Source organism: Neolamprologus brichardi, chromosome 7 (assembly GCF_056152115.1).
Source record: "Neolamprologus brichardi isolate AB-2024 chromosome 7, ASM5615211v1, whole genome shotgun sequence".
In the NCBI taxonomy this organism is placed as follows: Eukaryota; Metazoa; Chordata; class Actinopteri; order Cichliformes; family Cichlidae; genus Neolamprologus; species Neolamprologus brichardi.
In genome coordinates, this window is record NC_142110.1 from 51,840,029 (window position 1) to 51,946,934 (window position 106,906).

The 106,906-nt window shown below is 40.4% G+C and overlaps 1 protein-coding gene across 6 annotated transcripts; it reads right to left on the minus strand.

The window, feature by feature from the left end:
• Nucleotides 1-1,614: 1,614 nt before the first annotated feature.
• On the minus strand, nucleotides 1,615-80,261 carry garnl3 (GTPase activating Rap/RanGAP domain like 3). Of its 6 annotated transcripts, XM_006796794.3 has the most exons (32): nucleotides 79,977-80,255; nucleotides 79,703-79,840; nucleotides 50,799-50,868; nucleotides 35,728-35,802; nucleotides 33,720-33,819; nucleotides 31,647-31,765; nucleotides 29,568-29,632; nucleotides 28,362-28,425; nucleotides 28,171-28,197; nucleotides 27,750-27,825; nucleotides 26,122-26,220; nucleotides 25,909-26,012; nucleotides 23,753-23,861; nucleotides 23,540-23,585; nucleotides 23,347-23,453; nucleotides 23,138-23,253; nucleotides 22,583-22,705; nucleotides 18,919-18,993; nucleotides 18,582-18,696; nucleotides 18,424-18,450; nucleotides 18,192-18,296; nucleotides 17,306-17,422; nucleotides 15,428-15,585; nucleotides 15,064-15,222; nucleotides 14,571-14,637; nucleotides 14,194-14,301; nucleotides 13,213-13,331; nucleotides 12,703-12,838; nucleotides 10,263-10,322; nucleotides 6,937-7,155; nucleotides 4,872-4,992; nucleotides 1,615-4,785 (listed from the first exon to the last, which is right to left on the minus strand). In XM_006796794.3, exons 2-32 carry the CDS (start codon nucleotides 79,798-79,800, stop codon nucleotides 4,620-4,622), a joined length of 3,150 nt encoding a protein of 1,049 aa, XP_006796857.1. In that variant the 5' UTR covers nucleotides 79,801-79,840; nucleotides 79,977-80,255; the 3' UTR covers nucleotides 1,615-4,619. The 6 variants fall into 6 exon arrangements, with proteins under 6 accessions (XP_006796857.1, XP_006796858.1, XP_006796859.1 ...); XM_006796795.3 differs by having other exon boundaries at nucleotides 22,583-22,687; nucleotides 79,703-80,260; XM_006796796.2 differs by lacking the exons at nucleotides 79,703-79,840; nucleotides 79,977-80,255 and adding an exon at nucleotides 59,678-59,990.
• Nucleotides 80,262-106,906: the final 26,645 nt, after the last annotated feature.

Sequence of the window (106,906 nt, forward strand, 5' to 3'; positions counted from 1 at the left end):
GTCGGGCACCAGGAGTCATGTCATTCCCATTCTAATGCTCAATTTGAACTTCAGCAGGTCAACTTGAACGCATTCAGGAGTTGCTACACCAGTTGAACAGGTGTATCTAATAAAGTGTTGTGTATGTATGATCCTACAAAAACTCTATGTAGGCTGTAGTAGAAAGGTGTCTGAATGCATAATAATCAGTGTTGGGGAGTAACGGAATACATGTACCGCCGTTACGTATTTAAAATACAAAATATGAGTAACTGTATTCCGTTAGTTACTGTTTAAAAATGTGGTATTTAGAATACAGTTACTTTGTTGAAATAAATGGATTACACGGCGGTTCTTCCCTGTTTCATATTGTGGCGGGTCAGGCCTGTTTGGGTTTTGTTTGACAGCTACGTTCTGCTGCTCCAGGCGGCAGCATTACGGTTGCCATGGTTACAGGGTGCCGCTCTCTCTCTGTGTGTTTCCTGGGTGAGAGAGCGCCTGTTGTTGTTGTGCTAAGCTAATAGGCAGAATGCTACAGGCATAGCTCTAAAGAATGTAGCATCATAGGCAGTGTAGTCTGTGCTGCAGGGAGAATTGACTGCCATACCCATTATGTGTCTGTGAGCGAGGGAGGGAGAAAAAGGAAAAGTACGAGTTGTCATCGAGCAAAACGGGAGCTGGAAGCATGTAAATATAATAACCACTGCAGCCAAGAAGAGTGCCTGACGAGCCCAGTTGTAAGTAAGCTATTAAGACTCGACTGTACACCGTGTTCGTGTTTTCCTCCGAAACAATAAGTTCAGTTGGAGCAGCCTTTCAACGTCTCTCGCAAGCAAAGTTGACCCAGACAACAAAGTAAAGCTAGTTTTCGGCTACGAGCCCAACACGGAACCCACCGTATTAGCCAGAGGTCCCTTTACTACGGTTCGGAGCCGCGGACCTATAATATAATCTAATAATATATTAAGTAATCCAAAGTATTCAGAATACCTTACTCTCATTGAGTAACGTAACGGAATACGTTACAGAATACATTTTGGGGCATGTCATCTGTATTCTGTAATGGAATACATTTTAAAAGTGACCTTCCCAACACTGATAATAATGCATCCCATCCCGTTGATTTTGGGTCTGGTCAGAGTGTCTGTGCTGAGCCCCAATACCACAAGGGCTGACAAAGCAACAGAAAGCAGCATTGGCCACGTTGTATACTTTTCTGCTGCTTCGTCAGCCCTTGTGGCAGCAGTGATAGGCGTTGAAAAGGGCAAGTGAGTAAAAGGTAGTGTGATGCTAGTATCGGTGTTCTGCTGGGCTTTGGTAGTTGTGTGTACTTCGTAATGTTCTACAAAGGTAAACATTTACATTGACCCTCATAATCAGATTATAGCTGGGTTAAAAATCCAAACAGAAAGAAATGCTCCATTTAAACAACTCAAGAATAAACAACCCCAGTCCTATGACTCAGTCAGCTACAAAAAAGAGAGTTAAAGCAGAAATGTATGTTGACATTTAACCTTAACATTACTTACATTGCTTTCAGCCTGTATATATCTATATCTATCTATGTATGCATGTATGTATGTATGTGTGTGTGTGTGTGTGTGTGTGTGTGTAAGCCAAAGAAACCACCCAACAGAAATTTCATAAATATTTATTACATATCAATGAACAAAATCAACTACTTTCACAGCAGTGGTCTACAGCACTTGTTTAAAATAACTGCTCAAATAATATTAATATCAATAATAATATAGTTCAGTTTCCTTTGAGGCCACATTTGATACACAAACATTTACAAGTATTACTTGGCATTAAAAACGATGGCGATACAATATTTTAAGACACTTGGTGTTTTTTTTGTCAATTTTCTGTCATTTTGATATCACAGAGAGGTTCAGCAACAGTCTAAACAGTAAATATAGATTCAAATACAAAAACCCCCAAAACAAACTAAAATACCAACCAAAACAAACAAAACAGTGAAAATGTCAAGGGGAGGTAGAAACTAAAGACAAAAATACAGATGGAATCGTAACAACGCAAAGCAGGAGAAGCAGCATTCCCCGAGTCATCCACCCTCATTTAGACACTAAAGAAGAGTAAAAATCCCTCCCAGTTCCTCCTCCTCTTCCTTCTTCTTCCCCTACCCTTTTTTCTGAGTTACGTTATGCTGTTAGAGGGATTCACGCAGAGGCAGGCAGGAGAACAGAGCAAAGGTGTGAAGAAATGAGAAAAGAAGAGGCTCATGCTCAATCTGAAGGCTGCTATGATGTGAAACAAGCATACAGAGATGCACTAACACCTACATCAGGCTAGTCACCTTTGCCAAACATTTCCCTTTGCATTACTGTCACTTTGATTAGCTTTTACATTGACACAAAGCACCATTTAACCTTTTCAGTGCTGTAATTACGTGTTATAAAGTGGGTTCTTACTAATATTAAATGAGAAGTGTAGTTGGCCCTTTGTGTTAGAAAGGATTGTGAGATGAAACTTTTTCTAGATAAAGTAATCCTGATAAAGGTTATTAGTGTTGGAGGTGCATTTACATCACAAGTGGGGTGGATGGTACAGGTGTGGAGGTTTCCCATGTTGAACCTGTGGTGGTTAAGTTTTGTCTCCCTCCTCTGGCTGTGACAGTAATTACACAAAGTTTGTTTGACCATGTTTGACCTTTTTTAAAACCATGCACTCTCACTTGCCAAGTTTCTGCTCTCAGAATTATTTTTATGATTGCTCTAACGCCCATAGGTGCGCAAGCTGGGTTTAATCATGTGGGATGTCACCCTTTAGCTGATGTGGTGCATCCTTAGCTGTTTGGCATCCCAGACTGATGTAATAGTAAGAGCCATTGTAGATACTGATGTTTCCCTGTTGTCAACTCTACAGTAACTGAGCATTAGTGGTTTTATTTTTAATGGATTGCTTTACTCTGTAATCTGAATGTGTGGAGTATAAAATGAGGAGACATTTAAAAGGCCGAGACGGTTTAATGAAATGAAGGATTGTTTTTAGAGCGTATGCAATATTAGAGACTTATCAGTCTCTTTTGAGCCCTCCAAATTTATGGACTAGATTTTTATCTGTATGACAATAACAAAAGATTTTCCAGATGGGCAGCCAATTAGCAATCTGACCCTATCCCTATCCCCTAACCGATAACTCCAGGTGTCCCAGCTGTAAATCAGTGTATTTCTGGACCTCGAGGTGAAAATCAGCAGGGCTTCTTGAAGTTCCAAATTAGACTCAGTGATTTAAACAGCGCTAGCATGGTTATGCTTTCCAATTATACTAACTGTATAAATACATTTAGTATTTTTTTAATGAGATGTTTTGTTTTGCACTGTTAAAATTCTTAGTTTCATTTAGGCTTTAATTTTAGTTCAGTAAAAGTCTAATTTTTCCTAAAGATAAAACTACCTTTTAACTAAGTGCACATTTACTCTACAAAAATAAAAGACTTTTTCATTCCACATACAGAAAAAGACAAAGTAAAAGTAATTCACACTTTTGGTTTTGTTTTTATCATCCCTCCTCTATCCATCTAGCCACCGTCTTGTTATAGATACTCCTGTACTTTTTTTTTCTTGTCTCAGTTTGTTGTTTCTTTACTTTGTTTGGAATTTGGTATCATGTTACAGATCACACTGTTTCCAAAGAAGTGATTTCTCTGCTGCAAAAAACACAACACTTGCAAGTCATGCAAATTTAAGGTCAGGTCTTTGTTATGGGATAAAATGATTTGTGCATGTGCCTTTGAGATTTTGCCGCCAGCAAGTGAAATCACCCGAGCTGATTGCAGTCGTTGGTTACCACTGTAATCGAACATGGACTACAATCATGGCTGCTACTGACAGACACCAAAATCTGGTGGCTGTTGGACGTCTACTTGAATGGAGGACAGTGGCAGACGGCACTTGTGGGAGACTTCTTCCAGGTCTGTCTAACCTGTTTACAACGGATAAGGGGAACAATATGGGCGAAAATGTGCAGAGAGCATAAAATCAAAAATCATACTTTTACTAAATATGGGAATAAAATTGATTTTTATAATATATCTATAAATATGCATCACAAGCCAGACAGGCATATACGCCTGCATGTGTGCACTTTCGTGTATAAACAGATGTACACATATGCATATCATACAATACTTGAAAGTGGATCGGAAATAATCACATAATATACAACACATAAGCTCTTGCAACGTCAGAGGGAGTTGAGAATGCAGAGAGTGTTCTCATGCCTTGGTGCACAGATTTACATTCAGTTTGTGGTTTAGGATCAAACCGGCATCTCAAAGCTCTTGCAGAAGTCTGAATGCACCACGGCATCTTACGCAACCTCTTTGGGTTATCTGCTGCAGGGCGACACAAACAGCTGACACACGGCGGCTGGGGGGGGGGGCACTGCTCATGAAAAAAGTCACACACGCACACAGACATGACTTCAAACCTCCACTGCACCCATCTCGTCCGCTGAACGGGGTCTCAGAATCCCAGGGTATGTAGGAAAAAGCGCCAAGGTATCAGAGCTCAACAACAGAAAAAACAAAAAACAAAAGAAGACCAACCAAAACAACAGAGTAAAGGCGACAGTGCAGAAGTGGGCGGGCAGAGAAGTGCACAATGGGATTGTCTTCACTTTAGGTCCAAGACATCTTCTTCGAAGGATGTGGAGAGGGAGAACGCACTGGTAAGGGGTGGGCTCTCTGGCTGCAGCACCGCCTTCTCTGGCTCCGCCTCCGAACTGGACGAACAGTGCAGCTGGACATCCTGATCCACTTCGCTGGACTGTGAGGCTAGCCTGTTGTGCACAGAAAGACTCATGTCTCAAGCTCAAGCTAGCATTAAGCAAAGATCAAACGTGCAGCTGCTATTCAGAAGTGTCACCTGTCGCTGTTTGTGGACGTCAGCGCTCGTACTTTGGGCTCGTCCTCTGTGTTCTTTTTGCTCATCTTTCTCTGTTTCACCGATCCGCTGTCTGATTTCCCACTTGGTTCCTCTGTCAAGCCTTTGTTGGTAGGAGACAATGGAAAATGCATTGGAAAACTCAGAAATATGCTTTTTTTTTGCCTTCCTGCTGAGAGTGGGATGGTCGATATCCCATTTATATCTGTGATTCAAAAATTAAATACAATTGGTAGCTTAACTTAACATGAGCGTCATAGCCTTCAAGCACTATAATCCACATATTGTGTCTTGTTTAACCTGTCAGTAGTACAAATGGCTTTGTTGAGTGAATTATGTGCTAGATGATTTCAAACCAAAAGTTGTAATTTTCTTGGATTTCATTTAAAATTTTAAACAACTTTTTATTTTAATAAATCCAAAGTATATGAATATGAAATATGAAAGTATTTGAAGGTGGGGACGGATAGAAATGGCTTCTTTAGACAAAAGAGTAAATGTTTCTCCATATGTTAAGCTAATGTTGCTGTAAGTTTACATTTAGTGTAAAAGTACCACATAACAGTGGGATGAATCTCCTCACACAACAGGAAGGCCAATAAGCACATTTTTCCAAATGTCAAACTTTTGCTTTTTGCCTATGTTTAAAAAAACACCCAAAACAGATCTACTTCAGACTTGGAAGGTACACATTGTTTGGGATCTTCTCCTACAAAGCCAAATGTGTAAAGTCATGTGGTGATTTCATATCTCAGATATAGTCTCTAATGCTACAGTCTTGCTGGAGAAAACAGTAGTTAGAGATGCTGCACAACCAAAATGAATGTGACCGTGTGATCTCTGTGGTTTTGAGTGTTGCTTTTAACCACAGTTGACATCTTGAAAGCAACTTTGGTGCATCAAGATAGTCAGAAAACAGCAATAAATCGAAGTCAGTCTGCTATCAGTTTGTGACTGAATAAGGTCAGCTTGGAAACTGTATGATACGATTAACTGTAAATCGTTGAAAATCACAAATGTGTCGCCAACTACGTACACAGAAATGTAACATTTAACAGAAATTCACATCAACTAGTTACATTCAGAATCCAGCAATTTAACTGAAAAATGACACAGGTGCTTTTATATAGGAATATAACCAGAATACAACCAACTGGAAACCAGTTGAGGCAGGTCTGCTATTAAAAACACACACGTAGATGATGTGTCCAGACTGACTCACACTGATTACAACCTGTTGCCAATCTGTCTCCAGGGAACCTGTGCAATCACTGTGTGGTCAACTACAGGTTGTGGGTTTTGCATTCTTAACCTCTGGGTTACCTGTTGGTCAGTGCAACAACTTGTAATCGGCTGCTAAATTTCAAAATATTCAATGGACTCATCGGGCAACCACCAATTTTTAGTAGTTGCAAGGAGGTTTATATCATATCTTTGCTCTACTGTGACTGAGCCACTAAACTGTAATAGCATCTGAGACCAATACTGGAGAGTACTTCAAAGATTTTAGAATTAGTACAGTGATGTCTCGCAGAAAGTTTATCTGGACGTAGCCTTTCCACTGGGAGGCTGTGAGGTCACTTTCTTGATCACTGATCAACAGCTACTGATCAATGACCATGGACCATTCACCGGAGTTGGGCAATGGCTGCGATACCACATATAATGTAATAACTGAAACAACACGACCAGAAATGAATAAATAAACAGATAAAAGATTCACATGAGCAGGAGGAGCCCATTGAGATTTTATATAGCTGTTCTTGCAAACCAAAATGTGTTTGTGGAATTAGCTTTTTTGAGGAAGATTTTAGAATAAAACACAGAGACAGCAACTAGATCTAACTAAAAATAAAGGAATCTCTGTGTGTGTTTTTGACTGACTGTGATCTCGTCATGTAGCTTTGCTGTTGCTAGTAAGCTCAAATGTAGCCGTACCATGAAGGAGCAGATATGTGAGGGATAATCCAAAACTGCACCAGTGGGCACTAGTTCCATAAAAACAACTTAAATTTCCTATATGGCGTAAAATAATTTTTTCGTTTACCGAGCAGCTCCTTCCGTGTGCGACTGGCTATTTCTTTGATCTCCATGCGGGATAAGGAAAGCGAGTGTGTTGCAGAGATGAGGGGAGCTGGGGCCACCATGGTGGGGGCTGGTGTCGTCAGCACTTTGTTGACCAGAGGGGACTTCAGGGGTCTTTCGATGCTGCGGCCCACCAAGTTACACAGAGGGATCTTAAAAATGTGCTTGCATGCCGCTTCACCTGGGAGGAAGAAACCCAGAGGAAGAGGTAGCAGTGAGGAAGAACAATTGTGGTAGATGACATGAGAGCGCACAAAATGAAAACAAAAAAAAAAGAAGGCTTGGCTTTAGTTCTTTAGAAATTCAAAAACATACCATATGTTTTCAGATTTTACAACTAGCAATTGAACCTTTTATTTTTGTCAGTATTTCAACACGTTTGTATGGCAGTGCAATGAAAATTAAATACTTTTATATTTGGCTGCCTAAGTTACCACTGGGAAGCTACTGCTTAGCTTAACGTAAGGATGATAAACAGCTGATTTTTTTTGGAAAATCTGTACAAAAACCCAGGTGGTAAAATATTAACATGTGACTACATTAGTGTTTTCCAAATTTCTACCTCTCATACAGTACTGTGCAAAGATTTTGAAGCATCCCACATTTCTTTGTGGTTTGCTTCTCAGGACCAGATTGTCTTTCTTTAGTTCCACTTGACTCAAACCTTGGCATATTTCATCATGGTATGCATATATTTCTTCAAACATTTGAGCACACTGGACAAGTAGAAGACAAAAGTAGTTGTTCAGGACAGTGAGTGTCTACAGCTATGTGTAATATATTGTAGGGTCTGTCATGATTTGGGGCTGCAATTCAACCAGTGGTGTTGCAGGTCTTTTAAAAAACTGATGGAATAATGAATGCAGAAAAACACAGTCAAATTTTGATGCTCCATTGGGTGCCTAAAAGATTTCAGAGGAAACGAGGTCATGCCAAATACTGACTTTCAGGCTTGTTTTAATTGTACAAACTCTGTTGTTGCTTTTTAAGTACTGTATTTCTCTGCATGTTTGCACATTTCAATATATCACTGGACCTATTTCCCATTTCCTAGTAAAATATAAAGAAATGAGGGGCTGGCTCAAGCTTTTTGCACAGTACTATATATTAACTTGAACTAAATTTACAATACATCACACTCACATACATATCATCTGCAAGTATTTTCAGTGCAGCTTTATGATACTCTAAAACTCTCACCTGACTCAAAGATTAGGCTTTTTTGAAATTCTGTTGTTGGGTATTATGAAACATACTCTTACCTCTGAGACTCTAATGCAGCGAACGGCATTACACGAGATGCACATTTGTAATCTTTACACTAAACACACTTGAAATAACCAGTGACTGGCGTCCGACATGTAAATATTGGCATCTATCTTGTATATAATGTCTAGAGGCATATTTCCGCCTTTCCGGTGCATTCAGGGACTCTCAAAGATTCAACTTTTAACATTGCTCTTGCATTCTGTGTGCCAGCCACTCCAACTCACAAAAACATGTTGTTGATTTTGTAAAGGTATAATGAGAAATAATTTTATCTCACTGGAAATAAAAGTCTTTGAATGCACCAGTAAGGACCAGTAAAAAACAGATAATGACTGCAAAAGCAAAAGCTTACAAAACCTGAAAAAGCAAAGGTGACACAGCTTGATCAAGTCTTTAACTTTTGTATTTTTGTAGCGCAGTAAAACATCTATGACATCACATGTGGCATGCGTTGCAAAACAGTCAGCTGTAATATTAATTCTGTATATAATTAGGACTCTATGAATGCTGATACAACAGAATCAAACATCCACATTTAATTGAAGCCACTTTAAAGTGATTTATAGCGCTATTTATTGAAACAGCACGCAGTCTTAAAATTAATCTTCCTTACAACAGCGAGCTAATGTAACTGTTCAGTAGACATTTATAGCAGGCCATCTATTATTCAACAGAGACTACAAAGTCTGCTCGAGATGCATTGAATGGATGTTTGGAAGTTTTCAAGTGACACAATCTGCCCGCAAAGCTGCAGTGTGCCCACTGGCAGTGCCCAGCCATTCCACTTGGGAGCAGTGTTGGAGTTCAGAAACTGCACACTGCTCCAATGAGGCAGGCTGGTGATAGTGAATGAAAGTGAATCAAGGCGGAGACTATGCTGCAAAAAAAAAAAGGAAGGGTCCGTCTCATCTGAAATGTCAGCGGGTGAGAGGAGAGTTAAAGAGCCACTGTGAAAAACAAAGGGTCACTGCTGATGCTTGACAGGTACACTGTGTTAGTGCTGTTACAGATCAGCTCTCACTTGCCGCTGTGTCGTCCGACGGCAAAAGGAAATAGCCAAAAATACGGCAAGGCATGCAAGTATTTGGAATATATAGTTGCAGAGATCAATATATTCCACATGCGTTTCTGGACCAGGGGAAGTGTCACACTCCAGCAAACTGGCAAAAAAAAATCAAAAATCAAATAAACAGTTGTCAGGGATGTTTTTAGTACTAAACGGAGTCAAATTCACCAGAACAACGTGGCGTCTTTAAGCCAGTGGAGGTGGATGCTGGCTAGCAGCCACATCAGTGACATCTTGCTCACATCACTGATGTGATTACGTCAGATGAAAACCTTCCCAAGGAGCAGATACGGCAGGCGCACAGGCAGTTAAGAAGATGGGATTTTTGTCAGCACCCTTCCACCTTTCTCCACCCCCCCCCCCCCCCCCACTCTCCAAACACCCCGCCCGACCACCCACCCACCATCAGACTGTAGCACCGCTGTTTGGACTACTTTGGATCGAAAAAGAGGGCTGACAAAAGTCACCATGGCGACAGTGCAATCTGTAAATCATGCTGCAGCAGATGTGTCTTCTCCTTCCCTCTTTCCCTTTTCTTGCTCCTTTTTTGCACCCCCCCCCCCCCCCCCCCCCCCACAGCCTCCATAACCCCTCCCTTTCCGCTCACACTCCCTGCATACCTATTCTTCCTCCCCCCCTTCCCGGTAATTTCATAACTCTCTCTATCTTCATCACCTCTGCCTCACTTTTGTACTTTGAGCTCTTAGCACCTTCCTTTCTCCCTTCTCATTCTCCCCTCGCGCTAATGCTTTAATTAGTCGGCAGACAGAAAGGGGGGTGGGTGGGGGTGGGGAAGACATAATGTTCACTTAACATTCAACCAACGTTCAAGTCAACATGCTGCTTCGGAGCAGACAGGGGTGATACACTCTGGGTGCACGTGCATGTTAGTAGGGCAGCGTTATGAGTGTTTTTATGGACAGAGGACAAGTTGTGGGAGAATCCTAAAGTACCTTCAGCATCCTTAGACATGTACAGGGAAAGCTTGGTACCATAGGGGATCCGTATAGAATCTGAACCAGGGATGAAGAAGAGGGTTACACAAACTGAACACACACAGTAACATACATTTAGGAGCACACGCACACACCCATACACATACATAGTAGGTTCTCTATTATGTCTACATCTTCCAGTAATGCAGAATTATTTGCACGGCCAGTTGAACTGAAAAAAAGAGAATTCCTTTAATAAAAATGATATACATAAGCAGAAATCCTGCACTTGACTAATTGCAGCAGCAACAGCCAGACCTTCCTCCCCGTTAGCCTTAATGGAACCTGTAAATACCCACTTCCATCAGGAAAAGACTGCCTGGATGGTGCAGCAGCAGCAGGAACACAACTTTTTATTTTTTATTTTTCCTAAGTCTCACTCTTCCCTGCAGTTCAGACTTACATGGAAACCTTTGTGTGTCTTTAACAGCTAGACTGCACTGTCCATCAGTCAGCTGACAGAAAGTGAATGACATTCTTGTACAAGCTGTATTAATATGGAGGAGATCAGGAACAGCAGGATGGGGAGGTGGTGGTGCTGGTGGGGGTGTGTGTATTAAATGGTCAAACATACAATGAAAGATGTCTGGGAAAGTGTGCTTGCTATTTTGTAACTATATTGTAACTATGATTCGCAATCGAAAAGATCACAATGATGCTTTCAAATGTTCTCGTCCTACAACTACAAATCACATTTAGCTAAGGTACAAGCCTTTTTTCATACACCTCATACTACATATGGGTATAAAACTCATATGAAGATGCTCGAAAGTAAGGAACGTCGTATCTCAGTGAAAAGTTTGTCTCCTTGATCTTTTGGCAGCATGTTGATGAACGGGAGGCCATGTGGATGCCTGTTTTGAAAAAGGGTGTGTTCAAGGATCCTCCAAAATTCAAGAGTTCACTGCCTGGTGACAACCCTAAAACAAAAAAGGTCTGAGACAGAAACACTGGAGAGTGTGGTGGACAACCAGTGGGAAAATAAGCAGTGAAACTTTAGTAGAATAAATATGATTTACAGCCAGATCTGTCAGTATTTAGACAGTTTTGTAATTTTCCCTCTATACATCACCATGTTGGACAATCAAGATGTGACTGAAGTGCAGACCTTCAGTTTCAGTTCAAGAGATCTAACAAAATATTGCTTCAGGAATTACAGCATTTTTATACACAGTCAATCTTAAAAAAGAAATCTTAGAAAAATAAACAATAAAAATGACAAAGAGGAGTCACGGGGGTTACAAGGCAGAATAACACTTTGTAAGTGTTGGTTTTTTTTTTAAAAGACAGTGTTTAAATGAAATAAAAGAAGGCATATTCTGCAATACTCGCTGTGCTTATCTGTCTGTTTCTTACAGCAGAGGTATCAAACATAAGGCCTGGGGGCCAGAATTGGGCCGGAATTAGACACAGACTCCAATGTGACCCACTGGGCAATTTTAAAAATGTGAAGGAGTTTTAACTATATTTTCACAGGTTTTGGAGCGTGATAAAGACCTTCCTCATGGGCATAATACACCAAAGCAAATATATGAATAAATGAATAATTAACCGACAGGAAATTCTCTTTTTGTTTTTTCCCCAGTGGGTTTACAAATAAAGGGCAATGACAGAACCAGAATGATTTAGGCCATTTTACACATTTCTTACACTTTAAGCCAAAGGTTTTCCAGATTTCTTTTATTTACAACAGCAACATTTCTATATCATATAGAAAAACTGAGCTGTGTTGTTGAAACTGCACTCCTTTTTCTTATATTAAACTATTCCAGGGATTAAATGTGTAGTTAAAGTTCTTTACACTAACAGAAAGGGTTTCTGTCCGGCCCACTTAAGATCAAAGTGGGATGTATATGGTTCACAATGTAAAATGTTTTTGACATCCCATCCCGGCCCTTCAACATAGATAAGCAAATTTAATCTAAAGCAAAGTTTCAGATTATGAGTAGGTCCTTGAACACACCAACAGGCAACATTTTTGTTTTGGCTTGGTAACCAAGATAATTAAACAAAGGCACCTAAGTCTTTCTACCTCATATTTAAGTACCGCAAAAGTAATTTTTTAAGCATAAAATTTGTTGAATGAATGACTTTTTCTCTGAAATAATTGTAAGAAAGAAGGTCGGTAATAAATAAAAGTAACCACATTTGTAAGTAAAATTATTTGTAGGGTTAAACGCCCGTTGACAGGATACTTATTCGTCTACTGCTACTCTAAATACCCAGCAATGAGGACATTATAATGTTTCTCATAAAAAAAGATGATGGCAGAAGTGATTAAAGAAAAACTTACTGTCACAGAAAACTGCACGTTATCAACCTGAACTAACGTACACAAATGTTGCAGCGCTTGAAGCTAAGAGAGACTCCAAAGTCAAACATCCTGCGTGGGTCTTACCATCACCGAGCGGCGAGGGGAACATGGGCATCTCATAGCCGGTGGGCGTCTGTGGGGAACTCTGGGAACTGGTGTCTCTCGAACTGCAGTTGGAGGCTGAGCTCACTGGAGCCGATGAAACGAAATAAATGTCTGACTGTGGGTGGAAAAAGCAGATGCAAGCAGAGAGGGAAATGAGAGGGAAATGATGGACGTGCAGAGAAGGCAGGAAAACAGAAAGGTTTGAAGCAGGAGGTGAAAAAGAAAGAACAAAGAATCAGAATGAATCATTGGATCTCAGGCGCATTGTTCTGTTTGCAATTATCAGAGTGTATAAATCATAGTTGTATTATTGCTTTTGCAGCCATGCAGATTACCAGCCTTATTTCCCACAGGGATAATAAAGATGGATTGAAATGAGAGCTCCCAGACATCTTCTTCTACAACCGAGTGAAGCTTGACACTGAAACTAAATTCCCAAACTTGAGGATTCCTGTTCAGTGGGTGTGATATGTTGTCATTTATACAGACCCGCGAAGCAGCCAGCTGCAGCTCCGGGACCACTGCTGTGTACACAAGATTGCCATTGACCACTAGTCGAATCTCAATGGAGTCCGTGGTGAAGGCCAGGATGTAAGGAAATGCACAAACTGCAAAGACACCATGAGGATAAGAAAAAGTACTTCATCAAAGGGAAGCCACTGAATCAAGTATGACTGCAATGCAAAAAATGTAAGCAATGTTGACCTTTCTTAATACTTCAAATATATAGTTATTAGCTTCACTAAGAATTATTACTATTAGATTATTGGCTAAATATATATGCAGAAACGCCCAACCCATGCTTGTACTATGGGTGCCTCAGTGGTGGTGCCTAATTCTTTATAGTTTTGTCTCCAGTGAGACAGACTTTCTGTAATTTGCGACAAAAAGAGGATTCAATTAGATATCTCCTCCTTAAAGAAATTTGAGGAAACCAGACAAGTGGAGAACACAAGAAGACATGGGAGACTATCTGATATGGAAGCAATGCCATTAAGAAATAGGAAATAAAAATCCAGCAAATCCATCTATTGTTCAGCAAAGTCTCACCAGAAATGGGCAACTACTGCGATAAACGAGGAACCACTGTACACAGAAAAGTATAGATTTTGACCCAGCATACTATATCAAAAGGGTGTGATTACTTTTTTTAAATTATGAAAATTACTCTGCACTGTTGGCTTTAGTGTGTATGTGCATATTAAAGCAGGACACATTACGGATGCACAGGAGGCCAGAGGGGCAGCATTTTGTTATGAGCAGTGCCAGGGTTACAGGTTTAACACCAGCTTTTTTTTTCTTTTTCATCACCTTCTGTGTTAATAATAAAATGTACACAGAAACACACGCACAAGTAATCACTTGGGCCAGTCGGACGCTTGTGATTACACATGACGTTTCCATGGTGACACAAAGCTCAGCGGCAATGGGCAGGGTGGGGCCCCGAGAACTGTTGCCGTGGCAACCTACCAATAGCATTGGGCATCTGGTTCCAGCTGAAGTGGAAATCCGAGGTGTTGGACTGGATCATCGGTGTGGAGCCGTTAAACGGACAAACTTTCTTATAGTAACAAATATCTGCAAAAGACACACAGGATTCAGGTTAAAGGTATTTATGTTACACCACGATCGACAGCAGCCTTTTATTGTGACTCGAAGAGGGCAGACAGCCTTTTGTCCTTTTATATAGCTGAAGCAGAGGGATAAAAAGCTCCCTCACTCTTAATATTCTGGAGCTGTCTCTGTGCAATGATTTTTATTCCAGTAGCAGAGGAAAAGATAGCTGACATTACACAACATCTGAAATGTCTGGAGTCAAGAGAAGGATGGTGGTGGGGGGCACTCACAGTTGTAACACAACAGCAGACCTGCCTCCCCGTCTTCATACACATCAATGGCCGCTACAAAATTTACCTGCAGGCACAAAGAAGTCAGTTTAGTGAAATCAAAGATGGTTCAGAGGCGAAAGGTCAAATAGGAGACACTGTTTTTAACAAATAATGTCAGGTCAGCACCCTCAGGGCAATACAGAAGATACACTGCATGTCAGCTACAGATTTACTCTTCTCTACATAGAAAGCAGAATGAGATGCTTTATTAAGGCAGCTGTTCATCCTACAGCCTGCTCATCCATTTCTCCCTTCTCTCGCCTCCCCAGCTGATGGCTGTGAATGACAATGTTTGATTCACCCAAGCAGGCTGGTAATCAGGAGGTAAATAAAGCCGCTAACTAAAGGTTTCAGTCCTGTTTGGCTTCAATAAACATCACATAGAAATGCAAGAAAGCAAAGAGAAAGCCGCTAATATGTGTGTCTGTGTGTGTGTGCCTGTGTGCCTCACCCTGTTGGCCTCTGCGTGATGAAGCCGGTAGGCATCTCCAGTGCTCTCATTGATCAGGTCAAATTGATGTTTGTAGGCCACACAAATCATATTATCATTTTCCCCGGTTGGACCGTCCACTAGCGACATCACCACCGGCGGGTCGCACAGACAGATCTCCTAATGGGAGCGTGGTACACATGGTTAACATTAGCACTCTTTACTTTTACACTCCTGTCTTCGTTCTTCTTTCACCCTCCTCTGTTTGATAGATAATTAGACTCTTTTTTCGCCCCCATTACATTTGGGTATTGGTTACAATGTACATGCTTGATTCATATGCTGTTTTTCCACCTTCTCTTTGCTCATGTGGACTTTGATTTACCCGTATGTACTGAAACTCCTCCACTGGAGAATCCGCTCCTGTGGCGACGGCGCTGAAACGCGGATGTTTCCTGGTGATGAGGAGGAGTTTGTTCCTGATGGCTGCTACTATCCTCAGCTCTGAGCCGTGGTGGGTGTTAATAGAGTACAAATGGCAACCTAGGACAAAGTGGATGAGAGGGGAGGCTGACAAAGAGATGGAAACTATAATGGATGTTTGCTGCTGCAGGTGTCGTTCCCTGGCATCGTCCCGCAGATCAATGCATGCCGCTCAGACAGCTGGCATGACACCAGTGGCTATAACACTGTGTGTGTATTTGTGTGTACACTGTAAAAAGGAGATTCATCAAGGTTGTACTTCAGAATTGATTAGATACTTGTTAACCCTGTAAACAACCTCATAAACATATTCAGATAATCCTTCAACAGGTCAGAAATGTAGATGTTTACTTCTTTAGGAACATTTGCACAGATGAACAATATTTACAGCTCAAAGACATTTTTTATGTCTGTAAGCCAAAAGCTCAGGTTTCAATCTGCTCGAAAAGCTCGTTTTCCAAGTTTTTCTACTTGCATTGAGCTGTTGTCAGCTTGGCATGGATTTCTTCATATGTCCATCTCAGGCCAGCACTGTGGCTTTGGCTGCGCCTAATATGATGAAGCACAGGCCTGTTCCAGAAAACAGAGTTTGCTAACCCTGAGATGAGGATTCCCTAATCCCTGGGCTATTCACAGACTCTATTCACTGGCAGATTTTCTTTAACAAACCCAGAGTTTCTCTCTGACTCCTCCCCTAGGTTTGTGCCTAACGCAGCTGACTGAATCGCTCTTTCATTTCCACATTCATACAATTGATAGCAAAACAATCAAATGTGTTAATTTGCAGAAGTTTATATATTTACAGATGCTAATTAGATTACTTTTTTACTTAAAGCTGTGCTGGTTGCTTAAGCCACCACATTCTTCCACATTTATGGGGTGGCTGTGGCTCTGGAGCTACATCGGAGTGTGATAGGAAGCAACACCTGCCAGAGGCCAGTGGAGAAGTAGGTTCCCAAGTAGAAACTTCTTTATCTCCTGTTTATACCAACAGGAGCATGGCGAGATGCTATCAGTCGATCCAATCTGTCTTAAAATAGGTTTTAACGTTGATCTGAATGTAAAAGGTTTCATCATCAAATTAGCTGTTTTCCACAGTATGCCTTTTTTCCTGTCTCACTCCCCTCACTCCCAACTGAACCTGGTTCTGCCGGAGGTTACTTCCTGTTAAAAGGGAGTTTTTCCTTCTCACTGTTGCCGAATGCTTGCTTATAGTGGGTTGCCTGATTTGTGTTATTTTAGCATCTTGACCTTACAATTTAAAGCACCTTAAGGGGTAATAGACACACTAGTCCACCACATGCTTAAGTTGCATTACCAGCAGGGGGAAATAATAGATTTAAAGCCAAGGAGTCGTGAATGACCAATGTATGAAGTACATTTCAGGCTCCTTTTATGCCAGAAACAATTAAGCTAGGTAGCTGATATGTATCAACATTTAAATGTCTTGGAAATGTCTCTTTAAATGTTTTTACATTTATTTTCATGATGGCTTGAATTTAAGCATGCATGTCTATTTCACACTTGAGCTGCTGTTGAAGGATTCTGACAAAAAGAGCAATTTTGTAGTCTCATATTATCCTCAAATAAACCTAAAGGTATTAACAGGGGGAAAAATTTATCACAGGTGTTCGGATGGGGAACTATCTGATGCTTTCAACTTCTGTCAAATTCAAGCAGATTTTTCTATCTTGCATAAGTGTATTTACCTTTTTCACTGTGAGGATTGGTTTGCATTCTGTGCAACTGTGTGCATATTCTTGCAGATCTTGTGCTTTACCTTTCGTTTTCTCCAGTTTGTTTTCCCGGCTGTCGCACTTGCCCCTGATGACTTGCCTCTCCTCCAGGCCTTTCTTGATCGTGCTGAGTCTGAACACATAAAGCCGAGCATCCTTTCCTGGAAACAAAACAAAAAGCTCTTCTGTTTTTTCTGCACAAAGGCTACCCTCAATTAGCTAGTTCTTATTTAGCATCCTCCCACGGCCATGCAATGGCGTGGTATTGCAGGAGAATTACTAGAAGGCTTCTTAAAGCTGGCGCACTCGCAGAAGCTTCATCAAAGCCCACACACAGTCGTGACAAATGCCTGCCATCGCATAATGACTATTAAACCTGGACGATCCCTACTTGTTAATCATCTGCAGATCAACCATTTACATTCTTTCACAGTTAAAGCAAACATCAGACAAGTCCAACTGCTGTTTGTTAGTACACAGCCACGTCTCGGTTGAACTACTTGTGTGTCCTTTGAATCTTAGTCACCCTCTGTGTTTAATTTTATCTGTCTGCCTGTCTGGATATCTCTTAGTACTTTATAACCCCCTGCACTCCCACAGTCTATGTGGTTCTTCAGACAAACAGACACTCTTCTGTATACACATGCACACAGAACCCCTTTAGGGACTCGTTCTGTGCAGGTCAGCTTCCTCAGATCTCGGCGATGGATCGATGTTTTCACCGGACCAGTGGAGGTGGGCAAACGTGTAAACACTAACGCACACAGGAAAAGACAGATAAAATGTAAGGTGAAGAAAAAGAACAAAAATAAAGACAATCTGCTGCAAATAGTGCTGTGAGTCAAAAAGAGGATTTCAAAGGATGACAGGAGATCTCTGATGTGCAGGGAGGCAGTGCTTAGCAGTATCCTCCCAGTGGTCTAAGCCTACCTTTGTCAGTGCGGGTGATAAGCAGGTCCTGAGGCTCGAGAACGTGCATCTGCTTCACCACCATGGTTCTGTCAAACACGTGCACTGGGGGAAGGCTTTGTGGCTCTGAAAGACAAGTCACAAATCACATGATTAAAGAAAGATTCAAATTAAAAAGAAAAATCCCCACCCCAAGTAGGGATTAAAAAAAGAAAGAGCCTTTAAATAAGAAAATATTGATTGTGTCACTCACCAATGCCTAACCCTGCTGGATCAGGGCCTGAAACAGGGACAACATCATTACCATCATCATGTTAGCTGCTGCTCTCGACATTCTGCTGAGTATTGAACAATTATGCATGGGTGCTTTAATTTAGATGGCACAGGGCGTATTGATTAGAGTGACCTCACCATCGAGCAGCATGACCCCTGCTGCGTCTGTGGCAACCAGCACTGACTGACCCCAGGAGTCAGCGCACACGATATCATAGGGGAATGTGCTGCAGAACAACTGGGACTCCCATGGCTGGAACACACATATTGATACAGCGCAAAATAGGATTAATATTCACTTGGTTTGATAGGACTACAAATAAATCATAAATTTAACCCCCCCCACCCCCCCAGTTTCATTAAGTGCTTTTTAAACATTTCAAACATGAAGTTGTTTTGTAATGGCAGAAAATTCAAAGGTTCTTTCAAGTATTAAGATCAAGGCGGTGAGATGCTTTAAAGATGTGCGCCTCACCTCTTTTCTGCACAAGCCTGTGGTGACGAGGCTAGTTGGCGCATCGCCTCTCACTATGGTCTTCAGCTTGAGGGCCTGGGGAAGAAACGGCATCAGATATGACACACGGCGTAACCTCTGAATTCTGCACCGATGGAAGTCTGAAGTCTTGCATCACCACAGTGTCTGACATCTGAAATCAAGATTTGCTCCCATGTAGCTAATGTTAGCGTAAAATTCACGCTGTTGCCACGATGAGAAGGCGGCATTTTACCGCTGTGGTCGTTAGCGGTAACGATGATTTCTTTTATAAACAGATTTATAGTTACTCTGTATTTTCCAACCTCAAATGAGGCAGGACAGAATGAAAAATAAAGTTCAGACCTACACAAATATACACATTTTTTGAGATATTTCTGTTTCTTGAACTCTTTTCCCCATTAAGGTGATCTGACGATCTACTCTGCATCATCAATGGCAAGTTTTGACGCCTTAGTAAATATCAATAAGGATGCGGTTCAATGACCATTAGAATAAATGGATTTCCCTAGGGTACCTGCATGAATAGAGACCATCCTCACTCATTTCTGATGCACATCCACTCATGTTGTTCAATAGGCAGGCTGAAATATGACATGAACCAATCAGAGGGTTGCTTCTAACAGGGTATCTAGGGGTAAAGAGTTAAGTAGTTCTTTTTCAGCCACTGAAATTGAGTTCTTTCAATAAACAGGATCAATCTATGTGCTACTAAAGGGGCATTTTTAAAACATATATTTTGATGTTATATGTGGCTATTATGAGGCCTTGATGAACTGCTATGTATTTTTCTATCTTTTGGGCTCCATCATGTAGCTGTACACAGGTAGCTTGCCAATGAGCTAGCATCTATCACAGTCATTCTCTGTGTTTTTTAATGACACACTGGATACTTTATATCCTCTCCAACATTCTGCTTGGTGGAGGAAATTGCATTTTATGGCATTTATCTGTTATTTAAATAACGTCTCGGCTTTCACACTCGTGGACCTTGCGCAAGATAAATGAGCCCTAACTTGCTGAAATACGCATGCTGTTTTCTATTACTGCTATTTGGCCTGACATTGCTTGTTTTTCATGCTTATTTAGGCTCTGAGATCTGTGACAGACGGCTCAAGAAGGTAACTGTACAAAAAGAAAAGTCATAATGCATCAAAGGTTAAAGCCGTTTCAGAATTCAAACACAGTTCGTACAAATGTGCAAGCTGCAACCATCTGACTGAAAGTGCCAATCCAAGCTGCACAAAGCATTACCATGCCTGCATAAACAGGCAATCTGGAGATGATGAGATCAATACAAACCACCACTGCGGTGGCTTAGCCGTACAGCATACTAAAGCATCCTTCAGAACAGATCCATGAGAAATCATATTCAGATTTATGAGACATTAATGGGGAACATGACATCACTGTGTACTACGTGCACAACACAGTGACTGACCCCACTGTGAGTCAGTTTAGCTGACAAATGGCTTGTCCCTAAAATAACTGAACAATCAATGACCGAAGATGTTAGTCTTCCACTGTTTTAATGCTTTATAGAAGAGCACGTCGATACCTAAGCTTTGTATTTATACGTCGAGAACAGTAGAAACGAGATAGAACAGTTACGTAAAGAAAAGGAAACAAGGACAACAAACAAAGAGAAAAAGAGAGAATTACTAAGATTAATAAACAGCTGCTCTTTTAGAGTCGACTATAAATGGTTTCTAATTTCCTCCAACAGGTTTTTTCTACAGGGTACAGCTGTTATAACTAGTGTCTAGTTTTTAAGGCTCATATAGACTATTATAAAACAATGAGTGAAGATGAAGGCATTATTAGTACTACTCAGTTCAAACCTTTGGACTTTGGATAGATTTTCAAGTTGATCAAAAAAAAAAGAAGAACAAATTGTAGTAAAATTATTGATGTATTCGGTTTATGAGGGCAATTATTGATTTATTATAATTTAACTCATGGTGACGGTCACATTACTCTGAAACTGTATGAGTGATCACATCAAAAATACCCACTCCCAGCCTGACAAAAAAAATGGTCATCCGGGTTCATTGCCATGTATGGTGCTTTGTAAGGTTTTTTCCCAGTGTGAGTATATCTGGTATATCAGCCACACAGTGACCTTCTTAGATTATTATTCCTTCTTTATCCTTCTGCAAGCAGGTGTTCAGTTCATTCAGCCTTTGAAACCCAATCAGTACAAAGAGCTTCCTCATTAATGACTGAGAGAGGGTAGTTTCTCCTGCAGTGGTAGGCAGCACTCATTACATTTGCATTTTTAGAGGGAAACAAAGAGAATAGAGCAAAATACACGAACCCATGCTAGGCAGTTTCATTTCTAAAGACCAGACTGAAGTGACTCTGGTACCTTTTCTGTTTAGTTTTGGATTATTGTTTGACGTCCCAGGCAACTCCGATTAGCATTTACTTTTCACTTGCCTTACAAATTATTACTTTTCTTAAAACATCAAACAGAAGAAGCTGGTAACTGTGGAAGCACTTTTTTCTCTTATGAGTAGGAGAAAAAATTTAACACCCTTTTTAATTTCTTTGAGTAGCTAAATCATTTGGAAAGTTTCCTGGAAATTATATCAAAAATACATGACCCATAAAGTAAATACGCCCCCACCAAAAAAGCCCAAATATTGCCAGGGTGGAGAAAGGGAGTGTATAGGGCTGTATAAAGCTCAATGATGTTTTTCAGCATAGACAGAAAAACAATTTGTTCCTCTTTCTGAATTAAGCCTCTGATTACAGCTCAAGTCTGAAGTGTTCACTACAATAGAAGCCGATCAAAGCTGATTTTGTGAACAATAATCATGTAAAAAAATACTTTGACTTGTTCAAGGTCTGCAATGTCATTTCTACAATACTAAACCACGATTTCTATATATGGAGCTGACCAACAGCTCTTTAGTCTTTCTGAACATCTTTCAAAGCTTTTGTTTGGACATTGGCAGCTTTTTCTCTCCTTTTCAGTTTTGTCCTTTTACCTGACTATTTTCAGACTACTTTCAGTTTGTTTTTCTTCTTCTAATTCTGTTCTAATTTCTTTCTAATTTGCTCCTACTTCTTCAGTGAATCTACAAAAATGTTAATGATAACACAGTCTGACAGGCATAAAATAGCATTTTTGCAACAACAAGGTGATTCCCAAATAACTATTAGCCAAACTCTTGGCATGGTGTGCAGTTTGTTCTTAAAACATCTGAGGAAACTGGATAAGTGGAGGACAAAAGAAGTGCCAAACCTAAAAGCTATCTACAGCAGATATATGTCTTTAGGCCCTCCCTCTGTTTATGTCAAATAACACAAGAACTGGACCACAAATCAGTGGCAACTGATGTATCCGAGAACTGTTCCTGAGGACTGCCTGAGAGAGTTCAGACTGAAAGTAGTAATACCAAATATTGACTTTCGAGCTCATTAAATTTGTACAAACTATGTTTTCTTATATATGCTGTATTTCCATATATGTTTGCACATATTTCAATAAACTGTTGCACCTATCTCCCATAGCAAAATGAATGAAAATGAGAGGTGGCTTAAGACTTGCACAGAATTGCATGTGTACATGTTCTTTGGTGTTTCTCACAGATCACATGAGGCTATTTTACATGTCTTTGTGTGCTCAGTACTTAGTTACCTGCCCTATTCTGACAAACTCAGCCTGGCGTGCCTCCTCCTTCTTACGTGCCGACTTTGGAGACTCGGGCAGCACATCGCTGAAGGACCGTCTGTTTAACATGTTCTGGGGAGAAAAGGGAACCTAAACATGGAACGCACAAAATGTGACACATGTGTGCACACATGCAGCCACACGGAGAGAGAAAAAGAAAAGCAACAACGGTCTTAGAAGTGAAGTGAGAACAGCAAGAGTGAACAGTGCACTGCTTGAACTAAGCTGTATTAGGAGCAACAGTGAAAGGAGGGGAAAAAACAACAGATATAAGAACTAAAGTGATGTGAGGAGAGAGAGCCCTGCTGAGAAAGTCAGCATTGCAGCAGAATCCAGTGGAGTGTGGTGCAGTATGCGGAGGCTGCAGTGGAATACAGCAGAGGACAAATCAGCAGCGACTCCAGTCGCTGCAAGCGACTGAAGTGACAAGGAGGAGTCAGGAGGAGAAGAGTGGATAGATGGCAAAAAAAAATACAACAACGGGTCTCTGCAGCAGAGTCGTGGACGGAAACGCTGCTGTACCTTGTGCAGGTCAGGCATGAGGTCTTGATAGAGCGAGCGGATCAGCATGTCGAGGGTCCGCTGACGCTTCTGGGCAAACGTCGGTGTCTCCAGTGTGGCTTTCTCTCCATTGATTACTGAAGGAGATGAGGGAAGATCAGTATAAGGGAGACAGAGGGGACGCAAATATGTCAGCATATCTGATGAACTTTTTTTGAACACTTTCATACATTTGACTAATAAAAAGTCCCTGAATTCTTGGTGATCGGTAAATACAGGTGGGGATGGGAGAGGGGGTCCAAACAGTGGAACGCTTTCCTCTGAGAAGATCTTTAACCTGCGGCAGAGAGCACACATATGAGATCGTAAAAAGCCGCAGATCAAGTGACTTCATCGACTCTTCTGTAAACCAAACACACTCACCTGTAACTGTCATTCTGGCTATTGTACCTAACTAATGCAAAAATATCTAGATGTGAAAGTAAAGGAAACAATTAAACCACATACAGTCAAACACATACAGTTCCACTGCTCTGATGTGGATATGACTTCATTATCTCAAGCTGGTGTAAACATGGCTCATGTTGTTGGCTACCACTTAATCTCTGTGACAGTCGCTGTCCATGTGAAGGATACGGGTGAAGTGTGATCGGATCATAGACGGCTTGAAGGATGACGAGGCATCATCGCCTTCCTGGAATACTATGGTAACAATGTCATTTCCAATGTGCCTCTTTCTCTCCACCTGACAGAATAGATGAACAAGAGAGACACCGAGATAAGGAAAAACACGGCAAATTAACCTCGGCACCCTGCAATTTATGTGTCACAGGAATTATCTACCAATAATTATTATTTTAATAAATGGCAATACAGAACTGCATTTACAGATGATGACCAATAAATTCTTTGACTTTGAAACATGGTCATTATTGGGCAGGTTCTGGAGCTATAGAAGCATTATTCCTGTGATTTGCTAGGTCAAATCAGCCACCCAAATACTTTACCAGTGTTTTTGAGACTACACAAATGCATGCACTTTGTGTCATGCAGTATGTTTGTCCTAAATTCACCGATCATCTATTAAAATTTACTGAGTTTCTTTTCTTCCAGGACTAAAACTAAGCCAAAATGTCAGATTTTAAACCTATACAATCATGTAAAAATGCCCAAAGTCTAGTCTGAGACTCTCTTGGTCCCATTACCAGTAAAAATATATTTCTTTCATATCAAACAATACAGAAGTATTGCTGTATATGATTAACACAACACCTTCACCAGTTAAAACAATCTGACTTTACATTACACCAACACTAAGGTGTGATATAAAGTGTGACTGGAGCTCTTCTCAGTCATGCACCCACATGCACTACAGGCACAGACTATTCCTTATTAATCTCTACCAGAACGAATATCTCAAGATGTGTCAGATTTGCTAAGCAGCAGCCCTTTGAAATCATACCTAAAAAAACTGGGATTTCAGAAGGAGGCAACGATGCCCATTTCTTTTTATTCTTCTCCTCCTATTCTAACAGGATTCTACTGCATTCGTGCCACAGCACTCCCTTATGCATACATAACAACTGTATACATAAAGATACAGAAATAGACATTGAAAGGAGTACTGAACAACAGTGTTGTCAGTCTCCTGGTATTTTTGCCACTTTTGTATGATTTCAGTATTTAATGAGACGTGCTACAGGCAGTAGCTGTGTATGGCTTCCCAGCCTTCAGAGTGCAATGTCAGGTTTATGTCACAGCTGCCCTAAGTGATTGAACTGGTCATTACCATGTTTCTTTTCTTTTATTTGTTTGTGTAATGGTTAATGCATCAGTTTGAGCAAGCTCTGTAATCAAAATTATATTTTTAATGCTAAACTATAATTATTGTTTTTATTGATGGATTTTGAAATGTACCGTTTTATATTCAAAAAAAAAAAACAGGTAAAATATTAAAGGAAATTATTATTTTTTGATTAAGATGCCAAATTACAGTGAGTTACTTGCATTCCTGAATGGAAACATGAGCTATTGAGGTTGAATTTAAAGCTTAACTAATTTCCAACTTCTGAGAGAAAGCCAGTGGGCTGGCTGAAATGGTGCATGGATTCAGTTTGTTAACTGTCTAATAAATAAATGTGTTTTTGACAGATTTTTAAAATTTTTGTGTTTTGTTGGTTTTATGACTGGTGGTCTAACACATATAAAGTCAGAGGTGGGGAAAGAGATCATTAAAACCCCTGCGCAGAATGGGGCAGGGTATCAGGAGCCATCAGCTGATGTTGGCTAAAAATCTAAAAAAGATATTTCACAGAAAACCACAACTTCAAGGTTTTACCAAAACTATTAGAACGATTCTTCTGAACATCATGAATGTTTGTACAAATGCTTATCTCATGTATCCATACTACAATATTTCATCTAGACCAGGGGGTGGGCAACTCCGGGCCTCGAAGGCCGGTGTCCCTGCAGGTTTTAGATGTGTCCTTGAACCAACAGAGCTGATTTAAATGGCTAAATTAGCTCCTCAACATGTCCTGAAGTCCTCCAGAGGCCTGGTAATGAAGTAATCATGTGATTCAGGTGTGTTGACCCAGGGTGATATCTAAAACCTGCAGGACACCGCCCTCGAGGCCTGGAATTGCCCACCCCTGATCTAGACCAATGATGAAAGAGACATAGTGACTGACTGTAAAAAAAACAACGATGTAAAAATATATGAAATCGAGAAAACACTAAAAGTGTTGCAAAAAAACAGAGACCAAATGTGTACAACCACACTTGTAACGCACCTGCTGTTTGTTCTCTTTAGAGTAGGGTAACATAGTGGAGACGTGGAACATGAGCTCATGACCTTGATACACTGTGTAGATGGACTTAATTCCTGTAGTGTCATCTGCAGACAAAAACAGTATAACATAACACAGAGGAAAAAAAACCCTTAATGGATGGCCTCCTTTTGAATGTGATGTTTTGTTATGTGATCAAACGGTGCACATTCTTACTCTTGGTGTCTAACCCTCCTCGGTAACCTGCCCATCCCTGCAGTGTAATGGTATCACCCAGCAGACTGAGAAACTTGTCGAAGTTCTCACTTCCCGTCTCTGCAACAACACAAGTCACTAAGCAGATATCTTCTATTGTGGGATGTAGTGTTTTTTATTTTAACTTGACATTTTGGAAAAAGTACACTTTTGGTGACCAGATCTACACCACTCTTAAGTTTATATGCTAAGCTTAGCTTAGCTTAGCTTAACATGAAAACTGTAAACAAGGTGAAAAAGCTAGCTTGGTTAGTAACATTAATGAGGTTATAGAAAGTCTTGTCATCTTGCTAACTGTTTTAAGCCTATCCTTTAACAAGGCCATCAGAGCTTACTTTATGTTTTCTATATTTTTACATGCTGTAGTGCCTTTTTTAAGAGCATTTCAAGTTGCTATGCATCAATACAACCTTTATATCCCAAATTTGAATAATATGTATGTATCAAGTCCATAGTAACTACATAAATTACTAAAAACTCTAATAAACTACAAAGAAATTGAAAATCGGTTTTGTTTTGCTTACGCATTTTTCTAGTTACAGAAATATCAAAGGTGTAGCCCTCAAAATTTTAAATGCAAAAAAAGTTGAATAAAATAGTTTTCAACCACAGGAAATTCATTTGGACTTCATTATTTCAGTTTTACATTTTTTTGTAAACTGCAACAAAAACAAAAATAGATATTATTGTGCAAAAAAACCTGCATGTGCATCAAAATAAACTATACGGAAGAAGATTAGGACCACTGGGAAAAAAAGTGGGCAAGTCTTTCTTTTTCTCCTTTTCCAGAATTCTGAGAAAAAATAATTCTGATGAAAAAGTTAGAATTCTGACTTTTTCATCAGAATTGTTTTTTTTTCTCAGAATTCTGACTTTAATCTCAGAATTCAGGAAAAGAAGAAAAAGAAAGACTTGCCCACTTTTTTTTTCTTTCAGTAGCCCTAATCCTCTTCCGTAAAACTATTTCCAACAGTGAAATCAAAGTTCTAAGTGTAAAAAAGGCACAACGTCAAACATAACTTTCATTAGCACCAGCGGATCTTTAAATGGCCCTGAAAAAAAAGAAAAATTCCTGCAAAAATGACATAATTTCTGGTTTTCACAGTAAATCGCAGACGTGTTAGTTCATGCTGATAATGTGATGATGTTTATTCCAGCATAGGAAGTGCAATGGACAGCTGATCAGATCTGCAAAGCGTGTGTCTGGATTTCTTCTGATGCTATTTTTGCAAACCCATTAGTTGAAGGAAACTGCGGCCAGGGACAAGTTGAATGCATGATATGTAAGTAAACTCCTCGGTTTTCATGTCAAAATGCCTTATCTTATTTGATTGTGGGTCTACCGGGATTTAAAAATAGTTATGCAAATGGAATTAAGGGCACTCCTGTCGGCGTTTAAGGGCTAAACAAGCTAGCGCTAGTGACCAAAAATGATGACGCCCAAAGATGGATTGCAGCAACCTAATTGTTCATTTTAAGCTTCAACATGATAATACACTCATAAATGGTTGATGTCACAGTGACTGTCCTTTTTAATATACAGTCTTTAATTTGAACACTAAATAATAAATGAGCATAGCAGAATTTACCATTACTAAACATCTCGTCATCTGTGAGCTGTCCATCTTTGGCATACAGCACACCAAACTTAAAGTTGACAGAACCCTAAAAGAAAATTGAGTTAGATTAGAGATTAAAAATGCAAAATAAATTATACTTTTTTTTAAGATGTGTAAAATAACATGTAATAGATTAAACAAAAGATCCACAAAAGGTAACAAGAAAGGCTAAATACTGATGACCAAGAAAGAAAAACATTAATCTGCATAACACTTGAAAGAACAATTGTAGTTGTACACATGCAACCATTTCAGCATATAAAAGAGACATATAGACTCAAACATGCAGAACACTAGAAAAAAAGAAAATCAAACTGTATTAATGACAGAAAATTCCAGGATTACTGCAGATATGCTAAATTATCTCATGAAAAACATATCATATTCATACCTCCTGTTCCTCCAACACCAACAGGTCCTGGGGAAAGAGGACACAACAACTGTCACTGACCAGCACTACAGCTAGAGATGACACAGCCTAAGGACATTATGACGTTTAGATGTTGCTGATCCGGGTTGGCATGAAATGGGTCGGTGCTATATTTCATTAAGAGCCTGCTGTTGTGCTGGTGTCATTCTCACCTTCTGAATCTCTGGGTTGAGGATTTCCCTGGGGCCTTTCTCAAACCTGTCCATGTTCATTGCACTGTACAGGCAGGAGCAGGAGGGGCAGAAAAAGGAGGAGTGGAAGAAACAGAGACAAAAACCCCAAGTGTTTAGGGTTGACAAAAGACAAACAGCCCAAAGGTTAACACTCATTAAAACCTGATACAGGGGATTTCCCATCTAGCTTGAACCATTTCTATTCATTTAGAGTTTGTGCAGCAACTTAGCCTTGAGTAATTTAAAATCTCAAACCTTCTGTTTTCTACATATTTTAATATCTTGTTACCAGTCACTGATGACATCTGCTGCTGAAAATAAAATGCTGAAGGGAAAAGAATTACCAGGAAATATTTGTAAAGTTCTGGTGAAATTATACAAATGTTGCATATTCTTTCAACATTTTCTTCCATATAGGCCTCTGTTTACTGGCTCTCTGTTAAATACAGAATTGAATTAAAAACCCTCTCCTCACATACAGGGTCTTTAATAATCAGATCCCATAAAATCGTAAAGACCTTTTAGTAATCCATCATATAAAGCACTTTACTCTCACACTGCAGGCTCCCTTGTGGTTCCTAGGTTATTTAAAAGTAGAATGGGATGCAGCGTTCAGGTCTCTCTTCTGTGGAACCAGCTCCCACTTTGGCTAGAGGACACGGACAGCCCCTTTACTTTTAAGATTAGGCTTAAAACTTTAACTTAGTTATGCGGCACTAGGCCTAGGCTGCTTGGAGCTTCCCATAGTGCACTGATTGTTTTTTCGTCTCTCACATTTTTTCACTCTCTGACTGACTGCTTTACATTTAATCATTAGTTCACGTCAAACTCCGGCTCTCTTCCACAGTGTGTATTTTCCCCTGTCTTCCTCCCCCTCAACCATCTGCTGCAGGTTTCTGTTAAAAGGGAGTTTTTCCTTCCCACTGTCACCGAGTGCTTGCACATAGGGGGTCATCTGTTGGGGTTATTTCTCTACTGCTGTAGATCTTTACCTTGTATTGCTGTGATTTGATTTGATTTGATTTGATTTGAATGTTTCTTTTGTTCTGAGTTCAGTTACATTGTGCAATGCAAATAATTACATCTGAACTGTAGAATGAGAAAACAACAATATAAAATCTCATTCATGCATTGGAAAGAGGGTATAAAGAGTAGTGACTAAAAGGTCAGAGCTGCACGTCTCACCTTAGTATGGACTTGACTGATAGTGTTTTTGTTGGGCTGTAGGGAAGGGAGATCTTCAGAGTTCCCTGTGTGAACAAAAGTGACACAGATCAGTGATTATCATATTATAACATAGTGGGTTTTATACATCTGTTCATTTTGGAAATAATTAGTACATTTTTTGGTGTGTGTATTTAGAAATTCAGACCACAAAAGAGATTTTTCAACTACTTGCAGAATAATTACAGAGGACTTAAAAGATTAAATAGAAGCAATTCAAGAGAAGACAAAGTTGTTCTGTTCAACAACAACATCCTGTACCAGTTAGAGTCTGACAGAAACAAGATAAATCAATGTGATCAGGCAGCGGAGGTGCATCACCCTAATCAGGTTCCAGACGAGGCTGGAGGGCAAAATTAGATCCAAGCTATCTTGGTCATGAAACTGAATCACAGAACTAGATGCACACCATAATAATCATGAATCTCTCTCTAACACACACACACACCTACACAAACGGTGACTCAAAAGGGGAGTAGCATAGTGCCTTAAAGACTATTTTTAAGGGACTTTGCACATTTTGTGCTTTTCCATGTTTAGATCTGAGGAACAAAAAACACACCTCCCACAACTGTTTAATTAAGCAGAAAATGTCGGTGTTTAGGATTAATCTTTGCACCAGTGTGCTAAAACTTTTAATACCTGCACTTTTAGTTGGAGGAAAGACTTTATATTTTATGGGAATTTAGACTCCACGACTGCCGCTACATTTATCTAACTTGCTTTACAGATTAAGATTTTAAAGAGAATAAATGTTTGTGAATTATTCTTTAAGATTACAGACGATGATTTTTTGTTGATCATCTCATTGGGCTGCAGCTATTTGATGAAACTATTGAAAAGTAGGTATCTCAGCATTTACCAGTCCAACAGTGAGAAAGTGCTTACAATACAATGAAATGCAGTCATGTCATATGATACAGTTTGCTGAAAATGCTTTCAATTAATGATACCTGCAAAAATATAAAACCTTATATATAATTTTACTCAGAAAAAAAAATGTATTGCATATATCCTGAACAGTGTTGGGAAGGTTACTTTTAAAATGTATTCCACTACAGATTACAGGATACATGCCCCAAAATGTATTTTGTAACGTATTCTGTTACGTTACTCAATGAGAGTAACGTATTCTGAATACTTTGGATTACTTAATATATTATCAAGCTTTTTACAACTACATGAATGTACTATTGCTGTGTGATTTAGTACTATTACTGAAGGTTATTTGCCATACTAATACCAGCAGATTTTTAAATCTTAATATAAAATGAGTAGCAGTAGGGTGGACATTAGGTAAGGCTGCACTTTTTGGAGCGATCTCGTATAGAAAACTATTCCGCGTGCATATAAAACAGGCCCATGGCTCCAAAAGGGACCTCTGGCTAATACGTCTGTTCTGTGTCGGGCTCGTAGCTGAAAACTAGCTTTACTTTGTTGTCTGGGTCAACTTTGCCAACGAGAGACAGAGAGAGGAGTTGAAAGGCTGCTGCAACAGAACTTATTGTTTGGGAGGAAAACACGAACACAGTGTACAGTCGAGTCTTAATAGCTTACTTACAACTGGGCTACACTGTCCATGAGGCTACATTATTTAGGGCTATGCCAATAACACTCTGCCTATTGCCTTCATATTAAATCATTTTTTGAACAATAATTTTTGAAAATATTTTTTCACATCATTATGCAAGTAGGGGTGACATGGGCCGAGAGATTGAGACACAGGCTTTAGAGCCTCTTAATGCATGTTTTGTTTGGGTTTCCACCGGCGTGGAATTACCAAAAATAGAGAGGGGGCAGCCTAACATATGAAACAGGAAAAGACCGCCGTGTAATCCATTTACTTCAACAAAGTAACTGTATTCTAAATACCACCTTTTTAAACGGTAACTGTAACGGACTACAGTTACTCATATTTTGTATTTTTAATACGTAACGGGGGTACATGTATTCTGTTACTCCCCAACACTGATGCTGAATGTCTAAGAGATGTGAAGCATTTAAAATTACTGCTGCTAGGTGCATAGACAGTGAACTCACCGTCTTCCTCCAGAGGATGGCTCGGTACTGAGGAACACGTTGGTTGTTCTGGTCCGAGAGGACCACCGATAGGTAGAAGGGATTCTTCTCTGCATCCGTACCCACATAATTTTGGTGGACTATGGTGGACAGAGATCATTTACAGATATGATTAAGATTAAGAGATCAAGATTATTCAACTGATTAACTTATACAATAGTAAAATGGATATTAAATCAAAGCTCCTGCCATAATTTTTACTCTAGATGCAGGAAAAAAATGATAAATTGAGCTGGAAATTTCTGCCTCCTATAACATTTTGGATTTGGTCCTTACATAAACAGCTAATCCTATACAACACTCCAACAGCATCTGTAATCACTAATGGACTAATATCCAACCCATTCAATTTAAACAGAGGTACGAGATAAGGATAATCATCATCTCTTCTGGCACTTTTCATTGAACTTCTTGCCTCAGCCATAAGACAGACTGATGACATCATAGGTATAGCAACAAATTTACATAATCAAAAATTCAGTTTATATGCAGATAACATTCTTCTTTATTAACTAATCTGACAACCTCACTTCTGTCAGTCCACACTCTGATCAACTGCTTTGGAAAGTTCTATTGCTACTCAGTCCTCTGGTCCAAAACCAAGATTCTGCTTTTCAGCCATACACAGTGGGACGCTGGGACTTATACCTTGGAATACAAATTCAGCTTTACCCCACTGATTCATAAAATCCAAGAAGACTTTGACAGATGGAGCTTTGACAGAGTAAGCTATCTACTTGAACTGTTATTCCACCTCCAGGCGGGGCCCAGTCATCTCTCTGCTGTTTTATCTGTGATTTTAGTCTTTTGTTGTTGATGTTTTTTTCATTTTTTGTCTTCCTTCCTGCCTTTTCTTTCATTAAATTCTCTTCTTTCGTTTAAAACCTAGAGTTACACAGATCGCAGCAGAGTCTCACATTCATGCCTCTGCCTCTTTGGTTGACAGGGTAACATATCCAAAACAAAGCCAAACAGCCATCCAAACCCAATTAGATGCAGGTTCTCTGCTGCCTCTTTCTTCGTCCTCACCTCAGCTAATGCTTTCTTTTCCTGTGTGTGTCTCTTTTATTCTATTTGGTTATAAGCTCTGTTTATTCCTAATCGGTGATGTTTTTAAGCTTAAGGTAAGCAGTAACGTGAAGCTGTGTTCCAATTATAGGCTTACTACTGAGCCTCGTTCTTTTTGAGCAGCCTCAAGAATTATTGTCATATTTAATGGAGTATAACAGGGAAACAGACACAGAGAGATTTATTCTTATCAGTAAGATGTGTGCCACTGTGGGTGTTTCATCAAACAGGAAGCTTGTGTTAAAGTAGCTGGCCTCGAGTTCATAATGTGTTGTTTTGTGCGATGCAGTCGACTCTGTGAGACACAGATGGCTCAGCTGCGGTCCAAAACAGGTCGAGCCAAATTTCTTGCGACGTGGCTCATTTTTAAACTGCCCGTGCCATAGTATGATTAGACCCTGGCCAGAAGAGGAAAAAGATGCCTCTTATTCTGTTATTCCATAGCTGATAGTTTTCCTGTCTTAACTTTCCTTCACAAATATCTCTGCTCTTTACCTCACCTCTCAGCTGATCTTCCTCACTAAACTCATTACAGGGAAACCTCAGCAATGAGCTTTTAAGACTACGGAAGTAATGCAGAGTGGGAATAATGTGGGTGGAGAAATTATGAAAAAGGTGCAGGACAGGTGACCGATACTAATAATTCCTAACAGCTTCTCACAGTTGCTAGGTTGCTGCACAGTCTCACTTCAGAAGCTAAGGGTAAAATTTTAATTGTGCTATCTTGTGCAGCGTTGTCTGTCTAGTGATACTGTATGTCCTTAGTGAGCTTTCTCCTTGGGTGACGTATTGGGCTGGAGTGTAGTTAAGACTCTCAGTGGGGATATGGTTAGATGAATGAAAAGCGGTGCATGAGGACAAGGCTGATAACAAGCTTCCAAATACGGAGGCATTTCTTGATCTATGTCATGCTAGCTCTGTGCGTGAGTGCATTTTTTAAACAGAGCACAGCAGAGAAGCACTGACCTTTTCCCAAAAAGTATTTAAAGAACCATCTGGTGTGGTACTCTGGATTCTCCAGATGGACATCGGTTCTCCTCCAGGTTCCTGGAGTGTAGTCCAAAGTCTGTTTCAAACACACACACACACACACACACGCACACACGCACACACACACACACACACACACACACACACACACACACACACACACACCCACACACACCCACACACACACACACAAACATATGCCACAATGTTATAATGATAGTCACAGCTTGAGTCACAGCAGTCTTCATTGTGGAAAACTGTTACACAATAAAACAGTACTGATTATATTACAGGGCAGGAAATCAGATACAGCAAAAGCTATAATGTAACTGTTTATTACTTGTATCATGGCTCTCAATTTAAAAATGTGGGAGGACTAAGGTTTGAGATTAAGAGAACCTTTGTCTTTGCGGATTGCATCACATCCTAAATAATACCAAAATGTTGGACAAAATTGAGGCACTAAATCATAATAGGGCGGCCCCATGATAGAGATGCATTGTTGCTGCATTCTTGGAAATTGACTTAAAAAGGAAACAAAGATCAGCAAATGCAGGAGCTAGTCGCAGTACTGGTGTACTGGCCAGCGTTTGTTCTGCTCACTCAAAGTTATCTCTTGTCATACATTATTAGTAACCAGCTGACAGAGGACAAATGCCATAGCCACAAATAATTTTATGTACATGTGCATGTATTTCTTCACATAACAATCTTCCTGACGTTTCCACAACAAATGTTTCACAATTAAAGCCTTAATAAGAAATGGGATGGCTTAGTATAAAGGGAATTTAATTAAACACAGATATAGGAAATGTTGAGGCTGTGTAAACATTATCATGCACTAACTCAAAAGGGACTAAAATATGACTATAGTTGTCAAAAAAAGGAATGACGTATATGATCAATTTAAGCAGGTGAGGTAAATAAAGACCTGCCACAAGAAGAAAAATAATGTGTTTAAATGTCATCTTTTTTTCCCCCACAAAAAAACCCACTAGACAGACCAGATAAAAAAAAAATATTTTGAAATCCCTGGAGCCTCTGAAGGTAGCCTGCAGCTAACGGCAGCTTCAAAGTTGGAATGTTTGCTTGCTGTGCTCGAGCTGACATTGCAAATCAATCATCACATCAATATGACAGCTCTGACCAATTTGTCAGTTTGTTTTCATGGGCTCTCTGGCACAAAATAAGGTTTATGATAAACGTCTTTTATGATAAATGTGGCAATTCTACTTCCTCAGGGGAGAAAAAAAGTGTTTGCTGTGCTCTGGCACCGCACTAACCCCTGTGCATATCACTATAAAATAATGGTGTGTCCACCAGGAGTCTGTAGATTGCTTGATGTGAACAATTTCAGCAGCTACAGAAAGCAAACTGGCCTGCATTTAACAAGAAAAAAAAACAACTATGGGAGAAAAGCCAGAATTTATAAAACGGGCCCGTTTTATTGTGTTAATCATCCGTTATTCATCTTGTGACCCCTTAGATATATCTTTTTGACCTAATGGATGAGTCATAAACTCAAATTTGGGAACCACATGAAGAAGCAATTCGTAGCGGCAGCTACATGAGTCATGTTAAAGGGATACTTATTGTCCTCTCTGCTGAGCATTAGATAAGAAAATCAATACCACCTTTATATAACATCGTAATTAGGAGCTTTAGAGGACCTGGAAGGTATTTTTTGTAACTTTGGACAGAACCAGGAAATCAGTTTTCCCATACTTCCAGTCTTTATATTACTCTACTCTAGACACCTCTTAAATTAGCTTTAATACTATTTAGTGAAAGAATGGCGAATGAAAAAGAGCTTAAAATATTATTTTATAAAATGTTCTGTCACCTTCAATCAGCTTGAGTTAAAACAGGCCCTCAAAACAATTATGGATCCAGAAATCAGCACAAGAAAACCTTGAGAGCCAGACTGAGACAAGAGGCTTGTTAGGATGCATTTGAGTACAAAAGTGTGTGATATAGTGCGCACCTCGTCTGAGGAGCCATTCTCCACCCTGAAGCGTCCCGCCCTCTGAATGGCCCCATCTGCATCACTGGATATCAGCTGAGAGGAAGACAGAGAGAGACATAGTGAGAGGGAGACATGGTCAAAATGAGACACATGATAAACAGTGACTTGTGGCAGACAGTAATAAACCGGCTATAAATACACCAGAGCCGGCTGCACTCACAGAAAAAAGAGGAACCGTGGTAAAACATCACCTCCATGTGACAACAGCAGCATTAGCAACCCCTTTCCATGAATATGTTACCAACTAACCCTCTTCACCCTTATTCACTCAAGTCTCCCTTCACTTTAGAAACAGTTCTTAACTTTTAAACTTTTCTCCTAATTTTCCTCAGGCACCCTCTACTTATCACCACAATTATCTGTCTCTTGCTGACTCACCTCTTACTACTGCAGCACTAGAGAGGAGACATCATGAGATGAAATGGGAAAGTTAATAGTGTGGAGACTGAGTGAAACAAGAGAAGACAAAGCCTGAGAGCAGCTCAGCTATCCTGTCTCACTATGTACAGCTTCCAAAAACGGTCCCATATTTGGGCAAATTTTGATGCTTAGTCACTCTCTTGCAAAGAGTTGCAGCTGATTTTTGTGCAAAGTCAGTGATTCCAAATATTACCTAGAATCATCATCACGTCACCATTTCCATTTAAGCATTTCAGACCTGAGGTGTAGTTATAGTTTTCTAGCTTGCTAATTCACATTTCACAGCACTATGTGCACTCCCTGTAAACAGCCCATGATTCAGTAACTTGTAGAACCACCTTTAGCAGCAATAACTTAACAGTCTCTCACATCGCTTTGGAGGAATTTTGTCCCACTCTTCTACACAACATTGCATCAGTTTATTGAGGTTTTTCAGGCAACCATTCACCGCACGCTTAAGATCCCAAAATCACATTTCATTTGGGTGGAGGTATAACAACCCAAATAATGACGCCTCCACCGCCGTGCTTGGCAGTTAGTGTGAGGTGTTTGTGGTGATATGCAGAAGTGTTGTGGTTCGTTCAGACGTACCATTGTGAACATGAGCTGTGCTGGATTTAGAGAGAAGAGGCTTCATTCTGGCAACCTTTCTAAGCAGAACATACTAGTTCAGTCTTTTTCTACCTGAACTGTCATGAACCCTATCATTTAACATGCTGAGTCTGAGATGTAGCTCTACAGGTTTTTTGTAGTTTCTCTGAGCATTGCACAGGCTGATCTTGGGAGAATTTTCTGGGATGTCTTCTCCTTGGAAGATTATTGCACTGTGATAACACACATCTGAATGCTGCCACCAAATTTTTCGCTTTAATACAAGTGCTAAGGCCCTCCTAACTCCCTTGAACGCAGCACAGATGTGTAGGTTATTCACATGACTATAGCAGTAGACAGTAATTTGAGTCTTTTAAAGCATTTATAATGAGACCATGAGTCTAGCAGGAAAGATGAATGGCCTGCGCAGGTCAAACAACAGTCAAATTGAACATTTCCACTAATCTCGATTAAACTAAGTCATTAAGCAATTGCTACTACACATCAAACTACACAAAATACACACTATGGTGTTAATATAAGCCCATTACACTTGGCTTGCAGAATTGTTTTTGTTTGCAAATGTGTGTGTCTTTCTATGAATATCTTTTAGAAATGTGTATAAACAAATGCTGTGAAGTTATTTTTATAAAAGATCAAGAATATCAATAAGATCAATGATATATTAAGAAAATAGTCAGTTTTGCTGTTTTTTGACTACTTTCTTCTTGTCCGTGTGGACACATGTAAAACTCCTTTCAGTCTATTACTCTTCACCTCCTCATTCCTCTTTTAAACCCCCATTTCCATCATGTTAACTGATGCTCTGTTACCAGGCAACACATCAGAGACTCTTTCCTCCCATACTGCACTTCCTTTGCCCTTTGCCCTTTGATCCTGTTGGCTGCTGTGCTTTATTTTACAGTCCTCGTCGACAGAGGTCTCTGATCTGCCAGTACATTAAAAAAAAGACAGATCTGGCGTGGATGTGTATTCCTGCATGTGTTGTGATACATCCAGATGGTCAGAAATGGTTTGGAGAAGCCAAGCAAAAAGACGATGACAAGCTAGGTCCTGAGAGGTAAGGAGCAAATACAGAAAACTAATAAACAGTATCCAGTGTCGCTGACCTACAAAGTTAAAGAGTTCGCAACTAATACATAAAGCAGGAGGAAAGCAAGTGTAACAATGACCTATACACAACAAGATTATGGTCAAAAGCAGAATAAGACTATAAAGTAGGACTGTGCACTCGTTACCTCAGATAAAGCTCAAAGTAGAGTGTGATGCTGTAAGGGGTTATGAACAATGATAAACTAATAACCAACACAATATTCTGAGTGGCTGCCAAAGCCTGTGCAAAACCTGGACAAGGCACAATGCTGATCTGTATGAAGAGTGGGTGGTGTGCCCCACTTCAACAGCTCATTAGATCACGACGGCCAGTGCAATGATGAACAAGAGTGATGAGAGAGCATTTATCATGGAGAGAGAGAGACAGAGGGTTCAAGTCCACTCAAAACATTCCTGTGGGTAAGTGAGGATAAAAGGCAAGAGCATTGCATCCTAAATAAAATCATTAATAACTGTCACTCTGACTTTATTGTTCACACTAAATTAAATCTGATATGGAGCACTGTAGCTGGGGTTTTGGTGCAAAGCTCTTAAATTAAATTTTGCAACTGGCTCTACATTGGGTTGGGTTGAAAATAGGCATTCGCATTGTAACAAGGCTAGTAAGGAAATTGTGGCTTTTATTTATATGCCATCTTCTGAGTTTTTGCCTATCGAGCATACAAGACACTCTTCTGTATCCGTTACTTTGTGACATTAACTGTAAATTCATGTGTTTTTTGCATTATATGTTGCAAAAGTCATTTGTGATAAAGGATGTCTTCATCTTTTTGGGTTTTCTTCAAATAACTGACTAATCTAAGTTTAATCTGAGCTGATTTAATAATAAACTTTATAGATGCTTCTGTAAGTAAGACCCTTGTATTCTTTGGTTTCAGTGATTGCTTATCCAAGTGTTATGCAAAACAATTTTAAAAATGCTGTTCTGACATGCTATGTGTACACAGTGGGGATGCCAAAAGAATAGGTGAGGCAATCAGGGTTAGCTAAAAACAGACATCATGTTTGCATCCATCGTGTAACTTCATGCCATCTTTTGGCCATACTTGACTATTGTCTCTGGAACCTAGCTTGACTGCAAGCCTTTCACTCTGCTGTGTATGTCATTTTCCTGGGTGCTGCTAGCAAGAGCAGAAGCCTTGCAAACGGAAACAAGGGAAGCAGTTTTTTGGCTCTTTTTGTGAGCGCATCAAAGATTTACCTGTGATCCTTAATGGAGGATTGTTAAGAGACAATTTTGTGAGTTGCCCCTCCCTCAGCTTCCACTGTTCAGAGATCAGTTATGATACTGCAGTCAGTACAAATCTATAACTGTATAGATGTATATAGAAACTCTAAACTGAGGTAGCTGTAACAAGAAAGCAATGAGAAAATGACACTATGATTAATATCTGAACGGAAACATCTGCTGTGTGGATTTAGGATGTTTTGCAAAGCAGTTTTTAACAACTCCTTTCGCATGCTTGGAAGGACCAGCATCATGACTCAGGTGATGGAGAGTAGGCTCCATATGTGAAGACTACAAAAAGCATCTTCAGATTAAGCTCAACAGGAAACAACAAGCGTCCCTGGCTAATATCTAGCTAGCTATTTACAATGCTTGCTAAAACATAATTTTAAAATCACAGTCACCCTAACCCTTAAGTGAAATAAATCTCAAACCAGTAAAAGCTGTACGATCTTTTATTAAGGGCTCTGTCTGCAGGTGCTGGCAGTTGAACCAATTTAGCTCAACTGCAAGGTTATGAGAATGAAGAGATGCTAGTAAATTCTGATAACCACCACAGAAAGCAAACAGTTAACCTTGCATGAGTGGATAATGAGTCCGTCTGTTTGCTGTAACTCAAAGAACTGAGACACCGTAAATGTCAGACTCATTGCAAAAGAAATGGGAGACCTGTAAGTGTTATGTGCATTTATGCAGACTATACTGTAGGCTTGTTGAATTTGATTAAATTGGTGATTCAGAAAAGAATTTTAACAACATATTTGCAACATTTTTCTTATTAATATGACAGTGATTTCACTCCGCCCTAATGTGTACAGCACTATAGCTGCATTTACTTCCTTAGGTAAAGTGTATATAATGGCATATTAAAATCAATACAGACCAAAGCATGACTTCTTTGCAATAACTCATTTTGTTATAGAATAAACTGATGAAAATAAGATGCTCTCTCTTTTTATATGCATATTAAAAGGCATCAAAATTCCCTGCACATTTTCGCATGTCGGGGTATGGACCTGTACGTGCCTATGTTTATGGGTGAATGAATGAGCATTGCGACTCTGTTAACATCTGTATTTTGTATTCGAGTGCTGAAAATGGAAAGTAAATGTCAAAGCTGTAGGCCACCATCTTCCTCTATTTTTCGTGCCTCCTGCAACATTAACTGTCCAATCGCAAGATAATGGAGGGGAAACCAATGTAGCGTTCATACAGAGCAATGCACTACCTCCCTGGTGGATGTGTTTGTGTGTGTGTGGCTGGATGTGAAGAAAAAGGAGAGAGACATTCAGTATTAATTGTGTTTTTAGGTAAGTGTTTGTGCTGCAGTGTGTGAATAGGCTTTCAGTTGTTATGGGCTGAAAGAAAGAAAAATGTCAGAAGAAAAGAGAGATTAAGCTCTCTGGGGAGTCTGTGTGTGTGTTTTTGTGCGTTTTTGTGTGTGGCAATGCATTGTGTAGCCACTGCTTTTAAATCATGGAACAGAAGAGTGGCAAAGAAGAAAAAGCTGCATTCCAACGATACCCGGTGGGCTGGAGGAGGCAAAATGAGGGGCAACAGGGGAAAAGGGGGAGCCTGTTATGCTTCTACGCTTTAACAAACAACTCATAAAACACCTCGACACTGCTGGGAACAATACTGGAGACACAGGAAAAGGAGAAAAAAAAAGGACCAAACCTATATACGGCGGGGGAAGTAATTATTTGATTCCCTGCTGAATTCCAAAGAAATGAACAGTCTTTAATTTTGATGGAAATTTAATTTTAATCGAGGCCGAATATCAATCCAAAATGCAAAAAACAAAAACCACATTACATAAGAGTTAACAAAATTCATTTGCAAGTCAGTAACTGTATATACAATTATAACTGTATATGTAAATAAGTATTGGATGATCAAGTAAAACATGACTTAATACTTGGCGGAGAAACCCTTGTTGGTAACGATAAGACGTTTTTTGTAGCTGGTCACCAGGTTTGCAGACATCTCAGGAGGACCCACTCCTCTTTACAGAGGCTGCAGCTTGGCAACTCGAAGCTTCTGCTCCCTCCACAGATTTCTTATAGAACTGAGGTCTGGAGACCGACTAGGCAACTCCATGACCTTAATATGCTTCTTTGTTGCCTTGGTGGTATGTTTTTGGACACTGTCACACTGGAAGACCCATCCATGACCCATCTTCAGTGTCTGGCTGAGGGAAGGAAGTTCTGATCCAAGATTTCACAGTACACAGCATTTCTCCTCCTCCAACCACGGTAGGTTGATTTAATGCCCGAGAGCTTCATTTTGGTTTCATGTGACCACAGCGCTTTCTCCCAAGCCTTCTCTGAATCATTTAGATGTTCACTGGCAAACTTAAGCGAAGCCTCTATATGTGCCTTCTTGAGTAGGAGGATGTTGCAGGCACTGCAAGATATCAGTCCATTACAGTGTAGTGTGGTCACAATGGTCTTATTTGTGACTGCGGTCCCAACTGCCTTCAGATCATTAACAAGCTCCTCCGTTGTAGTTTTGGACTGATCAATCACCTTCATCATGATCATCCTAATCCCAAAAGGCAAGATCTTTCATTGAGTTCCAAATCGAAGGCGATTGATCATTTTATACTTTCATTTCTGAATGATCGGGGCCAAATTAGATCAAATGCTTATTTTACTCAATGACAGGGAAATCAGTTTATAACTTTTACTCAATGTGTTTTTTCTCTCCAACAAAATGAAACTACCATAAAAATTAGAGGCTGTTGTGTGTAAGTGACCAAACTTACTAATTCAATATAAATAAATAATTATTTTCCCCACTACATAGAAGGGAAAAAACATTAGAAGCCAAGAGAGGTGCATAATGACAACACAAAGTTGAGCGGTGAAAGAATAACAGATATCTCCACAATTCTTAATCTCATGAACTTAAGAGGCTTTGGAGGCTTTATGGATGAAGCACACTCACACTCCCTCTTACAGACACACTTAAACAGCTCACATTTTAGGGCACGACTTGAGCATTTCGCACGTACACAATCGAGCTCGTACCAGAGCCTCTGATTTCCCCCGAGGGGCACGGGACAAAAAAGAGATGCAGTGCAGAGAGACATGCGTGGGGGTGTTAAATCAATACTTTTGTGACTGCTGATAGATAATTGATCTCATCAGCGGGCCTGTTCATGCACACCCACAACCCTCCAGGAAAGCAGGAAACACAGAGGCGTAGTTCAGTAGAGCAGGAGAGGATGTGAAAGAGGGCGAGGAGGGAATGGCACGGGAAGGGAGAAAAAGGAGAGAGGCAGGTGCACACTCAGTGAGAAGATATAAAAAAAAGAAACTGAAAGAATTAAGATGGAGATTAGGAGTGGGAAAAGAGAGAAGCAGAAACTGCTAAAGAAAAGGACTAAGCGAAAAAACGGGAAGATTAAACTGAGTTCCTTGATTAAAAATAAGTCTCTGAATGGGAAGAAGTTGTCAAAAGAATCATGGAAATTTAGTCTCTTCTTTTCACCTTCCTCTTGGTCTACGGTAATAAAACTCTTCATTGTGTTTTTTATTCAGATGAATTACAGATGCACAGTGGAAGGAGTTGAAGCACTATTAATTGCTCCCATATAATAAGTTATGTAACTTAAAATTGAAGCACTTTCTTAGCTTGGATCAGCATAAAACCCTCCTTCTTCAATCAGACCAAATTCAGTCAGGAAATGCAAACTGAAGCTCACAAAAAAAAAAAAAAAAAAAAATCAGCTGTACAAGCTGTTAGTCTGCAAAAGAAGCAAAATAATGTGGTACTGATATGACATTGAGCAAACTAAACTCTGCCATACAATATTCCTGAAAGCTCTTAAGAAGGTGCCGATCTTCTAAAAAACACTGCTGGTAGTCTGATTCCTCTGACAGATATCCATTTTGATCTTTTTTGTAATTATTGGCACACAGGATTAAGTTATGAGAAGCTACATAGAATTGTTAGCAGGAGCATTTTATTTTCACTTTCACTTTTTATGAAACATGAACGGGGTGCAGGGCAAAAGACACACTGTGAAGGAGAGCCAGATTTTAGTAATAACTACATGCAAAGCAGTGTATAAACATATGGAGAGAATAACTTTTCAGCACATTATGGGAACTCTCCAGCAGCTTACACCTTGGAGCATAGCTAAGGAAGGGTTCAGGGTCACCCAATCCATCTCGGACTATAAGCTTTATCAAAAAGTAAAAGCTTTAAGATTAATCTTTTACTTTTAAATATCCTAGGAACCATGAGTGTTGGTAACTGTTTGTCTCCCCCCTCTTCTCCTGTGGTGCTGACTCAGGTGACTCAGCACAGAATACAAAAGCTGGGAGAACAACAGGCAGCCCCAGCGAGCCATTTTCAATGTTGTGAGTGACAGTGAGTGGCTGTGTGCAAAGGAAAGTGTTTTGCTTTCTTTGGAATTTTATTTTGGGGTTTTTGATAGATGTAGTGGCTTCACCTGGAGCCTATCCCATCTATCATGGGGTGAGAGGCAGCTTATACCCTAGATGGGTCACCAGTCTATTGCAGTGATATAACTTGTTGTGAACTTGCCTTATTTGACTATTTTCAACCGGACACTTTTATGGTTTCCTCCCCTCATCCCGTGGCCATTCTGCAAAATGTAGCGATCAGTGATAGTTGTGATTTATTCAGTAAATATAAGCTAATCAAAAAAGGAAAAAAAAAAGGAAAAAAAAAAACAGCACTGCTCATTACTGACTTTTTAACTATTTCCATAAAATGAATAACAGTAACATAACAGTCAAACGTGTGGATGAGTCACTTTGAGTCTGTACTCGCGACCCAAATATCAGTCGCACCAATCAAATTCAAATTCAGATCAGATATCGGTCCAATCCTGACTCAACACGACAAAAGGATAATCTATGCAGCAAATCCATTTAATTCAAATCTGTGTTGTTCTATGTTTACTACACTATGGGTCACCAGCAGTGCATTGATTTGGAAAGAAGTGAAAAAAAGGATCAGCACAACCACCCACAACATCAGGCTTCTTAGCGTGTCTTCAATAATTTGCATAACAAAACACAACTGTGCTGGAACATTAAAAAAAGGCAATTTGTGGCTGTTTGATCGTTTCTCAACTTTTTGCAAAGAGCCCACAATTCAATTTAGCAATGCAACAAGTCACCCCTTTTAAAATGATTACGACTCGAGACGACTGAAGCCTGAAACACGTACGTGTGATTCTGGCTTAATGGATAAACACTTCAGTGTCTGCGTCACAAAAGCAAAACTACACACAGCATACATCTATTTGCTTTTATCTTAATTGCCACTTGTGGCCAAAGTGTCTTCTGCTCAGCCGAATTTATGCAGTTAATAAGCAGACGAACAGACGCGTCGCAAACAGTGTGATACACGCTGAGAGTGGGAATAAATGCAGTGTGACAGTGCAGTCAAAAGCCTCTGAGGCAATGACAGTAACACTGGTAGGCAGGTGGGAGCGGAGCCGTCTGCTCACCAGTCGCTGTGCAAGACTGACAGCTAACCTCTCAGCACACACATGCACCGATTCTGCCAGTAGTGCCAGTCTCATTTAATGTTGTGCACTGCGGCACATCAAATAGCACGAAGCTAAGGCAAATATAATGTCTGCACGCAGAAAAAATTACCATGAGAATGTGTGTCTGAAGGGTTTTATCCTATTCTTTTTTCCGTTTGGCTCACCAGAGACTGCCAGCACCTACCTCACTGTCACCAACTCCATCACTCAGCCTCAAAGACAATTCAGTTCACTGGATAAACAAAATTCCATGCTTTCCGAGCTGTTGTGTCAGGATGAAACAATGCACAATTAAGTTTTTTAAAGTGGACGGTGGCGTTGTTGCAGAATGAAATGACAAGACAGGGTGGGCGTCGCTTTTATGACTGTGTTGTTTGTCCCCGTCTATGAACAATGGTGACAGGATTTCTTGCTTAATTGTGTGGATGAGCACTTAAAAATATAGATTTGTGCCTGTGTGCTGGTTATGAGTTCAGCAATCCAATATTTCTACTCATCCAGACTCTTAAAGCTAGAGAGCGCTGATCTTTCACTACAGTGCGAGGAGGAGAGCTAACATTTGGAGCCCATCAGCTTTTCTTTGTGTGGTTTTTGACTTTAATGCAAACTGTGGCCGTGCCCTGTTTGCTTTAACTCTCGTTCTAAGTTGTTTTGTTGCAGCTAACATATATTGACTTAATATCACTTACAGTGCTATGAAAATGTATTTGCCACATTCCTAATTTCTACTTCTTTTTTTAAAAATATTTGTTAAACTTAAATGTTTCAAATCATCAAACAAATTTAAGACAAGACAAGATTATTAAGGGAAAAAAGCAATTAGCGAAAAAGTAATTGCCCCCCTTGTTAAATCATTAGCCGTTATTTTAGCTGTGATTTTTGGAAAGCTGGGTTCACAGAGACGCCCATGGGAGAGTTCCAAGGAAAATATTCTGCGGAAAGCTGAACTATTCGAAGGTTTGCTTCCCGTTACATCTGGAGTAAAAGTAACACAGGATGTCAGTCAGTCAAACATGGCGGTGGTAGTGTGATGGCCTGGGCTGGTTTGCTGCTTCAGGACCTGGACAACTAACAGAAAATTCTCAAGGAGAATATCTAACCATCAGTTCAAGCCCTGAAACTCAAACTCACATGGGTTATGCAGCAGGACAATGGTCTGAAACACACCAAACCAAATAGGTTTGGATATTTTTTTTTCCTTTGATAAATGAAATCATTTAAAAATAGCATTTTTTTAAAATTTACTCAGGTTATCAGGTTAAGATTTGTTTCAGATCATCACCTGAAAGTGTGCAAATATGTCAAAACCCCCAATAAAAAATCAGGAAGGGAGCAAAAACCTTTTCACACACTGCAACGTCACAACTCTTGTCAGGTTTATTCCACACTGCATGTGATGCATGTCGGTGTGAGGCGGTGCACACACAGTGAAACTGAACGCATCAACCATGGTAACAGTAAACATGCACATATACACAGGAAATAAGAAAAAACAAACAAGGACCCCGTTTAATATGACGCTGATGTCCACCTTTAACAGCAGAGCACTCTAGTGACTCTTCAATGTTTTCACCATCAAATGATTTTAACAGTACAAAGTCTCTTATAATGCAAGCAGGCTGAAATGAAACTGGATCCTATACATATCTCTATAGTGTCTTAGTTGTGTGTGGACAAGAGTGAATCATATCATACATTGTAGGGAGCCCTGCTACCACTGCTTCCATGATGCCAAAAATAAAACAGACAGGGTGAGTCATGGCTCTGCTTATGCTGGTCTCTCTTATTAGGGAGTCCCTGCTTTGAATCAATATCTTCTAGTTGTGACATTTGAAAACATGTTCTTTAGTACTAAAAGAACTAAAATAAACCACCATCAAATCCGTGCCCCAAAAAGAAAGAATATGAAGAGTGAAGCCACTGGAGCCTATCCCAGCTGTCATAGGGGGAGAGGCAGGGTACACCTTGGACAGGTCCCCAGTCTGTTGCAGGGCTAACACTAATATACAGACAACTATTCTTACTCATATTCACACCTATGGACAATGTAGAATCATCAATTAACCCAACCCCGCTAACTGCACTGTACCCGGAGAGAACCCACGCAAACTCCACACAGAGTAATGATGCATATAGTGTAGTCACGTTTCCTTATGCAGCAAATGGTGAGATAATCGATAATTATGTTGAGTATATTCCTTCTCCATGCATGTGGGGTTTAGGGCCCATTCAAGCCAGTGTATTGAGAGTCTTATCAAAATTATGAATGCAGAAAAGTACCATTAGATTTTGATCCACCGTGCAATACCATCTGGAAAAAATTTAACTGGCAACAGCTTTGTTTTATCAACATGATAATGATCACAAACACACTGCCAATCCAGTAAAAACATATCTGAATAGAAAAACACAAAATGGAACGCTATCTGTCATGGATTGGCCTCCCTAGATCCTGGACTTCAACATTGCTGAAGCGGTGTGGGATCATCTTGACAGAGAACACAGCAAAAACACTGCAACTCCCCAAACAAATCACAGCTTTAGCTGGCCACATGCCTTAACTTCATCCTTCTTGTGTGTCATTGCAAGCAAGCCCCAAACTTAGTCTCTGCAGAAAGCTTTGACCTCAACGTTGTCATCTCTGCTGGACACTACTCTGCCCACATTAACATCACACCACCACAGGCGCCACAGGTGAAGCCACAGCATCACCATCACAGAGTGCTTGCAGCTCTGACAGCCCAGCAGACGTGCACTGAAGCATCTCAAAGAAAGACATAAAATATGAGTTACATCATTTTAAAAATCACACACATAACTGGTAATTATGTGACTTTTAGGACAATTGAATAATTCTTTGAAGGAAATGTCAGGACGTAATAACCTTCCAACACCACACTAGGGACACAAACAGACACAGAGCACATCGATTCGATGCTGTCAACACAAAGAGCTGTTTGTTGGCTAAAAGGCAACATAACCTGAATTACCACAGACTTGTTCCCGACCTTTGCACAAGCCTCCCCCAGAGACATACAGCCTTAAGCAGCATGAGTGCCAGACTTGACAAAAACACTTTCTGCTGTATGTTCACACACACGCAATTATATTTCTTCTCCCACAGAAAGCCAAGAGCTTAATTTCACTACGGAGTTGAGGCGCAAAAATATACCACAGGTAATGTAGTAATGTGGTTATACTCCCTGAGGTCCTTTGTGAATATAAAGGTGGTTTATCAAGCCCTGTATTTAATTTCCTTCTGCCCACTTCCTCGTCTCTTAACCATGCAATTTTGCCTTTTATCACACCTGAAATTAATAATTAATAACCGAATCATCCTGGATGAAATGATTATTTTGACGTTTTATGTGAATTTGTTTGAGCACCAATAATTAGTTGAATTATGTAACCTGAAACCTGTAATTAATCTGTAATACACTATAATAGCATTAGAAAAGCAGCTAGAGGGACTCTGTCCTTCTCATTGTGATGTTTCCAGGAAAGCGTGAACACCTGAGCAATTAGCCATTGCACCAGGCTAAGAAATTGTTCCGACACCTAACTCACTTTACAATGAAAACTGCAGCTTTCACAAAAGAAACACTGTGATGTTGCTTAGTAATCTTACGGCAGTGAGTAGATTTTTTTTATACTATAGACCAATTATGTAAGACATCATTTAAACATTTGAGATCTCAAATGTCAGGATTTGCAACTTTCTGGACTTTCATAACATGGTAATTATTTTAAGCATATGCTATTAAGTCAATAAAATATTCAAAATAGTTGCAGCCAAGGGGTTCAAGTGGGTCAGAAAATCATTATTTCTTTTCTTGTTATTATTTTTTATGCATTTAAATGTCAATAAAGCTGCAGTTTCTGCATTTTAGCATTTGGCTAAATAACAAAACTAAAACGAGCAGAACTGCTCTGCATTGCTTTTTTTTTCTGTAGTGGCAGATGATTGCAAGTTCATTGTTTAAAATAGAGGTCCACAAGTATAAGCAAATTCAATTTTCATTTTATTTCACATGTCTGTAACAGATTGTGGATAGGAAGAAGAAGGGTTATCTTGTTGAGTTATCTGGTTATTAATTCATATTGTGACGTAACCGTTATCATCATACTATAATGACTGCAGAGTATGCATGTCTGTATGTTTATTCCCAAACTCCTCCTGATGACTGATTGGTACAATCTAAGATACCAATATTTCTAACATCTACGTGGTTAAAATATTTACATTAAATAAAAGTACTCTGTCTTTGTATCAGCATATAAAAACAATGGTTTATGAGTGTACACTCCTGTTTTTATGTACATAAAATGAACATAGCGTTTGCACATTCATAGGCATGTTACATGTACAATTTAAAGCTTATGATAGGGTTTAATTTTTAAAAACAGGGGTCACGACAGATGGGAGATCGAGGAGAATCTTTCCAGGCATTTGCTTGCTACACTGAAAGAGCCATGCTCATGTAACCATATCAAGTTGATTCTGTTCATCTGGATGTAGTGAAACTCCCAAATCTTGGGATCCCAAATCCCAAAAGGTTGATTCGTTCATCTGAACAAATTTGGATGATTGAGCATGCATCAAGACATACCAAGTTTGATGCCGGCACCGGAAAAACTGCCTGTAGGATGGGTTTTTGCTAATATATCAAATGATCAACTGTGTTGCATTGGTCAAAGGGCTAATGTGAGGTTACTGGAACTAAGTAGTCTGCGGTATCTGTGGTAAGGCTTACAGTAAAAACTAAACTGGACTAATGCAGAAGAAGGCTAAAAGTCATCAATTTGAGTTTAAGCTATTTAGCATCACTTGTCAAATTCCACCTTTAATCTATCGTTAGATTTTATTATTGATTTTACAGTAGTCATCAATACAAAACCTGCCAGTATATTCTAGGATGTAGTTGGCTAAATTAAAAAAAGAGCTGTAAACTTCAGTCTCAGATGAGTCAAATACATCTCTGCCCACAGAGAAACTCAATCCATATTTTTAAAAAGGCTGTTTATAAATTACTTACATTTAAATACGGAATCTACATATTTTGTTTTTCTACTATTAAATCCCTGATGTTAGGTCAGAGTCACTTTTTACTTTGCTTCGCATAGTGACGGTCCGAGCTAATGCTAGAGAAATAGATTTTAAGGTGTAGCAGAGGTAATGAAATGAGAGGACACCACTGACCCGCTGCAACAAGTCACTGAAGCTAGTGACCTCACCCTGTCTCACACTCACAGTTTCTGGATACTAGCCTCTCATTTTTTTCACTGACACACCCCACTCACACAACTTCACTGTCCATACTGTCTGTATGCTAGTGCTGATAGGCACAGTGCAGTTTCTCCTCATCACTAATCTACTGAGCACGTGGTGCCCGACACTCATGGACAAACCCGCAATATGTCTCTGGTAGGAAGTACGATTGCTGCGTGAAAACCCTAGGACTTCCTGTCCCTCTGCGCTATCGGGAAGTACAGACTCAGCTCTCACAGTGGAGGGGCGTACGCTTACACACATGCACAGACACATACACACATGCTCCCCCAGGGCAACAATGACTCAACAGCTTAGTAATCAACCACAAAGACACACACTGTGCCGCAGCTTTACACCAGCAGCATCAAAACAAAACGAATTAAGTTTGGAGGCTGGTAGGCAAAAAGCATCCTGCATTGCTGTTGCAGAGCTCTTGCTCACAAACCACGGTCAGATCTGTCCCTATACTATCGTAAGATGTTTACCTTACACTTTAAAATCCCATTAGATTAATACACTGTGCTTTATTAATAAAAACAAAATTGAATTAAATGACTTTGAGTGGAGAACTGTTGTGATCCACACTGGTAAAGCACATCCCTGAACCACGCCCTGCATGTCATGACTCATCAGTCCCCCTCTGTTGTCCATCCATGCCAACAGGGAGTGGGAAGGGAATGAGAAAGACAGAGAGAGCAAGACAGAGAGAGAGAGAGAGAGAGAGGGAGGGAGGGGAGGTCATCAACAGCAGAATCAATGATGAGGATGAGAGGAAAGAAGAAAAAAAAATGCTCATGCTGAGAAACAAAAGAGAGCAACAAAGACGCAAGCGCACTGTGGGTGGGACTCACCAGCTCGACCGAACCATAGTGTTTCCTGCTGAAGTCTCCACGCCTGCACCCCAAGTCCTCTGAGGCAGAGCTGTAACACAGAGGAACGGTCAGACTCAGATGCCTGTCCTATGTGCTCTCATCACATACGTATACAATGCATAAACTGTGACATCGTTCATACACAAGTGGCAGTTGCAGCATCTGTTTTTCTACAGTCTCTTTATCATAATATACATAGTATAGTAGTACTAGAGAACACCTGTTTATGTTTGTGAGTGTCTCACCATTCTTCACATTCAAACAGTACATGGTTACAAGGCAATGGATGCAAAGAAGGCGTCTGCACAACTCGGTAACCTCTTTAGCTTCTGTTACTGAGCTGTGTTTTCCACCGATGAGGAAGACCAAAAAGAAAAAGAAGAGCTGTCTGACTTGATTGGTAAAGTCCTATGAGGCCCCGTGAATGGAGAAGCTGGAGACCACAGGTAACCCTAACCCTGCTAACTCTTTCCACATGCACATCCTGCTTATTTTCCTCTGCTAACATCTACGTTTGGGTGCGCTGATACAATGATCCTGCCCATCAATGTGCTTAAATTTCCAGCTATTTCATCACACCGTGAGATATTTTGGCTTATTTATGCATATCTATGGTCTCAGGTATGTACTTTTACTGCCTTTTTTTTCTTTACTGCATTTGAAACACTCACTTTTCAGCTACATGTTTTGAGGACAGGCAGTAGTGAATCACACTACAAGAATAAGTCATTGGAGCCACCTGAGGCTACTGGTACTCATCACTTAACCGCTTAATGCATCGTGTCCTCCATACTCACATGCCACCAGTCAGTCTTGTGTCACATATAAACATTTTCAAGTTGGCTTTATCAAAGTATTAAGTTTATCATCACACTACTATCTCGCTTTTCATCTAAGCACCACCTCGATAATTGTAGGAAAATCAGGGTGACTAGGTCAGTGGAGCTGCCAGAGGATAGAGCCATTTAATTATTCATAGTTGCCTATTACTTCTTTTATGCACTATGCTCACTAAAGGACTATAATATCATTTATTAAGTATTTACTATACACTCACCAGCTACTTCCACTGCTTATTAATGGATTTAGGCATGAAACATGGTCAGGACAACCTGCTTAAGTTCAAACTGAGTATCAGAATAGGAGGGAAAAAAGGTGATTTAAGTGACTTTAAAAGGCGACATTAACTCAAACTAAGGTATGCAGAATAACATCTCTGACTGCATAACACATCCAACCTTTAAGCAGGTGGGGCACAGTAGCAGAAGACCACACAGGGTACCACTTCTATCAACAACAGAAGTGTAAACAACATGATATCCCGCTCTGTATCAAAGGCTCAGGCTGGTGCTGGTGGTTTAATGGTTTGGAGGATAGTTGCATCTCATCCCTTTGTCCCAGCATAATAGCACACCATGTCACAAAGCTCAGATCATCTCAATCTAGTTACCTGAGCATGACAGTAAGTTAACTATGCTCAAATAACCCCCACAATCACCAGATCTCAGTCTAATAGAGCAACTTTGGGATGTAATGCAATGGGAGGTTGGCATCATGGATGCACAGCTGACAAATCTGCAATAACTGTATGATGCTACTGAGCCACCATGTTGTATCTGTGCCGTGAAGATTTAAGGTAGTTCTCACGGCGAGTGGCCAGTGAGTGTCTAAAGAAAAAAAATATCAAATCCATATTTTCCACTTGTTGCCACTCCTTCAACGTGAGTATTGGTAAGTAATCATCTTCTGCTTGTATTCACATTGGATTACTAGTAAATGTGAACTGTGTACTGTAATATGGGAATTCTATGTGGGGCTGTCTGTGCTTTTATATTATTTGCCCTTTCCAAATTTACCACTTTAACTACTGCTTCTTGCCCTTTGCACAGGATATTGTTTAGAGGTAGGATCAAAAGTTCCGAGGGGAATAACGAAAACTGGGGTGGCGGGTGAAAGCAATGAAGAGGGCAGGGGTACAAGGGTGAGACTCTTAGAGTTCAGGCGGGGGGTCAGCGAAAAGGTTGCCATGACCCAAAGGGCACTTCTTTCCATTTTCAGTTATCCTACTTGTCCTTTTGGTCATTGGCATTAAATTCATATTACGTCTTTCCTTCTTATGTTTTTTTTTTTTCTTTTCTCTGTCTGTTTCTCAGTATGGTGTGGCTGCCAGCAGCACAGTGACTGACCCGGGAGCTGTGTCCAACTCACTTCTGATTGAGATGGGGGTCATGATTGAATTAGGCTCGAGTGATAGATGGAGATTGGTGTGGAGAGATGACTGCTGGTGATACACACTCGCACAGAGTTGACACAGGGACAGATTCAAACCGGTGCGCGTGCACACACACACACACACACACACACACACACACACACACACACATACACGCACACACACACACACACACACACACACACACACACACGTAAAAGTTAAAAAATACTAATACAAAAAATGTAAGTGTTTCTCCAATATGAATAACCTTATCTGGTCCTAAAAGCATTATAATGGAGACATAAAGTAGTATTGCACAGAAGGGACAGAAAATAAGGAGCTTTTTTCTCTCTGGTTTAAGGAAAAATAAAATGATGACAAATTAAAAACACTAAAACATGCACAAGCGTAAGTTCTCCAATTTTCATTCTAGTTGAGATATAGATGAAAGGAGCAATAGCAATAGAGATTTGAGTCACTAAGCTTGCAGCTATAACATATTTAACACGGACACGGCACTTTCAAGAATGTCATCATTTAACACTGAGAGGAAGTAAACAAGTGGATTTATTTCCTCTCAGTGGCAAGTAAATTACAGCGAAAGCTGGTCAGTCATTCAAGTGTTTTTGTGTTTATAAATGTCAGGTTTGACACTCGGTGCTCCACACAAAAGACCGAATATTGGTTTCCGTCCCTACAAAAACTTTGCTAAGAGACTCTCATTATGACAGCACTGAATTGCCCTACAGTACTGCTGATACACCCATGTATCACTGCTTATTTTTAGTCATGACAATCGTGTTATTATCGATCCAACGTTATCCATGTAGAAGATATTCTTAGTAGCAATTTAAAAAGCATCAAATTTTAAAGATGAATTGAAAAGACAAAGCGAGCCCAGTAGAATTCTAAAACGATCAATTAATTTGTCTATTCACAGCAGGCAGCGTTCTCAAAGTTCCCTTTGTGACGCTTTATTTCTTTGGAATGCTAAATGTCATAAGAATCTAGTTAAATCCCATTAGCAATAAAACCATTTATGAAGCAATGGCACTGCCAAATAGAAGTGGATGTGCAATGCAATTCGTCATGCTGTGCAGTGTCATTCCCTTCCTCAAATGTTAATCAGAGAAGTTCCAGAAAGAAGAGAAGAGTGGCAGAAACAATGCCTCTCTGTCTATAGAATTTTACAAGATTAGATTGAACATAGAGAGCTGGATAGAGGGATGCTGCTACAGTACCAGTTCATGCTCACATATGAGACATGCTTTTCTTTACAAGCATACGCACTGAGTACACACGGATCTGGGCAAATATCTCACAACTTGCAGTAACACTACAGATATAACTCTTGGAGAGGAAGTTTGTGTGGAGTTAAAGTTATTCGGCTGTCACGCAGCAACTGTGTGAAAACTGAAGTTGCGTGTTCTCATCGGTACAGTATGCTAGCTGGTGCTTCAGGACAAATTGTTCAAACACAAGCACAAGTGTGTGTGACAGAACTGCTTAAATCTTTAAAGGCCTTCATGATTTTATACATTTAACTTATGAGATTATGTTTAGAAGGCAAGGGGTAATCCATCTTCTGCTAACCAATCACATTTGAACGGGATCATACTGGGTGCAGTAAACAATCCACAATAAGGACAAAACATAAAGATTGCAACCCCCCTGTGGGGGGAAATAATTATTTGATCCCCTGGTGAATTTATAAGATTTCTCACTTCCAGAGATAAGAAGCCTGTAATATTTATGATAGTTCCATTTTAATGGATAGACGGTGTTTTATTTTGTTTTTTCTGGATGTTTGGTTGATATTCTCACTGGCTCTGTACACATGTGTCACACAGATTACAACCAAACCTGTACAACACTGGGATGGGCTAAAAGACAATCACAAAGAGGCTTGGTGAGAACTTAACAGCTATTGACGCGATTATTCAAAAATGAAAGAAGTATAAAATGATCAATTGCCTTTAAATTGGAGATCAATGCAAGATCTTGCCTTTTGGGACGAGGATGATCATGATAAAGGTGATGGATCAATCCAAAACTACACAGCAGGAGCTTGTTAATGATTTGAAGGGACTAGACACAGTCACCAGGAACATCATTGGGAACACACTATGCTGAAACCAAAATAATTTATAGAGTTTCTGTAAAGAGGAGTGGGCTAAAATCCCTCCAGGGATGTCTGCAAACCTGGTGACAGACTACAAGAAGAATCTTACAGCTGTGAACAAGGATTTCTCTACTAAGTTCTGGCATCAAAACCATATATAGTCTCACAATGCTGCTGCCTTTTATTAGATTTTCAAAAGTCATCTGCATAGAAAACAATGGTACAGGAAGTCCTCACCTAGAGATCCACCGGCGACACCAGAAGCCCCAAAATATTAGCCATTGTTCCTGAAAGCTAACTCAACCGATTAGCTGATGGGTGCTCAGCTTGATTCAGTGAATAACAGTGTGCTATTAGCTGTACACCTTCCACATTTTGAATATCTTGTGTTACCGTGTATCATGTACCACGATTGCCTATTATGACCCCCATGTTTAGCCTCCTCTTCCTTTTTGGCCAACACCCTCTATTTTCCTTTTACCTCCATTTAACTCCTCACTCTGTGGTAAGGTTTATTTGTCTCTGCAGACAAGATAAAGGCAGAGGTAGGGCTGTTAATACATAATGCCCACTCAGGCTTAAAGGTTGCATTTGTGTGTGTGTGTGTGTGTGTGTGTGAACTACAGGATGTATCCATCATCGTCTCCTTACACTCTCCCATCCCTCATTCTTGCCTCTTCTACAGAGAGGCGATTAAGAAAGTGGGCCAGCACAACAATACCTTCAACTATATGTGCCGTGGGTTTTTCTGCCCATAATGGGAGTTGCTGCCCTTCACTGTACCTCTGAGAGAGAGGGTCATGAAAAGGACTCTATCTTGGAGGAAGGTGATTAGGTGAAATTACCTCAACCATCTCCTTAATGAGAACCACTGCATCTCCCAGTGAAGCTCGTTTTGTTCATTTTATTAGTTTGGTGCTTCCAATGACGACTCTCATATTTTGAGTTAAGGCTGAACTGTGAGAAAGATGCATGTACAAGTGGTTCTGCATGCAGAGTAATCAAATCTTTACAACTGATATTTTTTTACTCATTTTGATTTTTTTATTTTTTTAAAAACCTCATAACCTCCACAATGCTCAAAGGGAAAAACATTGTTGCCAGACCGAGACTACATCTTCGTATGTTCTGGAAAACACTTGTAAAATGAAAGGTATTTTAACACATGTGTGAGGTGTAGCCAGTTGCTTGTTTGTGCTGTTTGTGCTCAAGGTGGTTTCAGTCAGACCAAACAGATAAGCAACATTCATGCTGTGCTAACAAACTATTAGAGAGGTGGAACAAGCTGCGGGAGTGAAGTGCCCTGAATGTGATGAGGAACATGTACCTGTCAGAGAACAGAGCTGCAGGAGTGTAACACAGACAGGATTTCAAGTATATATTCCAATTTATACACATACTCACTGGCAACAATATAAGGTTGCCAGTGAGTCAGTTAAGGTCAGTTAACACCTGTTTAACTGATTGTTAATATAGCTATTCTTTCAGCCAATCACATGGGAGCAACTCAGTACATTTAAACATGTAGACATAGCAAAGGACGACCTGCTGAAATTCAAACAGAAGAAGCGGAAGAATGAAAAAAAGGGAGATTTGAATGTGGCTTCAATGTTGCTGTTCTACACACACAGGTTCACAGAGAATCGTCAGGAAAAATCCTGTGAGCTGCAGTTCTCTGGGTAAAAATGCCTTATAGGAGTCAAAGGAGAATGACCAAACTGCCTTAAGTTGATAACGAACCAATACTAACTCAACCACTGGCTACATCCAAGGTATGCAGATGGGCTGCAGAAGGAGAAGATCATACCAGGTGCCACTCCTATCAGCTAAGAACAGGAAACTGAGGTCATGGTTCACGCAGGGTCACCAAAATTGGACAACAGAAGAAAAAAGGAAAAGGAAAAAGGCTGCAGGGCATGATTAGTATCGAGTTGTGCTGCAACATTCACATGGTAGGATCAGAATCAGTTGTAAACAACAAGAATGCATGGCTCCATTCTGCCTTCTAGCAAAGGTTGAGGTTGGTGCTGGTGGTGTTATAGTGTGGGGAATAGTTTCTTGGCACACCTTAAACCCCACTCTTATACACCACATCCTACCCGAGTATTGCTGCTAACCATGTCTGTCCCTTTATGACTACAGTGTACAGATCTTCTCGTGGGTGCTTCCTGCAGGATAATGTGCGACGTCACAAAGCTCAAATCATCTCACACTGCCTTCCTGTACATGACCGTCTGTTCACTTTACTCAAACTGCCTCCATAGTCACCAGATCACATTCTAATAGAACGTGTTGGAACAGGAGATCAAATCATGGATGTACAGCCATGAAATTTGGAGCAACTGTGTGATGCCATCATGTCAGTCATGATCATGTATAAGGAATGTTTCGAGCACATACAATTAAGGAAGTTTGGTAACTAAAAGGTGTCCAACTAAGGTGTACTGGTAAAGTGTATCCGATAAGGTAACCAGTGAGTGTATTTATATATTTCATAACAACATTAAAATCCTCAACTCTGAAATCAATATAGATAGTTAATCTATATACCATCCCCCACCCCTAGTGTACTAAAAGTGTGTACATGATGAACTTTACATCTGCTTCACATCACCTTGTTTGCATCAGAGCAGCTAGTCCACTTTCAGGCTTGTATGACTGGCTGTAAGCCCATCAAGCTACCTCACTCTCCTGACATGGTGTGTCATTACATGGTTTTGAGATATAGCACAGCTGAAATTATAGTCCCGCATTTGAAGCCACCCATATGTTTAGACATCATAGGTTGAACTCTGCACCACAGCAGTCCAGACAATCACTTTCCAGCAGCATAATGGCTGTTAGCCAAAGCAAAATGACTTTGAAAGCTCAGAGCAAAGAGAAATCGCTTCGAAACGAACAAGGTAAGATGGATATTCATTACTCAAGTGCTGCCCTCAGTAATGCAGTACAGGAGAGGTTACAAATTGTGGTTTCTGTCACAAGACAATGGACAGCAGCCTTTGAAATGGAGTGAAATGTAGAGTACACCCATCACACGAAACCTCCAACTGCTCCACGAGACTAAACCAGTCATTTTTTCCTATTACATTAAGCACTGTGTGACTCTTTAATCACAACAAAATGGGATTTGTTTATGAGAGAAAAAGATGCCAACAGGAGCAGGAACAGTGTCAAACAAAAGACTTTTGGGGCCGACATAAAATATCCATTAGCTGGTACACAATTCAGAAATAATGTTACTTTTTGAAAGCTTTCCGACACAGGCTGTCATAACAACACATGAAGAAAAACTATAAATATTAGGAATTACTGCAAAAATATGATGTTATACTACCAACTGGAAAACTATTTTTGGGTAGTATGAGAAATTCCTTAAACTAATCCCAATTATAATTTTTTATTGTGCACTCCAGGATGTGATATTTGCATGTAAATATCAAAGTGAAGTTATTGACAGAGCTGCATAGCACACTAGAGTATATGTATGCAAAGTAACTGCTACTCATTAACTTTTCTATAAGGACTTATGAATTATTCCCAATAAAACTAAGTCACAATTTGCAAGAGTGATCACTGAAAGCTGAGATGATGCAGAAATCACACAAAATGGGGCAAAAAAAAAAAAAAATCCAGATCAGCAATGTTAGAAATCATTTTAAGAATGGACATTTCACAGTCATTTTCACACAAACGCTGCAGTATGCTGCTGGCACCTCAGAGTATTTCCTATACACCCAGTCTCTGTGTTCAGCTGTCACTGCAGCCCAAAGCGCTCCCTTTTAAGCTGCTAAAAGAGCCGCAGCGGTGGCATTTCCCATCTACTGAAGAAGAAGAAGAAGAAGAAGAAGCTGGAAATGAGCTCCCACACAGTAAGCAGCCTTGGACTACATCTAAACTCAGCTGCTCAGCTTAAGCCAGATGCCTGCCTTCTGTGTGGCTCACATATGTTATACTGACACAAAGCCAGAATGCCGAATGCACCTCCACACCTTGAACTGAAAAGCAGGTTATGAATAATTTATTTTTCCATGCACATAGCGCCTGTGATGTCTGTTCTCTCGGGCAAAAATGAAAGAAAATAAATGAACCAATTTGGTTTGCTTTTGTTTGTTTTTATTTTTTAAAACTAACGACAGTAATTCGTTAATTAAAAGCTGTACGTTGAGGAGCTTTTTACTTCCAGACTGGAGACTTGTGGATTCAGCGGCGCTTTTAGTTAACAGAAGTAAACGAGCAAAGACCGATAAATCATGCACCTCACACGTAAAGTAGCCAGAACTCGACCAAAACCTGCCAGTTAGTGCACAAACAAGTCGCGGATCTAGCAGGTGCCAATGCGCACCGACAAATGGTGACAACGCTGGAAGACACCAGAGCAGGTGTTTCCAGCCTAATTTGCGTTCAGCTGCGTAAAATATGCAGTGCTGGAGGAGATACATAGCATGCAATCAACAGATGAGTGAGCGGCATTCACACAGGTATGAGTGGGATTTAGGTTGTTTTTTGTTTTGTTGTTACCGCTGATTGAAAGTCAACAGTTTGTTAGAGGATGGATCCACACTGCTCATGTCCCCATGCGATGTTAGTCCAGCGGACAAGGCGACAGCAAACGGCAAACGGACGTCTTCCTCCACTCCTAACCCGCTAAGAGCGCTCGGTCATCACTGCGGCGCAAACTCCGACAACTGCTGACCAAAAAACAAAAAAGCCCCACAACTGGTATTCCAACTGCCTTTTTTTTTTTCTTTTTTTGCAGCTCTTCCTTCAGAGCCAAAAAACTGTTCACTGCGTGATAGTGAAGCGGAACGGATCTGCCATAGGAGCTGTGCGTTTACTGTGTGGTCGCCCTCGCTCTCTCCCTCTCTTTCTCTTCCCCCTTCTCTCTCTCTCTTACACATAGACTCTTCATCAATGGTGCATTTCAAGTGGACACAATTTGTTGCTTGAGGCTCTGCAGCAAAAAGCACCACTCAGAGCGGCTTATTCTTCTCCAGGTTGATGCCGCTGTTACCTCACAGTCAATTATGCCGTGCGCGAAGCTTCTCGGTATCCCGGAGCGCAAAGTGATGTTCAAGATGCATGACTTCAGGCTGAGGCTCACTTAAGAAAAAAAATGTGGAGGGAAATTTAATTTTCGATCTCTTAAGTATCACTCCTGTCCTGGTACGTAGCAGGAAATGGTCTCCAGTGTAGATTTAGTCAGCTTAAACATGTAAATTGGAAATGTTTGGCTGCCGTTACTTCCTCAAAAGTCACGGGCTCCGAAGTTGTAACTAAAAGATTTATTGTTGAGAGAGTTGTTGATGTTACTGCATGTCACTGGTTGTCTATAAATGACGAACAGTTTTGGATTGGCAGGTTGTGAAAAATACCGTTGTTGTTGCCAGTTGTAGTAAAAGATCCTGCCAAGTATTTTTCGACAACCTGGCTACTAAAATGATATTATTATTAATGGATAGCGGCCGATTTATAAAGTATTGGTAAATGAGTGAAAACATTAAAAGAGATTCTCTTTCGCTCTATAAATCAATCACTAGTGCACACCATGCTCTGGGGGACTCACAGAAATCTGGCCATATACCAGGTATGGTATGCCCCGGTGTAAGTAATGAGGGTCTAACTCCACATTCTTTATTTTGCATGAACAAGCACTGGATTTAATTTTTTCTCTTTTTTATTTAAAATGAATGTGATGCTGTGAACAGTGTTGGTCAAGTTACTTGAAAAAAGTAATCAGTAACTAATTACTGATTATTCCCCCAAAAAGTAATCCCGTTACTTTACTGATTACTTATTTTCAAAAGTAATTAATTACTTAGTTACTTAGTTACTTTTTAAAAACACGATTTACAACATGAATAGGTGATAAATAGATCTTTCAGCCCAATTCAACTTTTTCTGCATAACCACCATACAAAATGTAATCAACTGGAAAGTCTCTTTTTAAAACTTGTTGTATTAGTTTTAATCTTTTAACTTTATGCATCAAGCAAAAATTAAATTATATGCAACATTTACTGACTGGAAGAAATTTGTTTAACATTTAAACCTATTTTCTGCACATTCCAGAACATAAAATAAAATATTTTTTGTGTTTACACTCAGTCTTTCAAATAGATGCAAGTAAAACACAGCAGAAAATAAATAACATCAAAGACTAGCGGTCCTGTTGCTCTATTTTCACCTGTAAAGCAGGAGTGGCGTAGGCGGAGGTTTGCCCTGGTGCAGGTGTGTCACAGCGGTCAGTTGAAGAATCCGCGAGTTTCTCTGTGAATTTCACATTACGTGGTAGTGCACTTGGTGCTTGCTTGGAAGTTAAGGGGGTTTTTTTTCACTGTAAAAAGAAGTTTTCTTCCCACGCAGTGAACAGCGGACGCTAATGTTTTTGTCACTTTTTATGGAATCAAACTCAAAGTAAAGTCAGTACTTCCACTCTTTAAACGCTGCATGCTCATACTCTCTCCTGCACTCGATATATGATCCATTGTTGATCTGCACACAGCTGTTCCCACGAACGTGGCACTCGCTTACGTCACTGTCATGAGACACTCTCGCAAGAAAATCACGGTTTTAGTAACGCAGTAACGCAGCATGCTTACAGGAAAGTAACAGTAATCTAATTGCCGTTTTTGCAATAGTAATCCCTTACTTTACTCGTTACTCAAAAAAAGTAATTGGATTACAGTAAAGCGTTACAAGTTACACGTTACTGCCCATCTCTGGCTGTGAAGATTAACTGGTTACAGAAAAAAGAAACTGTGTTGCGGCTAGGTACAAGACCCAGCTGATTTGAGTAAACCAGACCAGTGACATCTCAGTTAGCTACAGCTGGATCCATAAGTTTTTACACTTAACAAAAGTATTGAATTAAGTGTTTGGGAATTATCAACATTTTCTTCTATACAACTCAAATTTCAGACAAAGGAGAATGGACTACACTTAACAAAAAACAAGACATTTATTGTGGCTGATAACAGACATGAACAAAACAGGGAAACCAAATTAAACGAAGAACTAATCATGAAAAACCTGAACTGGGAAAACTAAATACTGTTAAATACTTGGAAATACCATGGAAACATGGGGACACGAGGGAGTGTAAACGGATGCACCGACAAGGGACTGAGGGAGACAGAGACAATATATGCACTCAGGCAAGACAAGGAAAGTGGAAACACATGGGAACACAGCTGGAATGAATAGGCATAAGAGATGGGGAAAGCAAAACTAAACACACTAAACACTGGACGATAGACTGTCAAAATAAAACAGGAAATAAAACACAGACTCAGACACCAGGGCCAGAAGGAAGGAAAGTACATAGGAACAAGACAGTCTGGGGAGACATAGGGAGTAGACACAAAGAGACATGGAAACATGGAAGAAGTTAAGGGAGATGAGACACGGAGGGAGGGAGAGAGGAGAGACATGACGGGTTGGGGAGAGCACACATTAATGCACATGACAGACAGGAGAGACATGGAATGAAAAACAAGGAGGAGAACACAAACAGGAATGGGAGATAAAATTCAAAGACACACACACAGGACGAGGGAGACGTAAACCCAGATGACGTGACAGACTCAAAGCGACACAGGGGTGAGACAAACACACACGAGGAACCTCAGACAAACCATAAACTGGGAATACCAGAAAACTCAAACATAGAAAGAACTAGACTTGAGGCTAAGCTATAAAACCTGAACTTAAACCATGATTATAATACAGAGGGTCACGAAAACACAATAAAGTCAAACTCAAAAGACCCAGCATCCTGACAGCGATGGTACCAGTGGAACCAACTGCTGTTTATTGATGATTTTGACTGCTGGTCTAAGCAGTAGCAGGATGAATTGTGAAGCAGACGGGGCTGTACTCTCTAATCTGCAAACAATGCATCTACAAATTGTGGAATCCTTTCAGAATAGTCTGTGAAGGTTTTCAGTCATCCAGGTCATTGTAATCTAAGGAGCTTGGAAAGAAAAGTGACTGGACTTGTTTAAGTTTCTTCATAAGGGAGTTTTTCCTTCCCACTCTTGATTCTTGGGGTTTTCTCTGTATTATTGTAAGTTTTTAGCTTAGTTTATAATGTGCCTTGAGGCAACTGCTGTTGCATTTGTGGCACTATATAAATAAAAATATATTCAATGGATGAACAGAGGAAAATTACAAAAATTGCATCATTATCCTTTTTTAAAGATAACAATAACTTTGGATCTGGTCCTCTATTTTGATGAATGTTGTAATCAGAAACAGATCTTAAGGAGCAACCATCGAAACTGTTTTCACAATATTGTTAAGAAGGACTTGAGAAATGAATAAAGCTGTCACTTAACACCTTAATAAAACAGGACAGGAAAAAAGGAAGGAAAATACTTCTCAGGTCAGTACATGGGATAAATGGATGCACATAAAAGGTAAGCAACAATGACACCAGAAACACGTGAAGATGGATTTTAAATCTTATTTCTGAGCTCTCACGCGTTTTTCCCTTTAAACACACAGACACAGCAAGTGAAATGTGATCTTTAGTACATATGATACCTTCACAATAGCGCAGCCACAGCCTGTGTCTCAAACTCAGCCTACGTACACACAAACACATACACACACACACAACATGAAAGACTGCAGGAATGCTCGGCTCAGGCTACATGGTACTCAGCTGCTCATCATTTTTTAATCAGCAGAAACCCCCCTCTGTGACATGCCATGCTACAGGAAAACACCTAAAGCTACCAACACACATGGCATTTTGTCTTGTTCGTTCTCTGGATGTGATAACCTTTATAAATAGCTCATGTTGAAATGCAGCTGTAATCTGCCACAGCCTGAAGCTTCAAAAACAAAATAAAAGAAGGAAAAAAACCCTTTTAAACAAGACTGGAGTTCGTGTATGCAGTTTTCTGAGGTCAGGATTGAGTTACAATGAGCCAACCTGAGATAGCTCAACACCCCTAAGCTCTAATTAGAGCCCAGGGGCCAATAACTCGCACAAAGAGGCAGTCATACAAGTTACATAAACACAGCTCTGTCACACCCTCCCACTGTCACACCATATCGTGCACTGGCGTCCGTGGCCTTTGCATAAAGGGTTTATTCTTTTAACGGATGCTTATGAAGTTGTTCTTTAACAAGGGAAGTGAGAACAGGGATAGACTTCCTCTTCACAGATCAGTCTGTTAATACGGCAGAGGGGGGTGGGGTTGGAGGGCGGGCATCCTAAATGCATAACAAAACGGGCTGAGAAGAAACACTACAGTAAGTGTAATGTAACAACAGCCTTCTTGAGGTGATGAATATAATGCACAGCTTACGTACAAAGTTAAATAATACAGGACATGAATCCACCAAAATATTGTCTTTATTTTAGTTTGTACAGTTCTAATAAGTTTGACACAGCCTGCACTCTTTTAGGCAGCTTGCTTCTAGTCTTCAGGAAGAGTTCTACTTGAAGGATATTCAAAGCTCTTCTTTGGATCTCAGCTGCCTTTTATTCCATTCTTTGTAAAGGTGACACCACACTGCTTCAATAATGTTGCGATGCAGGCTCTGGGATGGGGCCGATCCATAACTGATAGTGTTCCACTCTATGATGTTCTATTCAGGTATGCTTTTACTTCTTTTGGGATCATTGTTATGCTGAAAAATGAAGCTGTTGCCAATAAGATGCTTTTTAGACAGTATTGCATGTTGGATCAGACAGGAACACATCATCCTGTAGTGTTCATATTTCCATCCAACACCACTAGCTGAAATGCAGGCCCCACACCATGACCGTGGTCTACAGATGGCTGCAGACACTCACTGTTGTACCTTTCTCCTGACTGTCAACTCAATGTTGACAGTGAATTTTTTCTAGCTGCAAAGAGTTGCTGCAATATTTAAATTATAGCTGCTTTATGTTGCAGAGCTTCAATTTAAAAAAAAAAAATCTACTAAGCTTTGTCTTCAGGACTTCAGCAGGAAGTTAAAGATCAATGTTTAGAATGTGTTTTTTAACTCTTGTATGTGTGCAGGATGTGGCAGTAGCAGACTTTCTCAGGCTCTTTGTTCCCCAGATGACTGGAGCTTTAAAGATCAGGTTATATATGTAGGCGTAAGCATCACAGTGTGTGGATTTACAGTCCATGTGTCAATGCCAGTAAGGCTGAGGTGCAGAGGTACACTAATTGTTTATTCACTTGCAGGGTGAGCCACGGCAGTTGAAGCACATGAAGCTAGCTACAAGGTGGGGATCAAGAGCTCTTGACTCAATAGTGCGATAATCCCTTTGAGCTCCACCGCCCTCTCTCTGGACAGCTGCCACTCAGGCCCTGCAGTCTCACGATCTAAGCCACGGCACTTTTCCCACACATAGGATAAACGAGGCTTGTCTGAAAGTGTATAATATACAGTGATGGCTACATCACATGAAATCCAGTGGGAGTATCTTCTATAAATAAATTGGTATGGATAAAAATGAGCGAAAAATGTAAACACTGCAGACAATAATATGCAAAAGTGGACGACATGCACAGCGGGGTTATTATCTGTCATGTACGCGACATGCAAATGAAAACAACGCTGCTGCTTTTGAATAATGTGTAACCTGCAAGAGGAACCAGTTATTAAAGATAGCTCCATTTGATAGTGCTGTGTGATGCTGTAGAATTTGGAATACATCCGATACCAAGTAAATACAGTACTGCTATAAGTTGCCTTTGTCAGTTTAAAGTAAGGGAGAGCAGTGTGTCATGATTTATGAGTTGATCATAAATTTGCAAGTCATGAGCACATTTTAATGTCCATCACATCACAGTGATTTATACTGTCCACAATAATTAGAACACACAACAAAACACACCTTCCAGTTTTTCACCTATTTTAAAAGTGTGTTCTTTTTTTTTGAAAACCTGGAATGTAAATGTGCCTGTTTTTCAAACACTTTGGATAAGCTTCCATTGTTAGAATATGACTGGCTGTGAAAAAAAGAAAAACTAGGCGATACAGGTAAGTAAGTAAGTAAATAAAACTTTATTTATATAGCAACTTTCTAGATAAAAGATCACAAAGTGCTTCACAAAAGGATAACAAACAAAACAGACAACAGCTAACAAAATGCAATTCTAAAAAGATGAGTTTTTAGTTGGTTTTTGAAAGAAGCTACTGAGTCCAGAGATCTTATGCTCAGTGGGAGAGAGTTCCACACGTAGACATTTTTCATAGTAAAAAATTTTTTTTCACAAAGTATCAATCCTATCATGCTAGTATCAATCCAGTACCAATGTTAGCATCAATACTATCGATATTTGGATCGTTCTGCCCACCTCTATTCCCTTTCATTATTGCAAGTTTGAGCGATTATAATGATTACCACACTGGAAGAGGAGCTTAAACTAGCTTGGACTGTGCAGGTTTTTATCAATGGTGTAAATGAACTACTGTAAATGCTTTTCCAAAAGTTGATTTTGTTCATCTGGACGTAGCGTTTTGTGGGAGAAACGTTTCGTCACTCATCCAAGTGACTTCTTCAGTCTCAGCTGACTGCAGGTTTCCCCAATCTTATAAACAGTACATTTGCATAATAACTGAAACCAGCCCACTGAAGGAACAATGGGCTGGGAGGTCAGTTCCTTAATCTTAATTATGCAAATTCTCATGACCATTGATCAACAACCACTGACCAAAACCCACTGATCAAAGACTATGAGTACCATTCACAGAGAGTTGGGGAATGGCTGCAATCACAGCATTGTAAGATGGCGAAAGATGTACCCTTAGGCCCCCTCCTCGATTCAGAGATGGTCTTTCCCTTTTCACGTAAATGGCCTCCTTGCTCAAACCAGCGTTCCTCCCTGTCCAGGATGTTACGTCCTCATCCTTGAAAGAGTGTCCACTGGCCTGTAGGTGTAAATAGACTGCAGAGTCCTGGCCTGTAGAGGTAGCTCTTCTGTGTCTCGTTGGGTCTCGTTTCAGGGGCTCATAAGTATTTTCATCACTGAGTAGTGACAACATTTTCTCATGATAGTCTTTCTGTTTTAGCAATACTGTGCACCTACCCTTGTCTGCCTGGATGATAATGTTGTTGTCATCACTAAGTGATGTGAGTGCCTTCCTCTCCTCCATGGTGATGTTGGATGCTGGGGGCTTTGCATTGCTGAGACAGGCCAAAACTTTCGTCCGCAGTTGCCCTGCTTCCACTTCTGCAATATTGTTGTTACGAATTGCTGTTTCTGTGGCTGTGATCAGCTCCACTAGGGGGATTTGTCTCGGTGTGACAGCAAAATTCAACCCTTTAGCAATTGATCTGTGGTCTTTGATCAGTGGGTTTTGATCAATGGTCATGAGAATTTGCATAATTAAGATTAAGGAGCTGACCTTCCAGCCCATTGTTCCTTTAGTGGACTGGTTTCAGTAATTATGCAAATGTACTGTTTATAAGATTGGGGAAACCTGCAGTCAGCTGAGACTGAAGAAGTCACTTGGATGAGTGACGAAACGTTTCTCCAACAAAACGCTACATCCAGATGAACAGAATCAACTTTTGGATATTTACTTTCCTGGATGATTGAGAATGCATCAAAATACTGTAAATGCTTGCTACTCATAGTCTAGCTTCACCATCAGGTTTGTGTATTGTGCATGTTGCTGCACAACATTTACATTACAGTTACAGTTGATTAGGTACCTATCAGAGAAGGAAGCATGTCAAAATGCAATGACTTTAGGACAATGAAAGAGTCGTTCCCGTTTGAGATTATGAGTTCCAGTAGCCCACTATATTTATATTTCCCCTTTCATAAATTTTTCCAATGCTTCATACACACACACACACACACACACAAACACACACACACACACACACACACACACACACACACACACACACACACACACACACACACACACGATTTGGATTCAGGCCTTGGCTTCTCTGTTCTTAGTGCATCTCAAATGCCAGCCGGTCACCATGTGGCCTCAGTGAAATGCCACTATGTCAGGCTGTGTCGATTGATGATGGCAGTCATGTTAAATGTAATCAGGTGAATTAACCTTTTGCCTGTGACGCTCAGACCAGTCCTGGACACCTCTGTGCCCTTGGCACTTTAGCTACATGTGCATGCGAGTGTCTGCTTTTGTATTTTTTTGTTTAATGCCAAAACTGTGTTTCAGACCTGTTTAATACCAAACAACACTGGCACTAACAACAAGAGCTAAAATACTTTATTACCCTCAGATTTATGGGAAAATGTATAGAAACGCATGATATAGAAACACCACTCGAAAAAGAGAGAACATAACTGCTTGACAAAATGCAGAGGGCTGGCCCACAAGAAACATATCGTTTTTAAAAAGTGCCATATCCACAGTTAAAAACTTACAATAGAGAAATAATATTAACTTTATGAATAAAGTACTACTGAGAAAGGAGAATTCCTATGTCTTCAAACATGTAATGTACCCACGCTTACAGTATGACCGTTTCAAGCAACAGGAGTCAATGCAAGAGAGTAAAATATAATAGACTATGCCCAGTATCCAAAGTGACAGATTTAGTGACAGCTGATAATGGAACCACTTTGGTTTTCTAGTTTATAATGACTGAATCTAATATGTTTCCCTTTGTAACAAAAACATGTCTCTATTACCATAAACACTGTTAGGAATTTGAACCTTGAACTCAAAGAAAAACATCTTATTCCATAATTTCCTTATTGGATATTTGTTGTTGCTTTTAGGCTCATGAGAGGTACGGAGCTCCTGACACACCGTGTAGATGAGTGCACTGCTTGAATGCAGAATAGACATGAGATAAATTCAGCTTTTTTCACGAAAATAAACCCGGTGAAATTGATGCCTGATATGAAACCCTGGGCGGACTCCTCCTGGTGTCCTCACAGATATCACTGCTTTTTAATGTACACCCTCCTCCTAGTGGAGAGACGTGATATCAAACATGCTGCTCAACGTGAATTTGAACTCATCTTCACATAATGTGAGCAGTTATAAAATCTCACACTGTGAGAGGTGTGTGCCTGTGTGTGACTCTGAATTCTTCAATCCTTCTCTTTCAGCCTATATCATGCCGCCATATGGTCCCACTGTTTTTACAGGGAGAGTCTGCCCTCTTGTGGTTTTAGCTTTTATCACAGTTGAATGAGAAGGAAAACTGCACAATCACCAAGTATTAGTTCTTGGTGGCACGAATTCTGTGAGATGTAGGAAATATTATTAGCAAGTCCACAGATATTGCATCTGCACATTACTGCTGTTGGATGTTACCACATCCCAAAGGAGTTGGGATAGACTCTAATCAGAGACAGAAGCCACTGAAGTCCACTTAACTCTTTGTCATGTTCATAACAGCAGTTTCAGACAACTTACATCATCATACTGCGGGCAACCTTTGGAAGATGCGCACGGTCGGCTGCAATATTCAAATAAGCTTTGGCCTTTAAAGTAAACTGAGTGGGAACAGCAACCGTTTACACAAGCCAGGTTGGGTCCATGAATTCGTGCTGTTGAAGCCAAATTTTCTGATCCTACCATCTTCAGCCTCAGCCGAAACTGAGTTTGAGCTGACTGTTTGCTGTCTTAGAGAGTCTGTGTCCACTGTAGTTTCACATTTCTGTTTTTGGTTGACAACAATGGAGCCCAACATCATTTTCTTCTGTTCATGTGAGGTGTTTTGCATTCTGACATAATCTGTGGTTTCACAGCTGTTGTGTCCGATTCACGCATTATTCTCTGAACCATGCACAACTACTGCTCGTTTGCAACACGATGATTAAACTCCAGAAACTGTTTTGCTTGGAGATCAGCAGTTTCAAGAACACTAAAGCCACGATCAAAGTCACTGAGTTTACATTTTTTCCCCACCCTGATGTTTGTCTTTCTGAGAATGCATGACTTCTGACTTTAATCTTTAACTTTTTAATCAGAATATAGCATCAAGTCAATTAAACTTGTAGAATTTGTGGATTAGTTTCAGCTGCTTTGGTGTTAATGAAACTAACAACAGGTGCAATAGAGCAGCAACAATGAGACAACAACAAAAACAGGAGTGCTGAAAGCACAGGTAGAGGTGGAGGCCACTGACATTTTCCCTCCTCATCTTTTCTGACTGTTTTGTCACTAGTTTTTCATTTGACTAGGGTTAGGGTTAGTAGTGTATCATTACTGGTAGCGATACCTGGACCCTACAGAGGTTGCAGGAAGTAGTCCAACACCTCCAGGATGTCACATCAATATGCACCATGGCCAGAAGGTTTGCTGTGTCCCCCCGGCACAGTCTAGAAAACACGGAGGAGATTCCAGGAAGCAGGCAGACGGGGCTGTAGAAGTTCCAAACCCATCAGCAGGACTGGTGTCTACTCCTTTGTACAATGATGAACAGCGTGAGCTCAGCCAGACCTACAAAGTGACCTCCAGCATTACACTGGTGTGAATGTCTCTGACCAAACAATCAGAAACAGACTTCATGAGTGTGGCCTGAGGGCATTCGCCATATACCAGAATTGGCAGGTCCACCAGTGGCAGCCTGAGCTTTTCACAGATGAGAGCAGGTTTGCCTCTATGCTACCTGTAACACCATTCAGCACGACTGGTTTGGTGGCTGGTCAGTGATGGTGTAGGGAGGCATATCCATGGAGGGACACACAGCATGTCCTGATGTTGTCAGGAAACTACTGAGCACCATTTTTCATACCATTAATTTCATCTTTATTAAATGGCATCATTTCATTTGTAACGCATTACCCAGTCCCCAATAGTGTAGATATCCAGCATGTTTTTTAGACTGAGATCTGATATGTTTTCAAAGTGTTCCTTTCATTTTTTTTTTAGCATTGCACATTTGCATGTACTTGATTTCATAGTTTAGTAAGGCTGCAACAACTCATCACAATAATCGATGACGCCTGTGTATAAACATTTGTACTCAGTTTCTTGTTATCAAAATTAACTATATTAACATGAGTCTCTTAACTTTCCAACTAATGCAAACATCACACCAAAGGTCATTTTAAAAAATGTGGTTACCAGACAAAAAAAGTATGAAAGCCTAATTTTCTTATTTTTCAACAGGTTATCTCAATTTAAAAGCATTAAACAGTCCCACTTACTTTAACCTCCTCTTGCCTTGGGCCATATCATTGCTGTCTCAACTTCCTCAAAGGGTGTTCCCACACTAAAATGCAACAGTATATCACTTCCGTTCCTCATTTGAAAAAGAAAACCGGTTATGACACACGAGGTGCTAAAGCCTAAAATTTCTCAGAGGGGGTCTTAAAGACTCTGTGTCGGACATCTCGGCAACAATAGTGATGCACTGTTGGGGAAATGCATCTGTGAGTATGCACCTGTGTTTGTGTAAACCAACATGCATGCTTTCTTTATCCAAAACAACACAGGAGAAATAGCATCATGCAATGTAATCTGTACGCAGCTGCAGTATGAGACCTATAGTGGGGTGGAGACAACTCCTTTGACCAGTTTTCTGAAATATAAGTTTATTTCAGCTTTGCCTTCACAACCTCTGCATGCCCTTATTTTTCTACAAGTGCATTTAAACTGCACTTCCATCTCCTTCTTTCTTACATGTCTTGTTCTGTTGCTCACCCGCTAACCAAGAAGTGGTTTTGGCTGGCCTCCTAAAAAACCGCAGGGTAAAAATGTCCAACAGTAACCCTTCACACGCTCCATTTCTCACACCATCTTTCCTGGATAACTTTTTAAGGATGACCACGATACAGCTGGTGGGTGTGAAACAGCATATGTTGTATACTCACAGCTTTTCTATATGTGCAGACTTCCTTGCAACTTTCAAACATTTACTTTCACTTTGAAAGTGACCTTGCTATAAAGGCAGTTTGTAATACTTTGCAAAAAAAATAAAACGCTCCCCAGATTATGAGTCTTGTGTGCATGTGGCTTGCGGCTGAGCTTGAGGTGGCCACATCTCAACCAATACCCGGCTTTAAGTACAACTCACTCTATGCTTGGTCTTATTCCGGCCAACTATAATGGGAAATGTTTTCCACTCCAAGCTTTCCTGGAGCAGTGCACAGTGCATTTTAATGTGTAGGTATGTGTCTAAAAAACCCTAAATGGAAGCAGATGTTTTAGTCAAAAGAATAAAAGTTTACATGGGGTTGTAATCAAGTGAGGGACTTTTCTTTCGTTTTTAGCTTCTTTTTTTTCTTCCTTGTAGTAATTTGAGTCTATTTTTCTGTCAAAATGAGCCTGGTGCGCTGCATCGTGCGCATGGCTGAACTGAGCTGGCTTGTGCTGAGCTATGCAGCCACATATGGGAGCGATTACAGTCCAGTGTTTATCAGCCCTTGCTGAGAGACCGACTGTGTGGCTGAGCAGAGCAGAACCAGCCGCGTGCACATGATTTCAGTTCCCAGCCTACAACCTTGTAGGAGAAATCAGACAAGTAATACAATATAGCAAAACAGTGTGCGATCGGCACTCCTGGGAGCAGAAACTAAAATAACTGGTTAGTTTACCAGTTGGATAATTCATTTATAGGAAATGTATGCACGATCCTTTCCATACTATAGTTAAAAAACAGGGAAGGTGCATAAATTCAAAGCCTCAAAGTGTGTTGACAGATCTGCTGCATATGTGAAAACAGTTGTAAAAAGCTGCTCGTGTCTCCAGAGGGAGCTGTGTGAACTTGGAAATGTGATATAAAAAAACAACAAAAACAAATCAAGGGATGTGGAGTCACTCATGAGTGAAAGAAACTGTAAAATTGTTTTAGAAAAAAAGTACGTATATATAATTTTACATGTCAAAACTCGTCTTATTGTCATGCAAGTATTTCCAAATGTTTAGAGCCACCCCTGATTTCTTTATATTTTGCAGGAAAATGGGAAAAAGGTGCACTGACTTATTGAAACATATGCAAGAATTTATGGGAATGCAGTATATAAAGGCCAAAACAGAGTCTGTACATCATGCTGATAATGATTTCAACCAAAAGTCATTTTTACTCAATTTTGTGTGTAATTTGACACATCTCAGGCTTTTCTTTATGTTTCCTTTACTTAAAAATGGCTTCTAGACAGCTAAGCATATGTCAAAGTCATTTGTGATGAAGCTACAGTGAACAATAGATGGATCAACTGAAAGCCCAGACACATCTCTCAGACACCTGTCAAACACTGTTATCAGTGGTGCTTCTTGTAGATTCAACTGCAGAAATGGGAAAAATTGTGTGTTTTTGTGACAGACGTCTGCTAACAAAGTGTTTAAAGATATGTCTTAAAACTGGTTCTTTGCCTAGTTGTCAAAAAGCACAACATAGTCCATCCCCTGGATTTTTATACTCATTCATCAGTCAGTGTTACGTGATTTAAAAAGAAAACAAACATTTCCCTGAAGATAAACAGTTACAAGAAGTCGACTGAGAATGCATGAAAAAACAACCAATGTCTAAAGAAAAACGTTGGGAGACTTAGATAAAGACTGGAAAACTATTGCTTAAGACCTCTTTAAAATGACAAGAAAATCTCCTTGGAAGCAAAATATGGAGAAATTAAGGGTGACTCAACACTTTTGCACAATACTGTATATGTAAATATGAAACCTTTGCATATGGGTAAGAAGGAAGTATGTTTAGCTGAACTCTAAGATACACTCCCTATCTGTTAGTAAATGTATCTGCAGCAGTTAATTTGCATTGGGAGTAATGTTTTGATGAACCTGAAGAACGTATGAAATAAGAACCTTTATTGCACTCTTGTAAACTGGCTGTAAATGTAAAATTTCAACCATATTAAGATAGCAACTTGAAATGATCACACTGGATTCCTTTCACATTTTAAATACATCTCTTATTAAATTTGTCAACATTAGTTTCCTCCATTAACCACAAACACCTTAGGTTATACAGGATTTTGTATATTTTCTTTAGCTGCTAGCTTTCTGGACATGTGATGAAAATAGAGGAAAGGAGCCAATGACAGAGAAGGTTTCTGATCAAAAGGTCGACAAAATGACTTTGACCCACAGATTAAGAAACCACAGGCTGCTTACTGTTTAAAACCACAATCAACATTGCTTTGTTTTAAAAATCTGTGACAATCAAGGCCCATTAAACCTCGAAAGGTTAAGAGACTGAACCTAAACAAACCATATAAACATGGCTTGGTCACATGACTCTGACAGATAGATCGGCTGAATGATAATATCGGTGTATTAAAGGTTTATGTCACAATTAAATGTTCTTCTTTATTTATTCTAGAAAACTGAACATAGTGGTTTCCCAGGCATCTGGGAGCAAGCTGGGGAGGGGGACATCTGGGCATCTCCGCATAGAGACGCGCTCTGGACCTCAAACTGAGAACAAGGAGACCATATTTAAAATGTTGTTGTGAGTCATTAAAAACAAAATCATCGGCTTTAGTTGTTTGATTTGCAGGACATAAACAATCCTAGTTACAGTTAACCTTTAATGCATTAAATTCTAACTGTCTACACCGCTTCTGCGCTCATCTTTCAATGCAAACACATACTGTGCCGAACAAGGTTTACATCTGTGCGAGAGAACGTCCACAGTATGCAAAGCAGAGGAGTACCTTAAGTCAGCAAAAATGTCAAACGGTCCACCCAACCAGCCTCCCCCTCCTCCTGCTGGGTGCTTTATGACAGACTGTAAAGCAGGGGGAGACCCCAGTAAGCCAGCCTATCACAGCCACTTTCAGTCTGCATGAGAGTGCATCAGCATTGCCTCTGCACATAAGCAGGAGGTTGGTGTATTGGAAGTGGAAGGTCTAAAAACAACCTACAGGAAAGCATCTAACATTTAAAGTGTATGTTCTTCATTCGCATTGAGCTTTGAAGCCTACTATAAAAAATTCACCAGGAAACCACAAAAGGACAAACCCAAATATATGTTTCCTTCTGTTTTTTTCTTCTTAAAGATACATATGCTCACCACTCCCACTCCAGTTCAGTTACGAAGCGCACGGAGGGCAGCGGATTTCGTGTTCTCCTAGATTCGGTCTTTAGGCAATGTGATGCGCAGCAAGCTATGGCAACCCCCCACGCCCACTCCACACACACACACACACACACACACGCACACACACCTCTAGACACAAAACATTGTGGGTTTGGCAACAGGCAAGGTTAATGACGACACTGACAGCACTTCAAAGCACTTGTGCTCGAATAACCACTCAAGTGAGAAGTTCAAGGCAAGTGAGGATGAAAGGGCGAGCGACTAACATTGTGTAAGAGTTTCACAGCTCACAGGCCACCACAGAGATCTACTGTATTTGCACAGGTGAAGTTGGTACTGCACTGTTAGTCTAATGAGTGAATAGAGGCATACACAGGCAGATAAGCCAACAGAAAAGTGATTGATGAACAGCACAAAACAACTAACCCATGCTGTGAAAACCTAATCTTCCCCTGCCTATAATGCAAACAGACTTCTTATCTTGAACTGGTCTGTGTTACAAAATTAAACCATAGTAATCTATTTTTTTACTCACATGTTGTTCTCTGTTGGTCTCTGTTAGTCTCCCTTGCAGTAACATGCAGCTACCACTTAAATAAACTATAGCTTCTTGATGAGGGATTGATAAGTGACCCCCCCCCCCCCCCCCCCCCCCAAAAAAAAGTTTCCCCTGAGTTTTTGAGTCAGGCTTCATCAGGGGACGTCTTCTTCCCTGTGGCCTCTTTGTTTTTCATCTTTGTGCTTACTAGTAGCAATGAGTGCTCACATAGTTCTCTTTGTCTCTCTTGCACTATTTCCTGAAGTTGCGATTGTTCTGCCAGTTCGTGGTCAGAGTCGAGCCAGCTCTTTCTTGGCTCCTTGAAGTGACACCTAGCCTAATCTCGCTGAGGCACAATTAGCCAAGGCTGGTGGGGAGTGCTCTGAGACAAACCAGAGCCAAGAGTTTAGTGACAGGCAGACTTGACAAACAGACGTGTTGCGATTGTTTTGGAAAACAATGGAAAAAGACTGTAATTAGGTAAGGATTTGTTATTCCTGGAGGATATCCAGACTCTCCCTCTGTCAAGCTCAAAGCTCCAGGGCAAAGACAATGCTTTCTATGTACTTGCTTTGAGTGTATGCACAAGCATAATTAACCTCATATTTCTTAAAACATACTCCAGAGATTAGCAGAGCATTTCTAGAACACTGTCAGTCTCAGGCTGGATCCAAACAGATTCAGCAGAACTGGAGAAGGTCTTTGTTTCCCTTCTTTTTTTCAGAGAAGCACCCTTTCTGTGAAAACCTGGTACCCATGTTGTCCGGGAGTCTATGCCAGCTAACACTGGATGAACAGGGCACACCTTAAACAGCCCACCAGTCTATCACTGGGCTTCACGTCCACAGTTTGCACATATGTCCAAGTTAGTTTAACCAGTTCGACTAACTAGCAACGCCGCCCCCCCCCAACCAGTCACAGGAAGTTGCCCAGACCTTCATGATGACACGTGACAGTGCTAAGAACTGCAAAGCTACAAGACCCAATGATGCTTTTAAAATTGATCTTCCTTTGTAAATATTGACTGGCAGAGAGAACAGGAAGTCCTCGAGGCTACAGCTTCAAAATTCCCCCAAAGGCTATAAGTCAGCAGACTTGGGTTCCCAAATTAGTCACTGTACATTTCATTGCTGAACTGGAGAATTGAGAGCATTATGCTTATAGCCAATGTAGGCTTGAGACACAAGGCACAGAGGTCCATGGTAGGCTATGGAGTCTAGATAGACCACAGTGTAAAATTGGCTGACCTCCCCTTCAGAGTCCAGACACCTTCAGACATGTGCACAACTGTACTTGATGCACAGAAATACACACACCAGCTGAACCAACTGCATCCCTCACCAAATAAATCGAGAGCAGCAGAGGAAAATGGCCCTGTAATTGGTTTCAGTGGTCCATCTAAGTATTGCAGCTACATGCTGTCAGTGAGAATATCCGCCAACTGGTGTTCCGCTGACTTTGTTAGATAAGGCTTAGTCATGATGAAGCAGTGTCCAGATCACAGTTGGAAATATTAATGGGATGTGGCATGTTTATACCAGAGTGTATTAACTCCAGCAGCTTAGCACCGATCACGACAGCTTTACACCGTTAACTGAGCTTTTGGACTTGTTGTGAAATGACGACACGATTGACTGACCATTTGTAGCAGAACATCGTGGGGACTTTGATGCTTTCCGACATTTGATAAATGTCACATTGAAATTTGGGAAATTACGATCTTCATCTTTCATCGCTTTTTTTCTCTCCCGCTTTTCAGATTTATGGGCCAAGCAACGAATGAATCAACTGAGAAAATAATAACAAGATTAAATGATCACAACAGAATCATTAGCTGGTGCCCTAAGGAACTCCTTTCAAATGCTGCAAGATGTTTCCCACTGTCTGCAGGAGGAGAAAATGTCTAGATAAAGCTGCTTCATAATAGAGTTTGCTAACATACATGTAGAACAACTCAGCCAGTTTGTGTGAGAGAGCGCAAGCCTGATCCTGCCTGTGACAGCATGTTTCTAACGTACAGCATGTGTGCTTAAGAAGTGGTCACAATGTGTCACATCTGTACGGTCAGATGTGACACTCTGCACGGCCTCTCTGCAGTGCAATGAATTATACACAGACTTCTCAGCAGAAGCCTCTCACTTGAGTGTCTTCCATATCCACCCCTCCACCTCTCAGTACAGCAGAGAATCTATTTCCCCACGCAGTCCCACTTTAGGCCTGCCTCTGATTGATTGTCTGTTAAACTGCTAGTGTCTGAGAGACAGAGTGCCAGGAAGCTTTACAGTGTGACTCTGGGTCCAGCGCAGAACAGCATAGAAATGGAAGAAGCTCATTCACTGCACGAGATAGGTCTGGCTCATTAGAAGGGATGTGTAATTTGAATGTAAGTGGACACAAAACTAGCCAAATTTCAACCCACATATGCACGCTGTGTGCAAAACATGGCTCTGTTGCCATAAGTCAGACGTGCAGTCAGAGATTTAGCCATCTCCCTGACAGAAGTCTCACCATCAATAGACACACTGGGACAAAGTTATAAACCATAAGAGCAATGAAGCGAGATCTGTGAGTAATCTTGCATTTGTGTACACCTCCACAGCTCGTCTGAAACGGCAGGAAATTGGAGTGAAGGTAGGAGTAGTCAAGATGATATGACCACAGTGATAAAACTTGATTCCTAACAATTCATCATTAATATGGAAATCAATCATAGGGATCCCTTTTTAAATATGTATACTTATTTGCCTTTCCAAGCCTCACATTGTGGTAGATAATGGAAAATCAAACACAGATCAAACGGGGGATTCATGAAATGTTGATATCAGTTTGTGCTCTGTCTCTAGGAAAACGAACAGAGGAGTTTTTAATGAACAAAAAAAGTGACTTGGCTCAATATTGCACAGACACAGCACTGTGACTGAGTACCTGCAGGTTATACTGCCAGACTATTGGACCTAAAAGCTCAGAATTGTGAGCCTTCCATCATATATATATATATATATATATATATATATATATATATATATATATATATATATATATATGTAAGCGTTTTGCTATATACACCAAACAATTAACAGAGAAAGTTACCTTAGTTAAAACGACCACCTAACAGATCTGCTGTCACAAGTTCTCAACAAACACTCCCTGGCATGGAAGTATAGTCAACAAGAAGGCAATTATGTAAAGAGGAAGGAACTGGTGTGACATCAGTAAAGTGAGAGTCTTTTAAGTAAAACTGCAGCTTAGTTGCCCTGACCAAGGTACCCAAACCATTTGATGAATGATGTTACAGCAGATCAACCACAGTAGGAGGTTGCCACAGGAAGCCACACGTTCAAGCACCAGCGGGAGGTTAAACCCAGCTGTACCACACAGCCAAGTCATATGGGCTCCGCAGCCTGTGGTCTATTTGTCACCAAGGCCCTCCCCGCCTTCACCTGTTTGGATGACTGAACTCACAGGTGCCTCCTGGCATAACACTACCGCATGTGATCAAATACCTGCTACGTGGATTTGTTTGTATTCTACAATGCATGTTGGTGGCAAGTGGGCTGCACGATCAGCACCTGAATCGGGCTCTAAAATCACCAAAGACCGCGTCCTGCAGCTGGGCAGCTCTGTCAATAATGCAGAGTCAGGCGCAGACAAAAAGAGCCCGTGCGTAACGCATCCTTCCACGGTCCGATAAGAAACGTGAACGCACGGTGCTGAGATGGAAACGATATGATGGCCCCCAAAATGCATCTTTTCATTTGAAACAGAGGTTAAAACCTGTCATGGTTATGAATGTACGGTCTTTTTGAATTAATGCTTGTTTTTCCTTTCTCGGGGAATCCCTGTGCTCATCAATGCGCGCGCACACGCCAGATCCCGGTTAAATCCCCGATCCACAAGGTTAAACATAGATCAGAAACTAAGTGCCAGCTCTTGTCACGAGAGTGCAGCTCCAGTGGGATACTCTGGCCATTTCTTTTTGATCGCCCTCATGTCCCAGACAGAAATGAAATCGCCCACCGTTAAGAAAAAATAGAAAAAAAGGACCTACCTGGAAATCTCGAAGCTGCAACCCTTCCGAAGGAGCAAGGCTCTTTTCCGCATGATGCCTTTGTCTTTCCCAAGATACACATTTTTTTCTGAATTCATGGGTGCTGGGCAAACAGGTAGACTCGGGGAAACCGCGGCGCTTAAGAGAGAGAAAAAAAAACAGAAAATGTCCAATATCGAGCAATGGACTGCGAGAGGCGGAAGAGGGAGAGAGAGAGCGAGGGGGGAAAGGGAAAAACAGGGTAGAAAAAAGGCTCTGTTGGCGCTCAGTTCACCTCAGTGGAGCAAGGAAAGTGGGCTTGCAGACTTTCCTCTCCTCAGGCTAGACAAAAGACTGCCCGCTGAACGCTTTCAGAGATGCATGTTGCCGCGGCTGGTTTCACTTCATGCGCGCTTATTGGAGCAAGCTGTAGCGGGGCTGCTGCAGTCGTCACCCTGAGCGGACTGCGCTGAGGAGTCTCCGTCGCTCCAGAGATCCCGATCCTGTTATCCACTAATGTGGAGCTCACCGCGCTCCTTCAGCTTCAGCCCAGCACTGAGTGGCTGCTCGTCAGTGACCTCATAAAACCCGACGGAGAGAGCGAGAAAGAGGGAGAGAGAGTAAAGAGTGAGCGAGAATTGAGTCAAATTAGGTTATTTGCGCGTGAGAAAGGAAGATAAATTGATGAAGTGAGAGTTGAACCACGAACGTGATTTATACTCGTGTTGTATCTTAGTAAAGGAAAACTGAGGGCACTCTCCACCAAACATGTAGGAGACTGATGTGCTGAGTTTTGGACTGTCTCAGTAACACATGTTCGTGAATTTGCTGCACTAGGGCTTAAACCCTTCAATGAGCCACATTGGACATTTTTATTTATAAAACTTCTTAGTGAAAAACAAAAAACTATTAAAAAGAAGAAAATCAAACCAGCGGGAAAACCTGTGTCTGCACATGTTTGAAAAAACAAAACCAAAACAAATCTGTGCTGATGGCGGTAGCTGTGGGTAACCATCAAATGTTTATGGGTGGGCAACTTGATGTCTGTGAAGGTTCTCAGTCATCCAGGTCATCGTAGTGTGGGCAACTTGAGTTTTGCTGTTAAGATGCATCTCTGGGAGATGTACATGATGTGCCTGATTTTGTACATGATTCCTAACAAACATAAGCATAAGAAACAAATGTGTTAAACTTGGAGTAAGAGCGCTAATACGTTCTGGTCTGTAGCAGCTATAGGTTGACTGAAAAACAGCAATCACTTCAAGAATGAACATTTGTTCTTAGTGAGAGTGAGAGCACTTTCACATAGAACCAGCATGTTCTGTGCTCTGAACCCCCTTTTGTTCTGTCACATAATAACAGTGTCCTACTGCATAGGAAAGCACAGCCCAAGCACACTGGACAGGGAGCTCTTGTGTATCCAACAAAGTTCAATACAGTTGAAAACTTTCTATTATTGTAGAGTCTTAAGCTTACAATATAAAGCATCTTGAAGCAACTGTTATTATGACTGGCGCTATATAAATACAGCTGAAATGTATTCAGACACACTCAACACATTGACACGACTGATAGAAATGCAGAATGACAGGGAGTCATGGTCACACGTGAAGACCATGACGCTGCACTAGTTGAGCACAGTGGCCAGCTCAGAACAAATTGTGGACATTTCACTCAACCTAACTATTGAGGGGACACAGGAGTTATTTGGAAGTTTATTGTCTTGTGCATATGTGGTAGATGCTTGCAGCTCTGACAACAAGACACTATTTAATACCCTGAGAATGACAGCAGACTGGTCCCACTGTGCTTTTGTTTCTGCTGTTGTCTAAATTAGACTTGCGATAAAGCAGTCATCAAAAAAAAATCAGTCAAAACAATACTAATGCATCTGTTTTGTTGAAAAGAGCAGTGCCGTTTGTGAAAGAAAAGATCACAGAATCTGAAACTAAAAGTTAGAATATGAATGTATGTTTTAATACCTAGGTATTAAAACATACCCCTGATCATTTCAATACATGCTGTCACATGCATCTGTCCAATCATCCATCCCGACACTAATTGGGTTCCAGGTCGCCCTGACAACAGTCAATGCTGGGACATCCTTCTCCCTGGCCACCTCCAGCAGCTCTTCAAAAGCAACACCAAGGCAGAACCAAGCCAAGCAAAGCAGAGTAATCTATCCAGCATGTCCCAAAGGCTCCTCCTGGTAGAACATGCCTGGGACACCTCTCCTAGGTGGCACCCATCCAATAAAATGCCCAAACCACCTCCTCTGGCTTCTTTCAGTGTGGAGGAGTAGAGGCTGTCCTCGGAGCTCCTCCCTAATGACCGAGCTTCTTACCCCATCTGTAAGGCTGCGGCAACTGGACTTACAGTTGTATTACTTTTATCTCATATTTGCCAGTGTTAGTAATATACTTTGATTTTCACTTTTATTACTCATCCTTACTGGTGTCGCTATTACTGTATTTTGCATTATCCTGTAATTGCGACCACAGCTGCTGATGAGCAAGCATGATTAAGTAAACATTACATTCAGTATATATATTTCAGATGGTTTTTGTTTTGTTTTGTTTTTTTAAGTTTACTTTTTACTGAGTGTGGATTTTTAATGAACAGTATCCAAAAAAGTCGACTAAAAGTAGACTGGGATTTAATCTTGTGCTTTAGATTATTGTTCCTGTCTAAAGATCACATTTTATCAACTTCTTTGGCACATTTGTGGAAGCATTTTAAAATTCACAGAACTGAAGCTGTATTTAAGAAAAGAAAAAAACTTTATGTATCGAAGACCAGCCCTGTAGATAACATGGAAAAGGCTACAAAAGTAATTCATCCAAAAGCTTTCAGGTTGTACTCTTTGCTTTGGTCCAGTTCTTTCATGAAGGTTCAAGTTGTCAAAACAATAAGTGGAAATTGTCACAAATTGAGCTTTTTTTAAAAAAAACAAAAAAACATGTCCACACATTAACAAAAATATATTTTCATTATATTTAATTATAAGAGCTAACACATGGAGTCCGTTCATACAATCCCCTGAGGCTTGTGCCTGTATCTCGGTTAAATGATTTACAAATCCTTCGCTTCTGGTTATATTTACATTTCATTTGCCTGATTTACACTACAATGTATGACAGAAATACAAAAGGGGGACTTTCGCAAGACATGTAAATCTTGTAGATTTAGAAATGAAGTATAAATATTAACTGTTATGTTTTTGATTTTTTAAAATACGAGTGTACAAAAATTTCAAGGATTAAAGAAAGAAAGTGAGCTTATTTAACTAAAGCTTGTTCTTTATCCAGTGGTAGAATTTGTTTTTTTTGTTTGTTTGTTTTTTTCATTTTTCCTTGTATGTTCGTACCTTTAAGTAACTCAGACGACTGGATATCAGGCTTAGTCCTGACCAAATCAGGTGCCACTCACTCAAATCGCTCCCAGCTGCCTGAGTAAATTCCTCCTTGGTGCCCAAAATCAAATGATCCACAAAGAACACAGAGTAGGAGAGAAGACTGAAGAAGGTCTCTGCAGTCAGCAAGAACCAGCAGTCAGAAAGCAACTAAAACTTCTGACCTGGTGCAAAAACCCAGAGAGAATGAACAAGAGATTAATTACTTTTGGCATGTCTCTCTTTTCAGAAGTCAGAGACTAGAAACCAGACAGAATCCAGGCCCAGAAGAAACAACCTAAAGATTTTCATGTGGTCTCCAAAAAAGATCTCATGCCATTGAATACAGAGTGGGGAAACTGGTGGTTTTTAAGGCAGGAGGAGAAGGTGGCAGCCTAGTTTAACATCCCACAGCAGAAATATGGAAACAAGGAAAGACCTGACTTCCATGAAAAAAAGGACAATATTATTGCCTGATTAAAATTTTAACACATAACTCTTGAAGCGGAGGTTCTGGAGAATTACCAGTAATAGAAATCAAGTCTCTGAGAGCGGAGAAGTCAAATCAAAATCAGCGATTTGCATTGCATGAAACACAAGCCGGAAGAAAAAGATGTGAGCTGGACGAGACCTCAGGAACTGCTGCAAGACAGCAGAGAGAAAAAGAGAAGAGCTGCAAACATCCAAGTGATCGTTTTAGTGCACGTTGGTCACGGCCCTAATTCTAAAATCTTTAGTTGCTATTTCACAAGATGAGTAAAATCTCAATCTATGACATCATTGGTCACTGGCCTTTATCCAGAAACCTCACATTCGACACCCCGCTGGTACACCTGCCAAGTCTGAAGCTGATTGGTTGACTGGCTGTAGAGAAAGAAAAAGAACAGATGGACACAGACACATACAGAGATTTCTGAAGTTATTGGACCGATGACTCGGTGGATTAGCAGCTTGTTCTTGTGTCACATTCGGTCTGCAGCAGACTAATTAATGAATGTATGTTTGCTTTTTGTCTTTCCAGAATCTTGCCTAACTGTCCAGCGAGCAGAAGGCCAAGACAAAAAAGGCAAAAAAAGAGGCTGAAAAGATGACAATTTCTTCTTGCACCCTCTCAGCCATCTTCCTCTATCCAGTATTACCTTTTAGTTTTCCTTCTAACCGCACCTGCCACTTTCATAACCTTTTACCCTCCTAGCCTTTCCTTCAGGACCTTAACCTCTAAGTTCTCTGATGCTCTTATTTCTCTTCAATCTTACTACCAACCCCCCCAAAAAGAACACATCCATTTATCCCCCGCCCCTCCACTTCTGCCTTTTACCTCTTCAGCCATACCACTTTCCCTATCCAGCCACCCCACCAAACCCTACTAACCCCCTTCACAGCCCTTTATGTAAGAACTGATGTGAAACATAATGCAATTGCAATAATAGAGAAAAAAAAAAGATGCTGTTGTAAAACAGTTATTAAGAATTAGAACCCAAATGGATCTATTACAGACATCTTAATAAGGATGCCTGCATAAAAGTGGAAAATGAAATCAGGAAAGCTAAAATGAAGCATAGGAAAAATGCATTAGAGCAGTGGACCTCTTGGAGCCACCTAGGAAAGTTTAAAATAATGGCCTTGTTGAATCAATGTGCAAAGGAAACAAAACTAATCTATTTTGTGCTTTAAAAGGTCTGAGTTCACTGATAATGTCTCCACGCATAAAGGTATATCTCCGAATGTGTCACAGCCCTATTGGGAGGGCGAGAACAAGGAAGGGAGCTGGCCCTGATGCTGTCTGTAGGTGTGCGCTGTGCTGTTGTGGGTCAGATTAATACAATTTGTCTGAACATTTGCAGATTTGTTCCAAGCTTGGCCAGAAACAGACCTAGAAAATTCTGGACTTCTTGAGAAAGCTGCTGTCTACTGAAAATCTTCTGCGCTGTTGTCTTGTCCTCAGAATTTGAAGTCAGATCGTGGTTATGCTCTGTCTTTTTAAAATGAGGTCACGGTGACATCCAAACAAACAAACAAAAACAAAACATTCATTTTAAGAAAAGTAACAATAAACCAAATCATAGATTGATAAGTAATGAGGATATTTGAACTGTTGACATATAATAATAATAATAATAATAATAATACGGACTGTGTTTGAGTTCACACAAAGTCTGTAGTGTTTCCTAACAGCTGTATATACAGTCTACTTCAAATTTAGAAGGTATGCTGTGAACCCACGTAAGGCCAATGTCAGTTATTTGTCAAGTCATCTGAATGAAGCATGGACTTATAACATTAGTAAATGGTAAATGGCCTGCATTTGTATAGTGCTTTTCTAGTCCTTAAGGACCCCAAAGCGCTTTACACTACATTCAGTCATTCACACTCACATTCACACACTGGCGATGGCAAGCTACATTGTAGCCACAGCTGCCCTGGGGCGCACTGACAGAGGCGAGGCTGCCAGACACAGGCGCCACCAGGCCTCTGACCACCACCAGTAGGCAAATATGGGGTTAGTATCTTGCCCAGCCAGGAGGCAGCCTGGGATCGAACCACCGACCTTCTGATTATTGGCTGACCTGCTCTGCCACCTAAGCTACAGCCACCCCACTGCATATTAGCACTCACCTTGCTACTACTAATAAGCAGCTCAAGCTAAAAGCAAATTAATTTACCCGTGCTTCACCCGCCCGGTGGCATTTGTGTAACGTTTCCTGACTGACAGAGAAATGACACTGAACACAAACCTCCACGGTGAATGAAATACACACAACTGCAAGTAATGGCACATTACATCTACTTCCTCTGATAATGTTACATCTTAGCTGATATTGAAAAACTCATCACTTTTTCAATACCAACAGACATTATGTCATGTGACCTGACTGAAGGGTTGTAAAACTGACCAGGTAAAAACAGAGAAATCCACTTGTGATGGGATATTTTGAGCAGTAGAGGAATTTTTTTTACTAATCGGCTGCTGTACGCAATTCCCCAAAGGATTAGTTCATTTATCCAGCCATCTGTCTTTTATTTTATTTTAAGTTGTTAATGTTTATTCATGAAAAATAATCTGTGAGCAAGTATTTTTGTCGTTTTAAATGTACACACTAAGAACTACGGGTCATAAATAGCAGCCGATAACTGCAATCAGTCATTTTAACTTTTCATCTGGAAGACATTATGTCAGTTTAAACTGCGCCGTTGCTGTGAAAGCTTACATTATAACTGGAAATGGAGCAGTACAGTCACCTGTTGGCTGCATGGTTCACTTTCTTATTCCAGTAAAAGGAAAAGTAAGCTGAATCCCCACGAAAATATGTACACACACACACACACACACACACACACACACACACACACACACACACACACACACACACACACACACACAGCATGTCCAATTTGTCAACCCACTGTTTAGATGGGGAATTCTCACAACGTGACTCACAGCTGCGTTCAAAGAAAGACTCGTCCATGTTTGTGTGGACGGAAGGGGCTTCAGTTTTGTTACTCAAACCTTCTGAGTTACTGTGAATCAACAGTTTTCCTGCAATACACGAGCCAGTGGTAAGAGACACCTTTAAATAGCTGCCCTCTCACCTCATATTTGACTCATTGTGTATATTGAAGTGAAACACGTTTGTTGGTGTTTGTGGTATTCTGCAGAATGTGACCTTATAAAGACGTTTTGTTATCGTAGGAAGATATAAAATTCCATGTCCAATTGGATCCTTAATGTTACGCTGTCGAATAGACTGTTGAGTCGATAAAATGCAAACATTCAAGGTGAATGTTTGCATTCAGATGTGAGGGAGAGAGAGATTACGCCGTCTGTAAGTGGTTCGTTTTTGTGTTTACTGAACAGGTGCAGATAACGCTGCGAGGAACAGAAAGTCATCAGCTCTGCAGCAGGATGTAACAAAAATCTAAACATGTTTGGGCCTTTTCCACATCCTGTGCTGCTGTGGACCGCAGCGAGGAATAAAGAAAAGGAAAGTTTTTTTTTTCAAAGTAGATTTGCTTACCTGTGTTTTATGACAAACTGCTTGTTGGCTGTTTCAGACAGACTGAGATTAGCATTTGTTTGAATAAATATCAATGGCCTCTTGAAGTCCAGTAGTATTTCTACTTCTTGCCTCTTACTCCTGTGGGAAAGATCTGACTGCGTAGTGATAAATCCCTCTGTAAAGTCCATTCACATTTTAGCTGTTAACAGTTATTTGAAGCCCGACAGGTATAGCACACTGACCTTATCAGAGCCTTTGTTGTTGTTATTAAAGACAGAAAATCAAAAAAGACTGAAGGCACTGAAGGGATTTCCCAACAAAGCTAACCCCTGGCTTCTATTGCTTCCCGCATGCCAAGGTTTCTGACCCAAATTCAGGACTACAAGGCAGATGAAATGGTCTGAATGCCAGTTTAAACAGAAACAATGTGAAAAGAATATCACCTTAATCAACACAGACAATACACGAGTCACTGGGAGCATGGCTTATGAGCTGTAGTCAGCCTCCAGCTCGGATTATGGCTCCTTCTCTACAACCAGACAAACCACTGACCTCTACAGTCATTCCAATCATACAATGGCAACGTAATTCTGAAAGTAGCCTTGGTTAGTCAGCAAGAGACAGAGTGCTTCAACAACAGGAATAGAATATGTAACTGTAATAGGAAGGCTGAAGGGCCCAAAAGCAGGCATAAGCATATGCACACCTTCAATAGACAGATGCAGACAGGAAACAAAAGGAAGACAGGATTGTATCTACACACAGAGAGCTAATCAAGGGTGCAGCCGATCAAGCTAATGAGACAACGTAGTCTCAACAGTACTGTATTTGTCAGGATCTTTGTTATCCATAATAATATGTACATTTAGTTTTGTCTGAACGGTTAGGTAAAAGGAAAAGGTTTCTGTCGATTTCCATTAATTTGTGTAGTTGAAATAAATAATTTCTGATATCCCTTCCTATTGCTTCTAATGTTGTAATGCAGTGATTGAGAGAGAAAAGTGCAATCTGGCAACATGAATATTGGACCCGTGTCCATATTTCTTTACCTTGTGCCTCAGCTGCCTGTATATTGACTAATTCATCGTGTCTTGCTGACTTGAGCAATAAAGAAACCAGGGGTCGGGGTTGCTGCAACGTGTTGCCAAAGCACAACAGAGGTGAGTCTATCAATGACACAGAGTCCAGTGCCAGCAGAAACAGCATCCCGAACCTAAACTGCCATGTGGTGAAATCAAGCAGAACAATCCCAAAACTGGCATCATTGCCAGGGTTTAAGAGGCTAGGTGGCTGCATGGTGGTTGGCAGCAGGGACACGTCGGCAGCCTGTCGTCCCCCAGAGGAGACTCATCGAGCAACGCAGAGAGATGAGATGAGGAGGAACAAACAAATGTCTGAGCACCACGCTTTATATGCGACTGAGAGGCTGTTATTTAACACTGAATCTGACTTTAATGACTCCATCACTCTTTAGGTCTTGAACAGAAGGATGTATTGTGGGATTGTTTTCAACAGTTTCGACATGTGACCCCTCGAAATTAAATAACGGAGCTACTGTGACCCCAATGACCTCTGTGCAATCCATAAAAGATGTGAAATGTAAAGCTTTTATGCCACTATGCGAGGCGTTGCATGTCACCTTTTCTCTATAGTTGCACTTTCCTGTAAAAAAAGCGGGGTCAAAAGCGAGTTTTTCCTTCCCATTGTAGTCAAAGGGTTTGCTCATTGGGAGTTTCTCTGTGTTATTGTAGGGTCTTTACCTTACATTATAAAGCACAATATAAAGCACCTTGTGGCACGCTAAATAACTAATCTGTTTAAGTTAATTAAAGTTGTATTCACATTTACTATGATATCTGTTTTGAATCCAGTTTTGCAGAATAAAGCACACAAACTACAGGGCAGCAGTTATCATCTTACCCCAAAGTTATATGCATCCAAAAACGTAAAAGCATTCACACATCAGCCATGGCTTATGAAAGCAAATCAGTCGGAGACTAGTTTCCACTAGAAACTAACATGGACACAGCAGATCTGATAAACAGTACGCATGCATCTTCATTCTGCATGTTTACACCATAATTAAATGTGTCAAATAATAATATTTTCAATCTGGAGAAGAGAATTGTCCTCCAGAGCAATGTTTTCCATATTTTTTGTGAGATGAAAATTGGGTGGTATGTGAAAATTGCCTTTCCACCGGAGCTGAGATGATGGTACTTTCATAATGAAACAACAAATGATAATGCGACATAACAAAATGTCACATTTTAATGGACAAATGTCTTAAAATGTATTTATTTTCTTTTTCCTAACAATTAAACATATTTAATGTTATTACATAACAATAGCATCTCACTGGTGTTGAGAAGGGAGCCGGAGATCGACAGACGGATTGGGGCTGCAGCTGCAGTAATGCAGACGCTGCACCGGTCCGTCGTGGTGAAGAGGGAGCTGAGTGTAAAAGCGAAGCTCTCAATTTACCGGTCGATCTACGTCCCTACCCTCACCTATGGCCACGAGCTGTGGGTAGTGACCGAAAGGACGAGATCGCGGATACAAGCGGCGGAAATGAGCTTCCTCCGAAGGGTGGCTGGCCTCTCCCTTAGAGATAGGGTGAGAAGTTCGGCCATCTGGGAGGGGCTCAGAGTAGAGCCGCTGCTGCTCCACATCGAAAGGAGCCAGTTGAGGTGGTTTGGGCATCTGACAAGGATGCCCCCTGGGCGCCTCCTGGGTGAGGTGTTCCAGGCATGTCCCACCGGGAGGAGGCCCCGGGGCAGACCCAGGACACGCTGGAGAGATTATATCTCTCGGCTGGCCTGGGAACGCCTTGGTGTTCCCCCGGACGAGCTGGAGGAGGTGGCTGGGGAGAGGGAGGTCTGGGCCTCTTTGCTTAGGCTGCTGCCCCCGCGACCCGGCCCCGGATAAAGCGGATGAAGATGGATGGATGGATGGTGTTACCTTTAACCTTTGCCAGTATTATCCTTCAGTCTCACCTAGTTACAGTGTAACGATAAAGCAACAAATTTGGAGATGATCTTTTATTTCAGTGGGGATGGCAGCTCAAAGCAGGGCCTTTTGTGAGTGAGTCACAGTCAAAATCCAACATGATAATGGAGTTTATAACGAAGGGACAAATTTTCCTCCCCCAGCAATATCCCAGCCACACGGCATCAACTGTTGTAAAACATCCCAACACTCTAATGCCAGACACCACGAACAACTCTAAAGGTTCTGTTCATGCCCTAATTTGTTAAAAAATATTCAAATGTCCTAGTACAGTCTTGTTATCTGTTATTTACTGGTTAAACTGGTCACAGAAACAGGAAAAAAAAAAAAACAGCACTGGATAGACTATCCTTCTGGGATTAGCATTTGCTAGTGTTTTGCTTGTGGACATGCCTGTGGATCAAGGGGAAAGCATGGATGTGTAGTCAGTGATATATTACTTTAAGTTTGTTAGAAAAACACCTGAAGGACTCCAGTTTAACTGGTGTAACTCCAGTGTATGTGTGGAGGGTACCCACATGTTTTCACTGAGCCCCGTGTCCATCCTGTGATGATATATTTGACATTGAAGGCCAAAGTGGATCTTTCCTTGCTTACGGATCCATAAACTATAACTTCAGGGTTCCGCCTCAGAAATACGAAAGTGAGGCTGTAGATTCTTAATTTATCAGTTTTCATTTAAGAGGCAAAGTCTATCTTCTGTTTCGTTAAAAGCATTTTTATGTAGTTGACTTGAATAAAAAGCAACTATTTGTGTTTTCTTAAGGGAATAGACAGATATGCCCAGGAAGTAATCAAGCCAAACACAGAAGTAATGCACACCAACAAAGAACAGGGACTCTTAAATATCAAGCTCAAATCAAGCATCCTTGAACAAGCTACTCACTTCACAAATTGGGGCTCATGCTTGAGAGAGCACAACTGCAGTGACAGTGATGTGCAAACAAGAACTGCTAAAGCATCAAGCACTTTTCCTGAGGTCACCTACCAAAGTGTTGGATTGTGGACATGTTGTCTGGTTTATCCTCAACTCTTCTAACTTCCTAAAGACTTGCAAAAAAACGTCTAACTCGGAGACCCTACGTCTAAATGACAACAAATGTCTATGACAAAAGCAACCTCTTATTCCACACATCATAATTAAGCATCTTTTATTCATTTTAGTGAGTCATGCCTGTTCAGTTCAAAAATATTGGGGGGGATATTTTTTAACATTTAAATGGTATTCACATTTAAAGTGTGAAAAAAGTGTGAAAAGGCACGACCTCTTTTTGCAGACTAAGCTAAACTGCCGCTCTTTATCAGTCCTTAAAATGTAAAAAAAGGAACAGAAACCTTGCAAAAAGCCCCAATCATTATTTAAATCAATTCAGAGGAGACTCTCAGCTAAAGATCAATTGACAGCGTGTGCGTCTGCATGTAGCCGAGGATGAACAGGTGCAGGGGTTTCGTTGGGGTTGACTGCCCTCACTCAGGCCACAGGGAGAAAGACGTCAAGGACACTGTTACTGCAGGAAGGGACAACCTTTTATTTACTTCTTTACTTCTCCCTCCCTTGCCTGATTAAAAGATCGCACAGCCAATCAGAGAAATGACTTTGCAGATGGAAATCATGATAACAAAGGAAACTGAGGAACTCTGAAGAGCAAATGTTATTAGGTGCTGCACTTGTTCATCAGCTACAAAATCAAATAAAAGAAACATCTCCTACACCTTCACGCTTCTGCAGCTGATTACACTGATAAATGCATAACGTAGGAGCAAAATCTGAGCAATCACAGAGACAGGCACATTAAAGTGTCTGAATACTGATGTCCTGCAGTAATTTGCTATGAAATCACAGCTGAAGCAATCATTTCATAATTGCTGAGCCACTGACAGAGCTGTTTCTGCTTTCAAAAGCCATTAACAGTTGAAGGATGAAAAGTCTAAACATGAAAATGTCAAAATCCTCCTTCAGCTAAGGAGAGGGGGAAAATTTACTCTCTGCCAGGTATTTCTGACCCCCTGTGAAATAAACAAAACCTAGTCTGAATGTCTTTTCTCTTCCAGCTGTGTCGCGGGTATGTGAATGGCTATAGCACAAACATGTTTGTAGAATAGCCATTAGCATCCTTTTGTCTGAACATGGAGATCCCACATCCCCAAACCAGAATTAAAATGAATGGATTGATTAATATTCCATGGATTAAAGATGAAGGCTGCTTCGACTTCTGAATTGTAATGTTTTCCTACATGCGTTTAATGTCAGTCGTCACAGGGAGATAGACAAAACCCCCCTCTCTGCTCACGAATACATTCATGTATTAATTGGCAGGCTGTCAGTCACCTTCTTTCACAGCTGCATGTACTTTGCGGGCTAGTCATCTTGAATGTGCTTCAGTTTTTTTGGTTTTTTCCCAGAGTGCTACTTTGTTTTGACGCTAATCCGTAAACCTCTCTGCTACTCCGCTCCTTCTTTCTTTCTCTGGATTTCTGTGCTCTCTTATCGCTACCCTCGTACTTTGTAGCATAAATTATCTGAGAGTGAAAGTACAGCACTGCATTTCGGTAGTTTACTTACATGAATTTAGTTTGCTACGCCATATATTTTGGAAAGGCAGTTACTCGGGACTTTAATATTATATGTAAAACCATATACATTACTAAAACATAATAAGTAAATTGATAAAGACTAAAATGAGTATTTCCTAATCTTTTTATTCATGGTTTCCATAATAAAGCCTCTTCTTTCTGTCTAGTCAGAAAGTCAGATCATAAAAAGATTTGTCAAACTAGCCAGTACATTTTTGCAAAAAAGAAAGAAAGAAAGTCAAAGAAAAAGGACAAAACGAAATTATATGATCATTTGCAATTTTAAACAATGGCGGATGTAATGGCAGGTGCTAATGCTTGCTGAGATATTTCAGTGAAGTTGATCGCTAAGATCTTAGACACATGGGCCTGGAAGATGGTTATCTGACCCGTCACAAGTGCCGTTAAATGGACCAATGAATAAGTGGTCCCTGAAGTTTGCTGGCTGTGCTTGCCGCACTAAAAACTTCCCTACCAATCACTACCAAGCTATTCAATTAGTGATTAGCTTGCAAGTGTTAGCCAAAAACTAATATTTCCCCGAGCATTAGCAAGCAACCTCCAGTAACCAGTTGGCAAACACTTGCTTTTTCCCTAGCGACTGGCGGTTGCCAGACAGTTGCCAACGATTCCCTAGGTCTCTTTTATGGGGCCTAAACTCATTTAGTTTTATTATATTTTTTCTTATTGCCATGATATAATAAACAATATCATGATCTGTGAGTGCGGAATATGTTATTAACAGTTTATCCTCCAAGAAGCATGAATGTTTGCAGTTTATTGATAATATATATGATAAATCTATAATCAGCGAAGTTGTAAGCTTTTCTGCTTCAATTTTAACTTCCATCTCCAAGTATTACACAGAATTAAATCAACACCTATAAGACAGAGTCAAGAAAAATTCAATATTAAGCCTTCAAAGTGTGGATTTATCATAATACTGTTCTATTCGATTAGGTGCAGGTGTCCAAGCCTCTTTTATCTACTCAAGTGTCAATAAAAGCCCAAGCCCCCATCTGCAACAGGGCAGACAAAGGGACAGAGTAATTACAGCCCGATGGTCTGTGATCACTGATGTCGACTTAATGGCCATGTGAGCGTGTGAGTGCAAATGCTAACATTTGCCCACTTAAATATGTGTTTTCCTTGTGCTAAGCTGAGAAAATACAATGCAAGGTCTCAGTATGCTTTCTTCAGTGTGGCTGGTTTTGACATTAAGGTTTGTAAAAAAAAAGAAATGTCAGCAGAAACATTAACACACAGCACTGCACTATGTGTATTCAATGAACTGAGGTAAAGAAATGTGTCTTTGTAATTTACTTGAGTTTATCCTGAAGAACGAGTGCTTAGTTGACTCACTGCAGATCCCGAGTAAACTGCTTTCTGTGTGCCTATTACAGTGTTAGCTTATTACTGAAGGAGGCACACTCAAACGCACAAACAAATACAGAAACTCACAAACACCAAGTCCTTGGTAAGAAGCCAGAAAGTCTTCCTCCTTTCTTTCTTTCTTTCTTTCTTTCTTTCTTTCTTTCTTTTAAAACAACTCTTAGCTCACAGGTTGGGGTCACCAAGAGTAGCAGTGTTTAATGGGGCAGATGGTGCTACTCAACGTTCCTTAAAATATTCTAATTCAAGGCTTATCTGAAATTGAGATGAGGGTGAGTGTCATTACTTTAATGGTCAAAGGACAATGGACAAATCTAATTTGTCATGGTTTCTTATTTCTCCTAAATACAAACGTACACTGAATAACTGAATGATTATTATTGGTATTGTTTTTGTCTTATTTTAGTCATTTATTTATTCAAGTTTTACAATTTCTGAAGCCAAACTTGTCCTCCACTTCTCAAACGACTCTGAAGAGGTTTGGCCACTTGCTGTGTGATAGGCAATTATGTCAGCTAATGTGAATCACTAAGCGGAGCCTCATGAACATGACTTAAGCATTGCCCTGTTTTGGAGCATTTTAAATTCAGTTCTCTTACTTGCCGAGACTTCCCAGATGTCTGTCAGTCGCTTTTGCCACTAATTAAGAAGGCCTGTCAACACACCCATGCATAATTTGTCTACCAAGTTTGCTAGCATTAGCTCATAACTTAGCGCTCCACCCTCATGTCATTTGTCATTCCTAGCTCAAAAAAAGATAAAGATAAAGAGAGATAGACACTGTGGATGTCGTCATCTGTTTTATACAGTCTATGACTGTCCCTTATTGTTTTATTTTTCCAAGGTTTTTATTGTCCAGACAGTTTTCTATCAAATGACATTCACAGTGATTCGAGTTGTACTTCATGCTTTGCTCCAAGTTGCAATCGTAATGTCAGGATAATTATTCCATCACATTTTTATCACGAGTAAGTGGACATGCTAATCTTAGCATTAGCTGCTTAAAGATATAGCCGACTGGAGCAAGGTTTTAGTCCTGGGTAAAAACATAATGTCCTAAATCAGCCAGCCATTATGCTTTTTAGCAAATGTTACTTGAATAGCTGAAAATGTTGCCTCTGCTGAAGGCTGTTGGATCAATACACATTCAGTGTATTTAGAGCAGAAAGGTGTGTGGATTAAAACACTGCCAGTTATCATGTTAATAAATGAAGCATAATATTAGCAGTACTTTCTGGACAGCAGTGAAGGTTAAGGGTAACGAGCTGCAGATATTTTGGGTTACAAGCACTAGTCACTGGACGTGCCCTTTACATGAAAAAGCCTCATCAGCAGATGTTAAGTGAGCTGCTGTGTATATGCAGAGGAAGTCCCTCTGATGGAAACATAGATTACTAATTGAATGAATACATGCAGCTCTGTATCATGTGTCTGCCAGCTTTACTTATGATGTTTTGATGGTGTAGTGTTAGTCTGCCTGTGCACGCAGGGCACAGTTACATAGGGCGATCAAAGTATTATTCTCACCTGTACACAACAAGCCATACAAGACGAAATTCATGCAAATCACTTGCTCCTCTTCAGCGTCCCTGGCCTTTGGTGGCTTTCTGTGACCTTAGGAGGATTGGAGGAACAGATGTCAATTATTCATAATGTGTCTGTGTCACGGCATCCTGTCAGATATTGGATTAGGATTGTCTAATGCATCCGTGCAATAACCACATCTTTCCTGTTAAATGTCGCTCATTGTCTGGATTATTGGATATAAGAAACATCAATTTGTCTCGGCATTCAGTTGCATGTGGCGACTCAGCTGGAGGCACACTGCTATATTTGTTTGTGTGATGCGCACCTGAAAATGCATACACATGAGGGGAACTGCAAACCGGCTGTTTCCCTGGGGACAGTAGGTGGGCAGGTGCCGTCTGTGATTGCAGGGATTCCCAGTCACCACATCTGTCAGTCACTCAAGCGAGGATGTACCCGAAGGGCTTTCCTTGCCTCCACACAGAGATACAGATGTATTATTGAAGGGAAAAGAAACTTGAAGGATAGATGGATTTTTTCCCCTTTTAAATGTGTAGTAATAATTTCTGCAGCCCACTTCTCACTGATAAATTTCTCTTTGTCCTTGTCACCTCTATTCTTAGCCTCTTATTCCTCCCACTCGCCTACGTTTAGTATTCTGTGTCTTATGTCTTAAAAACACTGCTCTTCATAGACGGAAAAATGGAAATGTATGTTAATGAAAACTTTGCTCGACTTAACAGAACAAATTGAAGCATCTGTTTCCGTCCCTTTGCCTCTATAGTGGCCAACTACGTAAGGTGGTGTGGATGTAACAGGAGCGTGGATTTATAGAGGCAAATAAGAGATGATTTAACGCATGACACATTGAGAGTAGCACAGAGTCAGCCACTGGTCATAGCTAGAAGCAACATCAGTAAACTGAAGCTTTTATCAACATGAATATTTCTAGTTACAATTAATAAGCATGCATATGCTGATATAAGCTGAATGCAATATATAATCTATAAGTGGGCTTGGACATCTGACTGTCTTCACACAGGAAAAGACTGGGTGGAAACTGTCACTCATGCTGATCCAGATACAGCTCCAGGCTCACTCTCTTATTCCAAACAATCGCAGGCTGACAGTTAAAACTGTGCCTGACGTTGATGTCCCAGTGTCTGGCGTCTTTAGTATTAGGGGATGCATTTTCATCGCTTGCTAACAAAGGTACACATAGGTTGAATGCCCCCTAACAGAAAATCCCACAGCTGTTCTTTCGTTCCTGTTTCTCACTCTCTGAAGATGAATTTGTAGACTCATTTACATATATATGACTCTGCTGGGGCAACACAGCAAAACACCAAAAAAAAAAAGCGATTAAAGCGCACTGTTTTTCATTGCTTTGGTTGCTGAAAAGGCTTAGTTGTCGCACATGTAGCTATTCTTTTTCTTACATGTTCCTCTTCCAAGTGTACACACATGCAGGCACTGGTGTCTCTTCCTTTCTTGAATTCATACAGTGGAGGATGAGGAGGAGGATAAGAGAAGGTTCTCTTGTGGCTCATTTTTGATGTGAGAGATGCGACAGTATCCTCAGAGATAAGACAATAGGAAAGGCACACAGAGACCAACAACAGGGTTTTTATCTACTATCCTTGCTGATAAACCTTTAAGTCAAATGAGCTGCGGTACCGTCCCTCTCCTTCTCTGTGTTCAGTGTGCGATTCATTTCATCTTTTTAGTTTTTAATATGTTTCTTTTAATCTTCTGGACTTTTATTTTGGAGCTTTTCTTCAAATTCATTTCATGTCAATTTTCTATTTTTGCCTCAGTCCTAGAAACAAGTGATGCGGAGGTGGCGAGCATCTGTTATTTACACAATGGCCAAGATTTTGAGTGGTACACTTTAGTGATATGAAGAACACACGCATCTACAGTGAAAAGGCTAGCAACTGCTTCAAAGTTGAATTGTGCAGATTTCATTTAAGTTACATCTAGACGTTCTATAATTTACCTGCTGTGGGACAGCGCCGTGTCCTGGTCTTAATGTCTGTATCTGATATGTAGAGCCTACGCTTGAAGAGAGGGATCCAGTGAGATTCACAATGAAGATGAGATGCTTGTTTGCAGATACTGACTCAGTCTCAGACTTAGATATGACTGCTTTTTTGTGCCCAAGTTTTCACTGTTGAACATCTCTGACGGTCTGATCTGTGATTAATATCTGGAAGAATGAGAAAGAATTAGTCATGTGGCTTAGGAATGATAGATGTAGCCATCCTGATGGTACTCATTATTTCATGGACCACTGTTTTGGCTATCCTTAAACGAAAGCTTTGTGGCTGTTACCATGTACGGTAGAGACCTTATTTAGAAGAGAGCACTGCATGCTAGCTAGCATCACACACTCAGATACCTGTTATTTAGTGTAAGTACACTAATTAGCACCTTATTAGTTAGTGCAAAATACAAACAACCCCCAGAATTTTATTCACCAGAATTGGAACACAGACTGTGTATATGGGGAGTGTGGACAGTCCAAAGATCTTGGAAAGCATCTTTTTTTATATATATATATAACTGTAACTGGGAAATTTTCCAAAATCCTATTAGAATTGCACATACGGTTGTTTTCCTGTAAATCAGATATCTGTAAGTCAGAAGGAAAATGAGGTCTGCCTGTGAATGCTTTGCTTTGGTATTCCACCACTGTGTATCAAAGTCCACATCAAACATCCCTCACGTGACATTAAAGGATTTCTTGAGGTATTTTGTCTTCTGTGCATTCTTCTGAGCTGCATCTGTGAGTGGAATACCTCTGTGAGTTGATCAGATTGAACAGATTAAGTCCTCATGTTCTGCCATTTAGGTTTCATCTGCTGGCTTCAATTAGAGCTCGATGCATCAAAGAAATCCCAGGTGGGGAAATGCAAACAGGTGTGCTGAAGATGCACTTATAGAGAGGGGGGTGGAAGGAGTGGAAGAAAAGAAAAAGCTAGAACGAGGTTAGAATGAGACAGGATGGCAATTTTTATGAATGAGGAGGTAAATTACTCTTCAAGGTCATGGACGAAACACAGCCGTCTATTTGATGGGTTGATGATGCCTCTGGGTCGGCAAATGGAGCTGCAATGCCAAACCGGAGACTCATATGTGCTTTAAGATACCACCATAACAAAATTACCTGCTGCTGTGCAGTTTGACGTGAGGACGGTAAACGAATGGGACTGCAACGTATGTGCTATAAAGCAAGAGAGGGAGATATATTAAAAACATAAATCAGTCAGATTTATCCCTGATTCAGGTCTGAGTTTATGGCATCATGTGTGTATTTTGTGTGTGTGTGGGTTTGCATCCTTGCCTACACATTCTTCCTTCATGACAAGTATGAGATTGAGCGCAGCAAATGAGACGGGATGCTTTTCCGTTCCGTGTCTCTCCGGTGAGTGGTGCACATGCTGCTTCAGCACTGCTCCAATCAATTTGTCACTACAGTGTGAATAATCTGATTCATCTCCATAAAGAAGGAATTGATTTTTTTTTGTTATCTCTTTTTTTTCTTCTTTTTTTAAGTGTGACTGGTGGAAAGTGTTGAGTTTATAAAATAAAAACATCTTTTTGGTGAAATATTCCAGTTTATTGTGCAGATTTAAAACCACAATCAGAAGAATTACAGGAGTGTAGAAAAGGTTGGAGTAAATTACAGCTGGGAGCTTCGGTTGTCTTTTTTCCCCACTGCTTGATGTTCCCTTAAAAAAGGATTCCCTCTTGTGAAGGCAGCCTCAAATCTCATCTCCCCTCTTCATGTGACAAATTGAGTGTGAAAACAGATTTAGAGAGAGCTGAAACAGCTGAGTGAGCTTATACCAACTAACTGGCTGCTCTGTGTCACTTACATTATGACTCTTTCTCTCTCTCTCTCTCTCTCTCACACACACACACACACACTGCAATATTTAAAACACAGCACTTTAAAGCCCTGCCAGATTTTCTGATATTTGGTCAGTGTCTGTCTGGAAAATGAAGATGTATAGAAAAAGCTTTTATTAGCATTAGCATGCATATAATTTAGCTGTGTGGATTTACCGCTATGCTAGTTCTCCATATTAAATATGTTGTTTGCCATTGGTAATAATTTATATTAACCTCTGATTGCTGTTAACATGGGTTTGCTGTAGAGCTGTCAGCGTTAATCTTGTTAAATTGGCATAACCGCATTAACACAGCAAACCTCCGTTAGCGAGTTAACGCGGATCGCCCCGTGCGAGGGCTGCATGGCGTCAACGCATTAGCACGGTTAGCTCGTTAACGCGTTAGCGCCGCGCAGTCCCTCACACGGGGTGATCCGCGTTAACTCGCTAACGGAGGTTTGCCACGTTACTGCAGTTATGGCGTTAACGTCATTTTAACAAGATTAACGCTGACAGCACTAGTCTGCTGTAATGACTTTTTTCAAAAAAATTGTTAATTTACTACGTATGCTACGTATGCATACAGGAGAACTGACTTACTGTTTCTCACGTTAGTATAAAGGAGAATATTAAATAAAAGGTAAAAATAAAGAATACACGTTTCAACATATATTGTTATGGCTGTGTGTAGGCAGACAGAGAGGAAGGACCCTGTAGGATTCAGTGAGGCAAAGTTGAACTCAAAGTAAACAGCTTTATTTGCAGGTTGCAGATTGAACAGAAGGCTAACTATACTGAGAAAATATAAACTAACAGGCAGGTAAACAGGGACCAAAACACAGAGCGTAGACTGAGGGTGAGTAGACATTAACGATGCAACAGAGAACAATGGAAACACAGGGCTTAAATACACACAGCAGCAATCAAGGGATGAGAGACAGGAGGGGAACACACTTGGGAGAAATCAGAGAAATCAAACTGATCAAACTCACATGAGACAGAGACCTTCAGAATAAAACAGGAAACTCACAGACACAGAGAAGTGGGAGCAGGCAGGCATAGAACAAAACCCCAACGAATGGCAAACCTTAACAAAAGATATAACAGAATAAACAAGCACATAGAATAATATAAAGAAACAAAACACTGAGTCGACAGACTCAGGACCATGACATATCAATGCTGTGCTTCACATATAAAATACTTTTCCAACATACTTTCTTTTTGAAAGATTATTTGTGGTTTCTTGATTTCTTACCATCCAAATGAATCAGCGTCTGTAATATGGGACAGATAAATGATTTAAATGATAAATGATGGGTATTGTTAAGTTAAAATGAAAAAAAAAACAAAACAGTCCAGCATTCCTTTAAAGTCCCTGATTTGAGAACACACTAGTGACGATTTCTAAATGTCACTAAATATAGCTCATTTATAAGATCACTTGGAAGAACTGAACATGATTTACTGAGTTAAAGAAATGAATATATTTGGCGATTAGACGGTCATCCCAGTGGTGATAGGATTTAGGACAGGAGCCGCCCAGAGTCTCGACCAGGGATGGGCAATTCCAGGCCTCAAGGGCCGGTGTCCTGCAGGTTTTAGATCTCACCTTGGGTCAACACACCTGAATCACATGATTAGTTTGTTACCAGGCCTCTGGAGAACTTCAGGTAATTTAGCCATTTAAATCAGATGTGTTGTTGGTTCAAGGACACATCTAAAACCTGCAGGGACACCGGCCCTCGAGGGCTGGAGTTGCCCACCTCTGGTCTAGATGCTGGTGGTGAAGATGAAGACTGAGGGCTGAATGGAGCTCTGAGGTGTCTGTGAGGTGGAGATGGGGAGGAGGTGGGTTGTACGAAAGAGAATCTGAAAGGGAGAATAATGGTGGGCACAGGTTTAATCCATGTAAAGCAGAGGCTGATTGGACAAAGTAGGTGGGCGAGAAGGTGATTGGACTAGAGAAATGATATCAGTATTGAGATTAACAGTGTGGGAAAGCGGTAGTCATGTAAAGAACAGAAAAGCAGCCGAACACTCAGGTGATGAGCAGGCAGATGAGTTATTATTGATCCTCCTTACTGAACTTACACATAAAGCTTCATTTCAATTTCGCTTTACTGTAATCCATTCACTTTACTTGAATCCATTGGTATTCATTTACATATACAGTATAAAAAATTAAAACATAATTGATGCACTTTTCTTAGCTCTGCATCGCCCAGCTAAATATCGCAACACTTTGAAATCCGGAGACCCAACTGATTACATGTTACTTCTTCATTTTGGAGCATGGTGTGCCAATCTGCCTCAGCTGTTTTAGGGAGGGGACACTTGTGAGTGCAAGTGAAAACACTTTATCAACACACAATTTTCTGTGCAACGAACAGTGAGTCATTCTCTCCTACTGTCCATGCGTATGAAGACTGAGCTAAGCATTTTTGTCCAGATGGCAGATTGTGAACAAGGTCACACAGACACACACACACGCATATAAACACGGTGGAACTTAATGAAATGATTGTTCTCTGCTGGAAAATCAATGAGGGTCTGCTGGCTAGAATTCATTTCAGTACTCTACTGTTTTGGTAACCATGAGAAGAAGTCTGAAACACATTAACAACACTGAGGCAAGCAATGAAAAAAAGAAAAGAAGGAAGGCTGTGGAGGGAGGCAGCTAATGGAAAGTTCAGTGCTTTAATAGTATATCTTACCACTGGACACTATACGTGGATATATGACAAACTTTCTAAGAAATGTACATGTTACAGACATTTGGATATGATGTGATAACAAATGACACTAAACATCATGATGTCATTTTATGGATTTAGTCTAACTGAAATAACAGGAGGAGGAAAACATGTGAAAAGGTGAAAAATGTGTCTCCTTCACTAATAGCGTAGCTGGAAAGTGCATCCATTAGCCCTTCAGGACTCATGGATTAAGGATTTGGGTGCATTATAAGTGCAGGATAAACAGTTTGATCTGACACAAAAGTAGTCACATGACCCCCCAAACAAACAAATAAATAAAATGATGGCACATTTAACAAACTGTGGTCTTATTTAGCATTTATTAAACAATCATGCATTCAGTGCATTCAGTATGGGCTATATCTTCCATCTTTAACAGTCACTGTTTTGATAGCTAAGAGTCACCGCCCTGCATACAGGGTCAGACACAGGTCACTCTGAGCTCACTTTTCTCTGGTATTTGTGGTGTTCTCTCCCTTACTCTCACATGCTGCTGCACTAAAGATTTGTAGCCTTAGTGACAACACTGAATAATGAAGTCATACTAAAACACAACAAACTCAGGGTCTTGCGATCTTAAGTGCCACTGCATAAGTACAGAATCATTTTAATAGGAACGTCGGTCACATCCTCTAGTGAACACTTTTGAAGATGGATGATGAAGATGATTAAATGTTTCAGTGCTTGGAAGAATTTACAAGACGGCAGAGAGACAGAAGGAGCCTTCTTGAGAAAATTCTTTGAACTCTGGAGTTTACAAAGAGGAAGTGAAACTGTGCTGAAGCCATCATGAAATTGGGGTGGAGATTACTTTACTTCCATGGGTGTGCATGATAATGTACTAATAATAAACATGGACGAAAGACTTGGTGCGTTCTGTTGCGTAAAATCGACAAGATTGCATTTGCACATTTAGGCTGATATTTTTTGCAGCTAATGCTTCTCCAGAGTTGGGAGAGCTAATCTGTGAGATCAGGTTAGCATAGCTCTTAGTCCTTACTAATGATATATATGTGGATTGGCAGAACTATAAACCACATTTTACTACACTGAGTGTAGGTAGGACTTTGTGGCTGTGACAATTAATCTAATTATTGGTTTAAAGAACGGAAAAGATCACGCCAAATTATTAACAATGTGATTTACGTTAATCCTTGTACACTGAATGGACCCCTGATGCACAGGCCTTTGTTATTTATTGGGTTGGTAACCACAGAAACTGAACAGTATTATAGAGTTAGAGGGTAGTCTGAATGTTGGGCTTTTCTCTTGTCTAAACCTCACAATATAAAGTACACTGAAGTGACTGTTGTTGTGATTTGGTGCTATTTATAAACCAAATTCAACGGACTTAAACAGAGCAAATTGCATTAATGTATTTACTATAGTTTATGACCTATATGCTAAACTAATAATCTTGCTTTCAGCCTTAGCTCCACATGTCTGTGTCACAGATCAGAAAATAAGGATCTAAAAGCATGGTGTAAACTGGGGTTTACTGGGTTCAGCTAATTTACGAGGCACAACACAAAATGCAGGCTAGAAAGCTATAGCCAAGTCTAAAAATAGACTGGAATGAATGGTGAATCACTGATGCATATACTAAAAGCACTGTGGTAATTCACTGGGAGTCAGAGGGAAATTCACTCACTGTACTGTGGCTGTGACTTACTAAATAAAAATGGGACCATAATTCCTGTCAGTAACTACACCTAAGTTCACCCCAGCACAAATTGTCAAAATGGGTGCTGTTGACGTATTACATTAAATATGAGAAATGATGCATGCAGCGTTAAGTAGCCATCTTCACTCTGTAAAGCCTGTAGATTTTCAAAGTGTGCTGATTGTGGTGCATAATAGCATGGGGAAGGCCAAGGATATAGATCTTATAGACTACATGTAGGTAGTTTGCAGATGAGCACTGTTAATTAAAGCCGTGGAATGTTTAATCATCCGGTGAAAGCAGGTTATTTCTCCTCCTGCTATGCTGTGAGCCGAGAGGATTAATTAAAGTCCTAAAGTTCATCTTGTGAAGGTTTAAAAAGTTATGAAAACAGAAACAAAAAATGATCTGAGTCTAACAGCCTCTCTCGGTGATACAGTATAGTATGTGCATGGGTGCTGAATCCCTTCTTTTTAAGCACGCACAGAAAAATATACAGCATCATTCAGGACTTCACCACAAGCTCACAATGGCCACCGAGTGCCAAACCTTAGACCCTGTTTTTAATTCTTCCATAACATGCAGTAGCCTAATCTTTGTTTCTGCTTTTGTCTTCCCCCCGATGTTTGCTGAAAAGATGTCAGGACCGTCGTCTGCAGCAGCCAGGAAAAACCGCAGGCAAAACTGCCAGAGATAATATTATGCTGTAAACGTATATTCCTTACTCTCTGTGCAAACCATTAATCACTGTATTCCTGAAAGTCCCTCTGCATGTTTTGATTTCAACAAAATATTTCTTTTATTGTTAGTCACACAGTAGAAGTGCAAATATTCTCTCTAGTTTTCATCTGTATTTTTTTTGGTCGATGTATCGCACCAGTGTTTGGATTGTACTGGTAATAATCAAGACAGTATAATGCTATAGACAATAACAATGACCTGACAGTGCTGTCCTGATTTCTTAGTCTTTCACATATTTGTCACACTTACATGTTTCAGATCATTAAACAAAATACAGCTTTTAAATGTTGAATTTTTAAATGATAAATTATTTTTTAATTTACTAAAAGGGGAAAATATCCAAACCTACCTGGCCCTGTGTCATAAAGTAATTGCCCCCTAAGCCTAACAACTATTTGTTTCACACTTGGCAGCAAGAACTGAAATTTAGCATTTGTTCATTTCTTCACATCACTGTGGAGGAATTTTGGCACACTCCTATTTGCAAAATTGTTTTAATTGAGCCATTAATTGAGGACTGCATGAACAGTCTGTTTAAGGTCATGCCTATAAAAGTCTAGACTTTGACTAGGCAACTCTAAAACCTTTGTTTTGGGTTTTTGAGGCATTCAGAGGTAGACTTGCTGGTGTGTTTCAGATCATTGTCTTGAACTTAATAGCATGAACTGATGGCCAGAGATTCTCCCCCAGGGTTTTCTGGTAGAGAACAGAAGTCATGGTTCCATTAATTATGGGAAAACATTCAGCTCATAAGGCAGCAAATCAACCCCAGACCATTGTACTACCGGCACAAATAAACTCTTTTTATGAAATACTGTGTTAATGGTGTGTTAGTTTCCCCAGATGTAAATGGACTCAAACCAAAAGGTGTCTCGTCGGCAGAAGAGTCAAAAGTCTTGGGAGTCATCAAAGTGTGGTTTTTTTGACAAGTGTTAGAAGAACATTTCTTTTTGTTTTGGTCAGCTGTGGTTTTCTCCTTAGGACTCTCCCATAGACACCATTTTTGTTCAGTCTTTTTCTTATTGCTGAATAACCAAGTCTGACCTTAACTGAGACAACTGGGGCCTGGCATTATTTAGGTTCTTTTGTGACCTGCTGGACAATAAGGGACTATTTAAAAACTGCATTTTGTATTTACTCAAGTTACCTTTATCTAATATTCAAATGTGTTTGATGATCTGAAAATTTAAGGTGGCCCAGGATTAGGGATGGGTACCGGTATCCGGTGCCATGAGGGCACCGGTTCTGACATAAACGGTAGTAACCAGACCGAAAAGCAGCGCACATTTCGGTGCTTTATTTCGGTGCTTTTTTTTCCTGAGCTGTGATACACTTTCTTCTTCCTTACATTTGTATTGACGGTTGGCAAACAACTGAAAGGTGCATTACCGCCACCAACTGGTATGGAATGATACACTTTAGATTCTAGCCAATCATTTTACGTTTCCGGGATAGTAGGCGGGCCCAGGTACGTACATTCTTTTAGAGCAGAGCTACAGATTAAAAATGCCCAAGGCTAAGCGGTCAAAGTCTGGCTGTTCTTCACAGCAAAATATGCAAACTCAGCAGCCTGCAACAAGTGCTTTAAGGTGATACTGTGCAAAGGAGGTAACTCCTCTAATCCGATGAAACACCTGGCGATGCATAGCGTTTTTTTTTAAAGCCGAGAAATGCGCCGTATTTGATAGCTTGCTGCGAGACCTCACACCATGCACATCTACTGCGGGTGTGGTGGCCGTTATCGGACCCGGAGTTAGCAACATCCCCCAAAAACCCGAAGAGTAGAGTCCTGGCCCCTAGCCCTGCCAGTGTAGCAGAAATGATGACGGATGATGATGGCAGCAGCAGCCGTTCTTCTCTGTGTGAGTAGCTTAATGTTGTTCGTGTGTAATTTACGTTGAGTAAGCTAACCAGGTTATTACATTAATGCAGGTAAGGTGAACTAGCAAACACTGTCGTAGTTACATACGGCTGTCTTCTTGTTTGATGGCAGATACTCCCTTCACCCTGGCCAAAAAGGCTAAAATGACCAAAGAAAAAGTGGAAAACAGTTAAACATGAGAGGTTTTTGGACAACGTTTGTGTTTTTTCCATTGATTAAGCACTGCTTCCAGCCAAGAGTGATACCATATATGCCCTATAGCTGCAGAAAAGGCTAACATTGTTATCTTTTAAAAAAAAAAAAAAACAAAAAAAAACAGCTGAACATGAGAGGTTTTTGGACCAATTTTGTGTTCTCCATTCTTTAAGCACCGGTTTGAGCACCGTTTAAGCA

What these genes read in the sequence shown, in the direction of transcription:
- garnl3 (XM_006796794.3), bottom strand. Translation starts at nt 79,800, where the DNA reads ATGAATTCAGAAAAAAATGTGTATCTTGGGAAAGACAAAGGCATCATG. An exon ending in TCAACCCAGAGATTCAGAAG is followed by an intron (nt 28,198 to 28,361) that starts GTGAGAATGACA and finishes CTCTTTCCCCAG; the next exon opens with GACCTGTTGGTGTTGGAGGA. An exon ending in AGTTTGTCAGAATAGGGCAG is followed by an intron (nt 18,994 to 22,582) that starts GTAACTAAGTAC and finishes TTTCTTCCCCAG; the next exon opens with GCCCTCAAGCTGAAGACCAT.